The sequence below is a fragment of the Thermobia domestica genome, chromosome 11 (genome assembly GCF_964235325.1).
Source record: "Thermobia domestica chromosome 11, izTheDome1.hap1.1, whole genome shotgun sequence".
Lineage (NCBI taxonomy): Eukaryota > Metazoa > Arthropoda > Insecta > Zygentoma > Lepismatidae > Thermobia > Thermobia domestica.
The window spans coordinates 69,356,783-69,500,961 of NC_137464.1; the positions used below are offsets into that span (position 1 = coordinate 69,356,783).

The following is a 144,179-nucleotide window of genomic DNA, read 5'->3' on the forward strand; positions in this document are numbered from 1 at the left end:
TTTTTTCATAACAAGCTTAGCTCGGCTCGGCTTAACTGAGCCAATGGCTCGACCCGGCTCGTTTGGGGTGAACCATTGGCTCAAGCTGGCTTGGTTGGGATGAGCCATCTGCTCGGTTCGACTCAACTGAGCGAAGGGCTCTAGCCGACTCGGTTGGGTGAGCTGTTGGCTCAGCTCACTTCTCGGTTTGGGTCTATAGTGAGTGAGCTGTGAGCCGATCTGCTCGAGTCGTTGATAATTCTAAACCTGGGCCGAGCAGTTTTGAAGATATTTGGCTAGTGCACCCTCAACCCAAATTCAGAAGCTCGTGAACAATGTCCTTGACTTCTAGACTTCACGACTACCGAGGTTGGAAATCAACTGCTTTTTTAGTATTCATATATAAACCGACTATCTTTCATGTTTATACACAATGTTGTTGTTGTTATAATAATAATAATAATAATATAATAATAATAATAATAATATATTTATTTTTAGTGCCATGAACAGCCAGATAGCAAAAATACAGCACTTAGTCATAGAACTAAGGGTTATAACACACATCTTATATTCCTTTTAATATTAATAATACATTTGTTTCGACGATAGGAGGTCATTGTTTATCCTATAATGTACACATAATTTTATGACTTGTGTCTTGTCTGGACAAACATAATTACTTCATTCTTCATTAAAATAGCTAGTCAATTATCTTAAAATTGTCCTTAAAACAAGGATACCGTCAAACATACAAATATACTATAAAAAATATGCATACCTATTAAAATCTATACGTCTGTTCAATAAATACAATTATCCCGATAATATATTAAAAGAACATCTCACTTTTCTTAAAATTATAGAATTTTTATCTGTCTGGACAAACATAATTATTTCATTCTTCATTAAAATAGTTAGTCAATTATCTTAAAATTGTCCTTAAAACAAGGATACCGTCAAACATACAAATATACTATAAAAAATATACATACCTATTAAAATCTATACGTCTGTTCAATAAATACAATTATCCCGATAATATATTAAAAGAACGTGTCAGTTTTCTTAAGATTATAGAATTTTTATTCGTGGGAACCACTTCCGATGCTCTTCTAAGATTATATGTTGGTACCCTTATACCTATATTATGTAGGCAGTATTCACTACTATATCTATTATCTAAAATTTTCTGAATAAAGTTTTTCTCTATCATTTTTCTTCTTACATGTAATTCTTGCAACCCCCAGTATTTGTTCCAGTAATCATAACTATGAGAGTAGTAATCTTTTTTCTTATTTCTACACAATAGCCTAATGAAACATTTTTGAACCGATTCAATTTTGCTACATAATGTTGTGGATATATTATTCCATATAATTGCACCAAATTCTAATCTGGGTCTTACAAGTACCTTAAATAGGTAGACATATGTATTTGCATTTTTAAAACTCAGGCCACTGTCTAAAAACAAACCCTATAGTCTTTCGTGTTTTATTTACTATGTCATTAATATGATAATTGAATTTCATATTCATGTCAAATATTATGCCTAGATCTTTAATCTTTTCAACTTTCTGCAGGGATATTCCATCTATGACATATTTGCTAACATAGTATTGCGTCTTATTGGTATATGAAATAAACTTAGTTTTATTACAGTTTATTTTCAGTAGATTATTTTTACACCATATACTAATACTATCCAAGTCTTTTTGGAGTAAGTAGTTATCGTATTCGCTATTCACTATTCTAAATAACTTCAAATCATCAGCATATAATAATATATTTGAGAATTTAACCTTTTCCGTCAGGTCATTAATAAATAATGAAAAAAGAAGTGGTCCTAAAGGAGATCCCTGAGGTATACCATTCTTTATACAGCCAATACTGGAAGTTACATGACCAATTTTCACTCTATATGTTCTGTTTGATAAATAACTTTGGAACCATCGAATATACTGAGAAGATAGACCAACATTGGATAATTTACGAACTAGAAGTCCATGTTCTATAGAGTCAAAAGCCTTTGACATATCGATATATATAGTGTCAACCTGTAGTCTATTTTTAAGAGCTAAGTACGTAAAATCTGTAAAGTGTACAAGATTCGTAACAATTGATCTGCCTTTATAAAACCCATGCTGAAATTCAGTCAGTTTATTTTTTACATTAAAGTATATATGGTTGTGTATTATTATTTCAAATATTTTACTAAATGCATTAACTAATGTGATTGGCCTATAATTTTTCATATTATTTTTATCTTCTGTTTTATGTACAGGTACAATATATACTTGTTTCCATGTCGATGGAAACTCTCCACATCTGAGTGATTCATTGAATATATTTGCTAGAATGGATGACAACTCAGTACCACATGCTTTTATTATATAGTACGGTATATTATCTGGACCAAGAGAGGTACTTCCATTAATCTGTTTAATTGCACTAAGGACATCCGATTCAGAAATATTAGGTATATTAATTATATCTCCGCTACTAATAGATAATGTAGAATACATGTTATGGCCATTTACATGACTTAGTCCCAAATTAAAATTTTCACTGAACATTTCTTTAAACAGCTCCACAACATCAGTCTGTGCAGTAGCGACTGTATCATTATATTTCATTTCATTAGGTAATTTTTTGTCATCTGAGTTTTTAAATACTTTCCAGAAGACCTTATTGTCACTAACAATGCTGTTTTCTAAACTAAGATAATAAGCCTTTCTCGCTTCTAGATATTTCTTTTTTACAATTTTACGTAATGCAGAATACCTTTGGTACCACATACTGTCATTGGTTTGTCTTGCTTTGACGAAACATTTAGTTTTCTTATTTATTAAAGTTTTCAGTTCCCTATTCATCCAGGGGTCTCTAAACTTAGGTTTATTAATGACTACTTTCTTAGGTACACAAGTATCTAGAACATTATATATCCTATCATAAAAACTGTTGGTCATAGTATTAATAATAATAATAATAATAATAATAATAATAATAATAATAATAATAATAATAATAATAATAATAATAATAATAAGTTGTAGTAGTACCATTGATAATAATGATATTGTCTATGTAAGATACTTGAAGAGAGCACTCGAAACTATACACCAGATTTGGCTCGACTCGACTCGAAACTTGACGTGAATTCGAGTCGAGTTGTCGGAAATTTTTCAAGGTGAGTTCTCGGGTCGAGCTCAAAGATGTCTGTTTCTAGTCGAATCGAGTTTCAAAGAAAACTTGCTCGAATTCTCTTGCGCCCATCCCTACGAGTAACGCAGTATGGCATTTTAGTCAATGTTACATTACATTAAAATGTTCATATAGTTACCACTGAGATGTGAACGCTGTCAGGCGTACAATTCTCATCCGACTTCGAAATGCACACAACCTAGCAAATGTGGATACTGTAGTGGTGCCCACGACACCAAGGCTTGCACTAACTTAGCTAAGCCCCCTCAATGTTCTACATGTCCGGAGCAGCACCCGACTTATAGTTATCGCTGCAAAGCACGGCCTACAGCTGAGCCTCTAAATCCGGAGCTAACTGTGCCGTTAAGACCTGTTTTACCACCAACTCAGCAAGCTCTACCACCACCAACTGCCGACGAAGCTATTACTATCCAACAACTACTTTCATTTTTCACTATCGCTATGCAAAATATCCATCCTTTTCTTCGCCAACACATTCTCAGCGTGGTCACCCACTCTGCTCGCCTCATCTTTAAGTGTTCCTTTCAAGCCACATACTCTGGCCCACACGTTTATTTTCATGTTACCCCACTTGAAGAACATGCATCACCCGCAACTTCCAACCCTTCTGCTGCATCGTAATTATGGGTATTTCTCTATTATTTGTTAATATCCGGTCACTAGCCTCTCACTATACATTTTTTGAGCAGCTTCTCTTAGAAGAAACCATCCAAGCCTTTCTCATCAACGAAACTCATCTTACCCCATCCATGTCGTTCAAAGTACCTCGATATACATTTCTTCGTTGCGACTCTGCGATAGCAGCACGCCGAGCAAACGGGGGTGTGGCCATCGGCTTCTATCCTTCAATCAGTCATCGCCAGTATCATCCATCATTGCCTAATCTGCCCGAGTATCTCATTATTACTCTGTACTTTCGCTCTCTTTACCTTACCATAGCCACCATCTATGTACGCCCTGGACATCCAATCCCCTATTCATTCTTTCAATATATATCCAATACCTTTAAATACTATATCATCATGGCCGACATCAACATTCATAGCCGTCCGGATAATCAAAAACAACGTTTCTTTGATTATATCACTACTCATACCACAGGCAATATTTTTCATATCCCCAAGCCCACTCGACCTATCACTGAAACCACACCAGACGTAGTAATTTCCTCTATCAACCTTTCACAACGGTGCACTCTTGAGGTACTAGATTCCATTGGTAGTGATCATCTTTCCATCAAGCTCCACATAGATCAACCACAGGCTCCTACTCCGCGAGAATTACCAGAACCTCGTCGTATTCCACGCTTCGACCAAGCAAACTGGGAAGATTATCGTTCAACCATTACCGCCGACTTACCCCATATTGAGCCGCCTACAACAGAAGAGGATCTATATAATCGTATCTCCGACATCACCAGCTCTATCCGTCATGCTTCTGACCTCCACATACCAACCACTGCACTAACCAGGTATCAACCTCGCTTACCACCAAGCTACTTACCTCTAATACACCGTTCCCGTGAATTTTTCCGTGAGTTTCAGCGCACTGGGAACTTAGAAGCTCTTCGACATCATCGCAAGCTCCAGCGCACAGTCCGAAATTATGTCAAGGCATATAAACTCCGTAACTGGGTAAAGACTTGCAACACCTTAGCAGAAACTTCCCACCCAACTAAGTACTGGAAGCGTTTTAATATGCTAACGGGCAAGCTTACCCGGACGCCTTATCCATTGCTAATTAACGACTGTCCGCTACATACTAACGAAGAAAAAGCCAACGCTTTTGCCGACCACCTACAAACTACATTCACACCCTTTTCACCAGACTTTCCCCGAAGGCATCCTACTGACATCTTAAACTTATCAGCACCATATCTACAACCAAGTGAAACGCATATCCTCCCCGGTAATAATCCTCTTACCGCTCCTATCTCTACTGCTGACATCTCATCTGTTGTAACTCGCAAAAAGAATACAGCTCCTGGTCTGGATCGGATAACGTACCGCCACATCAAAGAAGCACCTTACTGTCTTCTCCTCCTTCTTTCTTATATATATACGTTCGTTCTCCGTACCGGCTACTTTCCCCCAGACTGGAAAACCTCATCTACTCTCATGTTTCTAAAGCCTAACAAACCTCCAGCTTCTGTTGCATCCTACCGCCCGATTCAACTAACCTCCGTATTTAGTAAAATCCTAGAACGCATCAGTGTCATCAGACTTCATCTTCATCTCACTACCCATAATCTGTTACCTGTGCATCAGGCTGGTTTCCGTCCTAATTTTAGCATCAACGACCAATTACTCAGACTCATAAATCTCATTACGAATCATTATAATACTGCACGTCCGTCTTGCCTCATTCTTTTCGATCTCGAAAAAGCTTTTGATAAAGTCTGGCACTTAGCTCTCATGTTTAAACTTCACCGCTTCCGGCTTCCACTCTCTTATCTCCGCTTCATCTTTCATTTTCTTTCTAACCGCCTCTCTTACGTAACCATCAATAGCTCTCTATCTCATCCCATTTTTATTCACTCTGGTGTACCTCAAGGCTCCGCTCTTTCACCCCTTCTATACCTTTTGTTTGTAGCTGACATGCCGACACTTCCTCTCAATGTGCACACTTTTCAATATGCAGATGACACTGCTTTTCTCTGCACAGCCCGGACCATTCAACAGATTAATTCTTCTCTCAGCATAGCGATTGACTCCTTCCTTCGATGGTGCAATACGTGGCGACTTCACATCAACTCCACTAAGACGCAGGCAATTGTCTTTATTCCACCTCGCAAGCGCTCTCGAATACAAAAAAAAAAAATCCGAACCTTCTTAACATCAGAGTTGATGGCACACGAATTCAAACCGCCAAACAGGTTACTTACCTAGGTCTCACTATAGATCATCACCTAACTTGGCGGCCATATTTGAAAGAAATCATTCGCAAGGCCTACAATCGACTAAATCTACTTAAACGTCTTATTGGCACCACCTGGGGATTACAGCCTAATACAGTCCTGAATACCTACAAGGTATTTTACGTCCCATCTTGACGTACGGCCACCCTGCCTGGGTTAGTGCATTGCCTTTTTTCTATGCCAAATTGAAAGTACTCGAACGCCATGCTTTCCGTTTAGCTTATCGAATCAAGCTCCCGAGTCCAACGCAGGTGTTGTATGACCGCATAACTTTTCCTACCATACTTCATCACATAGAAAAGTTAAGGCTCAAATTCATTACCACCCGATTTCAGCAAAGACATCCTTTACTTCTGGACACCATGGACATCGACCGCAACTACGATCTGGGATATAATTTAGTCACTTGCCCTCTATCTTTGCTCTTCTCCCTTTATCTGAAAACAATTCCACCTGACCACCCTGATCATTTTGTCGCTTCTGCCTACGCTTCCGACCATCTTCCCCATCACGTCTCGCCCACATATGTTGCACTGTGAACTCATCATACTAACAGGGCTTCACTCGTCTTCATCACTGTCCAGAGTAGCCCCTGGACAAGAAGATAACCAGCATTCGTGTTTTTAACAACTTGTTTGTGTTTGTCCTGTCAAGTGCACCTCATCATCATCTTTCCCAGCCCTAATGATTATGATCACAAGATCATAATGACCAAGTGGATACCATACTTGTATAATATAATGTAATAAAGATGAAATATAATAAAGTGGTATATATAAAATGATGCTCCAGTCTTCCTACATATCCCTTAGACCAGCTCCAATATCCTCTCTGCCCCAATAATTTCACCTCTCAACCCGGATAGAGGGCGTAACCCTCGCAAGGGAGCTAGCCTTCGGCTAGCAATTAAAAAAAGTGTATGCTTTAACAGCCGAAATCCCTCTTAATGCAATCAAAATAGAAACTTCTACTCCATCTCTACGAGCATCCCTTAGCCCATCGAAAATATAGACCTCCAATAATACGTATAAATCTCTTACCGCACAGAAGGCGCAAATCGCCAGCATTGGGACAAAAAAGTGTATGCTTTACTACGCCCTCATTGCAATCATACCATTGATCCTGCACAACCTCTCACTTAGCCAATCATATCTTCCGACATTGACACTGTACTCCACTCTAAACGAAATACTGCACCTGGGTTCGACAAAGATACTTATCGCCTCATCAAAGCTACACCTCCTTCCTTCAATACTTTCCTTGCTTCCGTTTATAATTTCATTCTTCGTACCTTCTTTTACCCTCCTCAATGGAAAGTCTCTAAAATACTCTTATTTTCTAAGCCCAATAAACCCCCTCAGGCTCTCTCGTCCTATCGTCCTATTCAACTTACTTCGTGCTTAGTAAGATCTTCGAAAAAATTCTTGTTAACCGCCTCCATACCCATTTCACTACCTATAGCCTATTGCCAGTTCACCAAGCCGGCTTCAGACCTGCCATCAGCCTCTCAGATCAACTTCTTCTGCTTACCACTACTATTAGCAATCATTACAATTCATCTCGGCCCTCATGTCTCTTACTCTTTGACTTAGAAAAAGCCTTTGATAAGGTATGGCATATGGGGCTTCTGTATAAACTTCACCGTTTCCGCCTTCCAATGTGCTACATACGGCTCATCCTCTCATTTCTTACCTCTAGGCTTGCCTACATTACTATCAATAGTGCTCTATCATATCCAATCTTTCTACACTCTGGTGTACCTCAGGGCTCCGTTCTATCACCTCTGTTATTCCTTCTGTACAGAGCAGATATGCCTCCTTTGCCACCAAACGTAAACGTTTTTCAGTTTGCTGATGACACGGCGTTTCTATGCTTGGGCACTACTATACAGCATATCAATCGAACTTTACAGCCTGCTATAAATTCATTTCTTGACTGGTGCACTCGTTGGAAACTGACTGTCAATTCTGACAAAACGCAAGCAATAGTCTTTCAGTCTCCACAAAGACGCTCACATATTAGACGAAACCCAAATCGTCTCGACCTTACCATTGATGGTACTGCCATACCTTCCTCGAAGCAGGTTACTTATCTAGGAGTAGTCTATGACCGCAAACTTCAATGGAAACCACACGAGCGGAAACTTCAATTACAAAGTACACGCAGACTCAACCTTATTCGAAAATTGGTTGGCACATCTTGGGGATTGCACACTCATACCATTCTTACCACATACAAAGTATTCTTACGCCCTTTTCTAACTCATGGACACACTGCGTGGATATCAGCACCAGCCTCCTTCTATGAACGCCTCCAGATTATCGAAAGGCACGCTATCCGCCTTGCATTTCGTATTCGCCTGCCTTTCCCTACGGCTCCACTCTACCACCGTATCAGCTTTCCTCCTATTTTACACCATATAGAGTCTCTACGCATTAACTACATCACCAAGCGCATGAGCTCCGATAATCCTGTATTTTTTGATACTATCCATCTTGACGTGGCTCATGACGTTCCTCCAAAATATATATATACTCCTCTTCAACATCTTCTGACCTTGTACTCTCAGACTCTCCCTGCCAATGACCCTCACAAACTACAATATGACATATATCATCCACATCATTATTCTCACTACGTTTATCCATCTTTGCACTTGTGATATTCTTCTTTACTAACCAGGGCCTCCACTTGTCAGTCATTGGTCTCGAGTTGCCCCGAGACAGAAGATAACCCTCATTTGTTACTCTAACAGCTTCTAAGTGTTGTCTCGTCTACTGCACTTCATTTCATATAAACCCGATACATGCCCATTGCCTACACTTAACTACTATAATTTATTTCTTTATTTATTTTTGTTATCGTTTCATTTATTTCATCTGTATCATCTTCGTCACTTTCGCTTTTTATACGTATGTATGTATATGTCAATATTTCTTTCAGCAAGCGATGATCCTGGAATGCAGATCTATCTACAACTTGGAATTGATGCAGACCAATTGATGCTTAATAAAGACTTTTTTTAAAAGAAAACTGAAATGCAGAGAAATCGCCTATGTAGAACTTACTGGACACAATTGATGCTTAATAAAGATTATTAAATAATAACCCTTTGATCCCAAACTACCCATAGACCATACATAGCTTTCCTTTCTTTCGTAAATTTAGCTCTCCTCTCTTTCCCAAGAAAGGGTGTACCCCTTTGAAAAAAAAATGTGTATGCTTTTTCGATTTGGAAAAAGCTTTTGACAAAGTGTGGTATCTCGGATAATTCACAACTCATTATACTTCAAATACCTGCCGAATACGTACGTCTCATCTTTAGCTTTCTCTCTGGCCGCCTTACATATATTGCCATTCGCAATAGCCTGTCTCATCCGATTTTCTTATTATCAGAAGTACCGTAAGGTTCGGCTCTTTCACCTCTCCTATACTTTCTGTTTGTAGCTGACATGCCACGCCTTTCAGTACGCAGATGACACTGCACTTTTACACGCATCTATTCAACATATCAACCGTATTTTGCAACTCGCCATAGACGGTTTCTGCCACTGGTGTAGACACTGGAAACTTACAATTAATTTTACCAAGACACAGGCCATCATATTTCTCCCGAAGAGGACAACATCTAAAGTACGCAGAAATAGACGTTGTCTTTCTCTCCATGTGGATCGCATTCCGTTGCAAGCTACCAGGACAGTGACTTACTTAGGCATCACTTTTAACACTCAGCTTACATGGGTGTAACATTATCCCTTCTTTTCACGCTATATCATTACACACTTCCACCCGATGATCCCACGCTTTTGCTTCTAAACGATTACACCATTCTTACTCATCTTCCCCTCATTTTTCTATCACTTCACGTAAGTGATTTCTTTTCCTAGCTTGGGTTCCTACCGTCTTACATCATAGCCTAGAGTCCCCCTAGGCAAGAAGATAACCACATGTGTCTCCTAACATTTAATCCGTTGTGTTGTCTTGTGCATCGCACCTCACTCCACCCTTCATCTTCATTGTCAAATAACTACAGAATCATATCTTAAACTTCATATCGTTTCTATATTTCTTTATTTCACAATAAGCCTCTTTTACTATATGTTATCGTTCTTTTTATTATGTATACTGTTTCCATCGCTTTCTCAGTGTTAAAAACCTCACTTTTCAGTTCCATTATTATTTTTGTTGTTATTTTTATGTAATTCATAACAACTAAAGAATGTATGTCTAACTATTCGTCAATGTATAAATATATGTCAACTGTGAACGTTCCTTTCCCATGCCAAATGTTAAGAAACGCAAACTTTCTTAAGTCCAGCAGTTCAATGAGTAAAAATATAACAAAGCACTTTGACCACCTCCCGATCTTCAAACCTCAGTCTCCTCACACCACTACACTAAAACCGGGCTTAACCCTGTAAAAGGTAACTACCTTTGGCTAGCATTGTAAAAAAAAAAAAAAAAAAAAATGCACGCTTTAAGTTACGGTTCAGATGTATTTGACATACAAAAATTTAAAGCAAGCGTGATACTTTTGCTGACCAAATGAAAGGTTTCGCTGACCATTAATGAATAATACAGCTGTTGTTATTAATATCTGTGTGGCCTGTGTAGTGATGGGCAGTGGGAATATTCTCGGTGGGAAGGAATATAAAAAGTATTCCCTAATATTCCCGGTTTTTTTCCCCTGGCATATAAATTTCCGGGAAGGAATTTATTTCTATTTCCTTACTTTATCTTTCAAATTATAAGAACCAAATGATTGATTGCTTTATTTTCATTTATTATGACTTACTTCTTGGTTTTAAATAATTTGGAGGTTAAAAAAATTAAAATTTGTTGACTTTATATAATTAATAATATGATCTTTTAAGTTACATTTCCATTTGCACTAAAAAGTAACAAAGTATTAATTTACAAATGATGAAAAGGAACCAGTTTTTAAAGTAATGTAGAAATTATGTAGAAATAGAGATGAAATACTATTAACACACCCTGAATAACCGTTAGTAATAAATTTCTAAGAATGCGCACGAGTCGAGTCGAGACAGGATTTTCCTGACAAGATTCGAGTCGAGACACTACTCTTCCAATATTGAAATTTTCATTTTTCGAGTCGAGACATCACTTTTGCAGCAAATTTTCGAGATGAGACAGCCACAAATCTTGTGTCGTGCGCATCCCTATAGATGTCGGTCTGTCTTCTGTCTCTCTGAAGAAGTACTCGGACTTCTCTAACATATGAATTAACGCATGAAATTTCGAGAAATAGGTAGGAAGAAAGGTCGTGTGTGTCACTGTTATGTGCAGAATTATAAAGAGAAGTCAGTGTCTTGAAAATATTGTAAACATAAATATGTATGTGCAAATGTTGAAAAATTGTGAGACATGTGTCTTTTGGCAGTTACCCAACCTAATTTGTTTATAACATTTAAAAATTTAATACTTTTATAATGTCAGTAGTAGAGTCAAGTTTAAAAAATCCACTTACACATAAATTTAAACTGTTTAGCAGTTTAAAAGTATATGGACCTACTATAACATCTTTTCACACATATTTACTTGCACATAACATATTGTAAGTATATATACATTTATCCGTACTCTCTAAATATAATAAAATGTTAATAAAATAAAATAATACCGTTCAGAATATACAGATGGTGATCAGAAAAATGGAAACACCTGAACGAAATTGCAACTTACCAGATTAATATGGTGTCGGGCCACCTTTTGCCTTCAGAACAGCCTTGATGCGACGTGGGATGGAGGCATAGAGGTCGTGAATGGCAGCAAGTGGAATTTTACACCATTCCTCGTGCAGGGCATCGGCCAGTTCTGTGAGAGAGGATGGAGGTGGAAATAGTCGCCGGAGTCGTGTTTCCAAGACGGACCACAGATGTTCAATTATGTTGAGATCTGGGGATTGGGCGGGCCAGGGGAGGTGTTGAACTTCATCCCGATGTTCCTCAAACCACGCTGCAACAACGCCAGCTGTGTGAATGGGTGCATTATCATCCTGGAAGATGGCGTCATTATCCGGGAATAAAATTCGGACCATAGGATGCAAATGGTCTCCTAAAATTGCGACATAATCGTTGACAGTGATTCGTCCGCTAAGTGTAACTACAGGACCCAATGAAAACCATAATATTGCGGCCAACAGCATCACCAAGCCGCCGCCATGTTTCACAGTTGGGCGGAGACACTGCAGATCATAAGCTTCTTTGGGCGTTCTCCACACATAAACACGGCCCGTGGTTGGGAATAGGCTGAAGAATGACTCATCCGACCATATCACACGTTTCCAGTCCTCAACGGTCCAAGTTGCATGGTCGCGGCACCATTTGCGGCGTGCGAAAGCATTATGGTCCCTGATGAGCGGTTTGCAACACGACCCCGTAAGTTCATGTCATGTAATTCGCGGCGAACTGTGATTGTCGAAACAGGGTGGGGGAGATGCTGATTGAGTTCCTCCGTTACTTGCTCCGCAGTGGCACGACGGTTCTGCGTGACAATGCGCTTTAATACCCGGCGTGACCTGTCACTCATGATTTTCTTCCGCCCACTGTTCCGCTTCCTCGATGTGGTTTTCCCGTGTGTTGTGTAGGCCGTCTTCACCTTCGACACTGTCCCACGCGACACACCTAATACAGTAGCCATTGCCGTCACACTCACTCCACATAACTGCGCACCAACAATTTGCCCTCTTTGAAAATCTAAGAGGTATCCCATTTTACACTACCTCCGTCTGCTGCAGCCACTGGACACTGCTGTTCCACTGCGCCTGACGTAGTATGGAGACCGACCTAACACACCACCACCAGCGGTACGGTGCTGCGGGCGCCACGACACCACTGCCAACGCATACATCTGACGTGTTGCCAACTACAGGTGTTTCCATTTTTCTGATCACCATCTGTATATTTTAAATACTCCTCTGGAAACAACAGTAATAATATACTGTGATATAAAAACGGATTTTACTTTGAAATCATAATATAGTAATAGAATGCAATTTTCTTTGTGATTGTATATACATAAATTCCCGGAAATTTTCCATTTTTGGGAATCTTCCCGGGAATCTTCCCAGGGAATATTCCCGAAAATATATTCCTGGGAATTTACCCATCATAGGCCTGCGTTTGCCATGCTAGTTTTGTTATTACTAACAACGTACTATTTACTTTTGCATTTTCAACAATTGCATTATTGCATTATTAGAGTTTAGTGTCCCTTCCAACACCGAAGTTACATATTATGTGAACCTATAGCTTATCGTGGGATCCGAATCACGTGACTTCCCTAGGGAATTGAACTTTATTAATATACTATTAATATACTAGTCTCTTTAGTAAATATCATTATTTTCTTAGTTTTTTCAAGCATTTACATTTACAACCTGTTATACTTTAGGTAAAAATATCATTGGATTTTCATCATTGCCAATCGTATACCAATTCTTGAGTGAGCAGTGAGTCTTTAAGATAGAATGTTTACTTCTGGTGTGAAGTACTTAGTTTGTCTTTGGTATTATACCGTTTCTATGGGTTTTATGTTGGTTATCAGCCACCAATTGGTCTATTATTGTTCACTTGATTTTATCATTCGTTTCCTGTAGTCAGTGGCGTATTTAGGGGAGTGGCTTCCGAGCTAAAGCCCCCCCCCCCCCCCCGAAATCTTACTTAGTATAGTAAAGTAAATGAAATATCTTGCAGAATTTTCACATTTCCAGGCAAAGCCCCTTCCCCCGAAAGTTAACAAAGCCCCTCCCGAAACAAAATCGTAAATACGCCACTGCCTGTAGTTAACAGATTTCATTAAGTTTCATTTTTAATGTTTATTTGTAACAGTGTATCACTTCAGGTTCAAAAGTTCTACTATCCCAAACTCCGGGTTGCATTGTAGATTGGATACTCTGTATTATATATATATATATATGTAAAGGGCGATCAACTGAAACCCGTTCGTTCCATGTATTATTGGTATAGTGTGTAGGAGGATATTTTTTGTTTAATAGTGTGTAATAGCTAATGTCCCTATGTGTTGGATGTAGGAATGTTGTTGATACGTGTTTCCGTTTTGCAGGTATAACGAATGAAAGATAGCGTTCAAGATCCCCAATCCGTCCAAACAGGACCAGCATGCCGTCATCCAGTTTCTGAGTGCCGAAGGTTGTCAACCAGCCGAAAGGTTCCGGTGTATGAAAGACGTGTATAGTGATGCATACGTCTCCAAAACAACAGCGGTGGACAGGACCACAATGTTTCGAAAAGGGCGTGAACAAACCACTGATTATCCCCGTCTTGGTCAAGCCCATGTTGTTGCCACAGAAGACACGCGTGAAAAGGTGAATGCGGCTATAGCTGCGAATAGACGCATTAGTATTCAATCCATAGCAAACGGGTTAAACGTGAGTTATGGTACTGCTCAGAAAATTGTGAAAGATCTGGGATATCATAAAGTGTGCGTGTAGTGGATCCCCAGGGTGTTAACGGAAGACCAAAAGTTGGAGAGTATGGGTTGCGCCACTGAACCCGCCCTACAGCCCTAACCTTTCACCTTGTGACTTTCACATCTTTGGGCCTCTAAAGAAGGCATTGAAAAGTCAGTATTTCAGTCTGACACTGAGGTTCAGGACGCAGTGGGTGATTGGTTTGATAGTCACCCTTCAATTCTTACATGAACGGCATTTGAAGGGTTTGGTGCAAGAACGAGGAATCTCCACTTTGTGCCGCTATTGAGTTGCACACCATATCACATACAAAAGAAAAAGACGCTTCGTTTGGTACAAAAATGAGGCAGCTCCACCCGCTAGTTCCCAAGAAATGCTGCAGATGGAGGGGTTGGGTGAAAACCGAGGCAGCTCCAAAACTTTTTTAAAAAAAAATTTGCTACATACTGGAAAAAGTGGAGCTGCCTCCTTCTTGCACCAAATCCTTCATTTGTAAGTTAGAGACACAGTGGGACAAGTGTCTCAACGCTCATGGTGACTTCTGAACAATATTTTTACTGCACGCTAACCATAGACACCTCTAGATAGTGTATAAGTTTCCGCTTGAAATTCAATTTATTTCATGAATCATGACCACTGAACGGGTTTTAGTTGATTGCCCCATATATATATATGTATATGTATATATATATATATATATATATATATATATATATATATATATATATATATATATATATATATATATATATATATATATATATATATATATATATATATATATATATATATATATATACAGTATATATATGTGTGTGTGTGTGTCATGTAGTAGATCTACTAACGAAGCAATGCTTCTTAAAACGTGTATTTCCATTTATCTTATACACATGTATATAAAGTATAATAGCCACAAAAGTTTTACTGATAATAAACGCTACTTAAGTGATTATCAATATAGTGCAGTTTACATTAATCATAATACGCGGTATGACATACATATGCTGATATTAACGTGTTAAAATGCTACATTAAACATCGAACTAAATTAATTTTAAATCATAATAAATTTACTCTATTTGAAATGAAATATATTGCTATACTACAGTTTATTAACTCAAAATTATAAAGTAAATTAACTCGCCATGTTATAAACTATGACCTTTATATTGTTTCGAATGAAGTGTGTAGCTCATGGCTGGATAGTAGTAAAGATTTATGCTAATTTGTTGTAGAGTGTGTTGAGTTAGTGGGTTATTAATTAAAGAATAAATTTAACTTACATTATGAAAGACTTATTCATGTAAATCAATTTGTATGATCTTTGTGAGAGAACGTAACACTAACGCTTAGGAATAGGCCTCTATAATGATTGTTACCATGCTCATTTCTGTCAAAATGGAACTTTTTATTTTTTTTTATTTATTTTTTTTTTTTCAACGTTTACCCGATTAAAGGGTTGCGCTCTTTCTTCGGGAAGAGGTCGTATGGTATAGGAGCATCAATTGTATCATGAGAGAATCTAGGTGTTGTTTTAGTCATCTTTATTTAACAGTTTATTTTATTTACTCAGAGAGATGGGCATCAATTAATTGAGAGCAATCTTCATGTGCCATGGATGCTGAGGAAGATCGTCCGGCTGACATATAAGTCGTAGTCGTTCTTGAACTGCGGTGCCTGAAATGAAGTGAGAATGCCAAAACACATTCATTCAGGATCATCAGGAGCTATAAAACATAGGGCTCAAGCACAGGAATAGACGGCGGTCAAGACGGGAGGAGTGGTAGATGTAATGAGGGTGAAGTGCTATGACGCCACAACACATGGGTATTGTTAGTAAGACGAATGCTGTTAGCTTCTGTTCCTGGGGCGACTCAGGAACTAATGAAGACAATGGGAGCCCTGTTAGTGGGTGATTTACTGAGCATGAGATGGATATATGAGCGGTGAAACTGTGCCAGGATGATAAATGTCGAAAACTTCCGGATCGACGTTCTTGCGGCCGATGTTCAAATGATATAGGGTCATCAGATGTTGTAAAGGTGTCGGATAATAAATAGCAGGGGTATCAAAGTCTCTATCATAGCGGAGAATGTTCAGGAATACTGGATGAGCAGTTTCAATGCGTTTCTTAATGTATTTTAAGCGGAGAGCCTCAAGATGCGATAAGAGCTGTGGAAAATGAATACGGTCGTAGAGAAGTCGGGTTGGGTGGGGGAGCTGGATACGAAAAGCTAAACAAAATGCATGGCGTTCGAGTATTGCTAGCTTTCGATAGTACTTAGGAGGAGCTGACAACCAAGCTGTGTGACCATAAGTTAAGACCGGGCGCATGAAAACTTTGTAAGTGTTTAGGGGGAGATTTGAATGTAGACCCCACGTGGTACCAACTAGTCGTTTCAGTAAGCTAAGTCTGTTTTTGGCTTTCTCGATGACAGTAAGAAGGTGCGGAGTCCAAGTAAGCTTGGAATCGAACACAATGCCTAGATACTTAAGAGTGTTATGGATGGTGACTGGTGAGTTATCAAAATGAAGTCGTAATAAATGAGGATTTCGGTGTACTCGAAATCGACGACCAGATGGTAAGAAGACTATAGCTTGCGTTTTAGTAGCATTGATTGCCAAACGCCAAACGTTGCACCAGTCAACAAAAGTGTCGATTGCCTGTTAAAGGCGTTGTTGGAAACCAGTAATTGTCCGTCCGACAGCAAGAAATGCAGTATCGTCAGCGAATTGGAAAAGTTGTATATCAGGAGTGGTTGGTAAGTTGGAGACATAGAACAAATACAACAGGGGAGAGAGAGAAGATCCTTGAGGAACGCCAGAATTAAGGAATATTGGAAACGACAGCGCATCATTGATCGATATGTAAGCAAGTCGGGCTGTGAGAAAGGAGTGTATAGTTCGTATGTAAGAGAGAGGAAGTTGGAAAGAGTATAACTTTTATATAAGACCCTGGTGCCAAACTTTATCGAATGCCTTTTCTAGATCGAATGTAACCAGACATGATGGATGACCCTGGTTGAATTGATTGTATATAGAGGTGCTGAGAAGTAACAGGGGGTCCAGAATGCTGAAATTGGTTCGAAATCCAGCTTGATATAATGGTAGAAGAGCGTTAGTCTGTAAGTGATCGTGGAGACGACGCACTAATATTCGTTCAAATATTTTGCTGAACGTGGACGTCAGTTGTATAGGTCGATAAGAAGTAACGTCAGAGGGTGGTTTATTAGGTTTAGGAAAGAGTAATACTTTTGAGTACTTCCAAGTGATGGGAAAAAAACAGTACGGAGTATAAATGTGTAAATAAAGCTTAGGATTGTGAAGACAACAGGAGGAGCGTTTTTAATGAGAGTATAGGTAAGCCCATCAAAGCCTGGTGCAGTATTTCGTTTCTGAAGGAGAGTAGACTGGATATCTGGCGGTTGGATGGGTACTGTGAGTGCATTATTTTGTTCCAGAGCGTGACTATGATGTGATTGCAAATGTGTTAAGTTAGGATCAGATAACCGATCGATTTCTGTAAGTAAACGTTGTGGAGTATGCCAGCCAGGTAAGGGAGTAAAGAAATTTTGGAAGTGTGCGGCAAAGCTATTGGCCTTGTCCTGATCAGAAGAGAGTGCTTGCTGGTTTACAACGAGCGGGTATGGTGTCCTATGGAATTTACCAACGAGTTGATTGAACTGTCGCCAATATTTGGTAGGATGGGATGTTTCGTTGAGTTTATTACAAATTCTGGTCCAGTGAAGGCGTTTGTATGCGATTATGTAGTTATGAGTGATGCGAAGATATTGTCTATGAAGGCGAAGTGCTTCTAAATTACGGCTGCGGGCACGTAGTCACGTCGAGCTGCAGTTATGAGAGAAAGGTATCGTGGAGGAAGTTTAGGTTTGTGCGGGGAAATATATGCGGTTGGAATGTGTTGATCAGCGGCCGTATGTAAGGTCTGAGTGAGATGCTGAACGGCAGTGTCTAGGTCAGTTGTGATGTTAGCTCTAAAGTATCAGAAAGTGCTGAGGTGATGGTCGCTTGGTACGCTGGCCAGTTGGCCTGATGATACACATAAACTTTTCTCTTCAGTATGGTATGGTGTGAAGAAGTGTTGGTAGCAAGAGACAGCTTGATAGGAATGTGATCGCTTCCCAAAGAATCTAAAATGTCAATATTGATGTGAGAGTTGAGTGTTGTAGAGGATATAACGACATCAGGTGTGGTATTGCTAGATGGTCGAGTTGGCCGAGGAAGTACATGGAAGTGGCCGGTCGTATTAAGCGTGAGGAAATTCAAAAATCGTTGTTTTTCGTGTTGAGGCCGGCTGTGAAAATTGATGTCTCCCATGATAAAGAATTTACGATAGGTGTCAGAGAGGTATTGAAAAAACTGATATGGTATATCCTGTCTCGGCCTGACATAGATGGTTGCAAAAGCTATAGTATGATTCCTGAGATATAAGAGAACAACATTGTATTCGGGCAACTGAAAAGCAGGAGGTAGGATAATAGACCGATGGGGAATGCGAGATTGCCAGCCAAGAGCTGTACCTCCATGGAGCCGAGCGCCGTTGTCTGTGGAGAACGTATTTAGGAATATAGCAGGGTATATAGGGAGCCAGGAACGTTTCGTTGAGAGCAAAAGCGGTGATGTTTTCCTCCAGAAGAAGTTGTTGAAACAGTACTTGATGCGTAAGAAGAGATCTTATGTTCAAAAATAAGAAATTGTAAGCCATAATGATGTGGACCAGAAGTATGGAAATAGCACTGATACTACGGAACATGTTCAAACAGCCGTTTCAATAGGTTGAATTTGGAAATGAACGTTGGATCCACTGTATGTATGTGTATGTGTAATGTGAGATTGTAAAGAAGTTTAGCGGAGTGAATAATTTGGTTGAGGACGTGCTGGCGCTGAAATGGCAGGATGTTCTGTAAAGTAAGAGTTATGAATCGTAAGAGGTCTTCTACTGTGACAGGATGTGTCAGCGAGTTTGCAGGTGGGGTGCTGTCATCAGAAGTTTTGATGGGTGCTACTAATTCTGGTTTATCAGGTGCAGGTGTGGGTTTGGCACGACAACGGTAACTGTATGTAGGGTGTTTTACAGGGCAAGTGGTGCATTGAGGAGGTGCGCTTGAATTGGGACAATTTCGGGTCAGATGATTGCCACTACAGTACCCGCATTTGACGGTGTTTGTACAATTATGGGTGTAATGATCGTTATATGTTTGGCATTTCTCGCATAGTATTGGAAGAGTTGGAGGCATGCGAGAAGGCTCTACCTTCTAGCGGCGGCGATATATATAAGCACCGTTAGCTAAAAGATGATCAATTATTTGCTGCTGGTCGGTCAAAACACGCACAAGGTAGGTAGGGCCACTGTTGTTACGAATTCTAATACATTTTTTGATTTCCAGGCCCTAGTATCGCAGCTCATCAAAGATCTCATCGTCAGTGAGTTCGGGTTCAATGCCTCGGATAACTACTGATAGAAGTGGTGGACGACGAAGTGGCGGAGGTGTTTTTCGTTGGCTCGGATTGAGAGGTGTCAACACAGCCTGCGGCCCAAAAATTTCATAAGTAGCTTTGTTCCTAACATGAATATGAAAGTTAGGGTTATGAGATTTCAATATGATTCCATCCCTAGTAGGAATAATTTGGTGGACATCAGCGCGCGGAACATATTTATTGATTTGCATGAAGATGGCGCGTGCAGTCCGGTACTTGGTATCGAAGTTCTTTAGGATGAAATTATACATGGTTTCTCTATTAGCTGGCAAAGTAGGAGAGGATGGCGCATTAGCCCAGTCCATCTCGGTGTTTCTAACAGTTACTGAGACATTGGAACATTCTCCATCAGAGCTATAGTGTCTTGGTTTCTTAGCGTCTGATTCCTTGGAGGGCCTAATTGGAAATCGTGAGCGAGATCGAGATCCAGTCTGCTTAGAGGTATCTGCTTTAGTGGTCTTCGTACCAGCAGAGTGACCTGGTTTTGTGGCTGTACCCTTCGCTCCCGTTGGGGAGGGGGGCATGATGATGATTTAACCTACCAGAGGATGCGATTCAGATGAAAGTGTTTCGAGGCAATAGTATGAATGAAGAGTTAGAGGAAGCCCACTGCGGCTCTTACTTGAGGAAGCAATACGTCCTCGCGGAGATGTCGGTCAGTGCAAGCACTGGCCCTCCACAACAATAGATGAAGAAACGATTAGATGATAATGGCCACGGGCTCCCACTTGAGTCAGCAATACGGACTGCAAGGGGATGTCGATTGTCTGGAGCAGAACAATCCTCCCTAAATGAACAAAAGGACAAGTAGATGCTCGCAGAGCGTTAGTAATCGGTCTCAGGTCTATGGATCAATGATCGATCCTGAATCTGAGAGTGAACTTTTGATCGCAAGACTCGAATATAATCCAATGAATGACTGACTGTGCAAGTGAGTGTTAGTGTGACTGAACGACGAGCGTGTGGCGTTTGTAACGATCAGTGTATAATTCCGAGTGGTCTTTGTTTTTATTTTCTGAGAAAGACAGAACTCTGATAGGCACAAGAGAATCCATTTTTGTATGACAAAGAGATTCACAAACACTTAACACTAAAGTATTTCTGCATTCTGAGATTATTAAAGAATTAGAAAGATTTGTGTGTATAACCTCCAACTCACACGCTGAACGGACTCCAAAAGAGAACCGGTTGTTGCTAGTTGCTATCGTTCCTAATTTACGAAGATCAGTGTTGAAGCCGGAATTTGTTAACTTTTTTATCACTTCTGATTTGAAAAGGGAGGTAACTGATGACATGGAACCTATTCTTGAGATTCTGAATAAATTACAAAGGCTATCGATCTCTTTTACTGTCTTTCTTTCATTTACTGTCTGTCGATCTCTTTTACTGTTGCTCTGTGGCAATCAACGTTGAAACCAAAAACTGTTAACTTCTATCACTTGCAGTTTGAATAGAGGATTAGCTGAGTACATTGAACTCATTGCTGGGACACTGAATCGATTCTAAACAGTCGCGTGTCACTATCTATTACCGTTTTTGCTCTATGGAGATCAATATTCAAACTGAAAATAGTATTATATTTCTACCACTTCCGATTTTAGTTAGGGAGATTAGGATGAGCATAGTACCTTCAAACGCTGAATCGATTCACAAAATCACTTGTCTCGATCTGATACCGCTACCGTTCTCATTTTATGGCAATCAACGTTTAAACCAAAAGTTGTTAACTTCTACCACTTCTGGTTTGAATAGAAGGTTAATGAATAAAAATAGGCCTTCTCTTGAAACGATAAATCGATTGCAAAAAAAAAAAAAGAAGAAGAAGAAGAAGAAGAAAACGTTTCTCTACATCTCTACGTTTCTCTACAAGTTTTTGCTCCAATACCAGTCGACAGATGGACATGGCCATTCTATAAGACTTCCGATGCTTATGCATCCTATAGTTTGGAAGTCTAATAAATAGACCTCATTTATTGCCTACAATGATGCTGAAAAAGAGAAAATTTATAATGTTATTTTCCCGTATTTTCACTAACTTAACATAGGAATATTTTTCATCTTGTTCTACATAAGCAGATTTATTTCAAAAATGTTTGTCTCTTGAGTTAAAATCGAAGTTGATTTTACGCCGAACTGTTTCTTAGGAATCACGACAACGGTTCAAAAGTCTTTGGTTTTAACTGTGCATAGTGTATGTAAGTGTCTTTCTAATTAATTTATTTCTCCTGTGCCACTTATATTTTAGTTAGGAGATGACAAATGGTGTAGTAGAGAAGATACATCTACAAGTACTCCGCATATGTCGTCGTTTTGATGTGAGATCCTTCAAGCCAGGTTCATATCTTCCACATGAGGCCCCTAGTATCAAAATCCGTCACATCCATTTAGCTTAGTTTCGAGTAATTTTGCAAAACGTGCAATGAATCTCCATATATACACGAACAAACTCCCCTTTTAAACAAAATACTGTGTCCATAGAATTCCTTTAGATCAAAAGTGTAATAAACGATATGTAACTCAATTTTGGTAACAAATGGATTTGGCGGCTTTGCATACTTGATGCCTCACATGTGATATTTCGTCGTTAGTGGTTGGTGAACGTATTTCTTCGGTGAAACTGTAATCTGTTTTAGTATGTTTCTGTTAGATAAATCACCATCTGCGACACAACAATAATAATATTCAGCTGCATACCCAATTCAGTGACTGACACACGAACTAGTTTTAATGACTGTTTCCTCTAACTCGCACAAAACTTGAGAGATGGTGCAATCAGTGACGACGCCAGAGGGGTGCAAGGGGGCGAGCGCCCCCCTAGTAGCTACTTCTGCCCCCTGATTGCCACCTAGACTGCCCCCCCCACACTCCTACAATCTTTAAACATTCTATATGTAGTATTTTATATCAGTATCATAACCAATCTCATATCTCATTGTCAAATTGTAGTCTACTTTCCATGCATTTACTATGGTTGGTTTATACTAGTGCTCCTTTACTTATTTTGTTTCAAAGTACTGACGTGACGTCTACCATATTGACTAGGAACTGCTGAAATATTCGCAGCCCAACCCAGAAGGAGTGCACGTGGAATGGTAAAGTTTTACTTCTACACTTCCCCCGCGAGTCAATATACTACCTTGTACAGTGCTCCAGTTTTTGGAGAAAAGTTAAAAAACCTGAAAATTTCCTCGCACCACTGTTCGTAGCGCTACCCCTATCAGATCTAAAATGGCGTCCTTTCAAATGTTATTTAACTTTGGGAAATAAGTACACGTAATAGTTAGACGGAGCTAAATCTGCGGAATAAGAATGATGATCTATACATTGAAATCCTAGATTATGCAATGTCAGTTGTGTCCGCAGGGGCTTGATCGACAGGTGTATTCTACTGAAGGAACATAATTCCTTTCTTTTCATTATCCGCGGCGTTGAACTTTGAATTTTTCTTTCAGTTTTGTAAGTAATGTAGAGATTCTGGATTAAATATCTGACCGTTGAGGAGGTAGTCTATGAGTACGACTCCATACTTATCCCAGAAGAATGTTGCAAACAGTTTCTCAACCTATTTCTGTGTCTTGGACTTCTTGGGGCGATGGAGAAATGAGTTCTACTACTCCATTGACTGTTGTTTCGATTCCGGATCATAGTGGTACAACCGTATTTTATCTATGGTTACTATTCGTCAGCGAAATTGATCAGCATTACGGTCAAATTGGAAGAAGACTTCTCTCAATGCCGTCACTCTTTTATTTTCCTGACAGATATTTTGGAGACCCCTTTATGTCGAGAACTTGATCATATTGGCTGAAATGCTGCAATTTTCAAGAATAATGTCACAAATTGCATCCATGATTTTGGAAAGAGACATTGCTTTTAATCATCCTGGATGTAAAGCATAATTTGTTGAGAAATCGCCACGTTTATACTAAGCCACTTACTTCTTCACCACTGTATATAACGGAGGAGAGTCCCGTGGTGTTTCACTGATTTCCTAATTAATATATTTAATACTTCGGTGACTTTCCTTGGTGGAACAAAAATGTTATAACAGTTAGGATCTGGATGTTCGTGAAATTATCTGTTGGGGCACACATAATCACTTGAAAGGCCTGAGAAACAATAAGAATTTCATTATTAATATGACAGTTTGTATTTGTACATACAGAGATATGTGTTTCTAAACTACGGTTTCATTTTCTACCTAGTACCTACATTCCATCTGGATTGGACTAGGACATTTTCAGCAGCTCCTCGTAAATTCTCTCTCTCTCTCCCTTTATCTATGTCTATCTTTCTATCTTTCTATCTATCTATCTATCTATCTATCTATCTATCTATCTATCTATCTATCTATCTATCTATATCTATCTATCTATCTATCTATCTATCTATCTATATATATATATATATATATATATATATATAGAGAGAGAGAGAGAGAGAGAGAGAGAGAGGGAGAGAGAGAGAGAGAGAGAGAGAGAGACGTAGCATATAGTACTAGACGAATGTGTTACTTGTAGCATACGCGAAAGTAATTCAATTTATGATTAGGCTTCAAAAGTTTCATTGATAAATATTTCATGTGCAGACTTACTTATTTGTTAGTTACAAATTTTACTTGAAATAACTTTAATTTATAATCATATAGGTCTAATATAAAAACAGCAACGAAATTACACAATGTAGTGTAAAATTAGTCAAACGTAATAAATATGTCATTTTTGGTATGGTAAATAGCCGCCCCCCCCCCCCCGAAAATGTATCTGACCCTCCTTATCCCCCTAAGAACTTAAAGCTGGCGTCGTCACTAGGTGCAATACTACACAAAATTCACTTTCAGAATGATATACGCTTTTCAAAATATTATAATGGGAATACTGACATATTAGAGAGCTTGGCTTCTTGAGCTTCATAAAACTCAAGAGTGATGTACTTGTTCGTTGTGATCGGTTTGTGGCATTCATAGTTAACGCACTATATTACCCCCATCAGGAAGTCACGGTCGGCAAGAGAGATTACCGCCGTCGACGATGGGAGGCCGGTAGGCAGCTGGCCCCGTAAGCGGAGGCACGACGATCTACTTGTTCAAAGTTGCTGACCTTTTGCCGAGGCGGCAAGCGGTCGAAAATCGCAAAAAGAAAGGCCCTTTGCCGACTTTTTGCCGACTGTTGCCGACCGTTAGAGTCGGCATAACAGTCGGAAAGGCCTCTTTCCGAACCTCTGTCGACCCCATATGCCGGTCTCTTTTCGACGACGGCGTCGGCGCATTTACTTCGCTTTTCCGGCTGTTTGCCGACTGCTCGAAAGGACCTCTCTTCGATGTCGGCTTCCCGATTCTCCCACAGGCGGCATCCGATCTACTGCCGCTGTCGAAAAGTGGCCCTTTGCCGACTGGAAATCAACCCTTCAGGAAGGCAAAATTTTCATCATCTTTTACATTAGTCTTGCCTAAGTCTTCCCTCATGGTATGATTTCTTGACAAGGAGCACCCTTGCAAGTTCTTGAGGTATAATACTTGCATTTTTTGTGTGTCCCAGTATAAAATTTCTTCCTTTTTGCTTTTTGCATCATTCTAAGCCAAAAAAGAAGAAATTGAATGGGACGTGCAAGTATTATATACTTTCAGAACTAGCGATTGTGCCTTGCCATGTGCCCTAGAAATCATACCATGGAGGCAGAATTAAGCAAAGCTACTGTAAAAGGTGGTGAAAGTTTTGCCTTCCTGAAGGATTGATTTCCAGTCGGTAAAGGGCCACTTTTCGAGGGCGGCAAGAGGTCGGATGCCGCCTGTGGGAGAATCGGGAAGCCGATATCAAACAGAGGTCCTTTCGAGCAATCGGAAACAGCCGGAAAGGCGCATAAAATGCAGCGGCGCCGCCGCTGGAAAGTAGCCTTTCCAACAGTCGATAAACAGCAGAAAAGGCGCGTGCAATGCAATGAAAATCATAGCGGATTCCTATTAGTAATGTTGCACTCGGTACATAAGCAGTACATTTCTACAATTCTCGGTACGATTTAAATGCCATATAGAGGGAAAGTATCTGGGAATGACTTACGAATGCTTTAAAGCGACCTAAAAATAACAAGTAAGCAGCTAATAATGCCCGTTAAGAATACCGGTAATACGTCTGTGGGTCTAATGTGAAATACTTATAACAGTCAGTACATTTTCTCCCTGAAAGCACATTTTTTACTATCAGGACCACTGTTCTATACATTCAAAATTTGTTCGTAGGAAACGCTTTCTTCGGGGACAGAATTAAAAGCCGCAGCAATCCGTCAGAATATGGACTTTTCAGGCTGTCATTTTCCAATCAACTATTTGAAAAAGGATTTTAAACGCCAATTTCAGTTTTATTGGCGAGCATGGCCAAAAATCGGCGACTATAAACAAAAGAATAGTCATAGTTTATCAGATTTACTGTTCCACTAATTGCTTGTCAAAAAAATCTTTGTAGTCGGCACGCCACCAGCTTTCCCCATTGACAATCCGCTGGCGGGCCAAGAGCGGGCTTACAGCGGCCAAACAGAGGGCCTCGGGCCAGTATCGACAGCGGCCCGCCAACGACTTTACACTTTTTCCGTCGTCGGCCCCTTTAGCGGTAACGTGTCTGCTGCCGCCAAAATGTCGCACGCGGGTTGGTCAGCGATTTGTGTTTTTTACGACCACAAATCCGTACGCAGGCAGCTGGATGAATGAATCCTTGAGTCTTAAGAACCAGGTTTCGGAGGAACCAAATTTAAGTACCGCTAAATTTTTACCGTTTTTCCGTAATCAAACTGAAAAAATAACTCGAAAAATTGCTTTGTAAGAACAGTAGTGTAAATGATACAGTTACCACGAGTCGGCTAACTGCTTTCGTTAAAGCGAATCCCACAATTTTCTGCTTAACGAAAGTAGTTAGTCGACTCGTGATAACTCTATCTCATGCACACTACTGTTCCTACAAAGACATGTTTCGAATATTTTTCAGTTTGATTACAGAAAAATGATAAAATTAGCGGTACTTTAATTTGGTGTATGAGGCCCCTTAACACACAGGAACACATGTGTTACGGTAACTATAGTCATTGGGAAGAAACCAGTCAAGGGACACAATATAAAGAAGTAAATCAATCTCTGTAGCTCTGAGACCGTAGGAAGATCCCAACAAGAATTGACGAGAAACAACAGGCCTTAAAGATTTAAAAAAAATAATAATAACTAGGTTACCTTACTGAACATTAGGTTGAAAGACGGAAAAGAAATAAAATAAATTTGATGAACTTTATCTAACAGTAAATAACCAAATAAGAAAATACAAAACTCTTTGATTCTTTACATCACCAAACTTGTGCATTTATTTTTATTTGATGCAATGAGTTTCTGCAAAATTGTACTTAAAAAGTTGGGAAAAACATTATTTTTTAAAGATATTTTCATAACTGTTAACTTTATAATCTCGCCAGAGAATACACACCACTGTTCGCGCGCTCTAGCGTGTAAATTGAAGGAAGGAAAAATGTGGTGAAAAGTGATTTTCTAATTTTTTTAAAATACAAGAGTCCCACGTCCCCTGGAAAATGAGATTTAAATAAAAATTAATGAAGTAAAAATTATAAATAAAAATATTGTAAGAAAAGGTACGTGGTGGCGGAGCGATTCAAACCGGGCTTACCACTCACCGTGCTGATGTTTTTCCCCTGGAGTACGGATTTCTGCTTGGAAATAAAGTTCTTTCGATTGTATTATAGGGGTGCAGCCTGTATACAGCCTCGGTTTATTAAGTATTTTTACCATAATAAAACGTTGCGGGTCACTTTTTCACTCTATTATGCAACAACTATTCACAAAAAGACAAAATCAAGTTATCACCTCCAGCAGTAAGACAGAACTCTTAATGTAAAAATTATCCAAACTAACCTAACCTAAATTTAGGGAATTACTGCTATATTGCAGGACCATCCTGAAAAAAAGTGTTCAAAAGGTACTCCAATCGGTTATAATTTGTTGGATTAGATTAAGCTACGTTCAATTACGTTACATTAGGTTAGGGGCATAAAAGCTACAGTGCAAAAAACCCAACCCAACCTGTGCTAGTTGGCCACTAAAAAGCACGAATGCTATATAATTGAGTCAGGGCAGGGTGACGCTGGTGTGCCCGCGCAGTGGTCTGTCAAAAAGGAGAAGGCATCAGCGACGTTTGGTATATGCGTAAGCGAGGGTAGTGAAAACATGTGGGCTTTGGTAATCATACATATTTCAATATCACTTGTTATGGTTTCATACTAGTAACGCTTCAGTTGTAAACATAAAATACAGCTTTCGTACACAGTACAGCTTCAGTTGTGCAGAAATACATTGCCGTTGAGTTAGAAGCCACTTACCTTCAAAATTAAGGCTTGCAAACTTTTGCAATTTCAAGCAGAAAAACGTGTACTACAGTTTCTTAACTGTCGCTCATTATTTTTTAATAAAAAATTAAATGAAATCTTTAAGTTTTACGTCCCACGGTTATGCCGGTTAGGCTAAAGAAGACGGTGATGATGAGAGATGAGTGAAATGGTGGAATGAAGAAAGTGGGAGGAAACGGGAAAACTCCGAGAAAACCCACGAGCATGGTGTTTGACCACCACAAAGTCCACACGGCGCGTGGTAGGATCGAACCAGGAACCCCAAGCACTGGAGGTGAATGCTCTACCACTGAGCCACCGCGCTCCCTATTTTTTAAAAATAATTCTATATAACTCAAACATATGTCATTCCCTTGACATACATGCACCATTTCCACACTGCCTTTCGCGCCACTATGTCGTAACAAGTGCACTTCTATGCGAAATAGTCTATCCACCTCCATATACAGTGAAGCTTACATCAAAAACAACCACTTTCTTAACTTTTACTATTCTCATTACTGGAGTTTCACTCATTCTCCCTCACAAACTTAAACAAATTCTCCAATTGACCCGGTAAATTTCCTAAAATTGGTCTGGCGATACAGCAATTGAACCCAAATTTAGTACCTTGAGTCCTAGTTTTACCCACTTATTTTTATTGCGTGTCTTGTTCGGGAGTAGCTGAGACCGATTATGCAATAATAACCCAACATTCTATTGCGCGGGAACACGGGCGTCTCTGGCAGGGGGACGAAAGGGACGCATCCCCCCAATATTTTGAAGTACAAAATATTCAATATTTTATTCTAATTTAATTTATTTACTAACGACTGAATATCATATAAATAATAATAATTGTGTTTATTTGGAATATATTCAGGCTGTGAAACGATTGTAATCGAGTTCTTGATATACCTTAGTGGGTCCGTGAAGGTAAGCAGAAAGGTAACAAATGGAATCGAAGTTAATAAAGAGGTTGGGCTAGGTAGTACCGTTTAAATCACTTTCTTCTATCCCCCCCCCCTAAATTTTACATGCCAGAGACGCCAGTGCGCGGGAACATACTATCTTTTTCATGCGCAGGAACAATTAATATATGTAACACAACATAAAATATGTTTGACAATTTGAAATTATATGCATAATATTAAATTAACTCACCACATGTATACAGCTCTTCCACTTCGTACTCAAACCACGATTCCTCAGGTTTTACATGGAATACTATTAGCCGGTTAATATTTAGTTTATTCGTCGTCTTCTCCACCAGGGGCACTTACACATCGTGTTTTCGCCATATTTGCTTAACCAGCAACTTGGTACAGTTGCCAATGAATGAACAACATTTTTATCACACAAAAACTCTTTTCCCACTTGTAAACTCACCTTTACCTTCTCCTACTGATAGGTGTTGTAATTGGCAGAGTGCAGACATAGTAAACGTTTGAAGACACTGACAAGAAGAATCAACAAACTTTGTTTGAAACAGTCCACCCACACTGCATCACCATGTGCCAAATGCAGTCCGTTCGTGCAGTCCGTTTACTACATTTCTTTTCATACATTTACCTTTTATACGGTCGGCACGCCGTCAGCGTTTCGACGTCTTTACAACTATCATTTGCCATAGTCGTTCCGTCCGCTGTATGCCGACATTCTGCCGACTCCGTTTTCACAAGAGATATTTAATGGAATTAGTGTCCACCCACAAGAAAAACCTTCGGACAGTTTCAATTTTTTTCTTCAACATTAAAGAAGATACAGGCTCTATTCATTTTTGAAAATTCGACTCGTTGCCGGTGGTACGCGATATTGAAACTTTCGCCGACGTAGTTTTTCAAGAAATTGTCGGCAGTGCGTTTTTGCAGTCGTCGTCCGACTCCCTGCCGACTGTTTCGAGAAAGGTTTATACGAGGGAAATACAAGCCCTAATTCGTATTTTAAAGCAAAATATTACCTTCTAACTTTCTTTGTTTTCTTTTGGTGAACGTCTCTGTTTTTGCTGGTCGCGGTCAAAAATCGCGCGGAAAGACGCCGGTGTCTGGCGCCGGCAATCCGACCGCAGCATCTGATCGGCATGGACAAATTGTCCGACTGTAGGCAGCAGGATCCTGATGGGGAGGTCTGTTTTAGATGGATTCTATACACTGGTTGTTGTGGTAGTAAGATCTCAAGTATCTAAATATGCAGAAATGTTTAGTATTCCTTGAGTTACAGAAGTTTTGTTATAGGAGCATAGTCACGTTGATTAATGTATTCCGTTGTCAATAGTTACAATTTTACGTCTTCATGAACTACCTAGGTATAAAACTTCAAACAAATGCAAGCTCTTATATACATGCGAATGTTTTTTTTAAGTAGTATAACAAATTGTATTATTAACACCTTGACCACCATGTTCATCACCGATGATTCATAATGGGTATAATTTGAGGAGCCATGTGAACCATATGTGATTCACAGACTTTGCATCCTTGTTTTCGAAGCTGTGTGAATCACCGGTTATGCACAAGCACATAAGTTTTAAATGTTGAAATATATTCTCCGGCCTCAGAAAGATGTTTGGTATTCTTGATTTCCGGACTCTGATGTTTTTTCCCTAAAATTATTTGATCATTATGATATACATATATTTTCCTCCAATAGAACTGGCCCCACGATGCACTTTAACCTATTTCATTCTGGCAGTCAACGTGTTAATTACCTCTTCCAAAAGTTCTACTTCATCTAATACATACTCTTAAGTATTGTCAGTAAATTTTTAAAGAATCCAATCGAAGTTAAAGTATTGCACTGGTGCGATGTTCGTTTTTTATGTATGTTCAAAACTCATCACAGAAATATAACACGGATGAATTAACGCCGTTCTTTAACGTCACAAACTTTGTACACATTCATCAAACAGGATGGAGTACACAGACAGTCAAGAGGAAGCGTGTATTGAACAGGTCCAAACAAAAATGTACCATAAAGATTGCAAATGTTTTTCCTTACAAATAAAAATTAGGGCACTATGAACAACAAGCCGGGAAAAGTGCTTTTGGGTCTGGAATGGCGAGTTAATGCACCATTCACCGTTGGTTAGTCAAATTTCGTCCTGTAACACAACACTGCAAAACGAGATCCTTGGAAACGACCAACATCATGTCCGGATAAGATCCACAGGAACGATGTTTAAGAGAACCCTCGGGAAGATGTTCTTGCCATTGTAGATTAGTAACACTTACACTTGTAACTTTCTTCCGGCGGCTCAGTGCAATCGATGAAATGAAAAGTTTGTGTCATGGGTGCAATATGAGTTGGGTTCCGCCAAACAAGAATTCCAGTCTAAAGATGTGCAGTTCTCTGATTGTGAGGAATAAGCAGAAAATTTCTGCATCGTATTGACACTTTCCATGAAAACTAAATCTACTACGACAACAGTCAGGACAGTGGTTGGATCTTGAAAGTCCGGAACGATTTCCAAAACCTACAGAAGATGTAAATAGCATGACAATTATGATAAAGTTGAACCATCATGTCTTTCTGTGAGGTAAAACCATTACTAAGAATCGTCATAGTGCTAAAGGCCATGAAATGCACCTCACTTTGGCCGCAATCGTCTAGAAATCTTTAAAAGATATGGTATCCTCATTCTGCGGGACAACGTACACACAAATGTCGCTCACAGGATGTTGTAGACCTTTTGTAAGTTGCAGTATGAAACCTTTCCACATCTATCGTATTCTCCTGACGTTTCTTCCGCCGACTAGCAATCTCTTGCTATATCTTGATGGTATCTTCAAAGGGAAGACCTTACCTGATGCTCGAGGGGTAAATCGTGCGGTTGATAACTTAGCATCTCAGACCTCAGACTTAATTTGGTACGGAATCCAATTGTTGGCTAAGAAATGGCAAACGTGTGTAGTTGTAATAGGTGAATGTCTTGATTGACCAGATATTATAATTTTCATTTCTTTTTCTTATCTTTAGAATGACGTACTTGAGCAGATATTTCATTCTCACCAACCTAATGGTAATTACATAGGTTTCCATATTAGTCTTATGCTAATCCATTCATGGGATTATTCGTGCTTGTAACCATAGTCAAGGCTCTAAGAACTTAGAACGGCAATTACAAAACTTCTTTGTCACGGGTTCGAATTCCGTTCAAGATATTGTTCTTACATTCATTGACCCTTTGTTTCATTGTTATCTTTCATTTCTTTCTGGGATGCAAAACCCAAAAGTTAAAAATAAATAAAATAAAGAAACATAATTAATGGTGCAGAAGTCTATGCATTGATACTACTCCACGCATTTATCATGATACCACTCAACCAGAAAATCTTCACGTTATCTGATCTTCGACAGATAATCAAATATCCAAATCGGTCTCCAGTCTAAACCTTAAATTTTCGGTACAAACTTCCCCTGGTTGCTTAAGAGTTCCCATCACGGTGAAATTAAAATGCCGTTAATTTTACAGTATTTATGTCATATCTTCAAATAGATAAAAGATAATGGAAAGTGGAACAAGACCTCGCTAGACAATATTATTTTACATGAGATACCCTTATCACGAACCACCTAGTAGATTTTCGTTTGCAGCCATTTATAAACGCGAAAATAAATGCCGATTTTCTAAATGGCTGGAAATCGAAAGCAGATAAGTGAGTCGTGATAATGGTATCTCATGTAAAATAATATTGTCTAGCGAGCTCTTGTTCCACTTTTCGATTACCTTTTATCTATTTGAAGATATCACATAAATACCGTACAATTAACTGTATTTTAATTTTGCAGTGATGAGGCTTCGTAAGGACGTTTTCCTGCTGGAAAATACTGTCCTGTAAAATACCTAATTAAGGTTAAGGACAGAATTTACGACGTTATGTAGTAGTAATATTCTCCTGGTGAGAAAGGTAGCACATGGCATTAAAACAGAATGTTAGCTGTGGATCTCTGTGACAAGTGAGAATAACCACTGAATTTTAAACTATGAGCTATAATTTATTTTCAACATAATAAGATACAGGCAATTTTTACACATTAGAAGATTTAGCATAGTTGACTACAGTTGCGTACAAATGTATTTGAGAAAATCCATTTTTATGTATTTAAGTGAAATTTAACAAAATTCTATGTTTGCACTATTTAGCAATCTTTTCACTTAGAAATTCAAGATCTTTCTTTACAAATAGGAAAGAGAGCATATGTTTACTATTTTCAATGGAAAAAAAATCACAAGGATTATTTTCCACTGAAAATCTAACAATTTCTTTTCTTAATGTGCTGTTGTATTTGGTGCAGGGAAACCGTTATCTGCAATAATTTGAGCGTACACCCGTGATGACTCCTTGGCTGTTCGAGGACGGGCTGGGTCGTCGTAATCTACGTAGTATAAACCAAACTTCTCCCTGAAAATTATTTTTAAAAAATATATTATTAATTTGTCAGGAGAAGAAGACGGAATAGTTCAAAGAACACGTTTTACTACATGGTAAGAATCTAATATGATAATTTGCTGCTTATGTTAATTACTAAACTTCAGTGACATAAAAAAGGAAGAACACTGGCTATTAATTGAATTGCAACATTTGCAATATTTGGTTGCACTACATTTTGCTTTTACTCTCGGGGTTAACTCTCGTAAAGAACAACTAAAACAGTGATGAGAACTTTTAATAAAGGTGGTAAGAACGCCAACATACGTATATATGAATATAATGAAGCTTGGTGTCTGATGTAGCTGTAGTAGATTATATGACTAAAATCTGTTAGACATGGAGATCATTGCATGTTCCTCATATTTTGGGAACTTTTTTCAGTTATTAAACCATGAAAGCTGTGTATTTTTGATAGTTCAGTATTCCACATATGCATTCATTAAAATGGAATTCAGCATTTAGACAACAAACCTTTCTTTACAAAATAGTTAATGAAAATTTTGATAATTCCAATTTTCTACAATGGATATGATTATGTGATTCTCCACGTAATTTAAAATTTGGACGTGTGTTATACAGAAGATTCTAAAAACTGCACAACACAAAATCTCACTGATGCATAGCATAGAATGAATATGCACAACATTATGATGATTATGATTAAACATCAGAATTTGAACGTCTTTAATACCAAGTTTAGCAAATATGTAAAATTATTAAAAATATTTTTCGAACACAATAATTAAATATTTGTATAGAACACATGAAGATCTATTTTGATATGATTTTAACTAGGTACTAATTATAATTAATATTCTCTGCAAATATTTCAATCTCTGTTTTTCTTCCTTCTTCGCACTTAGGGCAACATCTAACCTTTCCTATCTAAAATTTGTCATGTAAATTAATATACAGACTTTTATAATTCCTGTTCGGGAGATGTCAAAAACTACAATAAGCGTTAGTCGTTCAAATGACATGCTTTAAAGGTAGAAATAATAACTTGTTGTTTCCCAGTGAATTAGCTTCAATGTCTCTAGTGGTGAATGTCATTCCTGCGGCGCTGATAGCTTCTATTTTAATTTACATCATGTGTTCTTCGATAGTCCATAGCGTCTGGTGTTGCTCAGCAAACTAGTTTGAACATAATAGGATTCAATTCCATACATATGTGTACTGATACGTAATGTTTTTATAGGATGGGAAATTGCTTACATGTAGACCTATCTTCAGTTTTAGCTCATCTAAATGTGTTAAAAATTAATTTTATTGTTCTTGATTGTCATTTCTTCTGTCTCCGCGTACTACTTTCTGACATCTTGTTTCTCGCTCTACATATGTTTTCATTAGAGATACTCCACTTTTCAAGAGATTTCTCTTGGTCTACTACAACCAACCATTTTCACAGTTTGTATATTTGAGAAACACATCGGAAATTATATCTATTTGGAAAGGAATTGAGACTTATTGCTATTCATTTTATAAGTTAAGATACGCTCGGAAAATAAAGTGTATTGTAATTGTACAAAAAATGTGCTTTTAATGTAGAGATCGAAATTTAGTAAACAATTAGTAGATCAAAAATAATTATCTTAGCTATTGCAACTTAAGAAATGTTAATGACTGTAAGTTGTAAAAACTTATAATTAAGCCTTAACCTTAGAATGACTTCAAATTCACAGCGTTGTGAGAAATCATTAAACTACAATTTCTTCTTTTAATGAAAGTTCTTCTTCTTCTTTAATAATCATCCGTGCCCTTCAACTATACTCTATCATTACAGAAATTTTTTTTAAAAAAAACTTACGTGTATCCTCTAAGCCACTCAAAGTTGTCGATGAGACTCCAAGCAGTGAAACCTCTGACGTTGACACCATCGAGATTTACTGCTTTCAGCATCTCGTTGATGTAACCCTAAACAAAATATTAAACAATGTTTCATGATTGTATGTCATATAAGGTAGTATAAATATTTTTTTTTGTATTTCACGTCCTATTTAAGAAAAGGAATCTAAATTTGAACATTCTAAACCCCAAACACAATGACCGCTTTATTAGAAAACCTATTTTCGATTCAATAGTTTATAAACGTCGTGATTTATGCTGTCAAAATGATTAAAGCTGTTTCAAGTAGTAGAAAACTGAAGTTAGATTTCATTATAGCAATATTAGGTGCAGATATCTTCTTCGGATGTTTTTATCACTTACTTGCATTGGAAATAGGCGAATCATCTGTAGTCGATAGGTAAAAAACGCATGGTTTTCTTAGCAAACTACATAATATTTTAGCATTTCTTTCATCATGTCGAGACTGAGAAATCTACTTTTTTATTTTAGAAATTAAAAAACAGATCTAAGAAATGTTTGGAAAATCTTTTACCAAGTAAAACCATCTTCGTGAGTAATTACATACAGTATGTTTCGAATTGAAGACGTCGGTGCAAGAATGAGAGATCTCCAATTTTACATTTGGCTCAGGATTGCAACAAAACTTCATTAAAAATAAATTTGTTCTCCTTTCTTTCGCCTTCAAACTTCTGGTGAAGAAAGGTTTTACCTTATAATAACATACACTGTCTTCACAAAAGTTTGGAGGCCAGAGTAAAATAAGTTTTTAAGGAAGTTTTGTTGCAATCTTGAACCAAATGTAAAATTGGAGCTGTCTCCTTCTTGCATCGAGGTCTTCAATTCTAAATTTAATCCTCAATATTTATATGTGTATTTTCCTTATTCTATTAAATCTGCGAGTAATACGCAAAAGATAAATTGTTTATGCTTGCATTATTCAAATATTTCCATGACACTTGTTAGAAGATAACTCTCCAAAACGTTAGATAATTAAATTAAAATATGTATATAATGAAATCCATCGTTCAGCTTTTGCCTATGTTGACCTCCCCTTAACGCAAGTTGAATTCCGCTGTGTAGAATTGATGGAACCACAAAATGGAAAAACGTCAAAGATAGTTTTCCTTGGAATGTAAGTGCCATTAACACCAATTTTGCTGTATGAATACTTTTTTGGTTTCATTCTTTGTCTGATAAATATAATTTATTATTTCACTTGTTTCTATTGCAACACCAGATAATTTTAGTTGAGAGATTGATTCTGAAACCACCACAGAGGAGTAAATTTTATTAAAAAGCAACAGTTAACGGTTTGAGAATAATACTGTGAATAACAGTCTTTAAACAACTAGAATAGTTTCTGGCAATATTTGTTACTGATTGTGGTTCCAAAAATTCAGAATTCATTGAATGGTTACAGTATCTTACTTCATAAAATTATGACTATTACATGTTCCTTGTGTAGCTCACACGGTCAAAGGTAAATATAAAACGGTACATTTAGAGAGTTGAAGTAAAGGGATAGGTTGAAATTACGTTCTGGAATGTCATCTAACAGAAGACCTGAATACAATAATTTAAGTCTATAGTAGAGATAGTTACTTACACACATTCCTTCTATTCCTCCAATACAAAATCCTTATAATATTAAAGAGGTCATATAGAGTAGATACAAAATACATTTTTCTACTATTATGCCTTAAATAATTTTTAAGCACGTCATATATTAATTACTATTAACACCTTGTTAGAATATGATTGAAAAGACACATTTTACTACAGATACGTAGGGTTATCCGTTCACCTACATCTGCATCTCCATGATGTAACATTGATTTGAACTTAAATCTTTCGTTAACACTGCCTAGCACGAGACTTATATAGTTTTAAGTGTGATCTGAATCATTGTAGTGCTTTCGATGCTCTTCCACAGAGACTAACCCGGATCTCATATACAAAAGGTGCACCCTCTAGTTAAGCACTAGACCAAGAAGGAGACCTCCCATGATGAAATGTTTTAACAGATACACTTATAAATAAAGGCGTACCAGTAAAATAAATTCACTCTGCATGACACTATAATAAGGAATAAATGCACCGTGTAGAATAAGAAGAGAAAACTGAAGTAACAAAAGTACGATAGGTTAGTACAAAAATGTAAATGGTACAGGTGCATGTGTAGGGTCTAGGTCAAAACCCCCACAGCCAAAACCCCCACACTCAAGAAATGTCAAAACACCCACACAAACGGTCATAACCCCCACACAAATGGACAAATCTCCCAAACGCACGAACGGTCAAAACCGCCACAGCCAAAACCCCCACACTCAAGAAATGTCAAAACGCCCACACGATCGGTCATAACCCCCACACAAATGGACAAATCTCCCAAACGCACGAACGGTCAAAACCCCCACAGCCAAAACCCCCACACTCAAGAAATGTCAAAACGCCCACACAATCGGTCAAAACCCCCACACAAATGGACAAAACAGCCACACATAGCAACGGTCATAATCCCCACATAAATGGACAAAACTCCCACAAAATCGGACAAATCCCCCACACTCTGAAATGATCGTCATTTCACGTCTTTGTTGCGGCTCTGACGCCCAAGAAGAATAGTTGCAACATCAGTTTAAGTGGAATAAAAGATGTTATTAAAAAGTACAAGGGCAATACATGAGTATGGGATTTTGTCAATTTGTGTGGCAGTTGTAATTATTTCTGCATGTGGGAGTTTTGTCCATTTGTGTGGGGGTTTTGTCCATTTATGTGGGGATTGTGACCGTTGCTATGTGTGGCTGTTTTGTCCATTTGTGTGGGAGTTATGACCGTTGGAGGTTATGACCGACTACCAGTGTGGGGGTTTTGGCTGTGGGGGTTATGACCGTTCGTGTATTTGGGAGATTTGTCCATTTGTGTGGGGATTATGACCGATCGTGTGGGCGTTTTGACATTTCTTGAGTGTGGGGGTTTTGGCTGTGGGGGTTTTGACCGTTCGTGCGTTTGGGAGATTTGTCCATTTGTGTGGGGGTTATGACCGTTTGTGTGGGCGTTTTGACATTTCTTGAGTGTGGGGGTTTTGGCTGTGGGGGTTTTGACCGGTTCCCCATGTGTATAATCTAGACCTAACGTTTCATTGGAAACAACTATACAATAGAGATATCTATTTCCAGTATCTTTGCACAATATATGAAAGAATTCGAAGAAGTGACTAACCCTGTAGTAATCTACTCGTCCGGTATCGTTGAGTTCTCCTTTATCAGAGAAGCCACATTCTGTCACATAGATATCAACATTGTTATATTCGTTCTTCACCCAGTTGAGAATCTTCCTGAAGCCCCATGGAACAACCTGTGAATTAAATAAAATAATTGTAAAATGTTAAACAAGTACAAATAATGTATGGTAATACAATCAGGATAATATGAAGTCTCTAGAATAGTAACAAGTATGCAATAATTGTTAGTTTCGAGGTAAATGCGCTTAAGGTTTCTCAAGTTTTATAGCACAAGACTTCAGTCGTAAACTAGGCTCAGTACTCCTCGTATTCGAACTAAAGATCGCTCGTATTCGCGATATATAAACCAGTAGCATACTCAGTTGTTATATAAGAAGCTTCATAGAATATGCTGACACAAAAAAGTAAAAGTGAACATGTTGGAGCATGTGTCATTGCTTTCTAGAGGTCTCAAAGGATGCATTATTTTATTTTTTTTTCAACTTGTTACATCTATTTAAAATATCAAATGTGTTATCTTTGTGTAGAATGCCTATTCTCTGTTGCAGCATGTTTCTCTATGCTGAACATCTTATATGAGAAGAAGGAAATGTTGACCGTTTGGAGAAGGAAGGATCTTCTGTAGTCTCTGTTTTTACTGTACAGATTTTCTGGAAATGTAAATTAGTACTCTTTAGGAAAAGGAACTCAAGTTTATTTTGTTTGAGCGCAAATTTGTTTTTTATTGTGCAAATACCAAGAAGGAGAAAAAAGTTGATATACAACATTTCTCCATTAATTACAAGGTTAGTAACAGTTTGTGATTATGAAAAGAAACGTCAATTTCTTTCTTTAAAATGGTATAGACGATTTATGTGATGTAGTCCATATGAATCAGTACTGAGGATCTCTACTACGCTCCACTCACTTCTTTTGAATTTTAGTGAACAACCTCAAGGCAATGTAGAACGTATAGTGAATCACATAGAATCTGTAAAGCCCTATTAACATTACTATTAACTGTTTACGGGTCTTCTTTTCGCATAGCAATTCATGACGTCCCTAACTAAAATTAATAAAAAAAATAGCGGCAAGCTTTGTGAAGGCTATTAATGTGATACAGCTAGGTATAAGATATGCGATCCAATATGTTCCAAAGTTATCCCTTGATATTCTGAACCGGATGCCGAAAATGTCTTGATAAAACAGGGATTAAGATTCAATACAAGTGATTCATCCCATTTATACTGAATCCACCTCTACCATCGTCCATTTGTTATTAAAAGTTTATGTGCCATTAGCAGCTACTTATTAAGAAAAGCTTTGTATTTTCTTTTGTTGAAAGAATCGCTGTTGTACCTATTGATAACAAATTTAAATAGTATATTTTTAAAGGAAATCACAAGAAGTTTTACTCTAAACCTTATCCAAAATACAAATAATTTATTAGTGACCAAACGTTGAAAGCTGCTACTTTGCTTGAAATGGCTATAACAAATGGATTCCCATTTCATAAGTAAAAATTTCAATACTAATACTACAGTATAGATTTTTTTGTTTCTTCTGAGAAAATTCAGAAAATGAAGTTAATTACTGAAGATTTAATTTTGTCTGAGCGATTCTCTCGAAAACACCTGTAACGACTCCATTTATATCTCATACATAAATATATCTTATAACTCTATGACACTTCTTCATTAAAAAATAAAGTTTGTATTTAATCCAGGTACACACCGTGTATTTTATACACAGCCTTTAGAAAAAATCGAACTCTGCTTCCGGGAAATTAGATAACCAATTGCAACTCAGCGACAAATCTAATTAATACGAGAAATCCTTATATAGTATTAAATTTAAAAAATGATTTCTTACCCTCAACCAATCTGATGCAGATCCCGGCCATGAGTCATCAAAGGTCTGCACGTTAGTTTGATCTCTTTCCCATGAAGGATTGGGTCCTTCAATTCCTGCCTCAGCGTACATAGTCGTGTAGTGGTTAAGACCAAGGAAGTCATGTGTTCCTTTAGTAAATAATTATAAAGAAGACTTTTAATACATTTTCGTCAATAACCAATAAATACTATTACACTAATTTCATTTAGTAATTCTTATTTTATATAGAATTTGACCATTTGAATACAATTTCGATAAAACTACTACGTAATAAATTATTACGTACTAGTTGTATTCAAATGAAAGAACCTTAGCTGCAACTATAAATTGGATTCTTTAGGATCCAAACCACATTTTAAAGTTATACTGTGAATTAATTTTACCAGACCAATCGACGAGACCCAATGTAAATTCATTTCCAAGTTTCAGCTTTCGAAAATATTACTCATAAGTTCTGTTATGTGCTAAATCTTTTCAAACGTATGCTTTAATGTTACGAGCGGCATATCTGCTTAGACATGTCTTTTGCAATAAAGTTGGACTTATTTGGACTTATTTGGAACAGCCCTCCTTTTTGTACCTCTGTATTATAAATTTACATGATAGTTCTAGAAAAAACTGCTAACATGTTACCTTCCTATATTAAGATATCCTAGTCACATAGTTTTATTAATTACTTTCAAAATATTATGCAAAATGCTGTCTACTTACTATCTTCCTCCATTAAGACACATTCGAGGCACATCGTTTTATTAATAACTTTCAAACTATTATGCAATAAACTCCCTATTTGTTATCTTCTTTCACTAACACATATTCGAGGCACATAGTTTTATTTATTGCTTTCAAAATGTTATGCAAAAACTGCCTAGTTGTTATCTTCCTCCATTAATACATATTCAAGACATTAATTACTTCCTGCATTTAGACATATTCAAGACATATATTTTTATTAATTACTTTCAAAATCTTATTAGAAAACTGCCTACTTGTTATCTTCGTACATTAAGACATTCGAAGCACGCAGGTTTTTTTTTTTTTTTTTTTGCAATTACAAAATCTATTGTAAAAAGTTGCTTATTTGTGATATTTCTGCAGTTATACATATTCGAGGCATATAATTTTATTAATTACATTCAAACTCTTATTCAAAAACTTGCCTACTTGTAATCTTTCTGCTTCTAGACATATTAGAGACACATATTTTTGTTAATTCCTTTCAAAATCTTATGCAAAAACTGCCTACTTTATATTTTCCAGCATCAAGACATATTTGAAGCATATAGTTTTATTAATTACTTTTCAAATCTCTTCTGCATTAAGACATACTCGAGACACAAGTTTTATCAATTACTTTCAAAACCTTTTGTAAACAAAAAACATCTATTTGTTTTCTTCCTGTATCAAGACAAATTTGAGAGACATATAGTTTTTAAATTACTTTCAAAATCTTATAAAAGAAGCTGCTTACTTGCTATCATCCTGCATTAAGATAAATTCAAGACATAAGTGTTTTGATTACTTTCAAAATCCTATCAAAAACTGCCTATTAGTTATCTTCCTGCATTAAGACATATATGAGATAGATAGTGCTTTTAATTACTTTCAAAATCTAATGCAAAAACTGCCTACTTATTATCTCCCTGTAACGAGACATATTCGAGGCATATAGATTAATTACTTTATTAATTAATTTCAAAATGTTATACAAAAAAAACTGCCTACTTCTTATCTTCCTACTTAAGATATATTCAAGATACATAGTCTTATTAATTAGTTTGAAAATTTATGTAAAATCGTCCAAGTGTTCCAAAATCTTTCGAACTCAAGTGCGTAATTTCTATATCGAACAACAAGCTTGCTTGTGCTGAGTTACTATATTGAACAAGGATCTTCATGTATTTCAAGGTAGGAAAATAACTTTTGCTTTAACTACAGTAGTTTTAAGATGAATATACCTCGGATATAGTCGATTTCTTCTTGGGTAAAGACAGGCAATCGGGATCTTGGCCGTCCTTCTTCTTCACTGTATTGGTCGATCAACTGTCGCATCACTGGAGGATAATCTCCCTCTTCTGTATAAATTGCATGAGCATACCAACCCAACTGTTACAATACAAAGAATAAATTAAGTTTTCTGTCATGTTGGAGTAGAAATATACAAACTTATAATGATATTTAATGTATCTCTTTGAGGGAGGAAATATTGATAAACAGTATTGTAATTAATCTCGAACTTAAATATAAATATTTATAATGGTTTTACGTAAAAAAAATATTTAATTCTATTGCGAATGAGTTTAATATCGATATTGGAAATACTAAATCTCACGTTTCCGAATGATCCAGTTTATTAATATTAAAATCCTAATATGCATGTCATTATCACTCCAATGCATTGGTATCTGCAGTATTGTAACAGTCAAAATGTTCGATGCAAATATATATGCATGAGTAATTGAAGACCTGTGTTATGGTTTGCGTTCATTTCTTATATAGTCTTGTACTAAAACGGACTGTTATATTCAACATAAAGAGTACATGATTCACCTGTATAGTAAAAGCTATGTAAACTTATAATTTATTTCTTTTCGTTAGACTTACCGCAAATTGAATACCAGTTTCTGCTGCCTCAATATCTTCAGTGGAGTTGGTCCTTGGTTCAAGCCAATTTATATTCAAGGTGATGCCAACTTTTCCTGCATGAAATGAAATAATTATGATTAAAAATAATGTAATGAAAGAAATACGATTTCTTAGTGTAGTTCTTATCTCACTAGTAAATAATATTTTTAGTGGAAACATTTTCCCACATGAAAAAGTAATACCATACAAAACGGAAGTTCTAAGGTTTCTAAGCTTCATCCTTCGGCATTTGTAATAACAAATCTAAATCTAATGTTTATGTAATGAACATTTACATATTAAATGAGGAAGGACGATATTAAAATATAAATCAATTACACAACCTTTCTTAAATAAATTTCTCGTTTCAAAGTATAGAAGCGAATTGTATTCAGTATAAGCTGCAAATAAATTTCCCGTCTCTCTATGTAGTACTTCTTGAATAATATTTTACTTTATTAACATTTTCTTCTTTCTAGTTCTTTGGTCGTCCAAAGAATGTTCTCAGAATATACGGAAGAAGAATATGAACTTTCATATGAGAATCGCAGTCAGGACCGTGGTGAGGTGATGGTATACTGGAGATACATTTCCCGTATTTTTATGAAGAAACACTGTAGAATTTTATTGCAATTTATTGTGTAAATAAAGAAGAATATAACATGTGCACACTCATACAAGTAACTTAACTAGAATTATAGGCTGAGCAAAATGTGCAATTTGATTTTGATTTGATTTACAGTTTAGCGTTCTTTACAGCACCGACACTATATGAGATGTAGACCTACAGCTTAACGTGAAATTAGAACTACAAGCTTTCACCGGAAATCGAACCCGGGTATTCTGGCCTAGGGGCACGTGCGCTAACTATATAGCTATGAGGGAACTCCTGAAAAAGGTGCAATTTAAAAAAAAAGCCTGTACATAGTAATATGTATCTGCGACCACTATTGATATAATATTTGGATGAAGGAGCAAGATGGATGGAAACAAAATACAAATGATTTTACAATGGTAAGTAGGTACTTGGAAACGTAAATTCATTGTTGCCAGGGGCGTTGTTTCGCGGCGCTACTGCCCTAATCAGAATGTATATTTTACCTTGTATCCCTAATCAATTTTCAAGTTAAGAGCTTTGAAATAAACACAGTCACATCCAATATGATGTGCCGATAGTTTCTTCAAATAACATTATTACTGCACGTTTAATGTAAGTAGTAAGGTGATAGAAAAGGATCTTTAAAATGGTCTCAAATTAATGTATATCCTTCGAAACAAAAACACAGAGTGTGAAATATACAGAAACTCATTCGATGCAATCGAATAACTCAATTGTCAAACTCCATTTCTATTTAAAGCTATTTTAATAAATATTCTTCTACAAGTGAATATTTGCTTTTCGAAACGATGTGCATTCAACAACTAACCGGGAAAGAGGAAGTCGGCCCCGACAAGATTCTAAGATGGAGTATTAAGTTTTCAATACTAATAGTTCTTCTGAATTTTTATATGGGGATGTTAGTGTTGAACTCTCTTTTACTGTTCGACTCTCCTCCAATGTTGTAATATAGTTACGTTTTCCAGTTATGTGGTAGTGTTAAGTACAGATATAACTGAAGACATTTTTGTTTCAGTATCAATCTTGCTTTCAAGAAGAGACTTGTGGTGTCCGCCAAGTTCATAGTTTCTTTAGATTCACTTCAGTCTTAGGTAGTTGCTGTAAACTATTTTGTTAGTCTTTCTTTGTGTTATTGTTTGTGTTGGTATTTGCTATATTTTTGGATTTCTTTTGGCTGCACGATTGTTCTTTTGTATGAGTTGTCGCCCTTAGCTGATTCTTGAAAGGGGCACTGGATCTGCAGTTGAGTGATTTGATATAGATAATTGGTTGAATTGAAGTTTAACGCCTCTCAGTGTCGTGCCGTGGTAAATCAGCGCCCGGGGCGAGAGTATACGCCGGCGCCCCTGTATATATGAGTGAGGTCGACAGAGAGTCACGAAGCGCCACCATGGTTGCCGCGAAACGTAATAAAATTTTCAAAAATAAACCCTGCTTTTCCTTGATTTTGAGCCATTTTTATCACTGTTTTAGTACCGTTTATATATATATATATATATATATATATATATATATATATATATATATATATATATATATATATATATATATATATATATATATATATATATATATATAAAATATTTTTTCTCGAATTTTGCGCCCCCTTTACTTCGGCGTCCGTCGCCTCCCCTACAGCACGTTATTGGCCCCTTTCAGCACCGAGACTATGTAAGACGTGAACCTATAGTTTAAGGTGAGATCCGAACCACCATAATACTTTAAATTTCAATGTTTTTTCACCGGGAATCAAATACAGGAATTCGTACACCATAAACGTGCGCGCTAGCCACTAGACTAGTGGAGGAGAGCTTGATATGATTAGATTCATATCTTGGTTACGTGTTACAAAATGGGTATTGTGGATAGTTTCAAATTCTATAGTTATTGTTCCTTCTCATAACTTTTTCTTTGCAAGAGAATATTTTATGTACTGTTCTTCCTGTGTGCGCTCATAACGGCAGAATGTCTGGGGCTCAAAATACAGTTGTAAGAAATTTTTATATTGAAAATTCAAACAAGGTTTTGGTGAGCTATGCTGGAGAATTCCTCTACCTTATGTTGAACGTTTTCGGTAGTTAGTTAGTTAATTTGTAATAAACTTACTAATTTTCTCTAGAACATACAAGGAGCGGCTCATCAAAGTAAAGTCTTTGTGGAAAAGGATGCATATTAAATTAGCTAGGAATACATGCTGATCGTTTAGTGTTTCTTTAAATATAAAAGTAGTTTGCGTGTGAATAGACACATTCTGCAAGGCTTGGGTGCTGAATGTCAGCAGTATATTGAGAAATTTCAATGTTTTTGTTACCAGAACCGTCCACACTACTGTTACTTGTATACTATTTAGATGAGATGCTGGAGCCCCTTTCAGCTGGTCAGCATTTTCCATCCTTGTTCTCTTCCTTCTTCTTGTTTATAATATAGTTTACAGTAGTCTGTAGGAATTTGTGAATGCGTTACAGTTATAATACCGATTAATATCTGGTTGATCGTAGATGAATAATATTGGTTTCTTACCTTGCTGTGTCTCCCTGAATTCCTGGTCGTATACGTGATAGGCTCTAGCATGAGACTTAAGGACATTGTGAGCACATAGGTATTCTCCAATGCCATGATTGTTGAGTCCAGGGGCATCCAGTCCTTGATCGTATCCATGAACACAGAATGTCCAGGGTTCATTAAATGTTAACCATAACTTGACCTTCAAGCAAAGAAAATGCAAAACCAATAACGTAGAGAAATTATACTTAAATTAACATCACTACATGGATTGTTGACATTGCATGGAAAATACATAAGATGGAAATACTTGCAAGAGACAACTTGCAAATTTGAGGGAAGAAATGAAGAAAGGATCTAATAGTAATAAGATCTAATAGACCTTCGATTTAGCATGGGTCATAGACACTTTTCATTATATTTTAATATTTCAGTTTATGAAGATTTACTTGTAAAATATGCGCAATAGTTTAATATAAAAGAGAAATACATTTGTTCAACTCTACCAATAAAAACCTCAGAAATATATTAAAGTTATAATTTATTATATTAATACTCTATTTCAGGGAGCAAAATTTCAAAGTCAGGCGCACTCGCCAATCCAAAAATGATAGTCGCCACGGCCTTCAGTTTGACAAAGAGATTACAAGAGGGCATAAAATTTTAAAAAAAAACAGACAATTAGATTCAGAATAATCAATTTTGAATTGGACAATTCATCTACACGTTAAAAAATATGTCTTTCGATTGAGAGTGGGAAAGGAGGGGCGAAATACACCGTTGTGAAAACTTCACTTTGCGTGTTGTTAGTTCTGAAGACTTCACATTCTGTTTTCTCTCACTCAGTGACAATTATTTTCGTGTGAAACACAAACTGTGTAGCCCTGGTAGTTTAGACAGAAACCATTCTTACTGAACACTGGTCGCCACCTGTAGATTTCTAGTTGCCAATGGCGACCTGGCGACCGCAAATTTTGCTCTTATAAGGAAATAGAGCCTTATAAGGTTTTCGATTATTAATATCAGTAACAATTTTAATATGTACACTCATGTCTAAAATGATTGTCGCATATCTATGACTGTCTTCTTGTAAGAATATAATTTGATAATGATTTTGCAGGGTACTTTTAATACTGATACTATGTGTATAATCGAGAAATGTATATTTGAGGTAAATTTCATACGAAAAGAATTATAAATACGAAAATTAGAATGAGTAAAACAAAATGTTGCTAAATGGACAAGAAAGTTTTATTTTCGTTTTATTTTTCTTATTTACTGATTTTTTAACATGAAATTTGCCACATGCCTTTGCTAATTATACACATACTAACATTATAAGAAATACCGGCCGAATTCGTTAGCAAATTATATTCCTACAACAACATATTTATAGACATGCAACAATAATTTTAGACATGAGTATACATGAAGTTCCATCGGTACAGCTGTATTAAAGAATCTCCCGTTTACGTTCAACTCTTGTGCCACTTCTTCTACAAATATATGTGTTCAATCGAAGCTCTCAATCCATACCAGATGTATTCATTCATGCTTCCGAAACAAGCGCATAAAGACAAAACAAGGACATATATGCATTTTCACGATAGATAGAGAATTGTACAGATACAAACATTTAAATATTTGCTTGAGAATTCTGTTGGTAAGATAATTAGTGTAGTGGCTGAGCGGGAATGGTTTGAGATGTAAACACATGCTCGATCAGTGGAGAAGTAAATATCCTGTGTGTAATAACGGTGATAATGGAATCGAGAGAATTTGTAGATGCAGTTACTAGTTCTATAAATAATTGGGTGTAGAGTGGTATTTAGAATTATAAGATGTGGTTGAAGAGTTGCAAGTAAAATCTTGAATTGAAATAAAGAAACTCGGAAGAGTTGGTTGAGTTGAGTTGATTTTAGTTTAGCGTCCCTTTCAGCAGCGAGGCTATATGAGACGTCGACCTACTGATTAACGTGGAATCCGAACCACATGATCTCCCGCCGGGAATCGAGCCCGGGTCTCCCACGCCAAAGGAGCGTACGCTAACCGCTTAGCCACGAGGGAGCTCTCGGAAGAGTTGGTGTTTGGTTATTTGTCGTACAGTGTGTGATGTGCCTAGTCTTATTAATATTTATTATATCCATTGTGTAACTTAAATTATTCCATCACAAGATTAGAGTTTTCCACAAAGATAGTACAGTCATGACAATACCATTCAAAATAAGCAAACAACAAATTCTTCAATGGAAGGAGTGAAAATGTGTAGAAACTAGAGCAGCATGAATAGAATAAACATTCTACAGAAAAAATAGAACTACTCGTGTAGACTATAGTACCAATGAAGTAAGGAAAGGATCTATGAACAACTTTGCACGAACTAAGCTCTGATTTATTAAAAATGTGTATACTTTGCAAATTCAACCACATAAATGATGATTCTAAATATGATGCAGTAAAAAAAAGTTGTTTGTATATAGGTATGGAAAAAGGTAATAAGGACTATTTAAAATAAGCGAAGAAAATGTTATCCATGTTCAACACATCGAGGAAATACTTGAAACGTATTTAATGTGCCATTCAAAAGGAACTAACATACCGCTGGAACCGAAAGTCAAAAAAGGAACTTGATGTAACAAATATATTAATAGAGAAAAGTGCCAACAGTAAAAACAAGACATTTCTACCACATTGCCATCAATCATAGATTAAAAGAAGAAAGAAGAGCTTTACTGAAGCATGAGAAAATCAGTATTTACTTACACGGTCGCCAAATTCTCTGAAAGCCAATCGCGCATATTCTTCGTAATAGTCACCAATTATTTCATTCGCCATTCCACCAAGATCTTGCAGCGGTTGTGGAAGATCCCAATGGAAAAGGGTCACCTGCAAAGGTAAAATGAATATATTTAATGAGAAACATTAGACAATTGAAAGTTCACACTAGTACAAGAACACCTATTTTATAGTTATGATGAAAGTTAAAATTGTGGGAAAATTGCACGTATCTTTTCGAGCCCTTGCATCGTTTATTAGTTAGGTTTCTTTTTGACATTGAACCCTTCACTCGTCATATGTAGCAGTATATTGTTCTAATGTATGTTTGATTGGACAAGATGTCGAGTTGTGTGACATGAAGCAAAAGCAATTATTCTGCTGTGATCTTGAAACTGATCGTATTTTAGTATAAATGTCACCAGTATCACTAAGTAACTAACTCTATGGCCTATGGAACCCGGAGGTTCAATGCCGCGTTCACAAAAACTCTCCATTGACTTCTATCCTTAACCAATTGGATCCAGTTTTCACTTTGTATTCCTATATCTGCGAGATCCATCTTAATATTGTTCTTCCATCTGCGCCTAGGTCTTCCTAATGGTCGTTTTCCGATTGGCCTTCCAGTCAAGACTTTGAAAACGTTTCTACTTTCTTCCATTCTAGCTACATGGCCTGCCCTCCTAGACTTGATGCCCCTAAAATGTTGGGTAAACCGTATAAATTATGTAGTTCCTCGTTATGAAGTTTCTGCCATTCCCTTTCATCTTGGGTCCGAATATTCGTCTCAGGATCTTATTCTCAAATACTTTCAGTCTATGTTCTTCCCGCAGAGTAAGCGACCATGTTTCGCAACCATACAGAACAACAGGCATGATTATCGTTTTATATATTTTAAGCTTCAAATTCCTTGACAGAATTCGCGACGACAAGAGATTTTGAACCGAATAGTAACACGAATTCCCTGCTTTTAGTCGACATTTAATTTCTTCGTGAATATGATTTTCGTCTGTTAATATTGATCCTAATATTTGAAAGTATCCACTTTACCAAAAGTATTATTTAATATTTTAACACATCCATAATTTGAAGTATCACGGTCCCGTCGCACTTCCATGTATTTAGTTTTCTCTGTATTTAGTTCTAAACCTATGTCCCTGCAAGCGTTTAATAAGATCTCTGCATTTCTTTCAATTTTTCTCCTATCATTCCCTATTAAATTTACATAATCAGCATATGCCATAACCTGGTGAATACCGTTCAACTCTAGGTCCTGGTTGCTATCTTTGGTTTTCCTTATAGCGTATTCCAGACAAAGTTGAATAATAATGGTGACAACGCATCTCCTTGTTTCAGGCCAATATTGAGACGTATAGATACTTCTTAATAAAATGTGGACTAAAACCAGGAACATAAAATTTGATCTGGAATTATTCAACAGAACCACATAAATCGAAACAAGCGGAGTATAATTTGAATTCATAAGTTGTATCAGATCACATTGGTGAATGTGCAGCGAACAATCTCAAGTTGCTTGAATCATATTTTGCCGACGAAAAATGGAAGTTTGTAGTCACTTTAAGTCAATTACCTGAGTAACTGCAATCAAGCACGGGCAGTATATACGGAAAGGAAAGAATTTCGAACCACGGTAATTGTAGGATTCAGTTACAATAATAAGTTAACCATTCGCCATGTAGCTAAAAATGCCAGTCAACTCGGCCTATTATCAGACGACTGTCTTGACCACGCAATTCCACACATAAGTCCCAGCTCTCTATGCTAAAAATACGGATAAGGTATGGTTGCATCAAAATAGGGCTTCAAGCCATACAAGTGTTTCCACCCACTAATTTATAACATATGGAGGGAGCAGTGAGAATACATGACATCCACTATAGTGACAACTCTGTTAAGTCATCTGATACTTCGCCAATACATCATTGTCCCTTTGAAATGTTGAAAACGGCTGTTGGACGCAGACGATCTCGCACTGTGAACGGTCTCTGTTAAGCCTGCCAGGAGAAGTGGACAAACCTTGGCTTGGCTGTACTTACCTTACACCAGCTTGCTCCAACCGAAGCTTTGCTGTGATGAGATATTCCTAAATTACGGCCATATAGAACATCACTGATGATGGCGGCATGGTATAAGTTAAGGTATATTTAATTTCGCGTAGAACCTCTATATTTCCATGTTTTTCAGTATTACGCTGCAAAAATTCCCCTTTTTTTCTACTTGCTAAATTTGGAAGCAATTTTCCGTAGATTATATATATATATATATATATATATATATATATATATATATATATATATATATATATATATATATATATATATATATATATATATATATATATATATATATATATATATATGTATTTTAAATCTACAAACATTGATACTTCCTCCATGCGTCCGTTAGTGATTTCTTACGGATGTATCCACGTGAATGTTATTATGTCTGCTGATAAAAAAGAATCCTAGTTTTCTTTGAGCACAATCATCACATTTATTTCTAGTAGTTTAAATACTTTAAATACATGGCTACAATCGGATGTTGTCCACTTTAGAAAGTATAAATGTAATGTTCTTGACCTAAAGAGCATAGTTGAAGTATATTACAATTAGTAGGATTTTTTTCAAATACTTAAAGTAAATTAGTGTGATAGTTTATACTTACAAATGGAGTAATATCATTTTCCAACAATAAGTTGATAAGATTATTGTAATAATCAATGCCTGGTTGATTAATGACGTCAAGATCTCCAGTTGGAAGAATGCGTGACCATGACAGTGAGAAACGATAGAAGTGAACCTGAAAAAAATGTTTTAATTATAGTTTTTATTTGTATTGTGAATTATCTGTAGTTATGTAATTATTTTATATGATAAAGGTTATTAGGTTGTACACCTGCTCCATATGTTGTACAGTTGTGCAAACGATTCTACACCTAGAAAATTCCTTCAGGAAAATAGTGTTTGAGGAAAATAGTATTTTGTTATTACAATATTGAAATATCTTTTAACGGTTCCTAGTTAAAAACAGAAAGAAGTTATTAGAGCTTCGGAACTGGCTCTATTTTAATTGTATATTTGACACAGATTCGAGTTTAGCATCTAAGCTGAGTATATTAGAGCCTACAACGGTGACCAAGCTCCCTCAAAACAATCACCAAAATTAATCGACTATTTCCGCCTATGCACGGTAAATAGAGAAAGTATTGGAACAATTGTCCCTAATCTCTAAGCACTGGTAATGAACTATATCAGAAGAAGAAGAATTGTTGTTGTTATAATTATTGTTATTATAGTTAAGAAAACGAATGATAAATTAATGAATCAAATTCAATTTTGGGGCACATGAGACTTTTAGAGGGGCCAATATACCCCAGGAACCCCTCTAATGATCTCACTGATTAAAACTGTTGAGTAAGAATTGTAGTTCCATTAAGAAGAAAGCGGGTAAAAAAATAATATTTCTTAACAATGATACACTCAAGTTTCAATAAAAATGAATATGAATTGGTAAGAGTTATTAACTATTATTACCTATTATTATTATTATTATTATTATTATTATTATTATTATTATTATTATTATTATTATTATTATTATTATTATTATTATTATTATTATTATTGAAGATTTGAGAATTCAATGGTGCCTCTGAAATCGCACAAGGATTACATCAACAAGTATCAAGAAAGTGAAGGCCTGAAGTATGCAGGGTTCATGAAGGGGCACCAGGTAAACAAAGTTGAGAACTACTACTGTAAAGTGTTTTTTGTTTGTTTGTTTGTTTTCAATTTTGTGAATTAAATTAAATATACTTAATTATTAACTTTGAATTACATAATATATTCTTTTTAACTTATGGTATAAAAGTTTTGGTTGTAGAAAAAAATCATTTGCATTGGACAGTAATTTTTCACTGTGTGTCAAAGTGAATATTCAATAATAACATTCTTAATAAGTACCCATATAATAAAAAGAAATGAGGTATTTTCCTGATTGTTTTTCTTAAATATTTTAGTAATAACACTGTCTGATCCAGGAGGAGGGTGGTGGGGATGCCCCTCCCTGCAAGATAAACTTTTTTATAGGCCTGTATATAAACAATTGCATTAGTATATTCTGATTTGATGTAAAACTCCGTATCTCAAACTTACATTAATCGTCTAAGAGGCTATCAGTCCCGCCCAAACGATTCTTTTGGATTCGCTAGGGAAAAGCTGATAGTGCAGGTAGCGAAATAGTTCGAAATACTACGAAACTATATCTATCTCAGAAAAGTTACATAGTACATATCTATGCTAACATATAAAAATAAAAATGTGTGCTTGAATTTTCGCACGTTACTTTCACTTACCATTTTACCAATAATTTCTTTCTCATTTAATATTTTTATACGATAATAGTGTTTCATTTTGCTTAAGAGATATGAGTTGAGAAATGTTGATCTACATTTATTTTTCTTATATAATACTAACCCCCAATTCCTTTAAGATTTGCACATCTTGCTCATAAAGATGGTAAGAGTCAGCTGCTACATCTCCATTCAATCCATCCACTGTCTTGTTAGGGTACAGATGTAACATGTGGTCCCAGTTATTTTCTCCTTTGCCTTAGAAAGAAAAAATATAAGATTTATTAGTAAAACTATTTTATGGTAACTTTATACAGTATTACATTTCGTCGACCAAATAATTCTTATATTTTTCATGTGAGCTGTAGGATTGTGTTTTTACTGGAAAATAGAGGAATTCGAATATTTTGCGATTATCTCAGAAATTATCAACCTTGTGAAGAAAATAGTTGTGAAGAAAGTTGTAGTTTATACAATTCTACACTAAAAAGAGTAGTTAAACTTTTTCGTACAATCTATTGTCTCAAAAATATAGACTAAATTATGTCTGAACAGAAATAGGGTGAGGTTTCTAACTTGAAACTTCAAAATATCTGAAAAATAAGCATGGGATGGAAAAAATGTTACAAAAAGTTAATATTTTAGAGGGAAAAATTCACCTGTGATAAGATTACCTAGCTTCCCCTTCCCCTCACTCTGGGAATGGGATTGAAAACAACTTTAGAAACTCAATTGTCCCACTGTTTATTACAGATTCGGATTCTACGAGGAAAAATAAATAATTTTATTCGAAACATTTTCTTCTTTTCGTGATATATGACACTGTAATCAGTGAAAACTATTTCTCTAAGATTTCTTCAATTGAGAGCCTCGTAGACCAGAAAAATTAGGGAAGAAAAAGCAAACTTCCAAAAATAATTCACCTGATAAAACATAAAGAACTGAGTAGTATAAATAAAGACAAATTGTTGCCCCTGTCAATTTCCAGGCCAGATAACATGCATGTACTCTGCTAAACTTCGATTCAAATTTCATCGTAGGTGTCACTAAAACTCTGGCTTAGAAACTCTGTAAACAATGGATTAGGTAGTAACCTCGGTCATTTTGGACATACTATTTTACACCCTTTAACATCCCAAATACAGATGGGGCTGAACTTACACTTAAATGTCATTGGTTGTGTCACTATTCAACTCAGTGAACCCGAAAACTACGGATTCGACTGTATCAGTTGTCCTCGATCATTTTTATGTCACACCATTCCCGCTTCCCTCGATGTCTTCCCACGCAATATTTATTCCAGATTGCAAATCACATCTGTATGTCCACTAATTTTTACAAATGAGTGTATAAACCGAGTTTCATTTTCCTAATATGAGAAGGTCATAAAATACTCTACTTTAGGTATAAATATTAAACCACCGCCTCCCTCTCTAAACTCCCTTCTTCTTCCTTAGAGTAGCATCAAAAATTCAAAATAGTCAAAAGGTAAACCATCTCTTCCTCTTAAAGTTCTCTTCTCTCTCACTAGGAAATGCGTCAAAGCTCTTATTAAATAGCCTACTGTCTGTTCCAGACTATGGTCTCTTCGCTAGTGATACTTGTCCGTATGCCAAGCAAACAGATTTGTGTACCGGACAAACAAGCAAATAACCTTTCATTTTTATCTATAAGATTATAGTGATGTCCACTATTTCTGCTCAGACATAATTTAGTGTATATCTTTGAAAGCATAGATTCTACGAAAAACGTCTAAGGATTGTTTTTGTGTACAACTTTTTAAACTACAAGTTTCTCATAACTGTTCTCGAAAATTTGTCATTTTCAAAAAAATTGAAGAAAAAAACTTGAAATCCCCTTTCTCCCCCCAAAACAAAAAAAAAACACTCTCAAATTAACGCCACTTTTCAGGATATGATGAGAACATCAAAATAAAAGTCAACAAAAATCCAGCTTCGAAATTTTTCGCAATTAAAATCCATTTTATATATTAGTCATCATCACCGTCTCCTTCAGCCTAGCCAGCATAAACTTGGGACGTAAAACTTAAAGATTTTATTTCTAATATTATTTGGCAAATTCATTGAGACCTGTTCAGTCAAATTCGAGAAATATAGAAGGCTACAAAGGATTACGTTTATCTTACTGGTTTTTATAATACAAAACTAGAAAATAATAGAAAAATCTGTAGACTACAACAAAAATTCTTCTTTTCCGTACTGCTATGAAAAAACTAGATCTAGTCCCACAGATACAAATAAATCTGTATACCTGGAAATGCTACCGTCTGTTTTAAAGACTTTTTTTTAAATGTATTGTCAACACGAACTATTTCACTTAATATACAATAATATTTTCTATGTAGAAAATAATTATGCTGAGAAATTTTATTGTATTATATTTTAAAAAAATATTTTCAGCCTGGTAGCAATGGTTTAAATAACGAAAGAAAAAAAACACTACTTAGTTTAAATTAAACAAAGAGAAAACAAATAAAGAATATCAATAAACTAAGTTTGTAAGAGATTGAGGAAATAATTGGAAATACCATCTTCATTCCATGCTCCTTCTACTTGATAGGAAGCAGTGGCTGCCCCAAATATAAAACCCTCTGGAAACGTATCGTATAAAAAGTCGCCATCTTGGCCAACGCCAAGATGTACCGCCAATAAGAAACAGAGAACGGACCACAACATTGTTAACACCCGCGGGGTACTGTAACGATACAAAGTACGTTAAAGCGGAAGGTTCTTAAATATTGTATCCGCAACAATGAAGAGACTTGTATCGCAAATAAAAACAATGATAAATTGTGATAAAGACAGGTGAACAGTTAGTGATATGGAACAATGCTTGACCTAGATAGTAAATGAATTTTCATCTTTTTCCTGACCCTTTATTATCAAGTAAGGCACAGCTAAAAGATTATTTAAAAAAATATATATATAAACTATTATTGTTGAAGTCAGTTTCTAAGGTCTTGAATCATTTCCAAGTCATAATAACAGTACAGCAGATATGTTATCTAATATTTGAGACGTCCACGACTATTATAAGAAATTATAAGGTAAATAGGCTTCACTAAATATCTATTGCCTTCTTGTCAGATAGCGACGATATCTTAGGTTACCAACTGAAATACTACTTACATTTTGATAATCAGACTTGCAAACGGAAAAGAAGAAATTAGTGGAAAATTTTCTTGCAGAGGATTGCCAAGTTGCAATAGATTTACAAGGATGACGCTAGAAGTATTCCTCGATTATCTCATAGAAACACTTTATCTCATAAATAGAGTATGGGAGACATGCATACTCTAAGAGTGTCTCATAGAAACACTCATAGGCAGATTCAAAGACAAGATCTTTCTCGTATATTCAAAATGATATTCAAGATATGAGTACTGTATTGTTGTTAGGTTGACCACTTAATTAAATCATATGGAACATTTATTTTTTTTACTATTGAACATTTTACATGATACAGAAGTTCAGAGACACATGAGAATGAAAACTTCAGTTTGAAACGTAAATCCAGATCATTTATTTCTTCCAGAACAAGAGGTTATTTGGAATATGAGTACTTTCCAATTATAGAAGTCAAATTTATTAAGGTATTATCCTATATTAAACCAATACAGGTAGAGTTTGCTGAAAACGTGTTTTATCATACATTAGAGTTTTAAATTTGATAACTTTATCTAAAAATGAAAAAGTGGTGTAACTTGTTTTGATAATAATTAAGGATATAACTTATTTTGAATCAAATCGTTTAAACCTATAGTATCGCTTTAAGTCTTTCATTAGCAAGAATGATTCTTGTAATCACTTTTTACATTTATTGTCAAAGATCATAGCCGAAAACACTGGGCAAATGTATCTCCTAAATCGGGAAGTCTTAATTAAGCCTGTTATACATAATCAAATATTCCATCAAATATTGAGTCAAATGTTTCAGAAAAGTGAAATTTTAACGTATACGATACCAAGTTGTATACAACTTTTGGGTTGGTTACATTTGATACAACTGTTCAAAAATAAAACATATTCTATTCCTACCCAACATTACATCAAAGAAAACAAACGAAAATCCCTGTGTGGTGGAGCTAAACGTGGACACGGGAAGCAATTGAAATGCTTATTGATGCCTACAAGGAGCACCCTGTTTTGTATAGCTGCAAACTTGAAAAGTATTCCAATAAATACAAACATAAAGAAGCCTTTATAAATATGGTGGCTGAAAATAGGCTGGTAAGCCCAGGGACTACAGGTTGGTGAGCTTTCACATTTACATGCAGGGTTCATATTTCCAATTGCTCGTTTAAGATTTACGATTTAAACAGTTTACTTTTAAATAACTGCCTCAAGCGAGTACCGCGTTGCATTCAATGCTTATCAACAAATGTAACAATTTAATGAAGAAATGCAAGCAAATGAGCAACAAAATTAACACTTTCCATAAGTAGAAGCTTTGCTTTGTACATAATTAAATACAAATTTATTATTTGCTGAGAAAAACAAAATATTTACATTCAAAAACTAAATACTTGTGACAGTTTCGACAACTAACTTTTAGGCTTCATCAGACACTTTGAGATACAGGAGTAATGTACAATCTTATTTACAAACAACCTATATATAATATTGTACATTACTCCAGTATCTCATACATAGTGTCTGATGAAGCCAAAAGGTTAGTTGTCGAAGCTGTCACAAGTATTTAGTTTTTAATGTAAATGTATGTATTGTTTTGCTCAGCAAATAATAGTAAGTTTGTATTTAACAAAATTAAGTTTTGTATTTGATTTTTTATAGTGTTTTTAGCCAACTTATCTTAGCAAATAACTATCAAAGATAAGTTTGATACAACATTTGATGGAAAATTATGACCATGTATAATGGGCTTTAGATAAACTTATAAAAATCCTGTTTTATCTACATTTAACTTTAGACTTTTGGGTAATTCTGAACCGTATGCATTTTCCTCCATCTAACTTAGCTATTGTCGAAGTATGAACCCATCTTCACCTTCCTAGAAGTATAATGTTTTCTTTAACAGAAATAAATATCTCAGCTATAGAACTAAAGGTTTGTGTTATACACATCTCAGCTTAAGTAGTTCAAAGCAGTGACGTATGTCCTTCATTCTTTGAAGACAGAAACATTCTGCTTTATACTTTGGAACCACACAGTCGTTCATTTACTAAACTTGGTTTCAATTTGCCCCTTTCGAAGATGTGTTTCCTTGTTTAACATTCTTAATAGTCTTTTATTTGCAGTATTTCATCTTGGAAGGGCAAAAATATAAAATAAAAATGCTGTTTTGTAAGACATGTCCAGGATTGAAGCGTTATTTACAAGAGGGAGTTAGGGCATAAATCACTAGTAAGATTAAATATAGTCTTTGCATATACATTTTTTTTTAAGACTGTGGCTCTACGTAGCCGAGTGATTAAATTCAAGTAGTAGCTCTCTTACTGGACAGACGTTGTGAAGTGTGTTCTGTGAGAACTTTAGACTTACATAGACTTACCTATTTAACTTAGTTCTGGAGTTCTGCATTCTACATTAAGCAATATTCTTTCGACATCAACTGGACATTCACCTTGCCTCTTACATACATTTTCTGCCTTTTATCACATATTCCACGATTTTTCACTTTATTTCGTCTCGACATGATAGGCTACTACCTCGTCCGAAGTTATGACATAATAGGATAAGAGACTAGTCTAGCTAATATACAAAGTGAGCTAATCTTCTTGTCATTAAGACCAACCGCTCTAAGAGTATCCTAATAAAACCACATCATGTTCGATTACTGGTATAAGTATGATCGCTTTAGCGGTATCTGTGAGGATCCCGATCAGTATCAGTCTACACACAATGTTACTCCCAGACTCATTTGTCAAAAATGACGATGTGTCTGCTACAATGAGAACATCTGCTGAGAATTCGACTAGAACTGGAATTAATTCATTTTTCCGGCAATAAACCTTGGCGAAGTAGAAAGCTGAAAATATCATGCAAATTTCGGTTATTCAAAACAGTTGTGGAAAATTCCTCAGAAGCGAGTAAAAGTCCTTTGCTCATAACGAGCCTCCTGCTGTTAATACACAACTATGTGAGTTTACGTTGTGCTTCGGTTTGACTTCGAGTGCATTACTCGGTAACACTTGCTCAAATGTTTCTTTTATAATAATGGTGATTTTTAAAAAATTGAGGGTTCTTTCCCATTAATTTTGCATCAATTATCTTTATTTACTGTTCATCTCAAATTTACTGCTTTGCAGACTTATCAAGTTTATTTTTGTGTATAGAGCTCCCTCGTGGCTAAGCAGTTAGCGTACACGCCTTTGGCGTGGGAGATCCGGGTTCTATTCAAGGCGGGAGCTCATGTGGTTCGGATTCCACGTTAATCAGTAGGTCCACGTCTCATATAGCCTCGCTGCTGAAGGGGACGTTAAACTCAAAATCAACTCAACTAATTTTTTGTATGTCATAGGGCACTTCTAATGTAAGAACTCACTCTCGTCCTTCATGTGTATATCACTATAAACTACTACGTTAAAATAACTCAGTTTCAAATGTAGAAATCTACTTCTCTGATTGCTACTCGTCTAGAACTATTTTCAGAATATCGGGAGGAGTAGAACTCGTCTGGAAAAGTATGACTTGAAAAATATGTATTTCGGTTTCTCAAACTCCCCTACTTATGTTACTCGGGGACAAACATCTTTTCAGTCATACCTTACTACAAATCTGAACAAAATAGCTTTTAAGTCGATTATTGTGTTCTTGTTAAAGAAAGAAAGGACCTCTTCTTGATATGAAGGCCTAAAAATACGGACTTTTTCATTAAACATAGTGTGTTACGGCGTCGTCATGTTTGGAGATAACTCAAATAAATCTGTTTCTTCTGTATCTGTTTGTATTACAGTGGTTAATACGCTAACTTTGTGTACTTGTGGTACAGGGTTTGATCCTCCGTAAGGGGACTGTTCTCATCCCGCTTTAAGCAGTAGAGGTTCTTTCATGTAGCCTTACAACTAAAAAGATACATTAAAAGCTATAAGTTGCTATACACTTGAACCTATAAGTTATTTCTGTTGCAAAGTTAGCATCTAGATAAGAAGTTGCTACATCAAATATGATAAGGACACCTCCTGGTTGTTGAGATTTTGCTACAACTTTTTCATAAAGATCCTTTGCTCCTCAAATATCCTCTGGAATTTATGGGAGATTTAGTTTCCAATCTGGGTTGTATGTTTATCCACTGAATATTATCACGTTAAATATAAATTACATTAGTATTGGCACGCAAGGGAACAGTAAGGTTTCGATATATTTTGAATGACTACACGAATAAGACGGTGTTTCCTGTGATGATTAAATTACTCCATAATAGAAGGCTCTTGTTGGTCAACGATATGCTTTAGAAATGGTGTTATTTGGAAGGAATAGTGTTATTGTGATTTGACACGTTTTCTCAAAACTTAAATAACTGCAAACTTCATTGCCTACTATGGCCAAATAAAGCTACTCTGTGGTCTTTGCAGTATGCATGTTTTGGCTTGATTTATCAAGAATCTTCTTTGAAAGTAAGTCAATCTCTGCTATCATTCACCCTTTTTCAGATCTACAGATTTATGTCCATGTATTTCGTAGTATTAATGTACCTGTTGGAAATATTACATTACTACGGCAACCTCTTGAAATAGAACATCATACATTGAAACTTATGCCGCTGTATTTCACCGTAGTATGATTGAATCGTGATTTTTTGAACTCTTTCATATCCACTATTGTCCAATGTCCTAAAATTGACAAAATCTGCTTCATCGCTAAATATAACGTGGTTCCAAGGTAGGTTCCGATGTAAATATCTTCAAGATGATAATAAAATTATCTCAGTGCCATGTGTTGTTTCATAGCAGAGATTTCATTTTGGCGAAGATTCAATACATGCGCACTATACAACTACCACTGGACAGTTCGTGGTGATCTGTCAACCTCGACTGTGATGTCAGGAAGGTTTAGGTATGATTTGGTTCTTTTATCCCGGACAATCACATGTTTCAGTTATTGCATTTATTCCGATTGGCTTATCTTTAGTTTCTAGGCATTATTTCTGTTCTCTTTGAATTGCACTATAATCTTGTTGACAGTTGTTAATGGTACGCAGAATACAGCACTAATGATGCTCGAACTTCTACCACGCTAACAACACCAAAGTTTGCGGTTCGTGTAAACTCCATCAGTCTATTACAGTCACGTCCACAAGCCATAGTTCCACTTGTTCTACTAGATGCCTCATACCAGGCCCGTACTGGCTACGTCAAGGACCCCTGGCGCTGATAGCTGCTTGTTCCCCTCCCCAAACTGTTTGTAACGTCATTTTACATTTAAATTGTAAATCACTGTTAGGAAAATGTAAATGAGCTAGTAACTTTCTGTAATGATCCGTTTCTGTATTACCACTAAAACCTGGCTCACAACTAGTGCTCTCAACGGGTCGGGTCGGGTCGGGTTGAAGACCGACCCGACCCGACCCGTGACCCGAATTGACTGACCCGACCCGATGACCCGACCCGACCCGACTGACCCGAACCGTGATCCGATCTGATTGACCTGACCCGATAACCCGACCCGAGCTGACCCGGTTGACCCGACCCGACAACCCGACCCGAATAACCCGACCCGACAACCCGACCCGACCTGACCCGATTGACCCGACCCGACAACCCGACCCGAATAACCCGACCCGACAACCCGATCCGAGCTGACCCGATTGACCCGACCCGACAACCCGACCCGAATAACCCGACCCGACAACCCGACCCGAGCTGACCCGATTGACCCGACCCGACAACCCGACCCGAATAACCCGACCCGACAACCCGACCCGAGTTGACCCGACTGACCCGACCCGACAACCCGACCCGATAACCCGACCCGAACTGACCCGATCCGAGTCGGGTCGGGTCGGGTCACGGGTCGGGTCGGGTCAACCCGACCCGTTTGAGAGCACTATGGTCACGACACTGGGTGAACACCAAAATGCACTCACATTGGGGAACTAGTTTTAAAAGCATAATTTTAGAAAATAAAGCATAAAGCATAATTTAAAATATATAGCACAATTCTTGGAAAATTCTCTTTAACTGAAAGTTTAACATACTGTGTTAATATCTTTAAGGCCAATATTTACAATGCAAAATCATTGAGAACATAACAATGCAAACAATGAAAAGCTTATTTTTATTTCTGTAAACTTTTCGGTGAAATCCTTTGATGTGGAGAAAAGAAAAAAGTAAAAGAAGAAATTTTTCTGCTAACAATGAATAGTATGCAAGAACTCCATACTATATTGTTACAGTGACGACGCCAGCTTTAAGTTCTTAGGTGGGCAAAGGAGGGGCAGATACATTTTCGGGGGGGGGGCTATTTGCCATACCAAAAATGACATATTTATTACGTTTGACTTATTTTACATTACATTGTGTATTTCGTTGCTGTTTTTATGTTAGATCTATATATGATTATAAATTAAACTTATTTCAAATGAAATTTGTAACTAACAAATAAGTAACGTCTGCACATGAAATATTTTTCAATGAAACTTTTGAAGCCTAAACATAAATTGAATTACTTTCGCGTATGCTACAAGTAACACATTCGTCTATATGCTACGTCTCTCTCTCTCTCTCTCTCTCTCTCTCTCTATATATATATATATATATATATATATATATATATATATATATATATATATATATATATATATATATATATATATATAGCCAGAGAGAGAATTTACGAGGAGCTGCTGAAAATGTCGTAGTCCAATCCAGAAGGAGTGTAGGTACTAGGTTAGGGTGACCAAATCTTCAACTAGAAAAAACGGGACTTTTTTTTTTACGTGTGGATAGGTTACTCCCCTAAATATATATTTTTGCCTCTCCGTTCTCTCTCCTTCTTTCTTTCTCTCTCTTTCTCTCTCTCTCTCTCTGTATCTCTCACAAAAAAGGGCAAATTTACAATTTTTTTTATTTTAAAATCTATTGAAAAGGTCGTGGAATTAATTAAATAACAAGTAACTATCAGCAACAACAAAAAATGAAATTTTGAAAACATTACTAAAATATATATATAAAACATTCATCAATATCTGTCAATCAACAAAATCTGTCAGTGGCAGGATTTATAACAAACTACTCTGAGCATCAGATTCCAACTTCCTTTATTTCCTTTTTCTTCCTTTTAAACATTATTTCACTTACAGCTAGTTTTCTTTTTACTTTCACTTTTATAGTTCTATACTTTTGTTCCCCTTTCGTAAATAACAGCATGTTACATCTTAGTCAAATCATGGAAACATTGTACTGTACTGGTAAGCAGGCCCATAGCCAGCCCAAAAATTTAGGGGGGGCGGTAGAAGGGGGGGCTGACCCAATCATATTATACTTCATCACCATATTATAGTTCATTTGCAAGCCTACCGTGACATTTTATGGGGCCAGCCGAAATTTAGGGGGGGGCCTCTTTCCCCCCGTGGACACGGGCCTGCTTGTAAGAGCGCCTTAGTCTTCCACCGCCCGAAATAAAGAGTAAAAACAGTTTTTTTAAGACTTTCAGCCCCTTACACTGTCGTCTGCAGAGTGGGAGTCTTGGAGGGGGAGGGCTAGGAGGGAAAACAGTGCAGCCACCACATCCAATATCGCAAACGTCGTAATGACGTTGTTCAGTAATTAGACATATTCCAATATAATCATATAGCTTAGAAAATAATAATATTAGTATTTTCTAAGCTATGTAATTAGAAAATAATAATATAAATTAAGAAATTTTAGATTGGAAAGCTTTCTTGTATTTAATGTACGTAAATACGGGACATTTTGGCGTCCCGGGAAATTTTTTCGGGACACCGGGAATGGTAGTGAAAAAACGGGACAATCCCGTTTTTACGGGACGGTTGGTCACCCTATACTAGGTAGAAAAATGAAACCGTAGTTTAGAAAAACATATCTCTGTATGTACAAATATAAATTTTCATATTAATAATGAAATTCTTATTGTTTCTCAGGCCTCTGAAGTGATTATGTGTGCCCAAACAGATAATTTCACGAACATCCAGATCCTTACTGTTATAACATTTTTGTTCCACCAAGGAAAGTCACCGAAGTAAATTAATTAGGAAATCAGTGAAACACCACGGGACTCTCCTCCGTTATATACAGTGGTGAAGAAGTAAGTGGCTTAGTATAAACGTAGCAATTTCTCAACAAATTATGCTTTACATCCAGGATGATTAAAAGCAGTGACTCTTCCTGGAATCATGGATGCAATTTGTGACATTATTCTTGAAAATTGCAGCATTTCACCCAGTGGTGGATATAGCCCGGGGCCGGAGGGCCTAGGCCACCCCAGTTTTTGTGTGACAAAAATAATTTAAGCTATTATTTATATAGTTTTTAAAGTGTATAGTAAACTCACGATATATTTATTATAGTCTGAGGTCTGCACCCCGCTTTCTCAGTTTTTACCTTTTCAGCAAAACTTGTGTCAGAGATTCTGGGCATTTCTTTGGTACTCGTCGGTAGCATAATTCAGAATGGCTTGGGTATGTGCAAGTTCTCGGCATAATGGGTTCCCAAAATATATGTCAGGAGAATAAAAGGGTAACGGCATTAAGAGAAGTATTCTTCCAATTTGACCGTAATGCTGATCAATTTCGCTGAATTATGCTACCGACGAATAGTAACCATAGATGAAATATGGTTGTACCACTATGATCCTGAATCGGAACAACAGTCAATGGAGTAGTAGCACTCATTTCTCCATCGCCCCAAAAAGTTCAAGACACAGAAGTAGGTTGAGAAACTGTTTGGAACATTTTTCTGGTATAAGTATGGAGTGGTAGACTACCTCCTCAATGGTCAGATATTTAATCCAGAATCTATACATTAATTACAAAACTGAAAAAAAAATTCAAAGTTCAACGCTGCGGAAAATGAAAAGAAAGGAATTCTGTTCCTTCAGAAGAATACACCTGTTCATCATGCCCCTGCGAACATAACTGACATTGCATAATCTAGGATTTCAATGTCTAGATCATCATTCTTATTCCGCAGATTTAGCTCCGTGTAACTATTACGTGTACTTATTTCCCAAACTTAAATAACACTTGAAAGACGCCATTTTAGATCTGATAGGGGTAGTGCTACGAACAGTGGTGCGAGGAAATCTAGATTTTTTAAACTTTTCTGCAAAAGCTGGAGCACTGTACAAGGTAGTATATTGACTCTCGGGGGAAGAGAAGAAGAAGTAAAACTTCACCAATCCACGTGCACTCCTTCTGGGTTGGGCTACGAATTTTTCAGCAGTTCCTAGTCAATATGGTAGACGTCACGTCAGTACTTTGAAACAAAATAAGTAAAGGAGCACTAGTATAAACCAATTACTAACTAAAGATCAGCACTCTGACAATACATTTTATTGGGAATCAATTTCTTCCATAATTTTATTATTATCATTTGCAGGAAGGGAAAACACAACTCTTTTTATCTCCTTCAAAAACTTAAGCCCTGGTAGTTGCAAACTAAGCTGTTATAAGCACATCCTCTGAATATTGGAAGCCGAGAATAATGTTTCAGAAAAAAGAAGTTTTAAATAAAACAAAATATGAAACTGAAAACTTCAAACCTGGATAAATACAAACAAGTTACGTAACTGGCTTTACCTTTCTTTTGTTTCCAATCGAAGTTGATCCAATGAGAAGAAAACAAGTCGACCAAATCTACTATTGTTCGCTAGGCACAATTATTAAAAATCATAAGAAAGAAGTATAACTAAAATTTACCTCAAAAGGGGCTAAATTAGAAAACAGAAATATGCGTGCATACCCAGACGCTCAAAGAAGAAAGCTTGAGGATTAATCTGCCACATAGTAAATTCATGGAAAGTAGACTACAATTTGTCAATGAGATAAAATACTACGTGAAGAATGTTTAAAGATTGTACGAGTCTGGAGGGGCAGTCTAGGTGGCAGTCAGGGGGGCAGAAGTAGCTACTAGGGGTCGCTCGCCCCTCTTGCCCCCCTCTGGCGTCGTCACTGTATTGTTATGTTTACTTTTTGAACTTAAGCACTTTCTGTACTTTTTGGTGGCATCTTTTACTTTCCCTTTCTGTATATATGTACCTGTAAGGCGCACACAAATGATAGAAAAAATTATTCGAGCAAAGCACATCTCTTTACAATGAATTAAGTAGAAAGTTCATTAAATATGAGAGAAACTAGTTGCAAAAAAATATCAATAAATAGATCAAGATATTTAGAATATTTAATGTATAATAAATATACATTATACACGATTAATGTAAAATAATCATTGAAATTAACAATAAAGCATAATTTTAAAAAAAGCATAATTAAACAAGAAATAAAGCATAATGTGGGTTGCTCTAACAATTAAGTTGTATGAAGACGAGAAGAAAACGAAAGCTGATTCCTTAACGAATTTCGTTGATCTTCTTTGTGTCTACAAAAACGCATTCCTAGAAACCTACAAGCTAGGTATCATCTCTGTGATTATATCAGTTTCTAGTGCTACATGTGAAAGGTCATTCTCTTCTTTGAAAAGATTGAAGACTTGTATACGCAATTCAATGACTCATGATAGATTGAAAAACTTAGTGTTACTTTATTTTGAGAAGAAAATTGCTAAATCGTTAGATCTTTAACAAGTTGTGGATATGTTTGCTGCTGCCCACACGAATAGAAAGATCCTCTTCAAGTAGAGGCATAAACCTATAAGTTATTTTCTTTACCTGTAAAAGTGTATTTGCTTCCACTTAAGTCAACTAGCTACACATATTTTAAACGCCATGATCAAATAACTATTTACTTCTATTAGAAATCAATTGCATTAATGAATCCTAGTTGTTTGAGGTACTAAATTCTTATATTTTCACTATTTCCAAAGAGTAAAATCATGAACAATAAAGATGGAAACATTCACCTTGAATACACACACACACACACACACACACACACACACACATATATATATATATATATATATATATATATATATATATATATATATATATATATTGGAGATGTCCCCCTCAAAATCCTCTTGGACCCTTCATTGCCCCCCCCCCTGAAAAAACTCTAGCTACGCTACTGAACACCATGCACCAGAGATGAATTCTCTACCACTGAGCCACCGCGGCCCTGCTTGGGCTTGGTCGTCCATATCCAATATCTCTTTTGGCGTTGCTTAAACAACTTCTAGTTTTCTTCTAAATCCAGACTCCATATTGGCGTAGATATTAATATTAGGGCCTACAGTCGATTGGTAAAATCAATCTTACACATTTAAAAATTAAAGTACACACAAGTAGAAAAATAAGCATTTATCATAAAAACACTAGCTGCAAGTGTTCAAAATAGATTTATGGTTTCTATAAAATCAATTGAAAATTGCTATTTTTAATTAGGCAGCTAGTGAAAAACAGCAGCTTTCGACTCCAGCCGAGTTTAAACTCAACCTAAACTCAGTTGACCAAAGTGAACTGACCCGAATAACCCGACCCGACAACCCGACCCGATAACCCGACCCGACAACCCGACCCGATTGACCCGACCCGACAACCCGACCCGATTGACCCGACCCGATAACCCGACCCGACAACCCGACCCGACAACCCGACCCGAACTGACCCGATTGACCCGACCCGACAACCCGACCCGAATAACCCGACCCGACAACCCGACCCGAGCTGACCCGATTGACCCGACCCGACAACCCGACCCGAATAACCCGACCCGACAACCCGACCCGAGCTGACCCGACTGACCCGACCCGATAACCCGACCCGAGTAGCCTGACCCGACAACCCGACCCGAGCTGACCCGACTGACCCGACCCGATAACCCGACCCGAGTTGACCTGACCCGACCCGACCCGTAACCCGACCCGAGCTGACCCGACCCGACTCGGGTCGGGTCGGGTCACGGGTCGGGTCGGGTCAACCCGACCCGTTTGAGAGCACTACTCACAACTAAAGATTAAAATGTTATATTTAAAATATAATTTTCTTATACACCAAAGAAATCATACATACGTAAAATATAAATGTGATATTCTATTCAGCCTATTAATGGATTATAGTTACACAGCACAGGTTATATTTCCATAACTGCAAGTTTCAAAAATGTGAGATACACATTTTCTAGAAACACAAAACTGATCATGAATCAATATAGTATTAGAACATGAATAGTTTTCACGTTAACAGCACTTATTTTAATAACTCAATAACAACTCAATAACAGTACTTATTTTAATAACTCAAGATCGTTGCTTGATTTGGCTATTCCATCAATCACCAGATCTTTGTCAATATTTGAAAACAAGTCTCTTTCAACTGCAATAAGCATTAGAGGAGAGAGCATCTTGTTGGTCCTAAGCGATTCTTCACAATTTTTAGTTTGTAAAAAACTCTCTCGCAAGTTACTTGCATGCTGGGCTAAGTCATTATATATTTTAATGTTGAATACGAAATCTGAAAGAGACCTGACTGTGAAGAAACCTCATACACAATTTTGAATGCACACGATAAACATTTTGACCATTTCTTTTTCTCTTGGCTGTAGTATTCATATAGAAGTTTATCACATTGCTCGGCATTATCATCTTCTTCACTGTTTCCATAATCTTCCTTTGCCTTTGAGGGGTTTTCAATTTGTAGAAATGTGGAGTAATATATGGCAAACTGATTCACTTCCTGTATAAGTTTCGATCTACTGCATTTCGTGAGTGCACACTTTCTGAAACACATTTTCAGGGATTTGGTTGGTTAAAATCTCATATTTTGGGGGGTCTAACCGAGAGCAGACAATCAAAATATCCTTGTTCGGGACAAATCTGTTAGAAATGTTGTTTATAGAAGAAACTAAAATATCGAAATACATTGTTTTCAATTTTAGAACAGGAGAAATCCGCCTACTATCATCTTCTGTTCAACATTCAGTTTTTTTTTTCCTTTGTGGGATTCTTTTTTTCTTGAAGAGAAATTTATGTTTCCATTTTGACGTACTCGTTTTCCAAAAAACAAAAAAAAAAAAACTTTGAATTAACGTGTTGCCATCTGTTCATTTTTTGCTTACATGTCTCAACCATGTATTTACCAAATGCCACGCTTGTGAGTAATCTAGTGTTTAGCTTTGCAGAAACACTACACAGGTGAAGTCACAGAAAAAAAGATTCAACAAAACAAATGCTGCAAACAAATTTTCAAATTTGTTCCATTGCCAAATCAAATTTCGCGCTGTAAATTTAGTTGCAATCAAAATTTCCATTTATCAGTTCTATCTAGGTAATAAAACTGAAAAGAAGTTGGCAAGCTTAGTTGAATGAAATTCGTCTTGTTGTAAATCAAAATCAACAATGGCTTGAAGGATCTTATGTTTGCTCCACCATCGTGTATATTAGCACCTATCTTCTGTAATCTGTACATTTTTTCTGACCCTGCTTGACGCTTCTTTGTATCTTTTTCCCGTACAGATATCTTCTTGTATGAATGGTTCAAGAAAGTTGCAGATTCCTCTACAAGGCCAAACAAATTTTCTGCTTCAGGACCATTGATAGTTGAATCAGCCACTACTAAATTTAAAACATGACCCATACAATGAGTGTAAATGATATTAGGATTGTTAGCTTTCAGATGGGCCTGAAGACCCTTGTAGCATCCTTTCATATTTCCAGCACCGTCGAAAGAGCAAGCAATAAGATTTGATGTGGAAATTCCGTGTTTTTCCAGTTTACTTACGACTTCATTGTAAATACCTTCTCTACTTGAATCCCGTATGGCACACAATTCCAGAAGCTTTTCATAGGTTTTCCCTTGAAAAACGTATCTAGCACAAATAGCTAACTGCTGTGTTACTGAAATGTCTTGAGTACTGTCTACCATCAAACTAAACCAAGATTTCTCATCCTTCTCTTAATTCATCTAATCTTTTAAGTTTTACGTCCCACGGTTATGCGGGTTAGGCTAAAGGAGACGGTGATGATGAGAGATGAGTGAAATGGTGGAATGAATAAAGTGGGAGGAAACGGGAGAATTCCGAGAAAACTAGAGATGCAAGGGCTCGGAAAAAACGGCTTTTTTGGAAAAAAACTCGGTTTGTTCTGCTTCGGTTTTTTGCTTGGGAAATTTTGGGCATTTTGAAAATTTTGCTTTAAACTGATAAAGCAGACTTTGTTTCGCTTCTCTACAACAAAAAACTCATTTAATTAGTGGTTGAGGCAGATAATAATATGAAACCTCGAAAATAAACCATGAATTTCAAAAAGGTTTTTTTAAATTTCTTAACATATTTACATTGTGAATTCCAAAGGATTAACCAATATATGTAATAATATTTTAACCTCTTACATACAATAAGTACTTTAAAAAATGATACACAAATAACTAGCAAAATTGTATGTAGTATTTTTACTTCAAAATATCACACACTCTCGTTTTGAAGCAAAATGAAGAAAAACATGAGAGAAATCTGCACATCAAAAGCTTCGTTTCGGGTGGTTCTGTACGTTCTTGAAGTTTTTCAGTTAGGTTTTACCTTTCATATTCATTGTATGAATATTTCGAACAAATTTTTCACTGATTGATCACATACGTAATAATTTGTTACCACCTATCAGGTGCTTCGGATCTGTAAAATCGGTAAAGCTCCAACTTCTGCAATATATTGACTGTTCTTTAAGCTTGCTCAGAATCGGGAAAGTATTGAATTTTCTGTTCGTGGATCATATACGTAATAGACGGTTCACCTGAGCGTATGGTTTCCTAGGCTGTAGAATATATAACCACCATCACGGTTTACCCACTCCTGGAAGTTTCTGAATTTTTAAGAAGAAAATTCAACATATCGTTACGATTTCTTTTTTACAAAAAAGAAAAACTATAAAATACGTTTAAAAAGAGTGGAAGAATCAATCACTGTTCCAATTCACAAGAAAGACGACAAAATTGATTGTAATTATTATCGAGGCATTTCTCTTAACATTCTATTAATAAGATTGACCCCATACGCAGATGAAATTATTGGAGATTATCAGTGTGGATTTAGTCGAAATCGACCAGATATTTACCATTCGACATACTCGAAAAGAAATGGGAATATATTACCCAGTACATCAACTGTTTATTCATTTTAGAAAGGCTTACAACACGGTTAGGAGGGAAACGTTGTACAACATTCTTACAGAATTTGGAATACCAAAAAAGCTAGATTTATTAAGGGTTTAAATTAATCCCAGAGTAAAGTCCGAGTAGAAAAATGCGAGCTTCCACGTCGAGATTGGCCTGAAACAAGGATATGCGTTATCGCCGTTATTATTCAGCTTTGTTCCGGAGTACGCTATAAGAAAAATCAAAGATACGAACCAGGGCCTAGAGTTGAATGGTATTCACCAGGTATGCTGATGATGTAAATTTAATAGAACAATCGAAAGAAATGCAGAGGCCTTATTAAACGCTTGCAGGGACATAAGTAAATGCAGAGAAATCTAAATTCAAGGAAGTTCACAAGGATCGTAATACGGCGAATTATGAATGCGTTAAAATATCAGTTATTACTTTCGACACAGTGGATACTTTCAAATATCTTGGATCAGTATTACCAGACGAAAATCACACCCACAAAGAAATTAAATGTCGACTGAAATCAGGAAATTCTTGTTATTATTCAGTTCAAAATATTTTGTCGTCGCGAATTCTGTCAAGGAATTTAAAGCTTAAAATATATAAAAAAATAATCATGCCTGTTATGCTTTATGGTTGTGAAACATGGTCGCTTACGCTGAGGGAAGAACGCAGACTGAAATTATTTAAGAATAAAATTCTGAGACTAATATTTGGACCCAAGAGGAACGGGAATGGGGAATGGCGGAAACTTCATAAGGAGGAACTACATAATTTATATGGTTTACCAAACATCGTTAGAGTTATCAAGTTTAGGACGCTCAGGTGGGCAGGTCATGTAGCCAGAATGGAAGAAAGTAGGAACGCATTCAAAGTTTTAACTGGAAATCCAATCGGGAAACGTCCATTAGAAAAACCTAGGCCGAGATGGGAGGACAATATTAAGATGGATCTAGCAGAAATAGGAATACAGAGTAGAAACTGGATTGAATTGGATAAGGACAGAAGTCAATGGAGAGCTTTTGTGGCCATAGAGAAAGAGAGAGAGAGAGAGAATACATTTAAGTTAAGCACAACTGCACAACAAACATAAGTGAGTGGTTAGCTTTCTATCGTGAAGTCCGGGATTCAACCCCGCATTCAACCATTTTGACAAAAGTTTTTGTTGATTTCAGGTGTGAATGTAGAGATAGTGCGTGTACTGTGAGTCCTAGCCGACTTCCTTTCTAATCGTTTTTAAATCTTTGTTTTTACTAATTACCAGCAGTGATGGATTTGCGAAGAGGGTTAGGGTGGGGATATCTTTCGGATTGAAGCCTCTACCCCGGAATCACAGAATTTCTAAAACAAATTAAATATTAGTTTTGTCATATTCATAAACTTCAAGCTGTCCTCAAATAAGAAATTAGGAATTTTTAGCAAAACTAAGCATTAATAAGAAAAGCCCCTTCCAAAATACTTTTCTAAATCCGCCACTGATTATCAGTATAAAATGGTCTTCAAGATTGTATCTGAAAGATTATAGCTGAATATACAAACGAAACGAAATATTTGTTATGCCTGTACTCATAAACTTAAGCTCCTCTAAAATAAAAGTTAGGAATTTTTAGAAAAACCAAACATTATTCAGAAAAACCCCTCCGACATATTTTTCTAAATCCGATACTGATTATTTCTATCAAATGGTATTCAAGGTTATGTCCGGAAGATTATTGTTAAATCACTGCACAGCTACAGTACAACTGAAATGTGGAAGTACGCTCTGACAGATATATTGAAAAACGTACGCTTTGATGGATATATTGTAAAACATAAGTTTAATTATGTGCTAGAAGCTAGAGTACTAAGCTCTAAGAAGTGAAACACGGATGACTAAATGAAATGATCTAGAGAAGAAATAAATGTCGATAATTCAGAAATTAAAATAAAGTTATTTAGATTCTAAAATTGCCCTCAAATACTACGTTACAACTTTATGTTTACTTTAATTCATAAACCATGTGCTTCATCTATTATGATGGTGAATTCCAGAGCGAAATATGGCATTTAGGTCATGGAATCTTATTTAGGTTTAGAGTATACTATAAGAAAGCTATTTAACCAGAAAAATCATGAAAATGAAAAAAGCCAAAATTTCCAAAATTCTCGTTTTTTCCCAAAAAGTCGGCTTTTTATGTGCAAAAAACCATCGACTCAAAATAGCCGGCTTTTTCGCATCTCTAGAGAAAACCCACGAGCACGGTATTTGTTCACCACAAAGTCCACACGGCGCGAGCTGGGATCGAACCAGGGACCCCAAGCACCGAAGGTGAACGCTCTACCACTGAGCCACCGCTCCCCTCCCTTCTCTTAAGTAAAATAAGGATACTGGTAGCACATGAGGCATCTTCGTTTTACCAGATTATTAATTACCCATATATGAACACACAACCGATAGCTAACCTATGTTAATTTGTACAGCTTATATATTCATACTTCTAGTACCGCTATATGCAATTTAGGTTTCTCCATGTTATTTTATATCAGATTGTATTCCTACATAGACTTCTTTTTTGTTTCCTATCTTCTATATTATTTTCAATTTTTCTTTTGAAGTGTTTAACTATTGTTTACTTAAGTAGTATATTACTTAGCAGTATATTACTTAAGCAGTTCTTACATAAGCTATTACAAAATAAATAAGTTATTACAAAATAAATACAAATGTTATTTAAAAGGTAGTTAACAAGGAACCAAGACAACGTGATAAGTCATCAATTACTGTTGAGTTCATCTTTCTAGTCGCTACCTTAACCTAAATTTTTGGGTAATTCAAATTCTGGTTACGCTGTAACTTGTATGAATGGCAACACTGAAAATTCTTCCAAATAGTATCTTCGAGTGTAGAATAACATTATCTACTATTGTGCTAAGTTACATTTTATTATCTCTTTTTACTTACAAAAAATGGAGAAAAGAAAACTTGTTAGCTTTTGAAAAATATTCAATAGTCTGCCCCCTTAAGAAATCTCAAACCACAAAGAAAATCGATACCAGTCTCTTAAAAAGAAGCATTTGTTTCTATGAAGTTGCTTTGCAAATTATAATAAATGCAAATCATTCTTGCTAATGTGTTTATAGTAGGAAACTAGACCCGAAATAAACAAGATTTTTAAATCATGATGGGAACTATTATCAGAAGAAACTAGTTTTTTCTGAGCTAGAATTACATGAGCTTCAATTGAAAAAAGCCATTCATAAAATTAAAAATGCAGGTCAGTTCATTTCTAATGTTTTTATTTCAAAAACTATATAATTTTCTAGTTTTATTGAATTCCTGATTGGCACTTTTAAACATTTAACATGGTTTGTACATGAGAAAGAAAATACTGTTCATATAACAATTTCAAATGTTTAGAGATTTTGTATCAATCTAATATTTTTCTTATTTAGATGAAGCTGTAGTTGTAGCTGGAGGTGGGAAGCCATTATCAGCGATGATTTGTTTATACAAGCGAGATGATTCCTTTGGTGTACGAGGACGAGCTGGATCATTGTAATCCACAGAATATAAGCCATATTTTTCTCTGAAAATATAAAGAATTGTGAAAGAGATATTTTTCCATGTAAATGTTAGAAACTATTCATATGTTTGTAAAAATCAGAAGCTTTATTTTAGCATTTTAAAAGTTTGTTCGGTAAAATTGTTCCTGTTTTACCGAAATATTCTAAGCCAGCTTTCAAAAACCTGACTGAATTTCGCGAAAATGAACAAAGTTTTTTTTTTTTTTAACTTCGCATGTTGCTTAAAGGAAATTAACTTAACTTACACCTTATAACTATATTAATTACTTATCCTATACATACTGTATATAATATAGTATTTTCATGAACACGGTCTTAGTTCATGATTTGGACCTGCAATCCATCTCTCAAGGAGACAATTAAAAAGGAAATATCTGTTCTATGCAAGGTGATCCGTCGTGAAGCTTTGTGTGCTATCAACTGGAATTAATTCATGTCCCGGTGAGAGTTTAAGTAAATAGTAGTATAAGTCCTGCTTGTCATTTCCTTTACAATCTTGATGTCCATAAGGACATTAAAATAAAAAATCAATTAATCAACCTATATTATACTTATCAAACTTCTTCCACTACGAATATGTACTGAATACCAAGTTTAATTGCACCAACGAGAAGGTAAAATTAATATTTTCTCCCCCAAATAGTTTTTGTTTATAATCTTCACTAGAAAAAATAATGTAGTAATAATTGCACGTAACTCTGTTTAAGTATTAATGTCTCTTTTCACTAGTAAGGCTATAAGACAGAAGGTTTATAGTTTGATATACTATTCAAAGCAAATATTTGCAAACCAGAAATATAACTGGGACTACTTGTACAGGAAGCGCATTTGCTACTGTATACTGTTGAGCAGGGGTAAAAGTGGATCTGAAACGGTAGAGGGAAGTATGACGTCACACCGTCCCCCGTGCCTATCTTTACCCATTGTAATCTTTTAGAACATGGGGAGACACAACATATATTTTCTCAAAGTGGGCGGACGGCGTTCCCCCTCACTTTTACCGCTGCTATTGAGTTTATTTTGAGTTTAAAGTCCCTTTCAGCAGCGAGGCTACATGAGACGGGACCTTTTGATTGACGTGGAATCCGAACCACATGAGCTCCCGCCGAGAATCGAACCCGGGTCTCCCACGTTAAAGGCGCGTACGCTAACAGCTTAGCCACGAAGTAGCTCTACTGCATACTGTTATCAAACACTGAAATTCAAACATACAGTAATTGAAACCATAACTTACGTGTATCCTCTGAGCCATTCAAAATTATCTATTGCGCTCCAAGCAGTGTATCCTAGGACATTGCAGCCATCAAGTTTTACAGCCTTCAACATTTCGTTAATATAGCTCTAAAACGAAAGGTAAAACATATAAAGCATTTTCATACAGAGAATAATACATTACATGATTACTGGTACACAACGCTGTACAGATACAATGGCTTCTAACGAGTGTAAATATCATTATCGTATACCAAGATAATTTGAACTAAGATAAAGTATTTTTGGCTTTGTTATGTACATAACCTGAAGATGTATACTGCGCCATACTGATATACCAACACATATAATCGTTTTTTTTTTCTTTCGACAAAGACAAAATACTAAAAAGGTATTAATATTTATTCTTAGAATACGAAAAATCAATCCCTGTAGAAAATATGCAACATTAAAGCAGATTTGTGCTGTATGGATGAATAATAGTATGCCTTTAATACTAAAGGTGAAATCCACTTCATGGTAACTCGAAGTGATTGCTAACATACGTAGTCTTACAGCATGAAGGAATTATATTTTACAGGAGATTATTTATTCAAAAATCTAAATAGACGTGGCGAAGAAAAACAGACAGATACTAACTCTATAGTAGTTTACTCGTCCAGTATCATTGAGTTCTCCTCTGTCAGAATAACCACTTTCTGTTACATACAATGGTGGGTTGTTATACTCATTCTTTACCCAGTTCAGAATCTTACGGAAGCCCCACGGAACGACCTGTAAGAAATAATAAAGAAACCTCATTATTATCTACTAATCTTTTTCTTACTAATGTATATAGTCTGCTTGAAAAATGAACTAAAAGTTTCATTTCGAAATCATGTTTGTTAGTTATATATAGACTGAACAAGAATGTTGCCACACATTTTTGTTTCCTATTACAAGTTTGTCTTCTCAGAGCATTTTGTGTTAATCAGAACTAAAGTTCAATTCCCCAGCACTAAAGAGAAAAATAGGGTCACATAGTTACGAGAGAGTTTTAATATTATACAAATTTAAAGGTTTAATAATTATTATATGAGAAGGCTTCGTGAATCTAGATTTAGAAATTTAAAACTATCCAATCTTATTAAATTAATTTTCAAACACAAATCATGTGGCATGAATAAGAAAATCATATGCTTACCTGCTAAGATTATCTATAAAATTTCACTCTATTTGTAATATCTTTTATTTTCTATCAGAGCATACATAATTGGTAAAACGCATTACCAAGACAATGCTAATTTGATACAATAATGGTTTATGTGTAGATTGAAGGCATTATAATCAACAATACTCAATGAAGCAGTAAAAGTACAGCCTACTTGTAAAAGCTGAATGAACTTAGCACTTAGAATTCATGTTTCTTGGTTATACATTTATCTTCTAATTGAGTCTACTACAATGATTTTTTGCCTACAAATAAGTATATAGTATATACAATAGTAACTAACTTGTTAAGATTAACTCAAGGTGACTTCTTTAATATTTGTCGTTAAACTGATCCATATGAAGAAACCTGTTCAAGATGAAAAGTTTTTTGATCCATGCGTACCCAATAGAAGGTATTAGAAAGCTCCATTTGCTTTTTCATTTTTATTAAATAGATACAGTCCATGTACCCTATTACAACCTTTTAAAATTTTTCGTTGTAAAAGTGTACTTTGTCTCTGTTCTCAAATACCACCATTTTAATTAGTCCACTATAAAGAAAATAATCTTTGTTCTGCTGATTGTGCAAGGTTATTCCAAATAAAAACAAGTAGTTACGTAATCAACAGTACTAGCAATTGTGCATGATGTTACAGAACCCATAGCAAAAGGATATTTATCATTCAATCACAAATTAATTTGGTTGGAAATCAAGAGAGCCAAATTGTGTGATATCTTGTATCATTATAAACTATATAGAATTTTAAGTAAGTTTCAGTTGAAATTAAATTATAATCATTGAAAATTACGCGTTGGTATTCCTCTCTCATATTTAGTACTTTATGAAGGTTTAACGCAGTACAATATTTCTTCTACTTAGATAGGTTCGGTTATACACTATAAAACGAATTGTAAGCATAATCCTTAACGTATTAGCAAAGAACTATGGCACATGAAAGCTTTCTAATTGCGGCAAATTATCTACACATTTGCGGCTGAAAAGTATGGTGATGAACTCTTAACTACTATCCGATTTAGAATAAGCATTCGTACTGTCCTGACATTACGTATCATTTAGATTTCCAAGTTATGCTATAAATATGGGGAAATCCTAGAATGACACTATCTCTCCGTTCGTCTGACCGTATCTACCGTCAGGTATCGTAAAATAGATGTGGACTCTTTGATGTGGACTCAGAACTGAAATTATAGGTTCGATTTCTATCCTAGTTCATGTATTGGAACCAGAATCTGTAGACTTCAACTCTGTGGCTTCAATAACGTTTTTCTTGACCTGCAATCAGTAAGAGGTTGCAAGAAGAACTTACGAATTCTGAGGTCACAACATTAGGTTCTATCTCAGCTCTTATATATCTTTTGAAACCGAAACTATTACTAATACCTAATATTGTATAGCCGTAGTTTGGTAATCTGTCATTATTTACATATTGTGAAACAAGATTAATTTGCATTTTTAAAAAGGAATATTATTCACAAATAATAGTACTCCAAACATAGTGGTCTTCACTAATATTTCCCTGATCTTGTTGTAAACATATGGTATGATAAATGTTTAGGAATTATAGATTCACATATTCATATCTTACCCTAAGCCAAGAGGCTGCGGATTCAGGCCATGAGTCATCAAAACTTTGGGCGTTAGTCTGATCTCTTTCCCACGAAGGATTTGGACCTCCAATTCCAGCCTGGGCATAGTTTGTCGTGTAGTGGTTGAGACCAATAAAGTCATGGGTGCCTGCAAAATAGGATTGATTCAATTGTCATTTGTTAACACTGTACGTTGAAATTTATGTATGTATGTGCGTTAACATTTATTTAATGTTAGTACTAGAAGTACTGACATTTCGTAATAACTATTTAAACGAACCTTCCTTTCTTCCGAATAGTGTGATTAGGTTGGTAGGTTGATGATGTTCCCTTCTTCCCGGAGTATATAGAACCTTTCTCATGGAGAAATCCTAAGTATTTTACCTTAAATCCTCCCTTCTCCATTTCCATTAAGACAATTATCTTTCAATATCAGTTATTTGATACATCCCCACATCTACTGTTAACGTTTTCTGTTTTAATTCATGTCAATCTACGAAGTAGTTAATACTTCTGCAATTATTTTTGCACGTTATTAAGTGGCAGAGTTCTCAGTTTTGATGCGAAATATTTCTGTTTTGATTTGATAGCTACCAGCTCAAATGAGAGCTTAGTGCAAAATATTGTCTAATGCATGTTTCTTACATGAAATAGGGGAATATGTTATTATTACTTGCTCGTTTTACTAACAGTTTCCCAGCATTCAATTGAAATTCTAACCTTAAAAAATAATATTTAGTTTAGGATGTTAAATATTACACAAACCCCCTTTACTTGACAACAAGTATTAATCTCCTTTTGGAACCTTTCTTCTGGTTCAGAACACTTCAATCACTATACAAGCCATAGATTCCATCAGGAGACTAATTGTAAATTATAAGTTGTATTTTCTTTAAACACATTTTTAGTTATTTATATCTTATATTATTTCTACTAATAAATCAAACAATTTATAAGCATTGAATTTGCTATTATTCTCTCTGATATTATCAACGAATACTATCCGCTACTATTATTCCCTACTTCTTACTTAGTGATTCTTATTCTGGGTCTTATTGTTTAATATTTCCTATTACTCTCAGAAGAAACTCTTTATTTTCAACTAATTCAAATGCATAATGTTTTATATAAAATACCTTTTATATAGTCAATTTGTTCTTGGGTGAAGACAGGCAACCTTGATCTATTTCTGCCTTCTTCCGCGCTATATTTGTCAACCAACTGCCGCATGACAGGTGGGTAATCTCCTTCTTCACTGTAGATTGGATGGGCAAACCAACCAAACTGTAACAAAGAGAATATAGATTAGTAAAAATATAGACATAGTAGTAAGTGAAGATTCATAAGGATTATACTTCAAGATTTATAAAAGATAAAAGTAATATTGCATAAATTCTCATAAAGGTACCGCTAGGCCTCAAGCCTTTTACCAAAACAAAAGTATGTGATTTTAAAAATTTTCGGAATTATTTCTATAGTCAGTAGTTGTTTAGTCCTGTTTATACTACGTACTCCAGGGCAATGATTCTCAACTGGTATGGGGCGAAACTTTCGAGGCAATGTCATAATGAAATGGGGAAGTAAATGAAACCATAGCCGGATCTAGACGGGATGAAGGGTCGTCTGTCCTCGTCCCCGAGCGGCACTAGTGCTGAAAGCCTGGTGATAGAGAAAACTATGAATCTTTCACCGCCTCTCCCTCACTGCTTTCACTGGGAGTCCGTTCCGGACACGCTCCCGAATAAAACTAATATACCGCAATTAAATATAAATTAGAAACAAAAAAAGTAACAAGAAAAGTATTCGAAGGTTAAAAGTACTTATTTTAAAACACGTATGTTAGGGAACACTCAACAAAGGAGATTATACCGCGACCTATAAAAGGGTCATGAATCACTCCTCCAGGGCAGAAGTGGCAACTGCCCCTCCAGGGAAGCTCCTCGCCGTTCCAAGGGGGCCCATTTTGAGGCAAAAGTACTCATCATTTTCTTACTCCATATACGATTGTTATTATTATTATTATTATTATTATTATTATTATTAGGTATTCTGCATTTCGGCAGGTTCTGGGATTAATGAAAATATTTTTTTTTTTCAATTTTAGATTTGGGCCTGGAAATGTTTCTTCCACTTTTGTCGATCTTCAGCTTCCTCTTTTAACTCCCAATATTTTCTCCTATCTTTCAACTCATCGATCAGCTATGTTCTTCTTCTTCCTATTCGTCGCTTCCCTTCCATCTTTCCTTCTATGGTGGTGTGAAGAAGACGATTTCTTCTCAAGATGTGTCCAATCCAATTGACCCCTCTACGAAGAATGGTAGACCAGCGTTTCTTATCTTCTGTACTTTTCCACGTGTACAGCTTGTTTTTTTTTTTCTTAAACCACGTATTCATCACCACCAGATCATGTTGTCTACAGAAGTCGATAAGCATTTGACCTCGTTCATTTCTTCTACCTAGTCCAAATAGTCTCACTATTTTATTACCAGCTCCTTCTCCTACTACGCTGTTGAAGTCTCCCATTACTATGGCGTTGACCTTACCTCTTCCTTCCTGATGCAATATGTCACTGATCTGATCATACATTACTTCTACTTCATTGTCATCATGATCGGTTGTTGGCATATACACTTGTATTATCACAATATCCACTGGTTTTGCATGCAGTTTTACAAACATCAAGCGGTCACTGCAGCATTCCACTTTGGTTACACTTCTTGCTACTTCGTAATTCATTGCTATCATGACACCATTCTTGGCCTTATCGCCACCCGAATAGTGTATTCCGTAATTTCTGGATGCTATTCATCTTTCCCTGGCCATCTCACTTCACTTAAGCCCACTATGCCCACTTTACATTTGTCCATTTCCACTTTTAAATTTTCAAGTTTTCCTTCACGTCGTAGAGTTTGTCCGTTCCAGGTTCCCATGCTGAAATGAAAGTTATTATTTTCTCCTCTGATGATTCTTCCCGGAGTAGTCCCAACTCGGAGATCCGAACGGGGGACTATTTTACCTCCGGAATTTTTTTACCTCAGGAAGAACCATCATATTTATTTATTCTTCTCCTTCGTCCCTTCTGGGAAAAATACGAACATAAAATTATAAATGAAGCTTCAAACAGATTCACTACATTACATAAACAAAACAAGCACACAAAAGGTAAATAAAAACAAAAATGAGTCGCAGGCCCATTTCGGTAAAAAAAAAAAAAATGTCTACAATTAGGGGCCCTAGAAATTATATTTATTCGTATGGATTTGAAATTTGTCAATATTGTCCCCTTAATTAATTTGTCCTGTATGGAATGGGCCCAGTGGCGTAACTAACGGCCCCGGACACCTTGCCGTGCAGTAGGACTCACAGGCTCCGGGTGGCCCATAAAGAGTAAGAGAAAGATGGAAAGAGGGGGCCCAAGAATTAGTACAAAACTTTTTCTAGGGGGCCCAAATACGTGTATTAGTGCTTGCTCCCCTAGAAAAAAGTTTAAGTTACGGTGCTGCACTCCTCTAGATGTAAAACTATAATTCCTTTTTATTTACAGATAGAATGCCGCAGAAGTAAAATAGAGATTAGTGGAGAAAAGTTTCGAGCGTAAGAAACATTACTGAATAAAAAGTAGCATTGTTTTACGTGTTCAAAGATATTGCTCGTGAATTGAAATGTGTCTATACCCAAATATCATTGAATGTTAATAAACTATGAGAAATTAATATGCTAAATATATATTCTAAAGGAGTGTCTATAAGGTAGGAGGTGTATCTTTAGGGGTATCAATGAAACGTTCAATTGCCAAGAAGGGTGTGTTTCAAGCACTTAACAATTACAAGTTCAGTATTACAGTTTGTAACTTTCATACAAGAAAAATACATTTTAATCAAATTTATTCCTTAGGGGCAGTATTAGCGGTAAAAGATTTTGAGTAAGTTTCAAAGCAGTTCTTTCTATTTCATGGAGGTGGTATTAAGAGGTTACAGAAGGCATGTTATTGATCTTAAGAGAATGAAAAAGTACCCTTGCATTATAAAATTTTATAGTATAGTTTCTTATTGTTACAAGACAAAGCAAATTCCTTAATTGGTAAATATTAAGAGGAAACGTAGAAAGCTAAAAATTTTAAAATTCAAATAAGCATATAATGAATTATATAGTCTAATGAAGGAACGATCTTTCAATATATTTAAGGATTATTTTGCACTGAAACGCGATGCACTTTTATGTTCAAGAATTTGATTTAAAACTTAAAGTCTTCGATAAACTATTAGAAAGGATATTTTGAAGATTTATTTGAAAGAGACATATCGAAAAATGTTGATTTCATACCAGAAATTCTTATCAAAGTTTCAATTCTAAAACTACACGCACAGGTTCTCGTAACAGAGTTTACACATTCCATTTGCTGAAATGTATCTCCCACCTAAAACTTGAATTTTGCAATACTACTTTTAAAAAAAGCTGCTTTGCAGCACAAGGAAAAGGATCTTTTCGTCTTTCAATATTCCCTCCCCATAAAATGCATTTGAACAGAAATTCATTCATTGCTAAATTTTCTTCTGCTGAATTGATGAATGAACATATAAATTCAGGGATGTAATTGCTAAATTTTGTTCTAACCATTTCGAATGATTAATGTATTCGTCGAGCATCTCTCACCCTCTATTTGTTTGAGATCCACAAACCTGTGTCATTCCTTGTCCAAAGTTTTCCAAATTTAGTCTAAATTTAAGGACCTAATTGTAAGAGAGACAAGTTCTTTTATCTAATGTTTACATCCTGCTTTCATAAAAATCATTGGTTGCTCCCTGTTAATTGAGGAAAAAAATAGAAAGCTAACTCTTAATAAACAAATTACTTATTAACTATGTATGCGTCTAATATACTATTTCACACCTATTAAATAAATTACAAAATTAACCAACAAAAGATACGAGTCACAATACTTACTCTAAATTGTAAAGCATTGATAGATGCCTGGAGATCTTCAGAAGAGTTAGTCTTTGGTTCATACCAGCCAGTGTCAAGAGTGATACCTACTTGGCCTGCAACATAAATTGAAGATTTTCTAAATCTGTTGTTAACTAATATATATGATAGATATAGAAATACCTTATACTCCTAAATATCATGGCATTACGGCTTTTACTAGAAGCTCTTAAAGATAAATAGAAAAAAACAAAATTCTTTAGCATTAGCAATACAGCTACTCTACACATATTTATGCATTTCAGAAGAATTCTAATATTTTTCTCCGGATAAAGTTTATGGTATTAGCATTCAAAATTACATATGAAAAAAAAAAAACTTGTGTTCATGTGTTGTGACTTTTTATGTCTTTCATGCAATTCGTATTACACTAAATATTAGCTTACGTAGATCTTCATTTGGGCATCTACATACCTGTAAACGTTGAAATCAATTGTGAAAATAATTATGGGCATTTTTGATATACGAAATTTTGCAACCACGCTAATACATTAACCGTAGAAACAACCATTAGTGTATGACGTTGAAAAATATCAGATGTTTCAATAGCATATTTATAAAAAATGTTCTATCGTAACCGATTGTAATGCCTTATATCAACATATTTGTACGTTTCTGTTAGATATATGTATTAAAATATTGGATGTTCATAGAAATGAAATGAATTTGCTTTTAATATGCCTTATAATATGTGACTAATATAAAAATACAACTGTATTTTATCTTTTTTTGAAACAAATATTTTCCTTAATTTTCACGTTCTGAGTGCAGATTTTATTTCAATCGTAAGTTTACAAATAATGTGATTATATTATTTTCTCCAACCGAGGAATCAACGCTTACTAAACATGTTTTACGAAAATGACGCAAATGTTAAAAGTAGTTAATGTGCATTTATTTAGTTTTTTTTTTAAACATTTTGTTGACATTTCTTCAGAAACTTTCAAATAAAGAATTTCAATACCATACTTCCCTCCGAACCTCAAATAAAAAAGTTTCCATCACATACTTTCTTCAGAAAAACTTCAAATTTACAAAGTTTCAATGGTATACTTTCCTCAGAAAATATCAAATTAATCGTAGCCTTCCTCTTCCTTTCCTTCCTTCATTTTATTCCGTCCCACCTTCTATCACATTCCTCAGAATACAAGAGAATCCCGACTAGTTTATTTCTTTTATTTTTTCATTCAATGATCAATGAAATATGCTTACATTATTCCTAAATGCAACTATCGTTCAGAAATATCAATAGTTGTTTTACTTCAAACGTGAAATGTTACCTTATAATATGAAAAATTACCTTCAAGATGAAAAAGATGTTATTATTATTATTATTATTATTATTATTATTATTATTATTATTATTATTATTATTATTATTATTATTATTATTATTATTATTTACCTTGCTGTGATTCTCTGAACTCTTCATCGTAAATATGATAGGCCTTGGCATGAGATAGAAGGATAGTGTGAGCACATAAGTATTCTCCAATGCCGTGAGCGTTAACTCCTGGAGCATTGCCTCCTTGGTCATATCCCAAGATGCATTGAGTCCATGGTTCGTTAAAGGTTAACCAATGTTTTACCTGTAAATAGAGATGAGAAAGTAATTTTAATAATAGTAACAACAATAATAACAGAAGCAATCAAAGAAGATTACCGACAGAAGCTCTTTAAGACATCATTACCTGAAAATTTCAAATTCATTATTAATATTTTATGCATAAAGGACATACGAACATAGACAAGCTCAGAAATTTTCAAAGTTCACAGAGTTAGTGCTTGAGAGTAGTTTGGATTGTACGTACTTGCCAGAAAAATATGTAAATAAGCACTTTCTGTAAACTGCATTATCAGTAGCTACTTTTAAATTTATTTCACAAGATATTCCAATTTATATAAACTATTCTGTAAAATGAAAAATATATGACAATAAATAAGTGAGGAAGTTGTTAGTTTAATTAGTTTAGTTCGTTAGCTAGTTTAGTTAGTTAGCTTAGCCAATTAGTTTAGCATCCATTTTTAGCTATTTAAGGTGTGAACCTACAGTTTAAGGTGGACTGTAATGCATTTAATTTTATTAACTGCTCTTCCATCGGGAATCGAACTGAAGATCACGACACCAAACGTACATGTGCTAGTTACGAGAGCAGTACGGAGGACCACAATAAAAAAGTGTTTTACGATATTCATAAAGAGAAATTATGTGATTATTATAAAATCCATTTAATAAACTTATTTATTTATAGTAGAGTTTCTACGAGCAGCTTTCGTACTCATTGTCAGTAGAATCTCTAATAGATCGGCTACATCTACTTGAGAAATTAAGATTTTAAATCGATAACATGTAACTTGAAAAGGTTATCAATATACAACTGAAATATAATGTTAGTTATATCTGTCTAGGATAGTACAAGAAGAAGAAGAAGTACTTACTCTGTCTCCAAACTCTCTGAATGCTACACGTGCATATTCTGCATAATAATCTGCAATGACGGGACTAGTGAGACCACCAATATCTTGTAGTTTTTGTGGAAGATCCCAATGGTAGAGGGTCACCTACAGAATAAAATAAACCATAACTTTATACGAATGTTAGATTAACCCTACAATACATAGTGAAACAGATATGGATCATAGTGGCAATAATCTGTCCTTTCCTACATAACGGTATGTAGTTGCTAATGCAGTTTGAATTAGATTGGGAACGTTCTATGCTAATTGTAATTCCACAGTTTCCGCATAGATAGCACTATTAAGCGTACCGGTACTTCCGTTACTCATTTTTTTCTCTTGAAAAACTTTCTTTACACAGAAAAATCATGCAATGTAGGGTTAACTGGATGAGTAAGAATTTAACTGTTTTCTAATAGAAACAACTTGTCATTAATGTATTCGTATCTTAAATAACTTTAAACATGAGCTAACAAAGTACAGTATTGTATTACTCATTCAAAACAAACTATTGATTGTACTGAATTTTCCATATTTCATATATTATTGACAATTATTATGGTAAATAGAATCATAAACTTTTACTGCCAAAGTTTTTTTATTTTGATTTTAGAAAGAGATATTTTTTTTTTCAGTTGCTTGCCAATCGACATTATGGAGAACTACATTCTTGGACTTTATGATCGTACCTTACTCCCTTTCTCCTTGTCTCCCGGAGGACAAAATTGCAACTAAGTTTCTGTTGTTCGTAAATTTTTAAAAAATAAAACCTTACAAATTTTTAAGAAAGTAATTAAATGTTAGTTTCATATACATATAATCTTGAATGCGAGTTTCTCTTGATTTATTGATTCTCTTCATATTGAAAAATATGCTTTTTATTTTGACTGTTAGTTTCATGCTACAATAATTAAACTTCTCTGCACACCTACTTATGTGAAATTAAATATGGTTATCGTATTAAATAAAAAACGTAGTTAAATATAAAAATAATTGAAATTAAGCTATTTGTTCCAAGTTACTCCAGATTTTATGTTTACATAAAATGATGTAGTGTCTCCAAAGTCCCCTGACATAAGGTAACTCCGTTATTATCAGACTTACAACAAAATGTAAGAGGGACAACCGTCTTCAAATGTGATGTTTTCAATCTAAAGTGAAGGAACTTTTTAAATCGGACGAGCTGTTTAGGCTGTACACTTTTTATGCGCTCAATGTTAAATTAAAATGTAACGTAACCATTTACCTGAATCCACAACATAAGTGAACAAAGTTATCTTTTACGCTAATATGTCGATGGCCAGCCTCCATTTCAAACAGTAACTTCATTTACTTATGTTGTGAGTCGAGGTAAATGGTAACGTTACATTTTCATTTAACATCGGGCGCATAAGGAGTATACAGCCCAAACAACTCGTCCGATTTAGAAAATTCCTTCACTTTAGATTGAAAATATCATATTTGGAGATGGTTTTTCCTCTTACATTTTGTTGTAATTCTGATAATATCAGAGTTAGTCTATGTCAGGGGACTTTTGAATCACCCTGCATATATAATAGTCCTGACTACATTACTTTAGTTGTCTAGAAGATTGCTGAAATTTATTGGAGTGAAGAAGACATGAAACTTATAATTTTACCTTTATAGAATGAATATTAGAAAGTAAACTCCTAATGATATTGATTACTAACTGTATTTAATTAAACATATAATACTTACAAATGGAATAATGTCATTTTCCAACAACAAATTGATAAGATTGTTGTAATAGTCGATGCCTGGTTGATTAATGACGTCAAGATCTCCAGTTGGCAATATTCTAGGCCATGACAATGAGAAACGATAGAAGTGGACCTAAAGAGTGAATGTGTATATGTATTATCATAGAAGTAAAATAATACATTATTATTATTATGTGTTGTTAATAATACTACATAGCAAATAAATAAATTGTATATGCCCTTGAAATAACTGATTCTTTCACTTTCAGAATAAATAAATAAATAAGATTATTTTCTTTTATTGATTACATATTTGTCTTAACTACACAAAATATCCTATTTTACGAACTCAATCTTAATGATAAAAAATGTCCTATTTTTCGAATTCAATTTTACAGATAGAAAATATCCTACGAGTTCAATTCCAAACTACACAAAATATCCTATTTTGCGAACCCAATCTTAACGATAAAAGATATGCTATTTTACGAATCCAAGTTTACTTTTAGAATATATCCTACCAATTCAATTTCAAGCTGCATAAAATATCCTATTTTGCGAACCCAATATTAACGATAAAATGAAGTTAATTTTACATTTAGAAAATATCCTACTAATTCAATTCCAAACTACACAAAATATCCTATTTTACGAATTCAATCTTAGCCATATAAAATATTCCATTTTACGAATCCAAAGTTGCTTAATACAAATTTTCTTTTCTCGAGTTATCGTACTTGATTTATTTAGTTAGTTCTTCGCTTAGTATTTATGTTTTCACTTCACGTTTTGTTTTCCACTTTTACCTATAAAAGCAAAACAATAGTTCTATCCAAATTTTGCAGAATGATAATGGATTTCCATGGCAAGATTTATGATAAAGACATTATTGAACTAAATCCTATTCTGAGACTATTGTGACCAAAAAACTTCCTAATTTGCTTAACGCTGAAACTTTGCATTTAGATACTCGAAGATTCACCAATTAGTAACTAATAATGGTAATAAATTTTAAGTAACTGCACTAGTATGAATGACAGTTTGTACGTTTAGAACCTTGCCATCTAGAACAAAAAAAGACATGAGAAAGTTCACAGCGAATCATTAGCCAATAAGTTCTAAGTAAAACGCTAAATAGCATAAGTATAAACGTATTCAGATGAGAAGATTATATCCAGTCACTGGCACGGACTTCCTATGTCCAATTTCCTCTACAATATTTAACAGGCTTTTGATTAACATTTTTTTAGCAATACGTTCAATCACGAAAATGACTAATTAAAACATGATCAGTTTGCTGAGTTAAAACGGAGACATAATTTGTATGGATTATTATTTTTATTTTAGTTTTCTTGGATTACACACAAGTTTTTTAGTGTTCTGATTTTTACTGACTACTTCAGGTGATTCTTTTGTGTGTGTGTGTGCAATAAATATCTTTTGCATACAATTGCAAAATGTATATACAGTCTCAATTCACTTTACAACGTAATGAATTTTTATGTAAGCACTTAAGAGGCGTCCTCAACTTTAGAACACTAAAACTTGTCTAGAAAAATTGGAAAATATTTTTTTCACATATAAATAACGAACAAATAATCGTGTTTGTGGTTAATTACTAACAGCGTTAAAAAGATATAGTACTTATTGAAAACTTCAACTTCTTCAATAATAAAGTTAAGTCAATTTGTTTGTTCAAAAAAACGGCATAATTATTTCTCATTGATTAGTATCATTAATTTTTAACCTTGATATTACTCATATGGGTCGTTCATAGTACGCGGTGGCTTAGTGGTAGAGCGTTCACCTCTGGTGCATAGCATCAGATTCGATCCCAGCTCGTGCCAAGTGAACTTTGTGGTGGACAAACACTGTATACGTGGGTTTTCTCGGGGTTCTCCTTTTCCTCCCACTTCCATTCATGCCATCATTTCATTCATTTTTCAACATCACCGTCTCCTTTATCCTAGCTGGTATAAGCGTGGGACGTAAAACTTAAAGATTTCATTTCATTTTTCGTTCATAGTACATAGGAATCAAGTTCCATTTCTAAAGTTGGGAGAAAAACAGATTTAAAGCTTGTATGGAGCGTTCAAGTATATGGAAAAATTAACATTGTCCCCTTAAAGATGAACTACGTTCAAAATTACTAAAAAGGTAGACTTGATTCCCTCGTACATTGAACCCGCCAAAGTAATTATTAATTATTTTTATTCCTCAACAATAAATATTATTAGTACTTGGTTCTTTCGTACTAAAGCTTTGGAGTGAAATCTAAATAGATTTTCTCAGTTTAAAATATTGAAGTTTGCTTTACTACAACCTTGCTATTGCTATTTTAATTTTAATACGAATTATACATAATCTAATTAAAATAACTTTTATACTAACACCCATCTCCTTCAGGAGTTGCACGTCCTCTGCGTAGAGATGGTATGAGTCAGCTGCCACATCTCCATTTAATCCATCATCCGTCTTATTAGGGTACATATGCAACATATGGTCCCATATGCTTTCTCCTTTGCCTTTATGGAAAAACAAAATACAGAACCATTAAATTATTGTTCAATTCAAAAGCAAAAGCACTTTTTTATTTACTAAATTTACAAGTTATTTTAAGATTTTCCGTTAAGTGTACATGAATATAAATTGAGATTCTTAAATTCTCTTATATACAGCCATAGGTTCCCGAAATTGTTTATTCCAGAGCTCAAACGAATTTGTTTTTCATCAGATTGCTCGTTCCAATAAGATAAAAAGTATCCCGTTTTGTTGCCATAGGAAATTCTGAGTAAGTTATTCAAAGGTAAGTGAAATCGTTAACTGTTGATTGCATTTGTAAGAGTTTTTCTGAAAGGTTTCGGCCACTCATTCTGTAGTCTTGTTCATAGTATGTCAAATAAGTGAGTTCGATCTTACTGTCGAACTTCCCAAATTTTCTGAAGGTAGCCCTTGTCTGCAGACAAACTGAATATTTACTTATGAACAGAAATTAACTCTAACTGCAATCAAATTATTAAAAAATCTAAATGAAAATACTAATACTCAGATTTTTCACTAACTATAAGTTTTAGTATTCACTAGTTGAGTTCATGTTTTCACTTATCTTTTTAATAATTTAACTGGAAATACGTCAATTTTTGTTTTTAAGCAAATATTCAAAAGGTAGCTTCAGAAAATTTGAGGATTCGAACTCAAGCACTGAAAACTAAAAGTTAGTGGAAAACCTAGGAGTTAGTGGTTCACTTATCTTTTTAATAGTTTGATTGGAAACGTCAATTTCTATTTTTAAGTAAATAGTTTGTGATACAACGTCAGAAAAAATGTACATTAATAATATCTGCATCAACATTTCAAAAGACTTTTAGGTTGTTTTTTTTTTAAGTCTTCTTGACTATGATGCACTATACATAGTATGTTACAATTAGCAGAAAGGGGATTACACACAGCACTATACACAGTATGTTGCCTAATTGCAGCAACGAGATTAGGCAATCGGGAAACAAAAAAAAATACTGACTGTAAACCAATATTTCACAAAATATCTAAAATTATCAAACAGAATATGCCATTGGATCATTGTGTCTCGAAAATTTTTGGTACTGAACGGATCCTGGATATAATGATAGATTATTTGGTCTAATCAATATTTAGTCCAGGTTATGAAGGAACAAACATATCACTATGAATGTTTATTTTATTAGTTTACATTCAATCTAATTCAGTACGCATTATAATAGTAATGTAATAGTGGTAACAGTATTTGGAACCACCGTATATTGTGAATTGAAATGATACGTAAGATAGATTCACAAACTCGAAATTGTTTTGGTGTATGTTCGAGAAATTTAGATAACATTTTGAATATTTCCTAACAAACAACCCGCTTTTATGTTAATTAAATTTTGTATAAATCAATATGAGAATATTAATATGGTGAAAAGAAAACAACGTGAAAAATGTGTAGGTATATATTCGTAACTTATCTAATAGATAAGAAATTTCCTACATGTTATAAATTGTTGAGAAATTTTAGCAAGAATTTTACTTTAGTTACACCAAACATAACGGAGAGAATCCTCCGCAAAACCTCACCCTCAAAAGTAAACTACCTTCAATATATTTTTCCCAAAGAAATCATAATAAAGTTGTTAACGAAATATTGATTTTTGAAAAATAAACAAAATCATCAGACTCCTTTCCGAGAATCTAAAACAAGTTCTTGGGAAACGTATACAGTACAAATCTTAAGTTTATGATTTGGTCCAGATATGTTGAACGATGACCTCTAGGCGAGTGTACAAAAATTTGGATAACCGGATGAAGAACGAACAGACATAAAAAAAATATACTTTTTCCGTCCGTAAAGGAAGAAAAAATGCAAAATTGAGACATTATGAGCCTATTTCAGAGTCACTATTAGTTACCGAGTTATGAGTGGCGAAACGTAATGTGATCGAGCAGACACGAATCCAAAGGAGGCTCTTGATTTAAAATCCTCGTTGCAGAAATGGATCCGAGGAGTCTATGAGAGTCCTCACCCTTAAGGTTTACATTTACACCGGGTAAAATGCTGCTTAGGCAATTAAACATACTTGATAATTGGAAAAAATATACATAGAGATGGTTAGCATCCTTTCATATAACTAAATCCACGATGAATATCTGCGATGTGTAAGATATTTGCTCACATAGTTAAAGTCTTATTCGCTGCTGGTGTTACTCGAGAAATAAACGCAGATAATATCAAGTCTGAACGGGGTATTATAAAATGACATTGCACATCAATTAGAACTTTTCTTGTGGCTCCAAAAGATTCCTATTAATATTAATATTTAATTAAGGCTCTTAAATGAGCAAGTATTAACAGTAAATACCCTCTGCCAAATGTCGAACTCACTCTCTGAGATTCAATTCTGGCTATGAGCATGTCTGCATAAATTCAGCAGCCAGATATTATGCGTTCCGACCGTAAGCAGGCGAAAGATAGTTCCTCAAACTCTAATTAATTGACCGTTTTATGTGATTGGTTTAACACAAGCTTCAGTAGAACAAAAATAAAAGAAATGGCAGTATGTATTTACCATCGGCATCCCAACCTCCTTCTACTTGATAGGCAGCAGTAGCTGCTCCAAACAGGAAGCCTTCAGGAAAGGTATCGTAATAGAATTCATCATCTTGGCCAGCGCCAAGATGCACCAGCAGTAACAAACAAGAAACTACCCACAACATTGTTACGCTGTCATGGCGTTCAAAGACCTAGAGTAACTCGTTTGAGTTGTTTAAATACTGTGACCGTGACTGTGAACATAGTTATCATAATAACAGTAAGATTGATAATCTCTATGTAGTACCTACTTACTTCCACCTAGTAACACGTGAATAAGAAACAATGGTTGACCTATATCGTAAACATTTTCCCTTTCGTCCACAATTATCTGCAGAAGACTATCAACAAAGACAATATCTTATCAACGGAAGCTAATCTAAAAGTGCTTTCTTCTTAAAGGCCAAGGTGAAATCATTTCCCGCCTTTTTCTTTCTCGTAAATTCTTCAAAAATGGTTGCGACTAGTGTTGCCAAGTCTGAAATATAAAATCGCCAGCACTCGCTTATATTTCTCAAACCAGATAAAGAATAATTGTATTTGAAAAATTGAAATATATAGTTGATTCTAACAAAAATATCAGACTACCGGTAAATTACAAGTCAGTTGGCAGAAAATAATTACGCCTTTCAGATTTTAAGAGGAATCAGGAGTTCATACAACTACTATGAATTAAGAGTAGTCTTATCTAAAAGTGCTTTAGAATCTCGATTCTCTCGAGAGTCGATAAGAGAAGTAACTTTTCTAACTCGATACAAGACAAGAAAGATGAGAATTCTTATCTCGGTTTCGAGACAAAAGTCGAGACGAGATAAGACATTTCACGAGTCTCGTAAGCAATATTAGTTTATTTAAGTCTTAGATCTAAGTACTAGATCAACCTTAGTCTTAGATCTTAGTGTTACATTATTCATACCATAAACACTATAATTTGACAAAGTTATTGTACGTAAACAATGTTTAAAAATAGGCAAGTCATTACATGTTGTAATATGCTTCGTGGACTTCTCGTGACGCGGAAGTATTCTGGTAACTTCTAGATGAAATTAAGGGGAAAATGAGGTCAAAAAGTTTGTACATAAACTACAAAACAAGACGAGAATTTCGAGACGAGATTTCTACAATATTTACGAGATGGAACGTCATCATCATCATCATCACAGGTATTCTACCATTATTGGCAGATCACTTGCTGCAACTAAGAAGCTTCCATGCTCCACAGTATTCCACTAACCTCTTTGTCCTCACGTACGATTTCTCTGTTTAGATATCATCCATTAATTGTAGTCTCTTTCGCCCCTCCCTGTCTTTTCTGCCACCATACCTTCTAGCACGTTTCTCATGATACAGTTCCTCCTTATTCAACGTCCCAACAGTTTTTCTTCCCCTTCTAAATCGCATCTAAAATTGTTCTTTTCTCTCCCACTATTTCTAACACCTTCTCATTTGTTTTCCTCTCGATGCAGCTAATTCTTTCTATTCTTCTCCACACCCACATTTTGAAAGCTTCCAGCCGTTTTTCATATTTTTGGGTAGTGTCCGTGTTCTCATCATAAAGCACAATACTCCACACGAAGCATTTTATAAGTCTTTTTCTCAACTCTTTATTCAAGGTCCCACAAAATAGTCTTTTTCTTTCTCCTAAAGGCTTCATTCACCATTTCTATCCGTGCTTTTATTTCACGTTCACACTTCATATCATCACTAATAATACTACTCAGGTATTGAAAACTAGTCACCTGTTCCAGTTTCTTCTCTCCTACTTCTATATTTGATACCGACCGCTTCGTTCCAATCACCATGGCTTTTGTGTTTCTAGCATTTATTTCCATGACTCTTTACAGCCCTTCTTCACGTTTTCTAACATCTTATTGATTTTATCTTCAGATCTGCAACAAGCGCCATATCATCTGCTACCTAATCATTCTACCTCCTATTGAAATATTGTCTTCATTTTGTAGGCTCTTTTTCACTATCTCTTCTAGATATGTATTAAATAATTTAGGCGAGAGACAGCACCCCTGTCGAACTCCCCTTCCAATTGCACACCCCTCTGTCATTTCTTCCCTTATTCTAATACTTACTTGTTGGTTTATATATAAGTTTCTTATGAGTCTTCGATCTTTCCATTCCAACCCAACCTTCTTTAGAACTTCCAACAACAATTCCCAATTCTCGCGGTCAAAAGCATTTTCTAGATCACTAATACAATACCCTTTCTCTATAAACCTTTCACGCATCACCCTTAATAATCCAATCGCATGTCTGGTGCCCTTGTCTCTCCTGAACCAAGCTGTTTCTCCTCAACATCTTCATTTGTCCTTCCATACAACGTTCTGTTCAAAATTTGAAGCAAAATTTTTGCTTCATGGGATATGAGAGTAATAGTTCTATAATCCTCACATCTCTTGGGTTCGATTTCCTAGCCATCAGTATAATGACAGTCTTCAGGAAGTCTTTTGGCCACTCTCCTGTTTCATATATTTCATTGCAAAGTCGAAACAATTCTTTCTTGCCCTTGTCCCCATATTCTGAATGCATTTGATTGCTATATTATCTATCCCGGTTGCCTTTAAATTCCTAATCTCGGATATAGCTTTTCTCAAATTCATGCTTTAGAATATTAAACATTTTCTCATCCTCGTCTACTTCATTTTCTACTTCAACATCTAGGCCACATGATCTATTCCTTCTCTCATATAAATCTTCAATATTCATTTCCATCTTCCTAAGACTACTTCTCTCGCTGACTACCTTCCCATTCTTATTTTCTACTGCCATCGTAATACCCCCTTGTTTCCTCCGAAATTCGATAGATATTACCTCCTTGTACATTTCCTCATATTTCCCAATTCTTTTTAATTCTTCTATATCCTCGCAGTTTCTTTTGTAAAGCTCTTCCCTCGCTCTGTCTGTTTCTCTTCGTAATTCATTATTTAACTTTTTGTACAACTTTCTGCCCTCTTGTGTATCAACGTGTTTCCATGTCTTTCTTTCTCTCATTTTCTACAACAACTGTTCTATAACCCTTGGTTTCTTAGGAGTTTTGTGTTCGCGGTAACCTACTACTTCTGTAGCCTGTTGTATGCAAAGTTTAACATGTTTCCATTGTCTGTTACTACAGGCACTTATCCTTTCCTCGTTTGAGTGTTTTTTTTTTTTTTCAAATTTCTAAACGAAAAAAATTCTCACTTCCTCGTTTTTCAACTTTTCAGTATAAAACATCTTGTTGCCTACTTTTCTTCTGCCCACATTTTTCAGTTCAATATCCACTTCAGTTAACACAATGTTATGATCGGAGGAAATGTCAGTCCCGGGAAGGGTCTTCGCGTTCTTCAAGCTAATCCGATACCTGTCTTGAATCATAACAGTCTATCTGATACCTTCCAACGTCTATTGGGGATTTCCATGTATATCTTCTTCTCTTGTGCTGATTGAACCACGTGTTCCCAATTACTAGTAAATTCTGTCTACAGAAATTGACCAGCCCCTCTTTTCTTTCATTTCTTTCGCCTAAACCGTATTTGCCTGCGACACTGTGTTTCTATTTTTATCCCATAGCTGCATTGAAATCTCCCATTGCAATTACACATGCATCCCTCTTCTTCCTGTCTATAATTTCTTCTAGTTTTTCATAATTTTACGTTACTTCTTCAATTCTATGCGAAGTCGTCGGTGCATATGTATGTGTCACTACTAGATCCTACTTTTTTCTTTTAAATCTTAACATCATGACTCTATCATCAACACATTCTACTTTCACTATCTTCTTTTTTAAGCGCTTACCAATAATTATTACTACACCATTATGACCGCCCTTTTCATTACCTGAGTAAAATATTCCATATCCTTTGCTGGCCAACACCCCATTACCTTCCCATCTAACTTCACAGACTCCTACCAAGTCTAGATTACTTTATTTCATTTCCACTTTAAGATTTTCTAGTTTCCCTCCCTGTAACATGGTACGTATTCCATGTCCTTATTTTAAACCTATTGCTCTTGCATGTCTTTCTTCCCCTATCTATTTTCCTCACGTTATTACTTTCTCGTCCAATAGTCCTTCCCAAGCCATTCCCCTCCTGGAAGTCCGAATGGGGATATTTTACCTCCAGAACTATATTTTCACCTGCGAAAGACCATTGTATATCTGTTCTCTTCCTGCTGTCAGCAAACTACGGAAAAAGAAAAAAATGAAATGAAATCTTTGAGTTTTACGTCCCACGCTTATGCCGGTTAGGCTAAAGGAGACGGTGATAATGAGAGATGAATGAAATGGTGGAATGAAGAAAGTGGGAGGAAACGGGAGAACCCCGAGAAAACCCACGCACACGGTGTTTGTCCACCACAAAGTTCACTTGGCGGGAGCATACGGAAAAAGAGAGTGGTGGTTTCCTATTGCCTTCTACCCCGCAGTATACCACCGTTAAAGTCACTCGAACCATGCCTGGAACTAATGTTCAAGTTGCCGTACCAATCACTATGATTTCCGCCAACTTGGCTACTGGAGAATTGCTGCCTTCTTCCAGAACACTGTTCGTCTGGCTATTTCATTTAGAGCAATTCGGTAGGGGTGGCCCTTCTGGTAGTGAACTACCGCCGACATAGCTCTAAATTTCACTGTAGCACGCAATCCTCCCCACGCGACACATAGGTGTCTATGTAAAGATGGCGTTTATCGGGGAGGCTTGGAAGGCTTGGAAGACGAGAAAACTTTATTTCTCGTCTCATTGTGATCTCGTGAACAACAGTAATTAAGAGCTTCGATTCAATATGAGCAATAAACTCCTTTCACTATATCTCTCGGTATTATAAAGTTTTATTTATTTATTTGTTTTTAAGAAACAGTCACAACAGTTGAATATAAGAGTTCACTCGTGGTTATGTGATTACATGGTTCTCTCATGGAACACCAGGGTTTGAGTCCTAATGGAATCTCCTGTAGTTTGGTTCTCGCTATAGGTGTACGTCTCATATAGTCTGGCTGCTCAACGGGACGGGAATCAAGCAATAGTTTAATGTAAACGCTCATACGTTAAAGCAGCTGTATCGATAGAAGTTACATGAGCATATTAAAGTTGTAGTTTATTAAGTTAATAATCGAAAACTCCATAAAGGAATCGATTTTAATAATCTGAAATTTCAGAAGGAAACGGATTATTAATAATCGGAAACTGAAGAACAAAATCAGTTATTAATAATCGGAAACTCAAGAAAGCAATCGATTATTAACAATCGGAAACTTCAAAAGGAAATCAGTTGTTAATAATCGGAAACTGCAGAAGGAAATCAGATATTTGTAATCGAAAACTCCAGAAAGAAATCAGTTCATAATAATCGGAAATTCGAGAAGGAAATAAGTTCATAATAATCGGAAACTCCAGAAGGAAGTAGGTTATTAATACAATAAATTACAACTTTAATATGGCTGTGAAGTCTCAATGGTACACTGAACAATTATGCCATTTAAAAAAAGAGGAAGAAGAAGAAGAAACTTCATAGATCTCAGATACAGAACGTAAAGTATTTATGGTTTATGTTAAATCGAAGGTCTTAATTCATACTAACTATTCCTAATCAACTCCCTCTTAACAGTAAAAATATAAATGGTGGACCGGGGTGAGACAGCCTACTTAACACAGCTTCCCATCTCTTCATTCGTTTACCAGCACTAAATTGGCATAAAGTAACATTAATATTACTTAATAATAGTAAACTCTTGTGTAGGATGTGGAAACAGGACACAAGATGCTTACAAATAGGACACAGCCCGTTACGTAGTTAAGAGATATAGCATGTGCAAATAAAGATTGAAATGGAGGATTTAGATTATAGATTATGAAGATATAGTTTATGAAGATATAGATTGCAAAGGTAGAGATTAGGAAGATATAGATTATAAAGATATTCATTATGGAGATATAGATTGATTTATTAAAACAAGATTAGTATAATTGTGGATTACGATTGATATGAAGAATGATGTTGCAGAAGGGCACAGATTAAGAATAAACGTTAATAGAAGAAATGTGTGTGTATTCTTTTTCACATATTTCCTAATCAACTTAATCAATCAGACTAAAGGAGACGGTGATTATGATAAACAAAATAGTAGTATGAAGAAAGAGAGAGGAAACAGGAGAATCTTGATAAAATGCACTCACACGGTGTTTGTTCATCACAAAGCGTACTTGGTAGGAACTGGGATCGAAGCACGGACAACACACATCAGAGATGAAACGCTCTACCACTGAGTCACTGTGGAAAAGGAAGATTTGGAATTGGAGGATAAGTAAATGTGATTTAAAAGAACTTGAACCGGAATGTTGTCATGTGTAGTCATTATTCGGTATTAGTTGAGAATAATGAAATAGCATCTATGAAAACCGATTATAGTGTATGGTTGGTTAGATTTGGGTTTAACATCTTTTTTAACTTAGAGGTCATATAAAACGTGTATCTACAGTCAAACATAGTATCCGAATTGCCTAAGCTCCCATCAGGAATTGAACACGATTATACCATATCGAAGCAGCGATTGCTTGCCATATTGCCACGAGATGGAAGGAATAGATATACCCAGGTATATGATTTCCAGAAGGAGTGGCTCTTGTAATGAAATTTTAATACAGAATTAATATGGTATTAGTAACTGTGATATAAAACTATTAAGAGTATAAACTTAGAAGTTAGAAAGAAAATAACAATGATATTAGAACTAAGAAAATTGGGTCAGGTAAATGATGAAAAAGTGTAGATAAGATAACTAGCTTTCGATATTTGATAAATAGGAAATATTAGAAATGTCTGCGGCGCAGAAACTTAGATACCATGCGGAAGTAATTTTAAAAATTCCAGTATTCGAATCTTGAGTATGACGAAGAATGTAGAAAATTAACAAAATGGAAAATAAGTCACAATATATTAGAAAAGATAAAGAAAATAACTAAAAAGAGAAGAAGAAAATGAAATGAAATCATTCAGTTTAACGTGCCACAACTACTAAGGGATATGAATGATTAAAGCAAGTCAATGATGATTAAAGAATTTGTGAAATGAAATTGTAGAAGAAAACAGGAATACTTGCAGAAAATTCACTGACATAATGTTACCCACCACAAATTAATTGTCCGAGGATCGAACCAGGGTTGTTTTGTTTAAAACAAAATGATTAAAACCTCTTTTAAACAATTGATTTTGTTTAAAACAAATTTTATATACGTTTTAAACATGTATATCATTTAAGACTTGTTTTAAGCATTTTTATTTTATTTTATTTTTGTAAAAAAAAAAAAGAAAAATCTGCAAAGAAAACTGCCAAAAAGTGCTCCTCATTAGGAAGACTATTTTCTTCCCATATATATGTTTTGATTTCTCGAGGTTACGGCAGGTCAATGTGGTGATCTACAATTTATTTTGTGTCTTTTTTCCCCTTGTTTTTAGCGTTTATTGTATTGTTCAGTTACCTTGAGAGAAAGTGTCGTAGTCGAAGGTTGGACTACTTGTAGAACTGATATTAAAAATAAATAAAAGAATTATAATGGAAACAAGGTTTATGTGTTGTATTCAGAAAACAAACAAAGGGTTCTTTGCTAAATTCCAGTTCTGAAATTAAAATATCGCAGGCATTCTTTGATACAGTAGTTTACATGTTGGTTCTCACAAGGTACATTCGCAAAGTGTCCCCTCGGGATTCGTGTAAAATTGATACAAACGCAAAATTCTCCGTTGCCTAATGTGTCTTGTACTAAATTTAGCTGCCCATACCGGTAATTTGCATTTTTATGGGCTTTCATACATCCGGAATTCAATCATATACTACTATAACGCTCGGACACAAAATTGCTTTTAGTTTCTTTAGATGTCACTGGACATGAATATGGACATATGCAAAACAAATTGGATTAAGTACTGCTTCTGACACATGTTACCCACCCCGGCCTATATTTTGGATTCGCCATATTAGATTTAACTTTCGGTTTTTCAAATGGGAATAGGTGCAAGTGATACATCATCAAATTCTTGTACATTTTTTTTTCGAAAATTCACTCATGTAGTGAATTTTACCGTAGCTTGTACCGTTTGGAATGTATTGCATGTTAAATCCCTCCAGGCACTTCGCCAATAGACAATGCAGATTGATATCGGTTACGCTTACGTTTCTGATGTTGACAAATCAAAACAATTTCTAACTGGAAAACTCCTTACAACATAGGTGTCATAATCTTATTACATTTCTGTGAGTGATTGTTATTATTTCCATGTTATACTATAATAAAGAAGTGTTGTATTATGGTCAAAATGCCTAATGTAAATCCAGATACGACCAGATTTGGGTGAAGACCTAAAATTTCCGTATGACATCTGTTTGTCTGCATGTATTTACGTTGAGATAATATTTCAGCAACGATAACTCACCTAAAAGATTACATATACACACGGGGTTCTGCACAACTTTCTCTTTGGTTTAATATTCGTGAAGTGCCTGACATTTAACATACAATACCTTGCAAACGGTACAAGCTACGGCAAAATTCACTACACTAATGAATTTCCGAGAAAATTTTACATTAATTTGATGTATCACTTGGAGCTATTGGCATTTGAAAAACCGAAAGTTGAATGCAAGATGGCGGCCAAGGTGGGTAATATATGTCAGAGAAGCAATACTTGATTCAATTTGTTTCGCATATGACCACATTCATGTCCAGTGACATCTAAAGAAACTAAAAGCAATTTTGTGTCCGAGCGTTATAGTAGTGTATGATTGAATTCCGGATATATGAAGGCCCATAAATATGCATATTACCGGTATGGACCGCTTAAATTAGTACAATACACATTGGGCCACGGAGAGCTTTGCGTTTGAATCAATTTTACACGAATCCCGAGCGGATACTTCGCGAATGTACAGTCAGCGACAGTAATAAGTGGAGGTTGGATACATAAGAAATAATAGCTTTTCCAGTAGCAGAATAGTTTCACTGTATGTCTGATAGTTGGACAACCAACATGAAAGCAAATACATGCCCGAAAACATAACATGCCAGGATATTCCTCCATTTGGAGGAAAGAGTATTACTATCTGAGAGCATCACTTAGAGAAACAACCACGAGATAAATCTGCAGAAATTCCATTCAGTTTAAAATCAAAGAGATAGAAATTAATGCAAAGGAAAAGAAAAGAATAATACGCATCATGCAAAGACCGAAAAAGTATGTAAAGCTAAACAAAATGAGAAAAAAAGGAAAAAGGGAAAGGAAAGAGCAAAAGATATGGGAATAAATTAAATTTTAACACTTAAGGATAAACAGTGTCCGTCTTTCCTCCTGCCCCCCGTATCCGTTCTCGTTTTTCTCCCTTCATAGGATAAATCTCATTCAGCATCAAACGCGAACATCATTTATAGTGTTTAATTCCTTGAAAAAAAGTTAACTCAGTTCAGGCCGAGACTCGAACCCCGGACCCTTAGAATGACAGGAAGACGCTGTAACCACTTACCTACACACGCTATACCAACTCCGCTTATAAACCAGCCATCACCCGCGCTGTTATCAAACATCTTAAATCAGTCATTGTCGGGAGTTACCCCAGTTACACTTGAAGTTTGAATTTTATTTACGGCCTTTAGCCATCTACGGCAACAGGCCCCATGTTTTCATTAAAAGCATTTGTTCTGTAGATTAAAATCAAGAATAACTTAATCTATACTCTTGCTGTTGTCAATGTGTATATATATATATATATATATATATATATATATATATATATATAGAGAGAGAGAGAGAGAGAGAGAGAGAGAGAGAGAGAGAAAGGTATATAAAAATCGGATTAATGGGGGTTAAAAGAGTGATTTCGTAACATCGAAATGGGTCTTCAAGACGGTGATCGCACCACTACTGACATCTGGTAGCGGTGTTACGTAACACACACATTACAAATAAAGCTTCGAAACGACAAGTTGCACGTTGTGCCGTGGATAAGTCGGTAACGTGTCTGCTTATTGAGTAGGCAACTCGAGCTCGAGTCTCGAGTACACCAATTACTTTTTCCTTCAAAATACATTTCTATATTTTTATATATGTTATTAATAATTGCTTTCTTGCATTTTTTGTAAATTATCTTAAATTAGTGAAGGTTCAGTAAAATCAAGAAGGTTAAAATACATATATATGATTTTTTATCCGTGTGTACAGTCCAGAGATGGAGCGGGTCGGAGGGCCGCGGGTCAACAGAACGTGACCCACTGCAACCCCCACCCACCAGGACCCACTCTGACTTAACAACGTATTACGACCCACAGACTCATTCTGCTCAGTGCATTGTAGACAGCTTCTGAACACTGGTGAATTTGTCTACTTTTAAGGCATCCTTTTTATTTGTTTCTATTGACAAAAAACTTCAGGCAATTTTAGATATTGATATTTGCAAATTGTAATAATAGCAATAGGACTTATTTGAGACGCAGCCTGTGATTTCGTAGAGGAGCTAACTACTGGGGAAAATGTTTGAATCATGTGTAATATATGAATTATTATATAAAAAATTGAATGTGACTATGTGTACATGATCATCATAGCCAAATTGCAAAGTCAAATGAAATGATTTTTGGTACATACTTAAGCCTCAATCTCAACTAGGAAGTTATCATACATGTATCGGTATCATTATATTACATATTCTAAGAGGGTTCGAATTTTTGCGAAAAATTTAGTATCTCACAAGCCGTTTAAGTTGGAGAGCTGATATTCAGTATATTACTTCTATATATAATATAAATAAAATAAACAGTTTGTTTGTGTGTTTATCTGTATGTCTGTCTGTCTGTGTGCGGCCTGGGAACCAGACGAGTGGACCGAGAGTTACCAAATTTTGGTCAGGGGTACCAAACACAGGCCCCAGATCAAGACAAAGCCGTTTTTTCCAATTTCGAACCAGGGGGGTCTCAAGGGGGCTTTTACCGGAACCGGCTTGGGAACCAGAAAAATAGACCGAGAGTTACCAAATTTTAGTCACAAATACCTTGGTCCACGCTCCAGATCAGAGTTAAACGTTTTTCTCAAAATTCGAACCAGGGGGTCTCAGGGAGGCGTTTATCGGGAAATGTAAAAGTAGTAGAAAATTTCCGATATTAGTGTCGAATTCATAGTTCTCGCGGTCGCTGAAATCAATAATGAAGCTCCTCTCGCAATAAACTTCCAAATTCACGCTATTCGGCTCCTTGCCAGGGGTCACCGGGGGGCGGGCTGAAATATCGAAACATATAGCAGTAATCCAAAATGACCAATATTAGTGTCAAATACATAGTTTTCGCGGTCGCTGAAATCAATGGTGACACTTTTATTAGCGATGACTTACAAATTCAGCTACTATTGTATGCGGGCCGCGGGTCAGCGGGTAGGGGATACCGAGACATGTTAAAATAGCCCAAAATGACCGATATTAGTGTCAAATTCAAAATATTCGCGGTCACTAAGATCAATGGTGACAATTTTATTAGCTTTGACTTGCAAATTCAGCTACCATTGTATGCGGACCGATTGTCACATGTGGGGGGGGGTACCAAGATGTAAAAATAATCCAAAATGACAGATATGAGTATCAAATCCATAGTTTTTGCGGTCGCTGAGATCAATGGTGACACTTTCATTAGCGATGACCTGCAAATTCAGGTGAAATTGTATGCGGGCCCGGGTCACATGTGGGGGGAGGTTACCGAGACATGTAACAATTATCTAAAATGACCGATATAACTGTCAAATCCATAGCTTTCGTGGTCGCTGAGCTCAATGGTGAAACTTAAGATCGCGTTTACTTTGAAATTTAGCCTCAATCAGCTTAGGAACGGTGGTCATAATAGAGGGGTCATCGAGACGAAGCGTTTGTTTTTTTTAATTTCGAACCAGGGGTTCTAATGGGAAGCGTTTACCGGGACCGGCCTGGGGTCTGGGCTGAGAGTTACTAAATTTAGCTTATGGGTACCTTGGTCAAGGCCGCAGGCCAAAACAATATATATATACTGTATATCGTGCTTGTCAAAAGTTCCGGAACGGCTAAATATCTCGGATAGTATGCGTTTTTTCGAAAATTTAGAAGGTACAAAAGTTGCAGAATATCAAAGGAACTATCGGAAGCTCGTGCCTGTCAAAATATGTGCGGCCCTGTGTGGGACCCAGGGGGCTCAACTTTGATTTTTCAAATGAGAACCCTTTTTTATTGCAAGTTAGGTATCTCCGAAGCAAACTAAATCAAAATATGTACTAGTACCAGGCCAGTAAACTAAATAGCATGCAATGCAGGAAAATTACATAAAGATTAACATTTTATACAGTAATTTCGCCGTGTATATTCAAAAGTATGTTAATAATAATAATAATAATAATAATAATAATAATAATAATAATAATAATATTAATAATAATAATAATAAATTATCACCTTCACTGTATAGTTTTAACTTTAACGAATTATTTACATCTTCGTGCGAGTGGACATTGGTTCTAGTCCGTTGGGGATTATTGAACACAGAGGTTCTTAACATAGTTTGGCCACAACTGTAAGTCCTGTCGTTAGGAGCTCAGCTGTTCGTTTTAGTGTTTCGTAGCAATTATTATTGTTAATGTTTAGTGCTGATAATACTTTTTGTTTAGTGCTGAAATTACTGTATAATATGTTAATGTTTATGTAATTTTCCTGCATTGCATGTTATTTAGTTTACTAATGGGCATTAATTTGTCTCCAGGTCATCGAATAAATGAGTCTCGGCATGCACTTTGGTGGAAATATCATTACAGGAAGAACATTACCGGTTCGCTCCAAACATCAGGGCTGAACTTAGTAATACCAACTTATTTGATTTATGATTCCCTGTGGGAAGATCGTGTAGGGATAACATGGTGAAATTCTGAGTGAAAAATCGAAGAGTGACTTCTCATACTAAACGAGCAATCCTTGAGAGGGTGGAATCACATCTGGTGGAGATGATTTACGAATGTTGGTTGAAAAAGGACAAACAACATCTACGGGGATTACCAGTGCCGTTCAAAACTTCACTGATCTGAAGTATCCTCTTTTCATGTTATTGGTCTTAGAAAGAATCACTGCACAATTTGTTAAAAATACATTTTCGGTAATCTGTGGGGTATCGGTATCATCAGGGGCGGATTTTAATTTTGAGTATGCCCGTTCCCTCACTTATGGATACATACACACATTTGATTGATTAATGAGAGGAGGATATAAATTTTACAGGAGTGGTTGATGCTATTTGTTAAATAATTATCTACCATTAAAATAAAAAGTGGAAAGTATATTTACTCTTTATCGTATCTTTTCGCGTTTAATTTTTTTCTAAATTCTTGGGTAGGCCCGTTCCTACACTCTAAAGCCGCCACTGAGCATCATGCTTGGCTTCCAACTAGAAAACTTCCATTCGATTCCACACCAGGTAACATATTTTTTCGCATAAAATAATGGCTACACGGAAGGTGAATGATCAATATTCTTTGCTCAAAGTTCTCCATCTAGAGATGAGAGCAAAAATCATGTATCGTGGTGGATTTTCTGTTTCATAAGTAAGTGCATTTTTTCCATGGATATTATCTTTTGCCCCTTGAAGCGATGGAAAATATGAGAAAATCATTTCGCGTAATGTAATTGACCTTTAAAATTTTAAAGCCGTGGATCCAAGTAAAACAACAAAACATATTACGTTTGGAAATGCAATTTACACAACAAATAACACGAATAGTGTGGCAAGCAGGGAAAACAGAGAAACTGTTATACGGCAAGACGAGACAAACAAAAATCATAAACTGAACGTTTAAAGTATATAGCAAGAAAACAGACACCTGAGAGTGTGGTGTAGTGAGTAACGTTCTATCCTACCAATCAACCGATCCATGTTCGAATCTTCGGCAAGTGCCTTTTTTTTCTTTTCGTCGAAGAACAGCCGTTATTTGTAATATTTACTCTTTTTACTTTTCATCAAAGGAACAGCCAGTACTTGTAGTATTTTTTTCTCTTTTTGTCGAAAGAACGGCCATTACTTGTAGCCCTATGGTGCCCTTCTGTTAGATTTTTTCTTATTCTCGTCTAAGGTAATAATATAAGGCTGCAAGTATGATTCTACCTAGGTAGATCAAGGGAAACGATATTCTAGATTTCTTTCCATTAATAAAATATAAAAATAAGCTTAAATCGGAAACTAAATATACAAGTACTTGAAATGAAAGTAGCAGGTTGGTTCAATTTAATCTGAGGACAGAAGAGCAAACCACTAGGCAGAAAACCAAAGCAATATAACCTTAGGCGCTTTCAGGCGGCTGTTTTATCTCTGTTTTAACTGTGAACTGAACACACGTTTTTTAAAAACACAATGTTGTCAATGAATTACTGGTCTGTGTAAAAACATAAAAAGAAGAGGAAAGAAACAATATTAGTATATTTTGTTTTATTATTAGATGTTTCCGTATGTTGAAAAAAGAAATGAGAATATGATCAATAAATTAGTGTTCATACCGAGTGGAATGACAGTACGAATTCTGGAAGGTCATATTCTATTTGGGAATACTCACGTGCGAATGAAAAGAATGTAACAGTTATGGAATCAACCTATCAAGAGATTGATTTCTGAAGGGAGTTCATTTAGTTAGGGATTCCAAGTTAAGTTGTAGAACCATGTCTCATATAGTCTCGGTGCTGAAAGGGATGTTACACTCCCATAGAACCAACTGATCAGTCTTAGAACTATCAGTTTCAGGAAAGATGATATATTTGTGAACTGTGAAAGGTCTCTATTTATCTACAAGCAAAGCTTAGAGCAATTTCCACATAACCCAAAATAGATTAAAGTCACAAATATGCGTATAAAAGTTGATGGCTCGCTGAACCATTGTGATCCATAATTAAACTTGATTTTTAGCTTCGAAAAATTGTGATTTAGGTTCACTGGAGAAAAAGCTGGGGAAATGACAGGGACATGTCTCCTCCAATTTGGAACTGAGAAGGACTGTCCTCACAAAATCCGATTTGAAGTTGTTTTTTTTTTTTTTTTTTTGGCAGGAAAGTGACGATTTGTGTCCGATTGCCACAAAGGAAAGTGAGATGAAATTGATGTCCCCCAGAATAATTCTCAAATCTGCTTCCCTCACTATGTTGAAGACAATTCTGCTCCCCTGATACTCCACAGCATTGTTTATCAACTTCATAATATTTTGAACATTGCTTTAAATAATATATGCGAACGGTCTTACCCCCTCCCCCTAATGTTGGAGACAGATTTGCGCCGCTGTCTAGGTTCGTAATACGGGTTCAAAAGACCTGTAAATATATTTTTAAAAATCAAAAAATAGAATATACAATTCGTTTAAAAATATAGGCTGGAGCAATCTTTAAAGGTCCGACACGAATTAGTTGAAATGTTCATTTTACGAACGAGAAGAATAAGTTTATGGAACTATTTTTTGCGAAATATTCAAATCTCTTCTCCAATAGAATAGTATATCAATCGAAGTGAAATGAAAAAGATCCAAGTGATTCCAACTGCCAAATATCTTCTATGTTTATTGTAAACAGCTAAAATGATTACTCACTTTGGCCAGTTTATGAATACAAAATTAGAAATTAAGATATTGTATCAGTTGCCTTCCTTTCTTTGCTAGAGTTGGAATTCCCGAAAACGATGCACCACGTGGTCACAGATTTGTAAGGAAGAGTTTAAATGCCGAGATTCATCTTCTTATCATAAGAGTTTCATCAGAAACTCTCTTTACATTTTAATACTCCTTTCCTCGCTAAGAACATGTATTGTATGGAAGTAAGGTGAGAAAAGCCCGGCGAGAGTTAACCAACAAGGGGAAAGCAGACTTTTTAAAATAAACTTCGGAAATATACTTCGGAGGTAGTACTGCACGTTTAAAGTGTTAATATTACAAAACTGGAGTAGCGCAATTGCCAGAAATATTGGGGGAAAAGCGTCTTAAAGGTTCCAACTCGCCTCATGTATGAGACGAAGCGTAAAGTTACCAAGTGAAGGCGTGGCAGAGTCAGAAAGATCCACGTCTCAGGTGTAAAGGGTCCTGGGTTCGATTCCTGCTTAAGTCTTTTTTGTTTTTTTATCCAATAAAGCAGCCATTTTTAACTACGAGTAAAATATTAATTCATAATATGTTTGTGAAGTTTTGTCAAGTTTCCAGTAGACGTCAGCTAATCATTTTTTTTTCAAGTACTAAATATATTCAAATATTCATTTCAAACGGTTCATTCGATTTCCCGTGGTGATCGAACAGACAATCACGATGTCATTTTCACATATTGACCGCCTATTTGGAGCTTGTCCCCTTTCAATTTTTTTAGAGTTATTTTTTTCAAAGCAATCGTGAAGAATCAAAGAGTGACTTCTTATACTAAATGAGCGGTCCTTAACCTTTATTTTACGGCTTGTCAGTACTTGCCAGAATAGTAAATCCGTTCTTTCCCGCGTGGCACTGTACTGACACAGGCGAAAGGTCTACTTTGACCCGCGAGCACACCGGTTGAGAACCAACGTTTTTGGTTCCTTTCACTATGGACTATCTCTTCATACAATAAGGCACATCAGTTAAAAAAAAAATATGTGTGCTCGCGGGTCAAAGTAAACATTTCGCCTGTGTCAGTACAGTGCCACGCGGGAAAGAACGGATTTACTATTCTGGCAGTGTACTGACAGCCGTAAAATAAAGGTTAAGAAAGTAGACTCAAGCAGTTGTATCATAATAGAGAGGATTTATGCATGTTAATTTGGAAAGGGAAAGGAAATTATCAGGACATTCGAAACACTTCGTTGATCTGCAGTATACACTTTTTGATTTATCGTTCTAAGGAAAAAGCACTACACCACTTGTTAAACAAACTTTGGCTAGCGCAATCAGTGGTGTATCATGGTCTCTGCAATAGGCATATTTCTGAAGAAGTTTGTCTGTTGTAGAGACTCACATGTGTGAAATTCGGGAAAATTTCGTTTTTCCGATCACAGCCCTCTGATACATACCCCTGATTAGATATACCTGCTACCTCGTTTTCATTGTTTCACTTCTCTAATAAATGTCACTGGAATTTTTGCCTCGTTTTCACCTAACGTTTCAAACGGGTAATACGCTCTCTTTTACCACTTCTCACGTGCTTTATGCATTATTTTAAAAAATCGTTTTACTTCGAGTGGATGCGATCTTACGTTCTTTGGATTTATGATCTAGCGTCTTAACCACTACACCAGGATCTTTGCTTCACAAACGTTTAGGTGTTGGCATATTTGGAGGCATTTGTATTTTATGTTCCCACTTCGACAATTTTTACTCTTTTTTCTACGTTTACCAGCTGTGTCTGAATTTCTCTTTTGGTGTCGTCATTTATTTACACCATGCACTATTCGTACTTACACTTTGGCACTCTGCAATGTCTTATTCAGATTAGACTTTTCTTCTTGCCCCTCAGTAAACATTTGATTGATTTAATTCTCATATTCTTCATGGTTGGAGCGCAGGAATGCCAGACTCATAAAACAGGTGTACATTTACTTCCTTGACAGACTGTACAAAGTGAATATGGGACATTGACAACTGGGGTAGTCAGAAATGAATTCGACATCGCAAAGTGCTGTTACGTCTAACAACTACAGAATGAGTTGCTATGCAAGCCTAAGTGGGAAGAAATACTGAGGGGATCAACAATTATTCCTGTACAATGCATCTCATATCCTTTCAGTTGTGTCTACGTGCAACTTTGAACAGTACTTATTCTGATTTAGTTTGTTCCGGAGATACCGAATTTATAATAAAATGGGGTTCTCATTTGAAAAATCAAGGTTAGGCCCCGTGGGTCCCACACAGGGCCGCACATATTTTCACAGGCACCAGCTTCCGATAGGACTGTTGATATCTTGCTACTTTTGTATCTTTCATATTTTCAAAAAAATGCATTCTATCCGAGATATTTATTCGTTTCGGAACTTTTGACAAGCAATATATATATTGTGTGTGTGTGTGTGTGTGTGTGTGTGTGTGTGTGTGTGTGTGTCAGATTATTATCTAGGGCATGATCAAATTGATTGGATAAACCGTAGTTTGCGGCTTTATCCAGTGTAAAGTTGGATTGAAGCCCATTTTATCCCGTGTATACCTGAGCGTCAAGAGGGGAGTATATCCCCTATAACCCCCCTTGGATCAGTCTATAATATATATAGGTATGTTGGTGCACTAGTAAGCTCCCAAGAGTACAGATTAATTCATTCTTGATTTTAATCTACAGAACAAATGCTTTTTATGAAAGCAAGGGGACTGCTACCCATAGATGGCTAAATGCCGTAAATAAAATTTAAACATCAAATGGAACTGGGGTGGATCGCAGACAGTGGCTAATTTAACAACACGTTTGATTATAGCGGGTGTAATGCCTGATTTAAAAGCCTACTTGATATGGCCTCTGTAGCTAAGTGGACAGCATGTGTAATTGTCATTCTGTGGGTCCTCAGTTCGAGTGTCCGACCAGACTGTTTCATTTTTTTCAAGGAATTAAACACTATAAATGATCGCGTTTGATACTGAAAGAGATTTATCCTATGAAGGAATTAAAACCAAGACAAAAAATGGGAAAGACGGACACTGTTTATCCTTAAATGTTAAAATTTGATCTATTCCGATGTCTTTTGCTCTTTCTTTCCCTCTTTCCTTCTTTTCTCATTTTGTTTGGCTTTACATACTTTTTCGATCTCTGCATAATGCGTATTGTTATTTTCGTTTTCTTTGCATTAATTCCTATCTCTTAGAACTTAAAGTGAATGGAATTTCTGCAGATTTATCTCGTGATTGTTTCCCTCGTGAGTTACCCAAGTTACACTTGAAGTTTGAATTTTATTTACAACCTTTAGTCATCTACGGCAACAGGCCCCATGTTTTCATTAAAAGCATTTGTTCTTGTTCTGTGGATTAAAATCAAGAATAAATTAATCTATACTCTTACTGTTGTCAACATATTATATATATATATATATATATATATATATATATATATATATATATATATATATATATATATATATATATAGGATTCATTGAGGATTAAACGAGTTATTTCGGAAATTTACGAAACGGATCTTGAAGAAAGTCGTCGCAACAGTACTGACATCTGGTAGCGTTGTTACGTAACACACGCAATATAAATAAAGTTTCAAAACCCACCGACCCATTCTGCTCAGTGCATTTTAGACAAATTCTTCTGAGGAATGATGAAATTGTCTACGTTTTACTTTCAGGGCCTTCCTTTTTCTTCGTTTTTCATTTGTTTCTATTGAAGAAAGAACTTCAGGCAATTGACCATATTTGCAATTGGTCATATTTATTATTATTACTTTCTTTCTTGCAATTTTTCCTACATTATCTTAGATTAGTGACCGCGGTTTAAGATAGATTATATAAAGTCAAGTACGGTTATGTATGTTTACACTTTCGTCTCTTCCTTTTAAGATACATTCCTATCTGTTTACGTAGTCCAAAAGTAGGCATACACCTCTGCATTGATAAACTATAACATTCTAGTTTATGAGTTTACTTGCTTTGACTCTTCTGAGCTCAAGATGTAAGTAAAAACACACTAAAACAAATAATATAGAAACTAAGTCTACCTAATGGATAAAAATAAGAAATTATATAAAGTGCAATAAGCTGATCAGTACGGTACTGGATACCTATTTTTGGTCCACCCTGTATATTATTAATAACTTATATCTTGCATTTATTAATAACTAGCTGAAATACTCACTTTTCGCAAGGGTCAGATAAAATATCTATGTAAACAAACTGAACAACGAAACGATAAAATATCGGTAATTTTCTACTACTTTTACATATCACTGTAAACTCGCCCTGAGACATCACTGTTTGATGATTTTTTTTTTTTTTTTTTTAATTTCCGGCAGGTGGTCTGTCAGTGAAGGAGAATTCTGATCATGATGATAACAGTAACCTTGAACTGAATTGTTTCATAACTTCTGAACTTGTAGTGAGATTTGAGAGGGGGAGGGAGGGGTAAATACAGACTCTAGTTTTTCTTTAAAATATTGACCTATGACAGATAAGGTCAATTATTTTCAAGTGACGCGTCAAAACAGCACTTCAGTATAATGTATGTTTAAAGACACAGCTATTGAACTGATCTTATCTCCTGAAGCCAGAATTAACCCAATTAAACTGTTTTAATGTATTATTAGTGTTATTATTTTTATCATAGGTACGAATCTTATCTCTGCTACCAAAGTTTATTGGGTTAAGCAAAGACTTGCGATAATATACAAAATCACATTGTTCACGCGTAGTATCCAATCAGTGAGCCAGTTATCATAACAGTAACAAGGTGTGGTAATCCAACTTCAAAATAGGCCTACTGTATTGTCCCCTACGATTGTTCTATATTGCAACAGAAAAAAAAAAGAAAAATATGTTATCTCAAATTGTTTTCGAGACAAGACTAACACTCGACAGTGTTATCAATAGAAGTATAAGTTGATTGCGTGAGATTGTTTTATTATAAAATCTATTACATAATGTTGACATTGAGTAACAAAGGGATATTGCCCTTCTTAGCTGTTACTTGTCGCGACCATTTATCAGTCATATTCAATATCTTCGCCATTCTACATTTGTTGTCGTCAATAAAAATGTGTATAAACAATGGAAATCTTTAGGGATGCGCACGAGACAAGATTTGTGGCTGTCTCGTCTCGAAAATGTGCTGTAAAAGTGATGTCTCGACTCGAGAAAAGTATATTTTACTATTGGAAGAGCCTTGTCTCGACTCGAATTTTGTCAGGAAAATCCTGTCTCGATTCTTCTCGTGCGCATCCCTAAAAATCTTCAACAGGGACTGTGTTAACAGACACACTGCATGTACCATAATCAAAGATTTCCTTCTATTTTTTTTTCTTAACATTTAGTATTATTGTCGTTAATGTCTTTTCTCTATTCTATGTAATCGTTTTTTCTTTCCTAAATGGATTGCTAATACTATGTAGCTTGATGTGCGTACTCTAACAGAATTTATAATTTACGTGGTTTTTAAGCTAGCGTTACCAACTTTTGAAGTACTGGACACCCTCCTGGAGTACGCATACTAAGGTTATGACATCATTGCTTGTCAAAAATGCGAACAACCTGAAAGTGGTTACTTCACATAAAATTGAGCGATTTCGGAGTTCGAATTTAATAACAAAAAACAAAAGAGTGCTGCGTAATAAAACATCCTCTGTCTTGAGAAATCAATTAATACGATTGTATATAATGGCAGATGCTTATTTTTCAAGTTTACACTTTATTAAGCAAATTAACGACTAATGAAAAAAGGCCAAAAATGGCAAGTTTCATAAACCCGTAAGTACTACGCGAAGTCTGCCAGACTCCGCTTTTTGCCATAACTTCCCGTTCGACCGCCGCTATCTTCTTCGTTATATTTTTAGTGTGTATGCGAAAATTAAAATAGCGTCGTTAGTTTATCCGCAATATATTGTGTGGAATCTGAGAGACTCCGTGTAGTATTAACGTGACAAAAAAACATGCGTAGTACTTAAGGGTAACATAAGCTATATTTAAAGCTATAAGCATTTCGTATCTTTGTATGGCTAAATGCCTCTCCAAATATGCTAGATTTAGCCAAAAATAGGCCAAATTGGCATCACTACCACCTTGCAGATAATAACATCATTGCGACGAAACAACAAATTCGTTGTGGAATGGAATTGCGCTATGGCCGTGATCAGCCAGTTGTCAAATGCAGTTCGTTTTAGAATCCATATTCAACTAAATCTACTTTCCACGGAATTACAAAAATAATACGAATTAACAGTGAATTTGATTAGTAAGAGGAAAATTAACGGTCACTTAACGTCCTGTTTGGGTCGCACCAGGCACCGAACAAGGAAGTCAGAAACCGAATTGTCCAGGTAAAATACTGGGTGGTTAGCAACCTTATTTTAAACATACACAGGGTGACTCTTTATAGGGTTTACAACTTCAATCAGTTATAATTCTTTATTGGAACCACATACAGACTTGGTTTATATGTCATTATACTGCAAAACTCTTAAAGTTATAAGACACATCGCAACGAAAGTCGATTTCCTGCCAAACAGTAGCCAACATTTCAGGGGTAACGTCCGCGATGGCTGTTGTGATGCAATGTTTAAGCTCATTAACATTATCAGGTAGGAGAGGGATGTACACCTCATCTTTCACAAACCCCCACAGAAAGAAGTCAAGTGGCGTGTAATCTGGAAACTGTGGTGGCCAGGCAATTGGTCCACCACGACCTATTCACTTATCTGGGAAACACTGATCAAAAAATTCCCTTACGTCTATCAGGTAGTGCGACGGGACGCCGTCTTGTTGTCACCATAAGCGGCCATCATGGTCATCTTCATCTAACTGTGGAACAAGGAAGTTCTGGAGCATATCAAGATAGGCAATGCCGGTAATAGTGCTCTCAGTAAAGAAGAATGGTCCATACACCTTTACTCTAGAACTGTTCAGAAAGAAGGTCCAAGTGCGCATGTGGACTTTTTGTGCCCCAAATACGACAATTGTGTGTGTTGACTCGGCCGGAAAGGTGAAAAAATGATTCGTCACTGAATACCATATTGTTCAAGAACCATTACCACATGCGATCCAACATGGTAACACAGAATTCATGTCAGGTATGTTTATCCGCTTCACTCAGTGCTTGAACTAAGAACATTCTGTATGGCCTCATGACAAACGTCTACGCAATACACGCCAAACAGTGATATGAGGGATACCAGTTTCAGTGTGATGCATGTCGTGTAGATTTTCGAGGACTGCGGACAAAATTCTCCCTAACTGCTTCCACCAAATCGTTAGTCACGGGAGCCGTGGTGGCTTAGTGGTAGAGCGTTCACCTCTGGTGCATGGGGTCCCTGGTTCCATCCCACCTCGCGCCAAATGAACTTTGTGGTGAACAAACACCGTGTACGTGAGTTTCCTTCCTCGGGGCTCTCTTATTTCCTCCCACTTTCTTCATTTCCTTCATTTCTCATCATCACTGTCTCCTTTAGCCTAACCGGTATAACCGTGGAACGTACAACTGAAAGATTTTCATTTATTTCATCGTCAGTTACGGGTGAGCGCCCTGGAGCCTTTGTGTGTCCACCCTGTTTCAACAAATGGCTGGTGCAATTTCTACATTGTTGGCCTGCTGGGTGGTTCTTTGTCGTATTGTGTGAGACACTTACGCTGTACACTCGTTGCTGACTTTGTTTCTTCAAACCAAAACACGCACTTAGCTCTTTCCGCACCAGTGAAAATCTCCATTTTCAACGACTGACTGGTGGTGCCGCTTGTGGTGAACTCCGCAACTACTCATTACGTGAGTCAAACTTGAAGTGTTTTGCAGTATAATGACATATAAATCAAGTCTGTATTTGGTTCCAATAAAGAATTATAACTGATTGAAGTTGTAAACCCTATAAAGAATCACCCTGTATACTAAGAATGAGCTAAAATGCCTGTTATTTGCACGGGAAGAATCGATTTATACAAAATACTTGAAAGGCCATTTTGCCCTTAGAGATACTTTTTAACCGAAGTAGCATGAACAAAATCCGGCTTATTAATTTCAATTGGTTCAGCTGTTTCTTCGTAGTGGTGACACAGACAACGTCGAAAATATTATAAAAAAATTTCCCTCTGTCCTTTCAGAATCGAAATGTTCAAAAGCACTCTGGCACTTACATTTGTTTTAAATAAGGATTTTATATACTGGATTTCATCTTGACAACATGAGAGACTCAAGAGATACTCAATTTTCTGCGCAGAATTTGAACCTCCTCTCCTTTCGTTAGGATACACATTTTAATAAAAGTTACAATGACAAAAACTTGGTTCAAACCAAGTGATAACTATGCCCAAAAGTTCATTTAAAACGGAACCGTTTCACCGTTATGAGACTGACAACGTCGATTTGAACGTAGAGACCCACACAGCAATGAAATATTTTCAAAACGTTTCTAAAACGTGCCATCATTTTCCTTCAGAAAATGTATCCTACTTCCCTTAAGGAAATATATTCCATATGTTGTTGAAAACATTTTCCACATAATACTGAAAACATTCTCTGAATATACTCAAAAACGTTGTAGAAATATTTTATACGCCGTTAGAGAAGATTTCCAAAAGATGTTTCCTGTACGATTTCCAAACATTACTGAAAATGTATTTGGAACGTTTTATACAATGTTAACGGAATGGTTTTTAAAATGTTTCTCATGGAATATTTTAAAATTATTTACTGGTAACACAGACAATATTTTCCTACATATGCCAAAATATATTTAGTGAATATTTTTTGTACATCTCAGAAAATATTTAGAGAATAGTTTCTGTGCATGACAAAATATTTAGGGAATATTTTCTGTACATGACAAAATATTTACAGAATATTTTCTGTACATGATAGAACCCGAAGCCCATAGGCCAACCCGGTTATTATTGCAGACACGGAAACAAGGTAAGATATAGAAGGAAATTTTTAAAATGCAGCAAGTTTTGTATTTATATTGTAATATCCTATGTGATGTCGTAAACAAGCAGTTCCACGCTTGAATGTTTACAAACAACACCACATGGTTCGGCAAGAGGATCTTCCACCAGAGGGACCTGTAATCACATGCAGACGACGGCTTCTGGCCCCTCCCACGGAGCAGAAGACGACATCGGAGCAACAGCGCCACCGCCACCCAAAAGGACCCTATAAATTGGATGGACGAAGGCAACTCGAGACCAGTTTTCTGGTGACCCTCCTCTAGTCTGCTACGGGACTCTTGGAGTAACCTAACCCCAGGCCTCTAGTCTGCTACGGGACTACGCCTATCCTATCTCCTGGCTTAGCCTGCTATGGGGCTCTGTCTGGGAATCCCAACCTCAGCCGCTTAGCCTGCTACGGGGCTCTGTTGGCAACTTAACCTGCCTCTGCTTGCTACGGAGCATTGGTTCCTTAACTCCACTCCTCTTAGCCTGCTACGGGGCTCTGTTGGAGATCCTGTCTGCGACCACTCGGTCAAAGACTACCTTTTACTCACCCTTTTAAATAGAGACCAAATTGTATAGTATTTTGTACAAATACTCATATTTTTATAATAAAACTGGTAGTGGGAGTCGATTCCGGACACTCTTTTTATTATCTGCTCTACCTCTTCCTTATATGAGACGAATTTACACAAAATTTTACATGGTAGAGCATGGAGATTTTTTGCCTTTATTCGGTGAAGACATTCTAAATCGATTACAGACCAAAATTGACTTAAAGAATAACATGTTGTCAGTATACAAGAAAGCACGGCCTCCGCAGTATCCAATTGAAATTGATACCCAGGAAAAATTATCTGCTAACGCTATGCATACAATAAAACAGCACAAGTCAGCTGATGTTTATACAACACGAAACGTTACCATACCAGCCAGGTCACATTTCTTTTTACCAATTAATATCAAGAATCGGCAAAAGAATAATAAATACTTTTTTATCTCTCCATTAGAAAATTTGCTGGACAAATACGGACTACAAACGTTGCCTACTAAAGTACCTAAGAATAATTTGACTTTATTGATATCAAATCCTACTAGTAGACCGGTAACGTTAGTAAAGAGCACCCCAATTGCGTATGTTGAAGAGAATGTTCAAGGAGTAGATTTACAGGGTGATTACCAAAAAGATGAACAAAATGACGAAACATTTTATAGAACGGAACAAGAAATTCAGAATAGGCTGGAAGAGACCAAGTCACTTTTTGATATTAAACTATTTGACATCAATCCAAGTTTAACGAGTCAGCAAAAGAAAGATGTGCATGATCTACTTTTTAGATACAGGGATGTCTTTTCTTATACACCAACTGACATTGGCTACTTTCGTGGCTATGTACATAAAATAAGGATAGATAAAGGAGCCTCTTTTCATCAGAGATCACCTCCCATTCCATTGGCAGTAAGACCCCAAATTGACTTACAAATTAAACAACTTTTAGATGCCAATATTATTAAAGAAACTAGTGACAGTTCTTTTTCCTCGCCACTTCTCATAGTGAAGAAGCCAAATACTTCAGAGTTCCGCTTAGTTCTCAACCTCCAAGCTTGCAATAGGTTCTCACACTACTTAAGTATACCATTTCAAAATACGGAGGATATTCTACACGTTTTAAGAGGAAAAAGCTCTATATCCACAATTGACATAAAAACCTCGTATTTCCAGCTATTATTGCATCCCAAAAGTCAAAAATACATGACTTTTGAGCTCAATCATACTAGGAAGGCATATAAGTTTCAACGTTGCGTAATGGGACACACTTCGTCCGCCGCTGCCCTAAGTATAGCTGTACGAATGCTTTTAGAGGGACTACCACCGCGCATAACAGCCTTTGCGGATGACCTCGTTATAGGAAGCAAAAATTGGAAACAACAATTGTCAGACTTGGAATTGCTCTTTAAAAGGTTAAGGAAACACGATTTTAGAGCAAACCCGAACAAGACCCATCTATTATACTCGGAATTAGAAGTTTTAGGATTCACAGTTAATGGAAAGGAGATTAAAATATCACCTAAAATTTCCAATAAAATACGCAGTTTTAAGAAACCAACCTCTAAACGCACCTTGAAGAGTTTCCTCGGACTATGCTCTTATTTGAGGGCACATATTAAAGATTTCACGGAAAAGGTGGAACCATTTCAAATTCTTTTAGACAAAAATTCAAAATTTAAATGGACAACAGAGCATGGTGATCTATTTGAAAAACTTAAAACGGATATTATACAAGCTCCATCTTTATTTCATTTTGATCCATCATTGGAAATCCGAGCATATTCAGATGCTTCGTCAACCTCCGCAGGCGGCATATTGGCTTGTTATGATACTAAAACCAATCAGGAACGTGTTGTTTCCTATTGTAGTCGACGTTTTACTAAAACTGAGAGAAAGGCCTCCACATGGCAAAAAGAACTATATGCACTCATATATGTTCTTCGAAAATTTCGTTATTTCTTACTGAATAGAAAATTTAAATTATTTATAGACGCTAAATGTTTGACTTCACTCACTACCCAACCGGACAAAGTCGGAAAATTTAGTCGTTATAAAATATTTTTGGCAGATTACAATTTTGAAATACAGCACATTAAAAGTCAACAGCATCCTGCAGACATTTTTAGCCGCTTAGAAGACAAACAAGATATACAAAAGGACGAGAATCAAGAAGTTGATAACTTCTCCGACACAGAAGACGCTAAAGTTTTTGCTTCACATTCTTTAGAGCACACTTTTCAAATCGACCAGTCCATTATGTTACCTAATTTAGCAGATGAACAAAGGAAGGACCCTTCATTTTCGGACATCATTACTGTATTGGAAAATAAAGAACCTAGCAAATTATCTACACTCCGTGCGGCGAAATATTTTTCTCTTAAAAATGGATTATTATATAGGACTCAGAAACACCCTCAATTAGGACTGCTGTATTTACTTTGCGTACCAAAATCTTTACTAGGCAAATGGTTCGAGGCTATTCATAACAACCCAATGGCACCACACTTTGGTTACACCAAGACATACCAGTCGGCGCTTAGGAAATACTATTTTCCTAACATGAAAGCTTACATAGCCAATAGAATAAAGACATGCAATCTTTGTCAAAAACTAAAGAAGTTACCAGCTAAACCAGCGGGCCAATTGCTGCATCACCCATCTAAACCCATTGCCACTGCTTGGCAGTACGATTCAATTGGGCGAGTGCCAGTCGGAGATAAAAAATTCAAACACATACTAGTTGCTATAGAAATGTCCACGCGATACTGTGTCACCAGAGTTGTAGACAACATCACAGCAGAAGAAATTGAACAATTTCTCATATATGACATTATTCTTAAGTACGGAGCTTTTTCATACCTGTATTTGGATAGACACCCTGTACATAACGCTAAGAGACTGCAAAACTTAGCAAAATTCTACAATTTTGAATTTAAATTTTGTCCAGCATATGACCACAAAAATCTGGGTGTAGTGGAAACATTCCACAGAATAATACAGAACGCTCTTAAATTTTTTGTACAGGAGAATCAAAATCAATGGCCAAAACGAATTCCATACATAACATTCGCAATTAATACATTTGTGCAAGCCGGAACTAAATACTCATCTTTTTTCCTCATGTATGGATACGAACCTAAGACCATCTCTGATATTGCATTAGCGTCAACTCCAACATTATGTGTCAACAAAGAACATTTGAATAAGATACGAGGGATCGTTCAGGATAATTTAATCGCAAGTTATAATAAACAGAAAAAATATTTTGACAGCAGACATCAACAAACTAATTTTGATAAGGGACAGAAAGTACTTGTATTCTTTCCCAATCGTCAAGTTGGGATACCAGAATCATTTTCATCCAAATATGTAGGACCTCTAGAAATTATCGAAAGAGTTAATCCTAATCTTTATAAGATCAAATTTCCAAATTCATATCGTCAAACAATACAGGAGATTTCAGTGGACCGGATCAAGCCATTTCATGAATATAGAGATCATATAGAACAAGAATAAATAACTTCATTTTATTTTCTACACGAGCGAAAAAAAATGCAGTACTCACCACTAAGAAGAAAGAAAATACAGAGACGCGAGTTCAGCAGATAAAACACTCTTCATAACGACACAAACATTCATTTCCTTTTTGTTTTATAAAAAGCTGATTCATTTATTTTACGGCTGAAGAAAAGAATGCCGACATCTCCATTTTTGCATTTAAAAGGCAACTGACCTTTACAAGAACAATCAACTTATAATCATACAACTTCTTCATTCTTTGAGCTAAATGGTGCCACCAACATAGAATATAAATATTTACAGGACGTTCCAAAAGTTATGACCACTTCTACATTATACAGGATGATCAGGAATTCAGGACCACCATTATTATCGTCATTGACATTTAAAATTGGATTGTTTTATTTAAATACATATCTTTCACGCATATATTTTAGAAATTTTACACCTTATACAGGGTGACCAAGAAATCTCGCCGTTCGAATCAGAACTTTCCAATATAAATTATCTTTATATCTCAGTGTCCATAGTAGCTTTTTTATTACTCCTAACTCTTATAATTTTACATAGATTATATATCCGTCTTCGCTCGTTACCAAAAATATCCAAAACGCCTCGCTTAGAAATATCCCCTCCAATTCCGATGGACACATATAATACCAATATTTTAACTATGGAGCAACTGACATTACAGGCTCCAACACCATTCACTATAAGTGAACTAATATATGTGTATTAAGCCAAAGCTTAAAACAGCCCTACCTCGAGGGAAATGAAGTGACATATTAAAATGCACCGATCCTGCCTGTGATTAGGGACTAACTGTTTAGTGCTTTCTTCCGCTACCTTATTACTGCTCCGAAAAGTGATTTTTTTGTGTGTTGCACGTGTTATTAATGTTTTAGTGCTTTTTTTGTGTGTGATACCTCAGTGTTACCAACCCTCATATAAAGAAAAATAACCCTTCGGCTTATTTTTTAAACAAGCCAGGGGGGTGTAATATCCTATGTGATGTCGTAAACAAGCAGTTCCACGCTTGAATGTTTACAAACAACACCACATGGTTCGGCAAGAGGATCTTCCACCAGAGGGACCTGTAATCACATGCAGACGACGGCTTCTGGCCCCTCCCACGGAGCAGAAGACGACATCGGAGCAACAGCGCCACCGCCACCCAAAAGGACCCTATAAATTGGATGGACGAAGGCAACTCGAGACCAGTTTTCTGGTGACCCTCCTCTAGTCTGCTACGGGACTCTTGGAGTAACCTAACCCCAGGCCTCTAGTCTGCTACGGAACTACGCCTATCCTATCTCCTGGCTTAGCCTGCTACGGGGCTCTGTCTGGGAATCCCAACCTCAGCCGCTTAGCCTGCTACGGGGCTCTGTTGGCAACTTAACCTGCCTCTGCTTGCTACGGAGCATTGGTTCCTCAACTCCACTCCTCTTAGCCTGCTACGGGGCTCTGTTGGAGATCCTGTCTGCGACCACTCGGTCAAAGACTACCTTTTACTCACCCTTTTAAATAGAGACCAAATTGTATAGTATAGTATTTTGTACAAATACTCATATTTTTATAATAAAACTGGTAGTGGGAGTCGATTCCGGACACTCTTTTTATTATCTGCTCTACCTCTTCCTTATATGAGACGAATTTACACAAAATTTTACAATATTAGTATACCGCCCAATAGTAACGAGAAGTACAACGCTGCCACTGTTGGATAACACTGAATGAAAGAAAGTGTGGTTTGAAATTATTTGGACCAAAGGGAACGGAAAGATACAATGAAAAATATAGTGCAAGACCCAATTTCGCGTCCTTCGTATCTCTTCCTCCCCCCCTCCCCAACACCGTGGTTGCTACGCCACTGGCGTAGATATTGCATTTGAATGTTTATTCTTCACTGTGTCTCTTTTCAATTCTTCTCGGTGTAGCTAATTTTAAACTACACATTATTTCATTCGTGTAGCCCAACATGATGGATGGTAACGCATTTTCTTTATTGAGCGGTACACTAATACAAAAACAAAAGTGTTGCTGGAACTTAAAAGTGTCCTTACATATCTTACATTGTTTTCATATCTGCAATAGTAACCGAGTTGGCCTATGGGCTCCAGCCTTTTGCGTCATTGTGTATATATAATGGCTTCTTGCTGGGAACAAATAGTGGGTCGAAAACAAGGCGGCCAGGCTGTGACATAGCAGCTGGAAGAAAACATAATATTCTTCTGTCCAATTTTACCTGCTTAGACGCCTTTGCCTCACTCTGTCTTCATGACGAAAAACCATTGCGGCCCACAGACTCAGACAAAAAAAATAAATATATAAATAAATAAAAATAAAATAAAAATTAATAATAATAATAATAATAATAATAATAATAATAATAATAATAATAAAGTGTAAATTGTAACTACAATAATGTTAGCTTGTTCTCATAATTTTAAGCATTATTTTTTTACTAAAAATCTTGTTTATACAAATGATTTCTGGGTGTTCCACTGGTGCTACTGGTATGTGGCCACGCCGTGCATATATGTTGGGCTGTCTTATGTGACTTACGAGATTCCAACTGGATATTAGTGTGTTCACAATCGTCGCCTGCCAGTTTTGAAAGCGGCTGTATTGGATCCATTAAAAAAAAAAAAAAAGATTGAGGTTTAGACATCCAATTCAAGAAACAATTGTTGGCAATCCTTTTCCTATCTTAAAAATAATAAATTCAATATAGCCGCTTTGAAAACTGGAACGCGATGATTGTGAAGACTAATTTGCAGTCTGAACGTCGCAATATGACATAAGACACCCCAACATACATACACAGCGTGGCCACATACCAGTAGTAGCAGTGGAACACCCAGAAACATTCTGTGCATAAATAAGATTTTGAGGAGGAGAAAGAAAGAAAGAAAGAAAAAAAACATGAGAGCAAGCTAACATTATGTAGTTATAATTTACACTGTCCACTATAATAAATATACATATGTATCAGTTTATATCGGTTAGTAGTTTAATAAAAATATAAATATACACTATTCTGGCTTTATTTATTTAAATTCTCTTCAGCAGAATCTTCATGCTGCTCGTATTATTTGTTTCTATACATTAAGAACAATCTTCTCAAATATCAGAAATTCACATTTTAACTTCTAAAAACTTGTTCTAGGAAATTATGTCACTGACACGCTAATTCAATAAAAATCAACAACAACAATATTTATGTGTGTTGCTAAAAATATGTTCCACAAATCTACGGCGCATGGGGAATAGACCTTTTCACGAAATGTCACTTTCTTGCTACTTTCAAGAAATATCACATTGCTGAATAACCAGAAATACTCATTTGCTTCTGTATAATCTCACTTTGGATTACCACAACTAACTCTAATTTCGACGCTGGGAATTGTCACTTCAAGTTCTGTGGAACTGCAGCTGAATTCTTAACTGATTTTCTTGTTTGTCTCTGTATGGCATGTTGAAGCCAAATCCCAATAATCCATGTGATCTCATCGTTAGTTACGTTTCTCTCGTGTTGCAGTTTCTGAAAATAAAAATAATAGGTAGTGTTTAATAACATAATAACAGCAGGGACTGATTAGAGATCAATTATTACATCTTAAACTTACAAAAATATTTAAAATGTTTGTGTAGGACCTACAGCAGGTTGTGAAGACAATAATGTGTTACAAAAGTAACATCCTGAAGAAAGTGTAAAGGGCAAGGAAGACAAGACATACCTCAGACTGTAGCTTAATTACGGACGTTGTAACATGTTAAAGTTGTCGCACTTTTATTTTTAAAAAGTATAGCATCTTATAAATATTAAACCTAATATTAAAAATAATAATAATTTGAAAACATGTAGCAGCATTTGAGTTGATGAACTAGCGTCTCATTCCGAAGGCTCCGATCTCAAATCTGGGCCCGATCATTCTTTTTCCCTCAGTCGCACAAGATGAATGCCGAGATGGTTACTAAGGCTTTGATGACCGCTACCTTGCTCGATTTCTATGCCACGGAGCAGGCCATACATATTACTTTGCCTTATACAAATGAATAATTTTGATAATGTAGGAATTAATCATGAAATGCTCAAGAAAACCACCAACATGACAGAAGAATTCAGTAAAAGGATGAAATATATTTTATACATATTCAGCTCTCTCTTCCACGGGCACTTAAATGTAACGTGTCACTTGAGGACAGGACAATTGCACATTTTGCTAAAATAAGGATTTCCAAAGCCTATTAAATGTTATAACAGCGGTTGCAGTATATGCTTTTGGGAAATAAAGTTTACAGGAAGATGGTTCTGAGAAGTATTCATGGCACAATAGTAAGTATTTAAAGCGAAGAAAATAAAAAGGGCACCATAATGTTTTTCATTTTTCTTTCTTTTCTTTTTTTCTTTTTTTTTTTACAATGTTTTAAAAATAGTGTATCCCTCTTCAAATGACAACTTCTATATTTTTTTCCACTCTGAAAATGAGATTAAAGAACAGTAGGGAGAGTTTCTTACCTATTATTGTGTTAGTGGTTAACGAGGAAAGCTCTTTCCTTTTGCACCGTGCCAACTAAATTGCTCAGCTATTGCACTTGTCTTTTTCATGATGTTTCTTGTGATGGCTTCTAAGCTGTGACCTCCCAGTTTTTCATTTCTTAGACCTGTAATGAAATACACATTAAGCACTCAAGTAATAGTAATGGAAATTTAGAGCATACAACTGATGCCCTTAAACAAATTACATTGATTTTAGACGACAGTCTCACCGAGTCAGTTGCAATTGGCGCATCCTCAAAAATTAATATTTGCACTGACGTTTTATTTTTCCAATAAAAGAAAAGTTACATACTAATTTTCAAGCAGTTGTACAGGGTTGGCAAAAACCATGGTTTTTATTGAAAAAAAAAGTTTTTTTTGTTTAAATAATTTACTCTGTATTTATATTAGATATGGACAGAAATTAAATTGTTTCGTCTTGGTGTTATTATGCAACAACAAGGTTATGCTGAAAGGGAATCCAAACCGCTTCTCGGCTTACATCCAAGAGAAATTGTCCATTTCGACACGAAACCGGGACTAATTGGTCACAAGTGAGATTGTCGACTACTCACGAAGGATTCCTGATAAAAATATGTTATACTGATCTTTACATAGGCCTAGTTGTTAATATAATTGTCAAAAGTCATTTCAAAAGGACAAAAAGATAAGTAGTTACAGAAGTAAAAACATTATACAGAATTACATATAAATCGGGAAACTCCCGCCTTAGCCATTGGGAAAATCCTATTATTAGTTTAAATCTATTTGTATGTAAAATTTTAAGGTCAACGTATCATATTAAATGACAAATTTATTATGTAGATAACATTCAACAAAATTAAAACAAAGTCGAATCCAAGCTGATATTGGAAGCTACGTAGGCAGTTGATATATTTTGCCAATTTCTATCAATATATTTAAGCAACCTTAGCTTCTTTATAAAACAACAGGCATTCAGGCAAGTAGAAATATACAATTTGGTTTCGTTTCGTATGTTTAGGCTTAACATCCTTATGAAATACCAAAGTTATCACGGAGAAGACTTTCGCTTAAAGGGACACCGAATCGCTACTTGGTTTACACTTGAAAGATGGGTTGTGGTTCGACCGAGAATTGAACACGGGACCCCTTGATTAAAAGATGAAAAGTAGATAAACATAATGCATATGGTGTGATATGTGGAGACCACACCATGAAGTTCACACGATTTAAAGCATTTTTCGTTCTTCTTTTCTTTTTTGGTTTAAACCTTTTTTTTTTTTTTTTTAGACAGCTGTTTAAACCAGCCAACCCTGCCGTTGTAAATTAGAAATTGATGAAAGCAACGTATCTATAAAAAAAAATATTACGAAATCTACAGGAAGACGAGGAATAATTTAACAGTTTCAGAATATACACGGTGGTTATAAAGTCAATACCTATTTTTAATCTAGATTATCCTAGAAATTGGCATCAGCTTAGCTGGCGTGTGATACTGTTAACATTTTAGAAGTTGTGGAAAATGCGGGTGCATACGTTGAAATGTAACTTAATAACCAAATGGTGCACTCTAATAATGTATTCGATGAAAATAAAACTGTGATAAGTTGTTTAGTTTTAGAAATATTCATTGTTACAAATAAGAACTGACTTTACACCCACGCTGTATTCAGGGAGTAGTAATGCAGAAAACAAACTATTCGCGAACATGGATGAGAGATACTTTCTAGCATGCATTGTTTAACAAGTCACGTATTTCCAAATTACTTCCAAAGCAAAGCCTACACGAAGTTGTTCTATCAGAATTCATAAATATCAAATTCTGCGGAGAATTGTAGGTACTATAACGTCAGCAACCTATATTAATACACTAGTTTAGCATTGTTCACAGATTGAAAATATTACATATAACTCAAGAAGCAGGTATTGTACATGGAAATTAAGATGAAATAAAACATTTAGTTTAACGTCCCACGTTTATGCGTCCAGGGTGAGCCGCTGATGATGAGAAATGAATGAAATAGTGGAATAAAGTAAGTGGGAGGAAACGGGACAGCCCCGAGAAAACACACGCACACGGTTTGTCTACCACAAAGCCCGCTTGACGTTAGCTGGGATCGAACCAAGGACCCCATGCAGCAGAGATGAACTACGTTCTTTCTAAACGTTTCAACTAGTTCTAAACGTACTCGCTTCACTGTCGGACCAACAATTGAGCCTCTTTCACTCTAATATACGGAATTTTCAAAAACTCTCGGACACGTGTCTACTAAATTTTACCACCCATCTCCCTTAGGCTTATAGACATAATCGTGGGACGTTAAACTGGAAGATTTCATTTTCATTTCATTTCATATTTTTTACCACCTCCATCGCCGTCAGCACCCTTCTTCTTCCCTTCTTTTTTTGAAAAAGCCCAACACACCTGAACCCATATGGGATTTTTTCGGGTTTGTTTTTTCTTCGGGTTTAATTGAGGTTTTTTAAAAATATTCCAATGCCTTTAGGGTAAAAGTGTTAAAATGTGATTTATATTTCAAGATTATGATTGTCACAACTTGCAACAATTTTATATTCACTGCTGTTTTGAAAAATGACTGTCATTTTGAAATTTTACGTTGGATCGCCGCCAAAATATACAGTTAATTTAGAGTGTCTTGTGCTTCTACTCTGAAAATTTCAACTTGAAAAACTGAAAATTGCGCCGTGGATACCCGCTATTTTGAAATTTTAGGTTGGTATGCCGCCAAAATCTGAACAGGAGAAATTTAGTTTGTCTCGTACTTGTACCCTGAAAATTTAAACTTAAAAGACGGAAAGTGGTACCCTGTTGTACGTGTGGTACAGGCAGACGAACGAACAAATATAGAACGAATCAGCCTAATACCCTTACTGACATTCGCCAAATATATTAATTGAAAACAAATATATTAATTTAATTTAAACAAATCAATCTATAACTCATTATTTATAAAATAAAAGTTTCAAAATGTCTTAAATAAAATTAAATATTTTCTAGCGTAAAATAAATGGTTCTATTATTGAAGTTCACTGCCGAAAACATGAACAAGCGGTAGTTGGCCAGTACTCCAAATTATATGCCAGTAGCAAGGCTAACTCTATAAAAATTGTTGCGTGAGTACCGCAGGATTCTGAAACGTGTAGTTTTGGAGAGTTCACATCTCAGTTTTTAAGTGAAGTCTCGACACGACTACGGTGGGTCCCATAGTTTTGGCGCTATAGACCTTAAAGTTCATCTTTTCATATTTTCGGCAGCCTACAAGTCCGAAAGGAAGCAATTGTGCACCCAGGTTGGTCTATACTTTTTGTCTTATCTTGGTGTCAGGAATCATCTCAAAAACGTTGTCGGTGTTGTTTTGAAACACCCTGTATAATTCAATTTCATAAAGTAAATGTTTCAATTGTCTTAAATGACACTAAATATCTTACAGCGTAAAATAAACAGATTTATTAGGGACGCGGTGGCTCAGTGATAGAGCGTTCACCTCCGGTGCTTGGGGTCCCTGGTTCGATTCCAGCTCGCGCCGTGTCGACTTCTTGGTGGATAAACACCGTGCTCGTGAGTTTTCTCGGGTTCTTCCGTTTTCTCCCACTTGGTTCATTCCACCATTTCATTCATTTCTCATAATCACGGTCTCCTTTAACCTAACAGGCATAACCGTGGGACATAAAACTGAAAGAGTTCATTTCATTTTTTTTTTCAAGTAGTTTTATTGTTGAAGTACCGGTATTCAGTTTCGATGCTTTGTGCGTTTAATTGCGGGAATTCCCCGAGCACTTCTTTCGCGACGAAGGTTTATTATTATTTTCCGAAAATGCAAGCTTTCTTTACTGTACATCGAAACTTCCACTAGTACAAAGTTTGAATTCAGCACTTGAAATAGTAAGTGTTAAGCACTCTTCGAAACTCCGAGCACTAAGATTCTTAAATTTGACACGAATTTTTACGCTATTGCTGCTGTTGATTCTACAGAAAGCTTATTTGAAAAGTAGCAACAAATAACTAAACTAAACTGTTGTTGGAAAACCAAACTCTACTGAAGAATACCAGTGTTACCATCAAAGATAATAAAAAATAATACTAATAGTTTTATCAATACACTACATATTTACTATACTACCAGCACCTATGGCACTAAACCCATCAGATGTATGAGGGATAATGTCCTTCGGCGTCGCTAAGTAAGCGAGCACACTATTCACGGAAAGTATTTTCTAAAATATAAAATTGCATATTTTACTTCAAATCGGATATAAGCACATTCCATAAATGAATTTGTTCTATAATTATCTCAATCTAAGGTACGGCTTCTTTAAATGCATTCAGTGCATTAAGAACTTCATAAAGGCCTTACTTTGGATGTTGTATACCTTAACGTGAAAGCACCTAATGTGACCAAGGAAAGTCCGAAATCTGATAATAATCACTTCCAACGTGATCACGTTAATTGCACCAATAATATACTAACGAAAATCTCAAAAACTCAGGTGGGTCCAACCCGAAAAAACCCGGTGTTTTTTTCCGGGCTGGGCCCACTTGGGCAAACCCTGAATACAATACAATACAATACAATACAAGAATAATTGTAATTTTTCGGCAAACCTAGTCTGATGGCCCCCTTGAATTTTATATATGATAGGTGAACTATCTACATTCGCCTGCCGCAAATCACTTAAGAGACAATAACAAAATTAGCGAAAGAATTATAATTTTTCAACAAATATTTCGAGCGGCACGCCAATAGTAAACCTGCACGCAAAATTAGGCAATACTCGAGCAGGCTGTTTTACCAAATTTTGACGCATTTCTTGCATCTTCCGGTTTCTTTTTGCAGAACATGCACTAAATGAAAAATCCTTAAGTTTAACGTCCCGCCGCTTAGGCTAAAGAAGACGGTGATAATGAGAAATGAGTGAAATGAAGAAAGTGGGGGGAAACGGGATAACCCCGAGAAAACCCACGAGCACGTTTGTTCACCACAAAGTCGACACCGCGCGAGCTGGCATCGAACCAGGGACTCCAAGCACCGGAGGTGAACGCTCTACCACTAAGCAACTGTGCTCCCCTATGCACTAAATGAGGAGCTCTAAAAGAAAAAGCGAAACAACTTGTGCTAGGTGGCCAGTAAAAAGTAACAACGCTATTTAACCGAGTCAGGGCAGAAGCACAGTAGGGGGCCCGAGCGACAGCGTAGGAAGCAGGCACATCAGCGACAGGGGGATGGGGGGTACGCATAAAAGAGTAAGGATGGTCATTTACAATATTTGTAATTATTCTTATCTTCAAAAACACTTAATTTCTATCCTTAAAAAAAACTTTCACAGCTAATACACGTGTGTTACACCCCCTTTCTTTCTCACCTTTACGACTGAAAATAGTGTATGTAGGGCTATTGCCTCTGTTCTGAATTTTTCTTCGTGAATACATCTTTTCCACACTTTGCGCAGTTGATTTTACGCGCTTCACCATACCATGACTCTGCAGAAACTTTATAATCCTTCTCTCTTTATTACACAATTCTTTATTTTTAAAAAATCACATTACGGCCATCGCAGATGTTCATAACTGACGTATGAACCGGTTTTCGCTTACTCCTACCCTATTTGTATTCAAAATCCATTTCAATAAGCTGTGCAATGACAGAAATAACTTACATTCACACTCTTATTCCTTCACGAAAAATACTTCACATTTTACCTATAAATTTTGTTCTTGGTGTAAACGTCTGCTCGAATGATCCCCACAATTATTATAACCCAGTGGTGTATTTAAGGGGGCCTTCCGGGTTTAAGCCCATTGAAATTGTATTAAAGTAAATAAATTATCTTGCAGAATTTTTTCATCTCCAGGAACAAAGTTAGCCAAGCGCCTGTCCCCTAAAAAAAATCCTGAATACGTCATTAAAATGGTAATATACGCGCCATTATCCCGTGATCAAAATAGAAGAGTACGTGCCTGCTCCCTTCGGAAGCACCCCCTTGGGCCCCCGCCTTCACCCTCCATGACTCGGTTAGATGGTATTCGTGCTTTTTAGTAGCCCGCTAACACAGATTGATTTCTATTTTTTGTACTGTACTTCTTATCCACACATCAGGACTCAGTATAAATACGCAAATCGTAAAAGAATTGTAACTTTTCGACAATTAATTCTGACGGTCCCCTTGAATTTTATCTATGCCAAGTGAAAAATTTATACTTCGCTTGGCGAAAATCATTGAATACACAAGAAAGAAAGTGGCGAAAGAATTATATCTCACTAAGTATTTCGAGCAGTGTTTCTTCCAGACCTGTTTTTGGGAGGGCAGTGCCCCCCGGAGCATCCAAAACAATACGTTTATAATAATAACTAGAATAGTATTAGCAATGCCCCGGGAACATTAATTCTGAAAGAAACACAGATTTCGAGTGGCACGCCAGAAGTATAACTACACGCAGAATTATTATAACCTGTCATTAAAATGGTAATATACGCCTGGTAACTCTTTACTTTGGGCAAGGCAGTAATATTATAAAGTACAAATCGCCGAGCGAGCGTTAGCGAGTGAAGGCGGGTTAGAACCCCGCAGGGCACGTCGTTTTCTGTCTTTCCTTCTTGAGAACTGTAACTAACTGCAGGAACAGGTTCAGATGAATTGTCTATTGCCACTTCCTTGCCTAAAGTAAAGTCTTGCCCACATCCTTTCCCTTTGGAAAGCATCCACTCGCTCCTGCTGTCCTCCACCTTTGCCCTGCTCTGATTCAGATAGTATTGTTGCGGGAAGGCTCTAGAACACAGGTCCCCATATAGGTTAATAGATTTTTTCTCTGTACCAAAGTAAAATATTTAATTCACATAGTATTGCCGAGCGAGCGTTAGCAAGTAATAGCGGGTTAGAGCCCCGCAGGACACTTGATTTCTGTCTATATTACAGATAAATGGGAAGAGAGACCTGTGTTCTAGAGCCCTGCCTATTGGTGCTTTTTCGTGGCCACGTAGTACAGGCTGATTTGTATTTTTTGTACTGTAGTTTTTACGTGATATATCCGGCTCCGTATATATATACGCAAATCATAAAATAATAACTGTAATTTTTCGACAATTACTTTTGACACTTCCTTTGAATTTTATCCATGCCATGTGACGTATTTCAAATCGCCTATCGAAAATCACTTAGGAGACAATAAAAAGAAAATTATTAAACTAATTCATTTTTCAGCAATTATTTCGAATGGTGAGCCAAAAAGAAACCTGCACGGTATTTTATGTATAAACATAAAAAAATGGAAATCTAGCCTCCCACATGAATTTACTAATTTGTAAACAAATTTGTCATAACTTTTACAGACAATAAAGCTAAATTACTTTATGTAATCGTTCTACTTACCGACTTTTCTTGTAAGCTCTTGCGTTGTCACAACTTCTTCTTCTTCTTGTTGCTTTCTTGCCCCGGCTTTTACCTTTGGACAGTTTATAAACTGATGATTTTGACTGTTTTGGTGCACTTTATACGGTCCACTAAGATAAACTGATCGTGTAAATATGTTCACAACTTCACAGGGACAGATCAACATTCAAATTCAACATATCGCGCAAGGAATGCTGGTACTTTTCAGAAACAAATGACGGTTGATGTAGCGATGCTATTTTGCGATCGCAAATAAATGCCTGTGCGATGCCACCAGGATATTATAAATTTCAATTTTTTAACAAATATATTTATTTGATGCTGCTATAATTAGTATAATGATTGGTAATAATGCTACTACGATACTCTTGTGTGAGAATTTATTCAACATTCGATAAAACCTTCACGCATGTCATTTTCTTCATCTCAATGTGATACATCGATTGACAAATGCCTTATCTTCGAACAATATCATAAAAGAGCAAAAAATAAAAATTTATACATTTGCATCAAAGTAATTTACAGCAATATATGATTGTAAAAATATGTAAATAAGTTTCGGAGATATAGCGTATAGTATGTAGTATTTAGAAACAATGGATAACAATATAATATATATGTAAAATTTCCCTGAACAGTTGATATATTATTTTTATTATTCTATTGTTCGCTTGTTTCTGTTCCACTAGAGAAGAAACACCTCCTCCAGTTCCTTTCCAGGTGGCAACGTACCAAGAACTGACGAAACGTTGCCACGTTGGACCGCAATGGATATACGTTGGAATAAGAAGGATGCTGAACGAACATCTCCAGAAACGATAGATATGCGTCTGCCTACCTCTCTGATAAAATCAAGGCTTCTAGAGCCCCATGCTCCACTGGTCTCGATAAAATATTCTGGAAATAATTCTAAAATATTGCATGAAAATATTTCATTTAAGTTACAGGACAAGGTAACGAAAACATTTCCATACAAAATTAATAGGAGTTTTAAAAATATTTCTGAAAAATATTTCTCATATTACGAACGAATTTATTTTTAAAATATTCGAAATATTTTAAAAATTATATTTCATATGTTTTCTTGTAAGAATAGAAAAGATTGCATATGACATGTTGGAAAACATTTTATTCTGTTCACAGGCCTATTCTGTTTTCTTTATCATGTAGGCCCTATGTAAAACATTTTTAGTGTTACTTCGAAAACATTTTCTCTTTCAACTAGAGGTAAAAAGTGCGGGGGGACGCCGCCCCCCACATGGAAAAAATATGTACGGCGTCTCCCCAGTTCCTAAAAAAAAATACAATGGTCAAAGATAGTCAGGGGCAACGGCGTGACGTCATCCGCTACCTACCGTCCCCCCACCTTTTCAAATCCAATTTTACCACTGCTCTCAACATTGAAAACATATTACATTACATTCAATACAATATTTCCATTACAATTTGTGAAAATTTTCCTTACATTATTTTCCTACTAACGTTCTAAAAATGCACATCCTGTCAGTGGCGTATTTACGATTTTGTTTCGTGGAGGGAATGTTTGCTAACTTTCTGGAAATGTGAAAATTGTACAGGATATTTCATTTACTTTAATATAGTAAAACAAATTTCGGTGGGGCTAAGCCCGGAAAGCTTATTTAACGCCACTGCTTCCTGTACTTCATTAAATGTTCTCCAAACACATTTTAAAAAATATTTCCGGCAAATATTTGGAATACTTCTCAGATCTAACAAGGAATGTTTTCTCCAGTAACGGAAGAGTATATTCTGAAAACAATGTAAAAATGTTTCTATAATAGACCTATATCAGAAAATGTTGTTCACTAAAGACACAAAATATTTTCCAAAACAGAATGGAAAACATTTTTCTATTCATTTTTAATGTTTTCTTTTATCTGCTTTAAAGTTTTATGTTCAAAATTTGATAAAATATTCTGGAAATAATACTAAAATATCATACGAAAATGTTTCATTTAAGTTATAGAAGAAGATTACCAAAATACTTCTGTAAAAATTAAGTAAACCTTTTTAAAACATTTCTGAAAAATATTTCTTATATTACGAAAGATTTTTTTTAAATATTCTAAATGTTTTTATAATATATATTTAATACGTTTTCTCGTAAAAAATACAAAATATTGCAAATAACTGTTATAAAACATTTTTTAAATATGTGGAGTATATTTCGTTTCATTGTTTTCCGTATCACATATAGAAAACATTTTTAGTATCATTTCAAAAATATTTTCCTTCTCAACAGTGAAAATATATTAAATTAGATCCAAAACAATATTTCTAACATATTTTGTGAATATTTTCCTGGATTTACTTTCCGGCAAGCATTCTTAAAATGTACTCCAGGTAATTTGAAAACCACTACCCTCCTAAATTTGTTCAAAACAAATAAGTTATGCATTGTTATATTATTCATGAAATATACTGTATATTTATGATAAACAAAATCATTTGAGTCAGTTTTGAGAAATTCGTTCAAAAATACTCTCTGCCATGAATAAACTACAATTCGTAGATTTTTCCAGAGAAATGACTTGTACCACAGTATAGAGTTATTAATACAATATTGTTGTATGAAATATAAAGAAAACCATTAGAGCTGTTTTCGAGAAAAATCGTACTTTTTTTCTATTTTCACACTGAGAAAAATCAATTATCCGGACAGCGGTATATTGTACAAATACAAGGATTCGTTATGTTTACTAAGGAAATCTGTACGGAGCGTACTTTATTCATATGCTACACAGGTATTGCCTTTTACCCGCTTAGATATTACATCATGTCGCTGCAGGATGTCTGACATCTAACAATCTTCTGTATTTTACATACGTATAAGTATGTTAAATACTTCAGCTATATGTTATATACGTCCATCTGTGTGTGAGGTCCTGACCTCCTATAGACACCTCTTTCTTGCACCATAGATGACGTCATGAAACAACGGTCGTTTGCTTGCGAGTTGGTTTATAAACGAGGTTGTTTACAAACGGAAAAGAAGAGTGGAAGGAAACAAAAGCCTGGGTAAGTGCAATAGTAAACTATCACTTTAGTTAAATATTCCATTAATTATATATTCCTTTAGTATAACTTGCTTTAATATAGTACTAAACAAGTAATGTGATTTATGACTACAATTCTTACTATTGTAACTCGTTAATGGTTGAGGAGAAAGGAATGGGTTAATCTGAATTTTGAGAAATCTTTGAATATTAATGTTTTGTAACTTTTTACATTTCAATGTACTCAAAATGAATGTTATGTGTTTACTCATTCCTTTTTATATGTGACGGTTTATTACTTGGTGGAGATTTACTACAGGACTGCTTAACATAATTGCTAAGAAACCGTTTTCAGCGCGAACATTTTCTTGTGTAGTGAATGAAGATTTAGGATTTAGATTTCAGGGTTTTCGGCATCAATGACCTTGTTAGCCCGTCACATGTGAGTTATGACGTCCCTCGGTGAGCACACTATCCGGGGAAAGGGAAGGAAGCAAACGGCCTGGGACCTATATGTTGGGTACCACCCGGCATTTGCCTGGTGTGAAATGAAAACCCAAGAAAGCCTCATTCAGGATGGCTGGACTTAAAAGCTTTTGATACTTTTTCGACCGAGTGCCCCTACCGGAATCGAACCTGGGTCCGCTCGTACCGAAGGCGAGAGCGTTAGCAACTACGCTACGCGGAGCCACTTGTGTCTAGAAAATTTATTTTTACTAGGATATTTGCAACAAAATTTATTTCATTTCTTTGTTTATTTTTCTTTTTCTTTTTGTTTTTTAACAATAAAACAAAACATATTTTACAGCCTCACTGAAATTTAAAAACAGCAGTCAGTTGTTTTTGTTTTGTTTCGTTTTGCTTGTTATGTTCTCTAGTTACGTAACTAATGTTTGAGTTACTGAGAATTAAAACATTATTATTATTGTTTCATAATTTTGGAACCAAAAATTAGATGTTTTTCTTTTTTTCCTTGTGTTGACGTCATTGTGGCAAGTTGGGGTGTTTGTATCGTACCTTGGCATTAATTTGGTTACTAGCACTTAGTTTCAAGGTCATAAGTTGCAGACCGCTTGAAACAGCGAAGAGTTAGGAGTGTCAGGCGTTTGACTTGCAGCTTTCGTTACAGCGTCTAAATTGCAGTATTGGATTGCGTCCAGCTTCTATCGCTGGTAAAAAAGTTATATCGCATTCGTAATATGGTAAGAAATACAATGTAACAGTTAGGTATAGTATATATGACTAGTTTAATCAGTCGGAAATTACTCTGTTTCCTTGTCTTATTCTTTCGATTATGTTAAAGTACTGTGACTTCATAGTATTGTTTCACTATTTCTAGAAGGAATTAAGTATTAACGAAGTAAAGAATAAGCAGAAGCCCACTTTGATTGACGTTTACTATTTCTCATACTTCATTGAGAATGTTTTGATCCCCAGTTGCGCAAACTTCTAGTGTATATATATATATATATATATATATATATATATATATATATATATATATATATATATATATATATATATATATATGTGTGTGTGTGTGTGTGTGTGTGTGTTTCTTTTGTTGTTGTTGTTGTTGCTTACACTGCTTTAGAGATGAGCTCCTTCATGGCTAAGTGGTTAGCGTACGCGCCTTTGGTGTGGGAGACCCGCGTTCGATTCCCGGCGGAAGTGGTTCGGAGTCCATGTTAATCAGTAAGTCCACGTCTCATACAGCCTCGTTGCAGAAAAGGATATTAAAATCAACTCAGCACTGCTTTACAGATGGAGTTGTTTGATTCAGGGTTCGAATGAAGCTTTTTACGGGAAGCAGGCACGTAGCCGAGGGGTGGGTCCAGACCCCCCCCCCCTTTGGATCAAGAAATGAAAAATATTAAGGAAAGATGAAACAGATGAATCAGCCTCAAAAATATAAAGCTACAAGAAGCGTTTGGTTACTCTTTCTTACGAGGAGCTTTGTGTGGAGGAAACGGGGGGGGATCAAGTTGAAATTGGATATTATTGTAACGGAACATTCCGAATTCCATCTAGCTCCATGGTAACCCTATGCAGCGGCGCAAATCTGTCTTCAACATTGAGAGGGACGCGTAAGACAGTTCTCATAATTTTTTTAAAGATGTTCAAAATATTTATGAAGTTGAAAAACAATGCTGCGGAGGATCAGGGGAGCAGAGTTGTCTTCAAAATTGTGAGGCGGGCAGATTGAAGGCTTATTCTAGGGTGGGGACATCATTTCATCTTACTTTCCTTTGTGGCAATCGGACACAAATCATCACATTTCTCCCCCAAAAACGCATTTCAAATCGGATTATTGAGGGGAAAGTCCCCCCCCCAGTTCTAAGATTGGAGGGGACATGTCCTCATCCCCCCGGGATTTGCGCCGGTAACCCTATGGACTAAAATGACGATCGATAAACCGGTTCTTTCAGATAGCCTGTCAGTTAGAACTTAAGCAATGCCCAGAATTACCAATAATATGAACCATTTTGAATTTCGCGGCAACACTAATCCATTTTATAGGATGTCTTTACTCCCGATACTCCCGTCTTTACTTTGACGGCATTAAACTAAGATAAGAGAAATAGAAAGAAGACGAGAAGAACCGAGTTCGAATGACCTCGGAAGACTATGTCTTTGTTAATACTTTTTTCTATTCTTTTACGCAAGATTTCTTCATAATTCTTTAATTAAAATACTTACTAACATATCCTCATTTTATTGTCCTAACAAATCAATATGGATATGTTGTCAGTAAAATAGTTTAGATTGATCGATCCCCTGGTGTTGTAACCACAGTATTTCAAGTCACGCACCCCCTTCCATTACGAAATCCTGGCTAAACGAACGAATATATGCTACCAGTAAAATAGTTTAGAATGAAGCAGGTAAATAACACTAGTACTAGGTATGTGTAGACTAAATGAGGTGATTTGCTTCGTGACCCTTCGAACAATGTACGAAGCGGATGCAAGCAGTTAGTACATGGAGTTAGCTTACCTAAATTTAGATTTCGCTTTCCGAAATCTTAATGGATGTATTAAGTGATTTCGTTACTTACACTCTCAATCTCTAAATACAAGGATTCAAAACACATTTTCGATTCCAAACTATGACTCTGCTAGACAAAGAAAACATAGTCCAGTGTATGTTTTACTTCATTTTCATATACGTGCTTGTAGGTTTTCTCGGGGACTTGGTTTCCTCCCACTTTCTCATTCCACCAAATATTCCATAACAATTAACTTGCTTTAAGCACCGTCTCCCTTAGCCTAACAGCATAATCGTGGGACATTAAACTCAAAGGCTTTATTTTTATTTTCAAGCAATTACTTTTCTCTCCCTTATTTATTTTTAATTTAATTTCTCTTTCAATTTCCCTCTTTTAGGAACATCAACATAATTTGCAATTCTTTCTCATTATAATAACACTATTAAAAGTCCCATATGCAGCTTACCACGTTGTAACCCAGCGGAAACGGATGAACAACGAATATTGTCGAAAATATGTATTGCTTACAGCGGCGTAGCGAGCATTACAAGATTGGGAGGGGGATGAAACTTGAAATTGCCAAGTCTTGGTTTCTTTTTTTAAAAAATGTCAAGTCTTGATTAAAAAAAAATGCCAAGTGTTTCGAAAATCTTACAAACCCTGTGGAAAACTATTACAGGAACCTTATTTTCATATTCGTTCCATTCCATGCCCTGTCTGAGACACGAATAACATCAGTCCTTGTTCCGCTCTCGAGTCCAATTTAACATCTAACCTCAGGATCATTATCACCCACGATACACAACTGTTAATTTGATAACTCATGGCTATGTTAGGTAACCTCCGCCAGCTAATCTTCACGAGAACCTTTAAAGTTACAATCAGTTGTAGAAATGCATTTAAAAACGTAGAATAAGGTAGGTTATATTTACTGTTTGTGATGTAGGAGTGCCTAATTTACATATTAAACATTCAATTGAGGGGTTCAGTGAGGACCAGGCTAACCTACATCCAGGTCAAGATTGAGATTTTGACGGAACAGCATACCAATGTCATTAATTGACCTTTGCCTCAACCACTTGTCGGTGTAGCTTGTCCTGAGTTAGGGGCGGATCCAGGGAGGGTCTATCGCCCCCAAGAAGAGGAAACTTTGTGTATTTTAATATAAAATAAAATCCACCCAGAGTTGAATCTCTTAAAAGTAGCGATAGCTTGTAAGTAGTGACATTACAACCCACCGCCCCCCAGTAGTCCATCCTGGATCCACCCCTGTTGTACTGTATACTAAGCCAAACTATGAATATCAGACGTATCCTTTGTAACGTGCTGTTTTCATTTGTTTCCTTTTCTTTCAGAAAGTTAAAATTGTCAGTTAGCCTAGTCTCTCGCTAAACTGTCAATTGTGACAAAACACACCAATAATTGTTGATGCCAACTAAAACATACATATCCAAAGCCTACAAAATATATCACATTATTTAAGTTTTTTTTTTAATTGCTTGCAATGTTTTTCTTCGTGCCAAGCATCCGAATGTCATCTTGAATTCTGACCTTCTCATTTCACTACAATTCTTTGAAGTGTAAAACTGCACAGCTTTTTTTTTTTTTGTTTTTTCCTCTCTCTCGCTCTCTTCAGTCCTTCAGTCTCCCCCACTTTGATTTCATGATTTCGCACTCTGATGAAAAGTATTAAACAAAACGGAAAAGTACTAATATATAACCTCTCTTTTAGTAGCCCCTCCAACCACGCGCCCGGGACACGTGCCTTGCTTGCTCGCCCATAGCTCTGTGAGCTATATAAGTAACATACAATGCGCGCGCATATGTAAACTTGGTGCCAGCTTTGATTCTCGCTGAGAGAGTATACATATAATGTTGGTTCGAATTCCATCAAACCATAGGCTCATTTTTGTGTAACCTTGGTAGTGAAGAAGACAGTAGACTTCAACAAATATACCTGTCGGGCCTCGATGGCTCAGTGGTAGAGCGTTCACCTCTGGTGTTTGGGGTCTTTGATTTGATCCCAGCTCGCGCCAAGTAAACTTTGTGGTGGACAAACACCGTGTGAGTGGGTTTTCTCGGGGTTCTCCCGTTTCCTCCCACTTTATTCATTCCACCATTTCATTCATTATATCATCATCAGCGTCTCCTTTAGCCTAGCCGGTATACCCGTCGCACGTAAAACTCAGATTTCAACAAATATTCCATTTTCAGCAAGACATTAGGTTAAATTGGAAACAACGATCTAGATCACATACTTCCAACTTCATTATTGATACAACTATTATATACAGGATGCATCAGAAGTCCCTTGTCATCCTTTCTGAAAACTACAGGGATGTAGTTTCATTGAATGCAAGATAAGAGATACACATTAGGCCCAGAGGGATACTTTCGGATTACATCACGCGGACGGTCGCCAACTTAGATTCGAAATTGTAATACGGATGATAAGTGGGTAGTGTGATACACGGCCATGCACTAAAATGTTCTGAGGATGTCAAATGTGCAATCAGATATCATTTAACTTATTCTGGTGAAATGTAATTGGCAGTGAACCAAGTGAGACTATGTAGTGGTATGTCATACCCTTCTTTTTTTTTTCAGTGATAGAGCCATACCGTTTCTGGTTTTTTAGTGATCAAGATATACCTTCAGGGAAGAATAAATGCTAAATACCTTTAATAAATCCATTTTTATATATTGACAAAGATTTTATTTCTCATGTAGAAGTAACTTCTAAGTTGACAATACTGACATTTTTTTTACCTTTTTCTACCTTTTGTTTGTAAAATGAGGTGTTTTCAAAGAAGTTCATTAGTTTATATTTTGATGTGCCATATTGAATTGTTTCTTTCGTATGTTGGTATGCGTCGTCTTGTCTGAAGTCTTATAAGCGTCGTGGTTTGAGCGTGGGCTGATTTAGGGGATTGCAGTGGGGGCGAATCTTACGGGAGTTTGAAATACCCCTCATTCGAGTGTGTGGTCCAGGAGTTTTCCCGCTGGAAATTGTTAATATTAAAAGTCGGTTTTTGAGCACTTTCGTGTATAATTCTCTGATACAAGGTAAGGGGCTATTTTTATTTATTTATTTATTTTTTTTTCAGAAAGTTGTTCACGATGGATGGATCAGTCTCTCCATTTTTTCTCCGTAACTAAAGAGGCTTTCCAGTGGTTTTCAGACATTTTGTAAATAGAAATGCAATCTTGTAGGCTTCACACTTCACTGCATTTGAACATTTAGATAGCCGATATGTCGAGTCAAAATCGTAATAAAACGCACCGCCTCTGATTGTTCCCACTTCGAACACATTTCCCTGTTATAGTCAGGGGTAAAAGCGAGGGGGAACGCGGGGGACACAGTTCCTCACCTCGAAAAACATGTATGGCGTCTCCCAGACCCTAAAATGGTACAATGGGCAAAGATAGGCAGGAGGAACGGCGTGGAGTGATGCCGCTACCTACCGTCCCCCCACCTTTTCAGGTCCACTTTTACCCCTGGTTATAGTATATGTTCCACATGCTCCTACTGAGCAATAAACATTTGCAGAAGCTTCTTCCAATTAATGTGGACACAAAGTAGGATATAGGGTCAAATTCGTGCACAGACGATGGCGATACTTTGTTCTAGATGATAAAAATTATGAATATTTACTGCACAAACCATAGGCTTAACATGTCCACAAAGCTAGAAATTGAACAGCGTTAGGTCCGGTGATCGGGCAGCCATTCAACTGCCTCTCGTCGATCAACCCATGTTTTAGGGAATTGTTCAAGTAGTGACGCACCACGAATCTATAATGAAGAAAGCGC

The 144,179-nt window shown here is 36.0% G+C and overlaps 2 protein-coding genes across 2 annotated transcripts; both read right to left on the minus strand.

Annotated features, from left to right (window-relative positions):
• Positions 1-33,465: 33,465 nt before the first annotated feature.
• LOC145665165 (lactase/phlorizin hydrolase-like) lies at positions 33,466-93,959 on the minus strand. The gene is made up of 23 exons (XM_081732448.1): positions 93,773-93,959; positions 91,080-91,213; positions 88,687-88,821; positions 86,950-87,072; positions 85,916-86,099; positions 84,472-84,566; positions 80,664-80,811; positions 79,527-79,675; positions 77,368-77,502; positions 76,751-76,857; positions 75,379-75,518; positions 70,271-70,646; positions 56,286-56,464; positions 53,862-53,995; positions 52,051-52,185; positions 49,354-49,476; positions 46,609-46,792; positions 43,449-43,543; positions 42,803-42,950; positions 40,824-40,972; positions 38,951-39,085; positions 35,688-35,794; positions 33,466-33,850 (listed from the first exon to the last, which is right to left on the minus strand). The coding sequence occupies exons 1-23, from the start codon at positions 93,918-93,920 to the stop codon at positions 33,718-33,720; spliced, it is 3,396 nt and encodes a 1,131-aa protein (XP_081588574.1). The 5' UTR covers positions 93,921-93,959; the 3' UTR covers positions 33,466-33,717.
• Positions 93,960-125,895: 31,936 nt separating this feature from the next.
• On the minus strand, positions 125,896-134,526 carry LOC145665166 (uncharacterized). Its single transcript, XM_081732449.1, has 3 exons — positions 134,340-134,526; positions 126,951-127,096; positions 125,896-125,972 (listed from the first exon to the last, which is right to left on the minus strand). The coding sequence occupies exons 1-2, from the start codon at positions 134,524-134,526 to the stop codon at positions 126,969-126,971; spliced, it is 315 nt and encodes a 104-aa protein (XP_081588575.1). The 3' UTR covers positions 125,896-125,972; positions 126,951-126,968.
• Between the last annotated feature and the right edge of the window lie 9,653 nt (positions 134,527-144,179).

Coding starts and splice junctions, on each gene's coding strand:
- LOC145665166 (XM_081732449.1), bottom strand. CDS start 134,526: ATGTTGATCTGTCCCTGTGAAGTTGTGAACATATTTACACGATCAGTT. Junction 127,097..134,339: donor AGAGCTTACAAGAAAAGTCG/GTAAGTAGAACG, acceptor ATTTCATTACAG/GTCTAAGAAATGAAAAACTG.
- LOC145665165 (XM_081732448.1), bottom strand. CDS start 93,920: ATGTTGTGGGTAGTTTCTTGTTTGTTACTGCTGGTGCATCTTGGCGCT. Junction 87,073..88,686: donor AAAATGACATTATTCCATTT/GTAAGTATTATA, acceptor TTTATTCTGTAG/GTGACCCTCTACCATTGGGA. Junction 80,812..84,471: donor TCAATGCTTTACAATTTAGA/GTAAGTATTGTG, acceptor TCTTTGTTACAG/TTTGGTTGGTTTGCCCATCC.